Source organism: Pezoporus wallicus, unplaced genomic scaffold (genome assembly GCF_028554395.1).
Source record: "Pezoporus wallicus isolate ANWC-B61680 ecotype Strahan unplaced genomic scaffold, APGP_CSIRO_Pwel_v1 contig_8403, whole genome shotgun sequence".
Lineage (NCBI taxonomy): Eukaryota > Metazoa > Chordata > Aves > Psittaciformes > Psittacidae > Pezoporus > Pezoporus wallicus.
This window is the reverse complement of record NW_026641953.1, coordinates 465,792-609,970: the sequence shown is the minus strand read 5'-3', so window position 1 is coordinate 609,970 and position 144,179 is coordinate 465,792. Positions and strand designations below refer to the sequence as shown.

Genomic DNA, 144,179 nt, shown 5'->3' with positions numbered 1-144,179 from the left:
GTGGGAAGAGCTAGGGCATGGCACTTTAACATGTGCTGAAAAGTATAGTCATCCACCAGTGGATCTTGTTGCATTTGTTCTTGTTTGCTGAAGATCTTTTGGAGCAATGCATTGACCTTCAGTGGCTGTCCAGAAGCTTTTCCTCCATGACATCAAAGAAGTGATTTCGATTCTTCTCAGTGTCTGATTTCTAATTTCTGAACTCTGATTTCCTAAAATTTCATGGAGCTGTTGTGATATAGTTAATGGGTGTGAAGAACTGACATGTTAGGATTGTGGGTCAAGAAAGCATCTTGCCTCAAAGGAAGAGAAACATCCTTAGATTTTGAAGAGTCATTCCTGTGAATATACACAATAAAACAAAGAGGTCAACAGAACCCACATGACAAATACCCAAAAAATATTGATGAACAGCAGGTACTTTTGCAGAAACAGAAACCAATTCATAGGCAAGAAGACAGCCTAAATTCACAAGCCAAGATAAACCCAGTGCAGAAGTTGACCTGCCTTGATCACAACCCAAGGAAGACTTGTATCAGATGTGTTTAAACAAATCCCTTTTGCTATTTCTGATTTGTGTCAAGGGAAAAATATATTCTCCCTTTAAAAGAAAAATCTTACATTTTCTTCTAAACTCACCAGTAAATCAAGAAAAGACAGAGACCTTAGCTTGGCAGTCACTAGTCTTCATATTCTTTCCTAAGCTGAAAGGAGGTCTAAGCTTTCTGGGGGGCTGTGCTTGTGCAAAGCAGCAGGACCAGTGCTGGACATGGGCCATACAACCCAAGGACCCTTTAAGGAAGCAGGCTGGCACTCAGCGAGGCCTCAAAGTTGGTGGCATAAGCCTTTCTCCCCGTGAAGGATGCGCGTGCAGCATGGCACTGAGCGCATCCCACTGTAATCACTGCCTGTGGTCCCACTGAGTCCAGCAGTGCAGCACCATCACCCACAAGCCAAGAACTAACCTTGCTCAGCAACAGATTTCGAAGTGTTTTGATACAAGATCAGTCCCTCAGTAAACCATGACACTCTCAGACCCTGGCATGGAGGTGGCAAGAGCCAGACCAGTTGCAGAGCTAGCTTCATTTCAGAACAGTTCTCTCAATTCAAAGAGCCTAAAAGGTCAGTCAAGACATAAAACCCAAACCCAAACCTCCTGTTACTTCTTATCTTCCTTGGTGGAGACTGACTCAGTGGAGATCAGGGAAGGTGGAATGGAAGGGAATGGTCTTTGCAGATATAATGAATTTCACCAGGCAGCTGAGCTGGTGGCTGTATGGAGGTTTTCAGATATAATCACCTGAAATAATCACCAACAAAATAGAGGAGGGGAAAAGCAACAACGCAACCCTGCCTTGTGTTAACACAGAGTCAACACCATGTCACAGCCATGAGCCCTGACCTCACGTAGGTGAGGGCCACATCCATCCCACCCTTTGCCATTTGGAGGATGTGACCACCTACACTAATGCTCTATACCCCTTAGGCAGGATTGCATCTTTCCAAGATTACCCCAAATTCCTGTTTTCCCACCTCATGGCATTCAGCCCCAGCTAAGTGCATTCAGACTGCAAAATGGCCTTCTGAAGAATGTGATTTTATAAGAGTCAGCCACCACACTCAAGCAAACTTTTGTTGCCTCTGTCTTAAGTTCACAGCTATAAATAGAGTCTTTCATAAGGTGATGCCTGCAGAAGTTCTGGCACAAACAGTTTTTAACATTTTGAATGAGTGGGGCTTGATGGGAAGGGAAGCCTGCAGCCCGCCTGGCTTGGCAAGCTCCGCAGACCTGTTTGGGTTTAAACACGCAGATATCCAGCAGGATGAACTGTTAGCCTGGCTGAGACCATTTCAGCTTATTTCATAAGTGACTTAGACAGATGTTTAAAGGATTTATGTAAGGTTGGCTGAAGTCAAACACAGGTGTAAGAGATGAAAGGGGAATGGGAAAAATGCACTGTGATGATAATTTTTTCCATTTCTCTATTTTTTTTTCCCCTGGCTGTTGATTCTAGTGCCCTTTCCATGCAATGTCTGTGCTGTGAGTCACTGAGAAAAAACAAAACCAAACCAAAACAAAAAATAAAACTCAACAAATACTATTTTTATTTACTACCAGTAAGAAATGAGGTTTTACACAAAGCTGTGCTGTAGCTGTGCTCTCTTCTCCCGTTTCAGCTATCCAGTTTATTTTTGCTCTACTTCAGCTGCTTCTTGCTCACAAGATGTGCTGAGCAGACATTGCCACACTGAGGAAGGGGGGAAAATGAAAGATGTAAAAATTCACTGCAGTCTGCTCATTATTTGCCGTTCCCAGCATGTAGCACATGAGTTTCACGCATGCCTGTGCCATCCTGCCTTCTGGAGCTCTCCAGTGGTTATAGCATATGCCTTCCCATCTTGTCATTTGGTTCTGGTGCTAAGATCAAGGTAGGTCAACAGAGATCAGCCATGTTGCGGTCCTTTAGGAGCCTGCGCACATTTGCAACCTTCCCCAGGGCACTGCACGTGAATTTTGTCTGTGGAGAAAAAGTATCACCTCACACCAGGTCCTCTGTTCCAACCCCAAACACTTGATACCCACAACTAGGAAGCTTGGGTACAGAGCGATAGAGAGCAAAAAGCCTTTTGGAGCCCTGAAGTGGGTGCCCTGGAGCATCCTCTCTGTGGCGGCGTGCATCCCCCACACTGCTGGAGCCTGTTCAAGCAGCAGTTCAAAGATAAACACAGCCCAGCCCACTGCTTTTCCAAACAATGTGCGCATCTCATCCCAGCCTGCTAATGGGCTCTCTGTTGACTCTAAATTTGCCTTAGGATTAGGCCTTAAAATAGCACCCACAAATACCCTGTAGGCATCTGTGATCCCATCCAAAAAACAATTGCTCCTTCCTGGCTTTCCGGGTACATGACTCAGTGTTCCTTGGCATTCTTCAGATACATCTTAGGCACAGCTCAGGTTTGTAGCCCTGAAGTGGTGATGGATATTTCTACCGGATATTTCAGTGTCTCATCTGTCAAGCTAAACCCAGAAGGCAAAGGCAAGGCCCTGGGGTACATCCTTCCCCAGGTTAGCCATTGAAATGTGTTAGTTGGGAGCACTGAGAAGGTGTCTAAATGGCCAAAGGACAGCGTATGCCTTGTCGCAACCCCTGTTCAAGTATTTTCCCTTTGCATTTTGCATTTCACATTTTGCATTTGCACCTTTACAGAAAACCCCTTTCTGTATTGGTGCAAAGCACAAAGAGGGTGATGGAAAGGACATTGGTCCTGAAAATGCTTGCAGAAGTGAGGGGAAGAAAACATGGCTTGTGGGTAAATCCCCAGGAATCGCTCGCCCTTGTTAATTGTGGAGTTGTTACCTGCTTGAAACCTTCAGGTAAGAGCAGAGCATCTCCATCCACCACAGCTGGCAGGGAGGGACACAAGGTACCAGCAGAGGCTTGAGCAGCCAGTGTAATGTTGGTGGTGGAGGCGGCGGCAGAGCCAGGAGCTGAGCTCACATCTCCCGTTCCCCAGCCAGTCCCCAGCCCACAGGGCCATTTTTTCCTCTCTGTTCTGCCTCATTAACACTAGTAAGCACTTCTGTCATCAGGGACACGCACACTCTGGTGGGGAGTGTAACATAAATGCCTATTAATAAATGATATAATACTTTCCAGTTTTCAAGGCTCTCTGTGGCATCCGCTCAGCAGCCCTGGCTGAGTCAGGCTCTTTTATTTACACCCTCAGTCCTGCCAAACCTGTTGTTTGCCATCGCCTGGGCTTGCCCAGAGACATACCCAGCTGCTGAAGGATTGCCTCCAGTTGGCCATGCATGGAGCCCCAGATGGGGACTATGGAGCTGGAACTGCCGGTGGTGTGGCAGGCAAAGAAGAAGGAGGAGCTGGTGGGGAAGGGGTCCTGGTCTGTGCTGTTCCACACTGAATGGGAGAAGAGGGGCAGCTTTATGACAAATGTTTTGTATTAGCTCTGAAAGCCTCCAGCCCCAAGCTGGGGATCCATCTGCAAGCACAGAGCTGGGGCGGGCACTCGCCTGGCGCATCCCAGAGTTATTGCTTTATTCTCTTCACAACAATGTCACACAACGGGATGTGTTTTATGGGGACATTAATCCGCACAGCAATGGCCTTAATGCATCTCACCACCCGAGGTGTGTATTAGCTGCCTCTATAACATACACCCCAGCGGATTTTATTGCTATTGCAGCATAAATCCTAGGGTTTAGAGCCTTTTAAAAGCCTCCTGTTAAGCTCTACCCTTCCAGGTCCCAATCCAGAGGATGGTGGAAAAAAACCAAACCCCCTCACCCTTACCCATGTCTCAGTCGACACAAGAGTTAGCTGAGGCTTCAGAAACATCAGAGCTATTCTCCTATATTTTTTATAGGAAAGCAATGTTAACAAAGGGATTCAGGATGCTCTGCTGTAGCACAGGAGTCCAAGCCACAGCTCTGCTTTTTAGCTGCAAAAGTCCACCTGAGAACTGCCTCCCCAGCTGATTTCAAATCCTCGTGTTTTTCATCAAACTCCCATCCATCCGCTGCCTGAGGACCAGGCAGACCTCCAGTGTTTGCTATCAAAGAGTTCTTGGGGTTTCTTTCCCCCACGCCCAGCCATCTCCTTTCAGGAAGGTAACCCACTATGGCCATAAGAGACTGTGTTTCCACTCCCTCGCACTCTTTCCATTTCTTTGCCTCACACACCTGGGTCTGTCCCCTCCTTGCTGAAGGAACAACCCAAAGCATTCCCCGCACCGGAGACCTCCCTGCTGAAAAGCAATTTCCTTGCCATGGACCAAATTGCATTAACTCATTAAGCCTGCACATCTTGACCCAGCTGCCACTCTTGAAAAGGTCCCCACTTAGCATTTGACAAGAATGTCAGCAATTCGGATGCTTAACGAAACCAGGGAAAGGCTTGTCACTCTAACCATGCTAATGGCTAAATGCCCTGACCCCCTGCACCACAGCCAATGCCATTGCACAGGATGCCGCCCTCTCCCTACAGTGGAGGGCACCAGTGGCACCAGCCACAGGCTGATTTGTAGATATGGATGAAAGACTTGGTATTAATAAGGTGGTTTTGGAGTATTTGGCCAGTAGGACCCATTCTGCCCTGGACAACCCAGATGAGCAGTACAGCCTTTTGGGATCATGCCATAATACTAACACTAACAACAGTGGTAATGGAGATGATAACAATTTGCTTTGAGTCGTCTATGACAAACACTGGCATTAGTTCTTTGCAATTCCTTGTCATGCTGAAGGAAAGCTTTAAGAAACAAAATGGTTATCCATTAAACAAATCACCTGGCAACCCTGACAGCCGGGGCTTCTGCCTAGGACAGGCATTAACTCTTATCCCAATATTTACCTTTAGGCTGGTGGCCACTTGTCTCAGAAAGGCCAACTCAGATAGTCAGATAGCCATAAATTTTAGAATGAGCTGTTTTTCATGTTTATAAGAACATCATGGCCCCATATTAAATCTCTTTTGGGCAATGTCCACAGAGGCATATGGTTTTCTTCCTAGAACATTCCATCTTGGAAAGACTGGGGCTCAGTGACCACACATGGTGTCTTTAGTAGACTGGCTTTTGGGAGAGGTGGCTAGCAGCTCAGCTGTGGGGGTTATGTTTTGTACTACCAGCCCCAGTACTGGTGACCACTGCTAAAGTGGTGGCAAGAGATGTCAAAGAAGGACACTTTGGAGTAGGAACAAGAGGCAAGACAAACTCACCAGTTTCAACTCGCATGACTGATTAAGGGAGAGCAGGAGAACTTCCACTGGTGTTTTACCTGTGCCATCTCCTACCTTAATACCTTTTCTCTACATGGACACTTACTGGATTTGTAATAGTCAGTTCTAAAGGAGCTTTCCTGAGGAAGGAAACTGGATTCAACCAAATAACATGACTTAGCTGTCCCTATCAGTTTAAAGAGATGTTTTTTGAGGAACCCTCACACAGAGAGAATGTGAAACACATCTGACGTCTGAAAGCTATCATCAGAGTTTCCTCCAGATGCCAGTAATCCTGGGTCTGTATTTAACTCTTATTTAACAGTACTCCTGCAGAGATGAGTAGCACAGATCTTTTTCCATCTATTCTTGAATTAGGTGTAATTGCCAGCATCATGGAGAGATGTCCCACCAGCTTATGAGTACATGCTACAGAGGGAACCTCAGTACAATACTATTCAAGGAATGAGAACATTTCTCCCACTGCTGCCCCTTGGGATGCAGAGGAGTCACCATACAAAATGCAATTCTTTTCTGGCTGGAAAAAAAATCCCGAGCAACTGCAAGACAATAGATGGGCCTCATTGTCTCTCCTTGCTTTCAAGAGACATGTGTGGTAGATATGTGAGGCTTTTCTTGCTGCACACTGAACTGGCAGTGTCACAGAGAGCTTTCTCCTCTGCTATGTGACCAAAGATAGTTTTGGAAGCTGAAATCTCATTTCAGCTGCAAACAAACAAAACTCGTGAAGGCCAGCTTGTTCTACTGCTGGGTTAATGGAGATATGTGTACTTATCTGCTTTGGTTATCAGTGACATAGTTTCTCTATCTGTCATGAAAAACTCACTGACAAAGCAGGAAGGAAATGAAGCTACAGCTGACCAATGAAGTACTTTGCATGTCTCTTCTTCCCACTGTTTCAGTCTTGGTCACTGACCTTGCACAACAACTGGGAAGATGAAACTGTCCTGGCATTCAGGTACAGTCTCACATGAGCAACTTCAGCTGGGTGAGTACTTGGAATGCATTCTAAACTGGCCATACCATACATGTTGCCCTTCAGTATTTCCCAAGTTTTCCTAATGCAGACCAGAAAACCTGCAGAGAAAAATAGCTCCAAAGAGCCTAATCCTCCTCAGAAAGCATTGCCTCTGGTTTCTGATGTCAAAAGCACCTTCAAGAAGCAGGATAAAATGAGGAAAGGGTTATTTCCAAAGTCTGGACAAAAAGAAACCTTAAGTCTTGAGGTACAAGAAAAGCTGTTGCAGTATATTTAACAGGGAGCAGACTTGAAGGAGGAGACCAACAGCACCAGCTGTGTAGGACTGAGAGCTGGGCTTATCTTTGCAGAAACACCTTCCAGCTGCATCATTACACCACTTACAGTATTCAGTGAGGAGGACACCACAGTTCTATTGGTCACCTTGGGTAAATCCTTCTCCAGGCCTTGAAGAGTGGAAAATAATAAAGATTAATCTGAATTAAGGAAATTTCTAACCTTCTGCTGAAGGGGAAAGGTCCCACCTTCACCCACACAGAGCAAATGGCATCACAGCAGCGAGCCCATCTATTCACCCCACTAGGAAGGGAGGAAGGAAGGTCACACAAAAGACGTGTTACTGGTGAGCATGCTGAGGTTTGCTTATAAATGTAAGGCATGTTTGCTATTGTGAAAGGCAAACCGATTAACAGTTCCCAGGACTTTCAGGGTATTCCAGCATGGACAAATCCAAGGTCATCCCAAAATGTCATCAAAGACCTTTGGTGCAGAGGTACCAAGAAGGGTGTAATCCCCTTTGCTCCATTATTGGCAGGTTTTTAACTGGCTTGGTATCAGGGAGTTTAGCCAGGGGACATTTTGCTTCAGGGCTGGTTGTGACTGAAGCTCTAGCTCAAGCCATTCCAGTTGGAGTTCAGCATTTTTCAAAGCCCAGGTTTGGCTCGGCTGCGGTTCAAGAAAAAGTCACTGCTCCAACGGGTTGTGCCTCCTGCGGGACGCGGCTGCTCACACAGTGCATGGGATTGCATGGGATGTAGGAGTGGATTTTTGGGGCATTTGTCTGTGAAGGAAGGACTGTGTAGTTTCTGTTTAGTCTAGTTATAAATGTCATATGTTATATATCCTTCACCATTTCCTCATAAGACCACTTCGCTAATGGATAACTGCACCAGGAAACTTCTGTGGCTAGACAGCCAAAATTTTACCTTCTTCACTTTCAGCCCTTCCTTATAACTCTGTAATTCCTCAGGATTTATGTCATTCCAATATTTGTTTCATTCTCCCCCAGTTGCTGCTAGCCAAGCCAGTGATATTTCATTTATTTTAATCTTTCTTCCAGAACTTCCATTTTTCCAAGCTGAATCTTGGTGCCTATATTTTTATTTTTTTCCCCTGATGTTCATCTCATTTGGCAAGGAAAGGCTAAGGCAATATTACACATTACACATCCAAAGTGAAAATTCTTTTATTAGGGTAGCCCACTGGGCTAACAGAAGAACTTGTCTTAACTAGAGCTGATCATCTGCCTTGCCTTTTAAATTTATAACAGCGTCAATGAAAGAAACCGAAGTCACAAACTTAAACTGCTGACTCCATCTAGTTTCTAAAATAAAATAAAAAAAAAAAAAAAAAAGGAAAAAAGAAAAAAAGAGACATTTGGGTTTTTTGGTATTGCTGAAACTACTCATATGTAAGCACCAGCAGTGTCACATAACACAGACAAATTACTATTTTGTGTGGAATAACTAGAAGCTATTTTTTTCAGGAACACTTAGATCAGTTACATGTATTCTGTAGCTGTTGCCATTTAGAATTTGTGTATAAGGAATTTAAACCTTGAGTTGTATTGCCCTGTGCAGAGAGGAACCCTTGGCTGAATAAATCTGAGAAACTGTTACATCAGAACCACAGCAGTCAATTACTAAATTTTGAGGGAAATTGCTTCATACAGCCGTTGGTACATCCTGTTACAATTATTTTAACATTAAAGGGAGAAAAATCAATTTGGGTAGGTGTGCAGCCACATTAATAAATTGGGTTTGGGTGCTTCTTACTCCCTTTGCATTAGGCTTTTCTCAGGGGATAAGATTTCTCTCTTTGAATTTTGCTGAAATATTGGCCAACACACTTATGTTTGCATAGCTGAAAGAGAAGGTAAAAGTCAGGTGATGGTTATGCTCTTCAGTTTGCATTTTAAAAAGGCATCAACTTACAGAATCTGAAGAAATAAAGAGTTTGCTAACCTCTCCATAAAACTGTGATTTTCTTTGTTTGGTTCATTTTGCTTTCTGGAAACTGTGTCTTCTATAATATATATTTTGTTTATGTAAACAAAACACAGTCTTGACAGTGTTGGAGAAAAACCAAAAATAGATAAAAACGTGCAAATGTAGGTTTCTTTCAAGCCACAATAAATGTTTTCTAACTCTTTTAAAAATTACATTTTTCTGAGCAATGCTACAATCTACCTGGTGTTTTTTTTTTTCTTTTTTGTTAGAATGAGAGATCAGGAAAGCTCATGTCATGTTTTGGAGAAATTGGCTCAGCTTACCAGATAAACACTCCTCAGAAAAAAGTACTGACGAAAAGCCCATCAATTACCTTTACATCTTGGTAACATTAATTAAATGCATTTGTCCTTTCTTCTGTATATAAGGTGTTGTGACTTTGGATCTCATACTTGGGTATAGCGTAACTACACCAAGATGAATATACCTTTTTTGGGGGAAGGCCTAATATTTACACAACAGGCAAAGGAGATGCATCGCCAGAGAGATTCTTGGTTTCTAATGTCCCGGTGCAGCACAGACGGGGTTAAACTGTGATAAGGGACCTCAGAATTTCCTCTGCTGGTGCTTGGGTGGGAGATGCGTGCATGCCTCCTGAGCACTGTTTTCTATGTCTGCCCAAAGCCATGTGTGTGATTTTCCATCTCTTTCACCCTTGGGAATGGAGCCATTTACCCTTTTGCTGCAGAAGGCTACAGAGCCCTTCCCTCTGATGAAGTAGCCCTATGCACACCCCCTGCCCAGACCTTGCAAACTTCCCTTCTTGCCTTAACCCAGACCACAATTTACCCCATCATCCTTCTCAGCAACCCAGCGGTCTCCTTCCCTCCCCACAGCTCTGTTCTCTTTCATCTCCCATTTCTCCTCCCTAACTCATGGGCTACCTTTGATTTTCAAATGCTCATATTCCAGTCCCTCCTTCTCTGGTGGAAACTTTAACAAATGCACCAACATCTGCTATAGTTAGTCATCACACTTAATGTACAGGATATTCCAGCTGGCTTCACTCTCCTTTTATTATGTATTGGAAAGAGGTTTCATCTGTGCTCCTCTGGCTTGGCCAGACACACACCCAGCCTCTCCTCCACCTGGTGTGGATGCAGCTCGGGTACAAAGGGGTACCCCTTGGCCACCTGCCCATAGCATCCCCCAGTCCAGCAACCTGCTGCGCCCCAGCTCCTCTTGCGTTTGTCCATACAGCCAAGGTGGGACATGCTTGGGCTATGGAGTCCTTCTCTGAGGAGATGTAATGTCCCATGAAGGCAGCCTGAGTTTGAGCAGCTGGTAGATAGAGAGGTACCCACTGTTCAACGATCTTCAGATGGCTGGAAGGATGATCCCTTGCCCTTACTACCTACAGTCTAGCTGCAAACCACCAGCCTGCACGGCAAGATCTCCTGGCTTGTGGTTCAGTATGCAAGTATGTGATGCCTGCAGGGTTTCCAGGCAAACCACCAAAAGCTCATGTTAGCAGGAAATCAGCCCTTTTACAAATCTGAGGGCAGAGCAACCAGTCTCCATCCTTGACCACAGGGAAGGTGCTCAGCTCCTTGGCAGATCAAGGGAGTTGAAATGATAGAAAACCCAGCCCAAATCCTTCATCTCATGGAAAGCATGAGCCAGAATGACCTCAGACACCCTTACATGGGCTTCCTCCACAATAGACTGAAAATGCAAAGGCAGCACAACTACATCATTTGGAGCTGGGCTTGTGTGGAACATCAGCTAAGTGAGGAAAGCTGGAAGGAGAGGGCAAAGCACTGGGCATGGTCTAGGGGGAAGGAGAGCTATTTATGAAAGATCTGGTGTTTGGGTGCAAAAATATATGCTACTATTTTTCTTACAAGTGTTCATCAGTTTTCTCACAGCACCATGACTTTCAGCTGATTGGGTGAATGTTAAGCATTAACAGTCACCGAATGGCGCTGAAGAGCGTGAATTTTGTTCAGAAAGATAGGCTACAAAGCAAAGTTGTCACAAGAGTATTGCAGAAAGCCAAAGTTAAAACATGAAGAGGGACTGAGGATTTAAAGACTTCAAGGTGCACATATTGACATGGTGGCCTGCTGGAGAGCAAGCAACTGCAGAGCATTTGAATGATGTCAGTCCCATCAGGTGTGCGGTGAAGAAAAACACAACAGAAACACACTGAGGCCATGAATATCCCGAAACAGGTCTTACAGCTGACTTCACACATGATCTGTGTCCTCCGGAGTTTCCATTTAATTCCCTTTGCAAGACAAGTGGTTTATTTGCTTTCCTAGATAAATATGGACCCACGTCATGCACTTGTTCCCCCGACAACACTTTACAAAGGAGCATTTTTCCCAACTGTTTGATCATCTTCAGAAAAGAAATAGCAGATGGTTAACACAGTTGTCGGTTTTCTTTAATTGTAGGTGAAACTCCCGGGTCAGGAGGATTTCCAGCTGCTAATGTGTTTTCCTCATTTTGGTGTGAAATCAGTAAACATAGAAACTGTGCTTCTACACTCTGAGAGCTTTATATGTCTCAGTTTGGGGTCTTTTGGTGAATGTTATTCTGGGTAAATAAAAGCTGACCTAGGACAGCTGTGTGGTTTTCAGTAGTTTCGATGGCAAATACATAAATTGCTGCTAAAAATCTTTTTTCAGCTCTATTTCTTTTCATTGCCCAAGAATTTACCATTTCCTTCAGACACCAGCAGCTTTCATGTTAAAAACCAAAGACAAGGGTAATCTAAAAACACTGGTTAGTCACCAGATGCAATGAAACCTGTTGCAAAATGGGCAGGCAAGATGCTGTGGGGTCGGTGGGAGGATTGGGCTTGTGTCCTGGATCTGCTGGGCTTTGGGGTATAATGGAAAGGTATGCAGGAGGGGCTTGTTGGCTGAGCTAAGGGTGAGCTCTGCAAAATGGACCTGGAAGAAAGCTGATTTCATTATTTCTGAAGCATGAGACTGTGTGATAACACAATAATGGAGCTTATCTATGTGAACGATGAGAAAGAAATCCAAGTGGAATCCATTTAAGGTTAAGTTTGGTACTTTCAATTTGAAATATTGACAATAAGTGGAGGAGTCATTCACTTTAGAGAGAGTGACATCATCACAAATGGAGCTATTGATGCACTGCATAAATTTCCTGAAGTTACTGCAGGTGACAGAAAATGTCTTTTAATAAATGGAAGATGTTCAAGGAAGCCATAAATAACTCCTGCACTCCTACAACCACAAAGTTTGATGTAACAAAATATAAAAGAATCCAGGTAAATTTGTTGGGAAATGTCTGATTTACCCATGAAGAACATTAGATACTCTTTCAAAAGAGTAGATTTTGAAGGTATTTGAAACACAATGTCAGAGCAGAACTTCCAGTTTGTTGCTGGAAATTCAAAAAGTGAGATTAATTTCCATGTGGTTAAACAGATACTGGAAAATCAAGAGAACTTCACCAGAGGAAAGATTCATCCTTTCCTGAACTAATCTGTTAATTTGAGCATTTTCTGACACTTTAATTTGGTAAACATTTGAAAAACATTCCATCTATTTTGGAAAATTCAGAAAATTATTAACTCAGGTGCACTAACAGTAGTACCTCAGGTATCTGGCAGTGCTTCACTTCAGACAGTTACCGCTTTATTTTAATGATGGTGTATGAAATCACACGCAAGGAGTTTTATTTTTACTTAATTTCATGTTTGAAAATAGGTTTCTGAATAAATGCTCTGTAGCCAAACTGGATGTATTTTTAAAAAATAATCTCAGTATGCTTAGTCTAAGTACAGCATCACTGCGGTATATTATAGAGCAAATCCCAAATATATGAAGATTTTCAATGGAGACTTTCTTAAAGAAATGTGAAATTGATAAAATTCATTATAAGAGTTGATGTGGACATGCCAAAACATGTTGATTTTAGCCTTGTTCCTCTCTAAAAAGAACCATTAAATCTTATATACAAAGAAGCCACGTTTATTTAAAAATAAGAAAGGCTGCAATACCATAAAATTCTTCTTTTAGAAAGAAACCCCAGCAAGGCCTGATATAGCGACAAACCCACACAGGTTCAGAGGGGCAGCAACTGAAACGGGCTCAGTCTGTTGCTGGTGAAATTCAGCATAGCACTGCTGATCTTCACCAGCTTCTGCCTGCTTCCTGCACTGCCATTGTTTGAATGGATACGCCGTAATTTAAGCCAGCATGTTACTGTAATAAAAAAAAATACACAAATGACAGAATTTGACTCAAAACCCACCATCCTTCATGGTTTACATTTCCTACAGAGGGAGTTAACTGGTAAGATGTACATGTTTATTGGTTTCCTTCTTTGTGCTTTTACAAGTATTTTTCTCTTTGATGATCTAAACCATATGTTGAGGTACTTTGGAGGATTATTTTATCAGTTCCCCTGCAGTATGAGAGAAATACCAGGGCAGAGCCCATACGTTTGCACACATACAAGCCACTAAATCATCCCTTGTTCCTGAGCAGCCAAGCTGCCATATTGATAAATAGTCCATGTCACATTAATTTAATTCTGAATCACTCTGAGACATCATTTTGTTACAAATATAAATTTTGTGGTGTAATGGAATGTGTTAAGCCTTTAACAAATGAACATTTAATGGCTGCTCATGAAAAAACATAAATAATCAGAAATGAAATTAGCAGGATTGGTAATGAGCATATGAAGCAGCATGGCATGGCCCCACTTCCCCAGGGCAGGGGACAGGTGGGAGCAGCATCCGTGTTTTCTCCTTCTCTTTGATGGTTTCAACTGAGATACAGATGCCTGAACTTGATATACAAAGTGCAAGACCTTTTTTTATTTAACTAAAAATTTAAAAGCAATCTTTAGGCCATTTTTGGTAACAACATCAAAAAACACCTGCCCTTCCCTTAATTTCCTTCCCTATTATTTCCATGTCTCACACTCAGAAAAATCTCATTTTCTCAGTACCGGCTCTTCACTAACTTGTGCCTCTGCTGTGTGTCAACATTTACACATGCCAGGAACAGTCAGCACATATATTTTTTTCTCTTTTTTCACTGAACTACCTATATCTGTTTACTTATGTTTTGCCTTTTGGGGTTTTTTTGGGTTAGTTAATTTTTTTGGAACTCCTGCAGCCCGTACCTGTAAGAGGGAGAAGCTTCCCAGGCAGCACTGGCCTTGCTGGGCTTATCCATGCACTATTTTTTGGGGAAGCCACAACCTCAGCACACAGGAATGGGGATCCGTTAGTCCCTGGGTCAACTCGAGGGCAGGATGTTAAGCACAAGAGTGTTGCATGATTAGTGGCAGTCACTGGAAAGAAGTTTTAGTATCTGTGACTATAGGCAGTTTGTGGACTTCAGCCAAAATTCTCTCTTTAAATATCAGAAAGTATCCCTAAAATTGCAAGCCTTTGGAGACCACGGCACTCTTCAAACTGCCAAGAAAAACAACACATAGTGCATAAATCTGAAACAATCACTTATTCCAGCTATGAAGGGACCAAACGACAAAACACTTACCTAAATGTTTTTTATTTGCATTAAAATTTATTCAGAAAGTATCTGAAAGCCTTGGTCACTTTGCCTTTACATGTATGTATGCTAAGAGTCCGTGCATGGCCCCTGTGTGGAAATTCCTGTATGTGGGGTAGTGGGGTTAATCAGACTCATTGCTCATGGGACATTAAAAAGGGGACATAAAAGGGGACATAAAACCACCCTGAATGCTCTTCTTCCCGCTACTTCTACTCCCTTTGCACCAGGACTGGTAATTTGTGTTTGGCTAAAGCATTTCTCCAGCCTGAACATCTGAATGCAGAGGGAACCTTCCTGGTTTTCAATTTAAAATGTTTAAAATTCACGTCTGTATTTCCATCTTCCATATGTATGATACCATCCTCCCCTACATTGACCTGAAAGGTGGTCCTGGTAAATACCCCCAGCTCCTGGTCTGTGTTTTCCTTACCTGAGGCATGGGATGGTGATATGTTCTCAATATCCACTGTAAATCAGTAAATCTCTCTCCCTAGGATTTGCTCACGATTTGAAAATCTGACTTGAAACAATTGCCTTTCCCCTAGGGCACCATATGCAACTTCAATATATTAGTGGCGAAGGAAAATATGCTGTGCTTGGCGTTTACAATTCCCACTCTAATTTACCAGACAGGTGTTTTTGAGGAACAGCTCATCTGGCAAGAAAATGGAGGGTCACTGTGTTGGGGCTTTTTTTCTCCCTCTTAGTTTCATTAACGGGGCAGAGACTTGCAAACAGCTGGTAGAAGGTATTGCTGGGGGAACTTTGTTCCCCCATGTTAACAGCAGCAGGGAAGAGGCTCAAGAGAAGATAGCCATGCTTGCTCAGAAAGGATCCAGCCAAATTCCTGATTTTGTGTCAAAGAGTACCCTGATCATCAAAGTTGACTGGTGAGCTAGGCAGCCAGGACCCTGACTCCAGAGGGCACCAAGGATCTTGCCCTTCTCCTAAGAAACAGCTTTTTTCTGAGAACTTCTTCAGGATGATTGCCAGCTTTACTGGTCCTGAAGCTGTGACTTGTACTCCTGCCAGCCAACCAGCAGTTTCTTCCTTAGAGAGACAAAAAAGGAAAAAACAGGAAAAAGAAAGCAAAGAAAAAAAAATTAAACTAAATTAATCCTGTTCTAAGAGCTAAATATGGTCAGGACATCTGTGACCTCCCCCAACTTCACCCTGGCTGAGCTGGGACAATAGCTGCCATGTGCCACCCTTTGTTGTTGAGACTGGAAAAGATTTCTAATCCCAGAATAATGCACACATGCACCCATGCACGTAGGCACACACACACACACACACACACACGAGTGCTGCTAAACTTGCATTTCCCATCCAAAAGGGAAGAGTTGGCAAAAGTGCTGCCCTCGCAATGCTGGAGGGATGAAAGAGCCCCCCCTTTGCTTCATAAAATCCATGTGTACACAAGGGTTTTTCTTTCGTCTACAGATGTCCATTTCTAGTGTTACAAGGTGCAAATTCCGAGGTTCAGCAGACGCTGGAAGCTGTGTTCTTGTGTTGAAATGCCGGTATGTGGTCCGCGTGTCTCTGATCTCCAGAGTTTCCTAGCATGACATCTTTCATCATCATCATCAAGTCGGAGAACGTAGATACATGTGGCCACCAGATTCCCTTCCAGTGTGAAGACAGGCCGCATCCTTTAACTCCCTTCTTTCCCCTGTTATGGGCAATGCTTTAAAGTCACTCTTAACCAGCTTTGCGGGATACCTGGCCCTGGCAGTGCTGAGCCAAAAAAGTCCTGTAAATAAGGACATATGCGTAAAGGAGACGGCTGGGGCCATCGCTCCATCCAGCAATGCTCTAACCTCTCCCTGCCCCCCTTTAAAAGGAGATGGGCTAGGGTCACCATGTGAGCCCCCGCTGCTCAGCTCATCTTGCCCAGTTTCAGGAAATGGTGGTCTTTTCCTTTATTTCTTTGGAAGGAAGTGGTTAACTCTTCCTTCACCGCCCCACGATGGGATTCATTTGCAAACACACTCTTCAATCAAGAGCAAGTGAGACCACAAGGATGGATAGTGTGGGAGGGAAATGGAGCTCAGTGGGAAGTGGGTGGAGAACGGCCACAATTGCCCACAGCAGGGGACTCCCTACCCTGGGTGTTCCCTATTAAAGTCATCTCAGCCACCCCCACCACTCCTGGTCCCACAGGTGCAGGGTTCCATGCAAGGGAGATCTCCTGCAAGGGCTATCCATTACTTGCATTTGGTGGGTGTTTCTGATTCACATCAAAGTGGAAGCTGCAGTAAGTGTGTGTCAAGTCAGCTTTGGCAAGTGTCATGGCCCTCCCTTTTCCCTTTTTTCCTTTCTTTCCCTTCCTTTTCCTTGTTGCCGTTCAGCCCTGCAGAATGTAATTAGAAAATGAGCCATTTATAAAACAAATGTTTCCGGGAGAAACTCCCCTGAACACCCATGTCATAAAACTATTGAACACAGTGTCTGAGAGTGTTCAGGATCCAAAATTTCCTCTGGGCTCATCCATATCCATTATTTCATCGCTGCTTCAACTGGGCAGTAATGTTTTACTGGCACCACTCCATTCCCCTTTAAAAGAAGTTGCCCTTGTGGCTGTTCTGCTAACAAACCAATGCACCACTCTCTTGGTGTCCTCCTCCATCTGCTAAAACCATGGTGGGGATGTAGTGGTCTGGTGCTGCCTGGCTTATCTCTCACTCCCCTTCCCAACACATATGAGGGGACAGAGAGGGGTGATGGCTGCCCGCGCCATGTACTGGTGGCATTTTCAGGGCTGAGTAAAGCAGTGTGGTTTCCAGAGCTGGGATATCCTCTCCTTCTAGAAACACTCATAGCTTTTGCTCAAGGTAAACACTTCGGGATGGAGCACCCTATATTTCACCCTCCACTGGGATGGGTTTTGCCCAACAAGTCAGTTCCCACTGGAGCACCATATAACTAGCCAGACTTTCCAGCACGCTCTACAAAGTGCTTTGAGATCACTGCCAGCTCCCTCTCTGGTCTTCTGGCACAGTTCAAGAGGCAGATATTAATCTTAACAGCTATATGCTGGCTGGGCCATGGTTGCCTAAGAGATTCTCCCTGAATTTATTTATTTGGATTTATACAAAAGAGCATAAAAAGGAACACTCCTCCCAGACTCCAGGCTCACCAGCCATAAATTACAAAAACAACTACAATGAAGCCACCCACAGTACCTCTCACCCCCAACACGACTGTTTTCCTCCAACACCCAGCTCTGCAGCAGCAACGTCCAGCTTCTCTGCAAGCCTCAGCATTCCCGCCCGGAGATGTTGACTGCAGGTGGCCTGAAAATCAGTGCTTAGAGAAGCCCTATCCTCACTCCTTCCTCAGAGCTACAGGGGCAGCACTTATGCAAAAAGTGGAAGAATCAGTGGATAAGATTCCCAGCAGATAGGATGGTTCCCTGGCACTTTTTAAAGTCCACATGGACAAAGCTAGAGAAGCCCAGCTTGTGAATTCACATGGGAGAGGGGTGGCCAGGAAGACCTCAAGAGGTCCTGTAATCACTGCAAGTCTCCTCATCTACCTAATTTGTCCTGATACACAGTTAAATAGCTTGTTCTCAAAAGCCTCCAGTGATGGAGTTTCCACCACCTCCCACACACGGAATCCCAGTTCTCGCCCTTGGAAAATGTTTCCTAAAGTCTGACCTCAGGCACTCTTGCCCTTACCTAATCATTTCATACACTAGCCCCAGCAGACATGGAGGACTGCTTCCTATCTCCTATCCAGTGGGGAAATTCAAAATACTTGAAGGCTGTTACCATGTTTTCCCTCAGTTTTCCCCTCCCTAGACTAAACAACCCCAATTTTCTCAGTGTCTCCTTGCAGGTCATGTTTTCTAGAGCTCTGTTCCTCTTTGTTCATCTTTTCTGGACCGTCTCCAAGGAGTCCACATCTTTTCTCAAGTGTAGTGCCAAAAGCTGGATTCAATATCCAGCCAAGGTCTTCCTGGGGCTGTGCAGAGCAGATGGATAACTTTGCATGTCTTCTGCATAGCACTGCAAGCCTGATGTCTGTTTTGCTCACAAAAGACAGAGCACTACTGACTCCTCTTCAGTCTGTGATACACTCTGGCCTCCTCAAATGCTCCAGAGCTCCAGACAGGGTCTCTTCTTATCAGCAGGGTCCTCTCTGATTGAAGGTTATTTGGCTTTGCTTTATAGCTCTTTGCACTGCTCATGCTGAGTTTTGGCACTTTTAGCAATGTAGAAGCAATCCCTTGAGGTTTGAGTGCCCCAGGGCCATGTTCTTGCTGAGAGAAGGATGACAGCCTATAGCTCTTTAAACATATTGTCATGAATTCACACTCAGGTCCTCACTTGTTTCAGAGCCTGAAAGGTTCTGTACCAAGAATGTAGGATATGTCCCAGGGCTTGTTTCCTTCCCTGGTGCAGCTGAACCCTAATCCCACAGAGATGCTGTGGATGATATGCTGGTTGTGCTCATTCAGCCCAAGTTTTCCATACTATGCCACACATCTTGAGAGATAGATACCTTCTGACCTGGGATGTGAAGACCCCTTGAATGCTGCCTTGTTCTTCCTTGCAGAGCTGTCCTTTCCTTAGACAGCAGTGAATGGCAGAAGAATAGAGAAAGAGTAAGTGATGGGATGGCCAACAGGTGCGTGGGCACCTTGACCTTCAGGACCAGATGACCAGGCAATTTTGCAGGATATGGTTGAGCTGCGATGAAGAGACAAGATGGGGTTCATGCACTCACTGTGCCAGACTGAACTGATAGTGGAAAGTGTGCATCAGCTGTAGGTGACCACACAGAAACAAACTGAAAATGATCCAATAAGAACAAGTGTGTAGGTTCACAGAGTAACTCAGGCTGGAAGGAGCATCAGAAGGTCCCTAATCGAACCTCTGAGCTCAGATGAGATTTCTCAGAGCTTTATCCAGCTGGTCTTCAAAACTTCCAAAGATGGAAACTGCACAACCTCTTTGGGTAACCTGATTCAATGGTTGACTGTCCTCAACATGAAAAAGCTTTTTCTATATATACAGAAATTATACTCATGGATCATATTCAGTATATTCTCTGTGTGCATTTGTCCCAATCCTAAAACTTAGATACAAACCTAAACCAATCAATTCTAAGACCTTAGTTACAGTTTTGCTGACCCTTCTGCTTCCCCTTTTATCCAGAGCATAGTCACAAAGTTGGATTTCGTGACAGATGAGGATGCACATAGAATCATAGAATCACAGAATGGTTTGGATTGGAAGGGACTTTAAAGCTCATCCAGTTCCAACCCCCTGCCATGGACCGGGACACCTTCCACTAGACCAGGTTGCTCCAAGCCACTTCCAACCTGGCCTTGAACACTCTCAGGGATGGGGCAGCCACAATTTCTCCAGGCAACCTGTGCCAGGGCCTCACCACACTCACAGAGAAGAGCTTCTTCCTAATATCTAATCTAAATCTCCCCTCTGTCAGTTTAAAGCCATGTCCCTTGTCCTGTCCCTATCCTTGTAAAAAGTCCCTCTCCAGCTTTCTTTCAGGCCCCTTTAGGGACAGGAAGGTCATTCTAACATCTCTCCTGAGCCTTCTCTTCTCCAGGCTGAACAACCGCAGCTCTCTCAGCCTGTCTCCATAGCAGAGGTGCTCCAGCCCTCTGAGCATCTTTGTGGTCTCCTCTGGACTTACTCTAAGAGGTCCATGTCCTTCTTATGCTGCATATAGGATCCATATATGCATATAGGATCCATACTGCAATAGGACCCAAGTCATTGTTTCAGCAGGAGGATGAAGCAAAGAGAGAACATCGAAGGCAGCAGGTGAATCTCAACTAATGCATGGGGCTGCCCCCTCAAATGGATCCCCATGCATTCTGAGCTGAAGCCACCTCATCAGTGGGTGCTGGTGCATGTTCTCGCACAATGGGGTCCAGTCTTGGAGGTGTTCTTCAGATATTGATGCAATGTCAAGAAACATGCAGCCTCAAACAGACATGCAGGCTGAAGTCGAGGCTGCAGGTGGAGTAACACCATTACAGAGATGTTGGACTCATCCCAAGCCCCAGGAGCTAGGGTCAGAAAAATCAGAATTAAATTGAAATGGGAAAGAAATCCAAACCATTCCAGGGTGTGTTCATTCAGGATATTCTTTCTCTAACTCTGCCCTACAGTCAAGAAATAATGACCCATTTAGAATTCAAACATTGTTATGTTTGTAGCCTTTGATTAGATTCATCTAATTAGATTCAGCAAAGATTTTTCTTTCTCTTTTCTGTTTTCCTGTATGCTCGTTAAAGTTACAGTGTCATTTTGGGTGCATGAAGGCTGCCAAGCAGTTAACAAACTAACCAGCAAATTCCCAGACAGATCTTATTCTGCCATGTGTTGTTCCTAGTGTGCCAGGGAGGTGTAGCAGGGGCAGAAGCAGCCTTCAGCTTGTTGAAAGCATTGTCCAGTCCCCCAGGGCTGTATCTGGGCTTAATGACGGACCTAGTAAAACCACAGCTACAACACTGCAGGAGAGCTGGTGAACCACTTGGGGTGTTTTTTTTCAGTAACACATTGCTATGATCCATTTTTTGTACCGGAGTCCAAGGCTGGAAATTCCAGTCCCGCTGAATCCAGATGCAGAAACCACCTGATTCTGCCAGACCAAGGTTTCACCCTGGTGGAAATTAACAGACAAAATGTTGTCCATAAGACACAAAGGAAAGTGGTACTGTCACAAGAAAGCTTCTTAAGCAAGTGTGGCTGCACTCCGTATTCAAGAGAAAAGCAAAGTTCAGAAAGGAATAAACACACTTAAGTGTTTTTCCTTGACTGATCAAATACATCTGGGAGTGCAATGTGCAGCTGTAGAAGGAAACCCAGTAAGCTGCTGCTGCATGAATAAAGAGCAACTGATGAAAAAAAAAAAAAAAAGAAAAGGATTAATGCAAAGCAATTTTCTTGGAGATGGGAAAGAAACTACAGACCAGAGGAGAGGAAGAATCCACCCTGAGGTGGCTGTACCCATGGCAGACTCTAACAAAGCTTCAAATCTGACTGCAAACTGCACCAGCACAGAGCCTGAAGCCAAATGCTCACACAAATCAAGAGATGCCGTGAGTTGCTTTATACAACTATGTATATATGCTATACAACTATATATATATATGCTATGATGCTTAGTATATAGTTATATATGCTAAACATCATAGCAATAGTTATCCATACTAGATACATAATTCAGCATGGATGGTGGTCATCTACATATGATAAACTCATTACTGGAGACAGGAGCAAGCTGGAGCTACATAAATCGAGCCTCTTGTTCTTGCTGAAAGGTGCAATGGCCACAAGGTTTCATCTGAGGACTCTCAGGAAAAAATGCTAGATTTATGGAAAGGGCGGTTGAGATTTTGGAGAATGGAGCTCACCAAGACCTCCAGAGGTAGGAAAGGGGCTGAAAGAATGCAGCCAGCAGGGAGCAGAAAGGGGAGAAACCAGCCTTGCCAAGGAAAATCATGAACGGCGATGGCAACTGCAGCACAGGCTCTGACTCCCTTATCTATTGCTTTAAAATGGAAAAGGAAGAAAAGGATGAAACATGTCCTCAGAAGAAGTGAATAGTTGCCACTGGTGAGGCTGTGGACTCCTCAGGTTTTATGGCAGCAGGTGTAAGAATGGAGGTCTAGAAACTTGGCCCAATAATGTCTGAGGATTCTTCTCAGATGGATATGGGGCTGAAGTTTGTTCCACCTCTAAGACTTTCACCTCCTGCAGATATGAAATGACTTGGCTATCTTTTTATCATAGTTCTTCAGTCACCTGCTTTACAGGGTACCCTGACACCTCTAAGCAGTGTCCTGCCTGCCAGAGAGACCACACTGTGACATCTGTCAGGCCAGGATGGCTGCCTTTCCCAACCCTCTGAACTGGCACAATATCTCTGACCTTCATCTGTGGTGGTCCTCACAGGCTTCCTTTATAACCATCAGAGAGAAATGGGAAAACCAAAGGTGCCCTTTTCCCCTTTTGCTGAGGAAGATGATGGGTGAATAGCGCGCTGGAAGTACCTATTTCTGCCCGCCAGCTCCATAGGGAACCTGACAGATGTGGGTCACCTGGAGGCACCTAAGGTGTTATGAGATGCAGCCAGACTTTCATGGATGCTGGTCCATGTCCAGAAACAGAGGAGGTGTGCCACAGAGGGCACCCAGGCTTGGTGCGGTGCCATGGGTTTGGGGGTGGCTTATTCTTCTACAGGAGAGATGAACCCATGTCGCATGGTAGGAGATGAGTTCAGGGCAGGAAAAACCCACCGGGGCCTCACTTCTTAGGGACAGCTTTTCATGCTCTTTCTTCACCACGGTGCATATTGCCCTTTCCCTATAAATGTTACTTTGTTACTAAAATTGCACTTTCTCAGCATAACCAACCATATTTAAACAAGCCCAACTCCCCAAAACCATGACACTCCCTCAAACCCAGTATTTTGCAAAAGCACATTTTTTGTTCTTCAGATTTTCTGAGTCTTTCAGGTGATCCCAGGCTTCACACCTCACTTGAAAAAACTTTAATCACTGACATTCTCACTGAGTCACATGAATTCAACAACTGGCATTTAAGAAATACCACAGAGCTTGCAATAAAATCCCGTGAGTTGGTAGCACTGCCCATCTTTAGGCTCTGCTTAGAGAAACCAAGTTCAGATCTTCAGTTACTTAAAGCACCAGAAAAATCAAAGCAGTCCTCAAGTGCTCTGTGCCAATGCAGAAAAATGCTTTTTCCCTCTGCAAAATATGGACAAGACAGCCCATGCTTCCTCCAGCCTGTGCTCCTCTGCTCCTTTATGGGAAAACACTCCACCACAGCAGCAAAGACATCAGCATCAGAAAAACCTCCAGCAAGAACCTTGTGCAAACTTGTGCATCCTGCACTGAGAAAATGTTCCTGAAGGGAATTTTGTCAGAGAGGTGAGTCCATTGTCCTGGGTGATGCTTTGAGAACTCCTTGATTCCCCTGGATCATCATACATCTCATCATCAGATTAATTAAGCTGAAATGAATTTAGGCACAAGCTCAAGGCCAAAATGCATGAGCATATCCACACTCAGCCTTACTCCAAGCATGGCATGTTGGGACAGGGGTTTTGTAGTCACTAAGCAACAGTGGACAGGAAGAGATGAAGGTGGCAGTGATTAACTGAGCTGATTTTCCCAGCAAGAGCAGTGAGGGGGATCTCTCAGCCAGGACCAGCTGCAAGGGGAGACCCATGGGTGCTGGCTGGATGAGAAGGTAAATGCAATCAAGAGGCGTCACACATTCTTCCATGCATCCCTCACCTACAGCTGGGCTTGAGGAGGAGGTGGCCAGCTTGCTGCTAAGGGAAGGGTGTGTAGCACAGCATCCTGGTTCCCATGTGAGCTGCCCCAGAGCCAAACTACCATTTGATTAATCAATCGTTCGATCCAGCTCCCTGTCTCCTTCCACATGCAATGAGCATGAGTGGAACAGCACGCACTCACGGCCTTCAAGGGCTGGCTTAGGCAGACCCTGATAGTGCTGTTTATACAGCTTCCCGATGGAAACAATGTGGATTTTATTAAACGATCCCATTAATGTTTCTCCGTGTTGTCACTGCAGACTTCAAACAATGATTTATGTTGGCTCGTAGATCTTTGTCCTCGCAGCCGCACCGCAAGCAGCATCCAAGGACAAAGTGTTCTGGGACGGGACAGTGGGAGTCCTGCTGCTCCGGCTGTGCTGCTGTGCCGAGGTCTGCTCCCCCAGTGCCACGTGCCAGGGAGAAAAGGGGACCGCTGGCTGACCAAGGGCAGCGACACGAGCCACACAGCCACCTGGGACCATCCTTCGTGTTCTTGGTCTCCCATGCTGATGGCTTAAAGGGAGAGCTGCACAGTGCTGCACTGCAAGGGAGCTCACGCAGCCATGGGCAGTTATTTTACCATACTGGTACAGATCCTTTTAACCCAGAAAAAACAATTGTACCTGTTTGTTCCATGCTGGTTCATAGCCCTAAAAACTATGTTTATAGTGCCAGGCTGCTTTCCCCATTTTTCCACCTCATCACTCATTACCCCCTGGCTGATCTTACCCCAAAACCAATTCTGCTTTTCTGCTTCCCTTTCTCTATATTTGCCAGTTTGCCCCTCAGGGGTGAACCAAATAATCCACCCAGTGGAGAAAACCAAGCTATGGAGTCAAGGACCACCGTCTTTGGGACCTGCAAGGTGCAGGCAGCCAATCTTGCCCAAGGTAAGAAGTGGCAGTGCCTGGAGTGACTGAGAAGTCAAAGTACTCACTCTGGCTCTAGTGCACACTGAGTCTGATCCAGGGGCAGTGCTCAGGTTATGGGAATGAAGCATTCCTGAGACAGGTCTTCCCATTCAAAAAAACTCCAAGGTTTTTGCTGACAGGCACCACTTTTTGTGTGTGTTCCCAAGGACTTAGCTCTCAAAGCTCACCCTGAACATCCACCAGATGACTTTGTCACTCAGTCTTCCTGCCATCAAGCAAAGAACTCGCAGCCCTCATGCAAATTGCCCCGAGAGCATCATTTGAGATGAGTGGGGTGGTCAAAAAACCACATCCAGCAACTGCATGGCCATGTGTAGCTGCTGAAAAATCAGTCATGGAGGTCTGCAGCAAAACTGCTTTTCATACACACAGGGTGGCTGAATGAGCCTGCTCCTCACCCTCGAGTTTAAATACAACCCCTGCCCTTGGCTGAGGCTGAGAATGTCTCACCCTGGGGGACCCTCTCAGGAAAGATCTTGCTATCTGGGGAACTACAGTCACTTTAGAGTGGACACTGTGAAGAGGTTCAAATCTCCATTCACTCACACATGTAAGGTCACCATAACCACTGTAAAACAGAGCTTTCCATTTTCTGAAGTTTAGACTGTGACTTTCCCACTGTTTTTTGTCAGCATTTGCACACACCAGACATTTCGGCACCCAAAACTGCACTACTGAGAACTGCAGGGTGATGTTGTATAGAGCATTTTGGGGGAGCCTGTGCAGAACAGAAAAAATGCTGCTCAGTTTCTTGCATATTTTTGCCTTAAAAATCATCACAAGCTGAAAGCAGAAGGTGGAATTAGACCAAACAAAAATGCATATTGCTATCATCCACAGGTAAGTGTAAGATCCTGCAGCATCAATAAGCTTTCTTTGCCTAGCTTTGGAAAGCTCATGTCTCTGAGCCACAGAGCTCCTTATGCTTCTTATTTCTTCTTTGTTGGCCTTTGTTATCCTCCTCAGGCCTTCAGTTTATCAAGACATCCTCTGGACACCCAGGACTTGATATCCATAGCACTGCAACAAGGCTTGGACCAAACTCCAGGAGCTCATAGCAGTGGCCAGACCAGCTCTTCAGGCACTGGCTTGCTAGAACTTGAAATGGCTGTCATGACGCATACCAGGTCACCTTGAGGAGTACAGTCACCAGCACGTAGCTGCTCTCCTTGCCTTCCATGCTGTCCCCTTCACTGGTTGTTGTGTGTCTTCTGGCTGCAAAGAAGAAAGGTGCAAGCTTTTGTAGCACTTTCCTTCCTTCTCAGGATGAAGACAGCTGTGTCTAGTTTGCAGCTCCATTTAGGAGACTATCAAGCCACCAGATTTTCCCACCCCAATGGGAAATGGCAGTATGAAAGCCCATCTGGACCTGCCTGAGTGGGGATGAACCAAGGGCTGTATTCGAAAATGCCACGGATGTGTCTGCATGAGATGTGCAGGTGAACCCCTCATATGGGCAACATGGCAGGAGGTGAGCTCTCCTCCATGGGGTTTTGCAGGGAAATGTTTCTCCTGAGCATAAAGGTTGCCTATATTACTGCAAGCTAGCAATAACCCTAAAAATGTTAAAATACAGCTGAAGGGAAGACTATGTTGGGAAGGCAGTCATATGGCCAGCCGGGAAATGCAGGGCTTTGAAAGGGGATGGGGCGGGACAGGAAGAACATTCCTTTCTCACTACAAACGCCTTGAGCCGCTTGGGAAACATCCGACGAGGCCGCCCGCTTGCACCCTGGGGCCGGCAGCGCGGGTCCTGCTCGCCGGCAGATGCTGTGCCGCGGAGCCGCAGACTCATCTGAGACCACCACCATAGATGTAGAGGAATGAGGTGCCCGGAAAGAGGCAGCCTGAGTCCCAGATGCTCCGGCTGGAAGTCGCGGTGTGTGCTGGGTGCAGGTGGCTGGTGCTGGCTCGGAGCTGCCCATCTATGTGCATGGAGAGGGAGGGAGAGGCGAGCGTGTTACTTCAGGGATGTGTTTCGCAGCTCCATGTGGTGCTCACACCTGGATACCTTCCCTCTTTCATAGGAAGATGGGGAGAAGTATGATTGCTTTCTGCTTTCACCTCAAATGGGGCTTTACAGAGCCTTCCACACCTTACTGTGGGGCACAGAGGATTGGGACTGACTTCAGGGCAGGTCTCCTTTCCACCACCTTGTTTCTCATCCCCCTGCTTCTTCCCCATTGTTACTAGGGTTGTCTATTCTTCCCCAGATTTCTGAATTCTTATCAAAAGCAGGGCCTGCAGATACATGGAAGTGAAGAACTAAACCTCTCCTCTGCATCTCCATGCTGACAAAGCCGTCACCTGGGACATCAAGGCCACCCCAAATGAGTGCCTGAGAATAACAGTTGCTGAGATAGCCCCCAGCTCCCTTGGTCCTCGCATAAGCAGAACAGCCCCTTCTACATCATTGACTTCTACAGACATCCAAGAGAGGAATCCCAGCCATGCTCCCTCCCTGCCACATGCAATGCCACCAAAACTGGTGTCAGGATAGATCCCATCCTGCAGTGGGCTTTTTTTTTTTTAATTATTTATAAAGGGCTGGCTTCTCCTTTTGATAATTATCAACCACACTGATGTGCCGTTTTTCCTTTTGAGGGGATTTGTATCTACACACATGCTTGCTGCTGCTTTGAGACATGTTTCTCAGATTGCTGAGGACAGCCAGGAAGAGTTGAGGTAACTGAACAGCACTGCTGCCTCTTCCCTGGCACAAAAGTGCATGGGGAAGACCTCTGCTCCTTCCCAAGTAGCTACTACTTTCCCAACAAGTGTCAACAGTGCAGGCATGGTATTGAGTGAACTCTTCTTGTAGAGAAACACTTAATGTCTGTTGGTTCTTCCTATCAGCTGGCTGATGGCGTGATGTTTGGCATTTTTACATCTGATGTCCTGCCTGTGTTTCACTTTGCAATGCTAAGACTGATGCCAATGCAGGGGATGCAGCCAGCAAACGCATACACAGCTGCACTCATTCCCATCCAGGTCCCCACACCACCCCAGTGACACACAGCGCATAGCATGGGGGTGGCAGGGCAAGGGGGGAGCACAAGGAAACCCTGAGAGGAGCAAAGAGCCGGGGTGCAGCAGGGATGAGAGCAGGGTTTTTCAGATCAACACAACCCAGGGCTAGGCAGGATCCAGCATTCTCAAAGCTCAGCCTTCCCCATGCCTGGACAAAAGCCGCTGCAGAAGCTACAAAGGCAGCTGATGAGCGTGCAGGCAGAGCACATCTCAAGCAACATGTAGAGAGCAGAATTTCTCACTTTATTTTCTCACACTGACCAGAAAAGAAGATTTTTGGAGCTGGTGGGATAGGCAGGATAGTTTAAATCAACAGTTTGCTGTTAGCACTGAAGAAGCCTGCACTGCACATTACCTGGTAAACAAACTGTGCTCTGAGAAAGAAAGGCCTGTTTCTAAAAGCTTCTCTTGACATTCGCCTGCTCAAACATAGCAAAACATGTGCTAGAAATAGATGCATGAATGATAGAGTCTGTTTTGAGTCTCCTCTCTTCAACAACCAAGGAAATCCCTATGTACAAACATTTAAACTGTAACATCTGGAGTGTAGTAATTTTATCTTGAAGATCCACATCAAACAAACCTGCAGCTCAGCCCAGAAAGATATACAAATACTTCCCCAAGGAGACCCCAGTCTTACCACTTGGGTACCAGGAGACTTGTGATTTAAAAGAAAGATAATTCAGCATCTCTTTATCCACATCTGACAAGTATGCCTTCGGAGGGCATTAGCATGAAATTACCGCTCTTAATCAAACCCAAAGTGAAACAGATTTGTTGCAATTACTTGATGCTGGCCTTGAAACACCCATTTTAAAATTTATAACCCAAGAAACCCTATGCATCTTTTGCAGCCAGAACTTTACCCAAGAAATTTCACTTTGGTTAAACTTTTTCTGTATAGCTGAATTGCTAAAATAAGCACCCAGCCATATATAGCCCAGTATGTTGGCACTCACAGCAGTGGGGAATGACTGGATTCAATTTTCCGTGGAAGATGACAATTAAAATTGCTTTCTTTGGTATATTCCATCTTTTCTGTTGTTTTTCTGTGCTCTCCAAGTACAGAGTAAATTTAGGACGCCAAGCTCCTTTTCCTTCAAAATCTCACTTCCAGTTTCTATCTTATTAAAGACATGACTTAACTTTAATGTGTGTAACATAAACGGTATTGTAAAGAGGAAGAATTAAAACAGCATGGGAACATTTGTAGTTTCAAGAGGGGGAGATGGCACAGCTTATTTCCCTTTTGGTTGTTGTTGTTTATCCAGTGGATAAATCTTGGCATTCCCTCTCCTACCGAATACTTTGCCTGCCTTGCAATAATTGGGAATTCCACGTTTCGCAAAGTTATTATATCCACAAATAATCCATCTTGTCAAGTCCATCTCGTACGTCGAAGATAAAGTTGGAGCTGAGTCACTGCAGACATCTGGAGAAGGTTCATTACTTGTAATTGCGAGCCCCTCTGTTAATGCACCCCATGAGAAAGGAGCTGACAGGCTGCATATTTCTGCAAACTGTTCCCAGAAAGAACCAATTTCCTGACTTCCATGTGGTGTCAATAATATAGGCATGAGATGGAGCAGTGCTTATGAAATATTAAATCTGCTTACAGGACCCAGCTATAAGCAAATTCAGACCACCTGGGAGATGGAGGCTTACAGCGGGTATGTGGAGTTTGGCACTCACCTGGTATATGAGACCAATGCGCTCTAATCTATGCATTTTGGCTTATTTACCACAAAACTTCCTGACAGTAGTAGAGGGGGGGGAGAAAAAGGCAGAGGGTGGAGGGGGTAAAATACATTTCTTCACGTTCAAGACTCAAACTTTTCAAATCACTGACATTATTAAATTTACTATCACAAGCAGCCAGAGATCTTATTATTCATCGGCAAAAATAAAAAAAAGAAAGGCTGATATTTCATGGCTTTTGAGTTAGATCATTTTGGTTCATGCCAATGAAAACAAAGCATTAGTGTTTTGATGTTTTAATATAATGATTTAATTCTCTCATTGATATTAGAACTCAGAAACATAACAAACACGAAGACCCCTTCAAAATCTTTCAGTCAGAGCAAAGGCTCTTAAATCACTTCAGCACTCCGACCTCCCATTTCACAGCGTGTATTTTATGCTGGGGACTTTGCAAAGCGGGGGTCCTTACCATTGCAGACATGCAGTTCAATAGTGATAACCTGCATTCAGCAAGATTGCCTGTGTAAATTGAAAAACATCTGGGCTCTTTTGTGCTGGCAAAAGCGGCAGTTCCTTGACCTTGGAGTAGATTCATCTACTTTGAGCTCCAACATAGCCTTTTCACCAGTTCACCCCCAATTTTCCACTCTATGTGCATTGCTCCCCAGGAGGAAATCCAGTTCCCCTCAGCTGTGAGCAGATGGAGATGTGGAGCCATGGGCATGGGGAGAAAGCAATTTTAATGCCATTAGGTCATCACTTATGTCCAACTTCACAGTGTTCAGCACTGGGGATAGGGAGTGGTCTCCATTTTCCCTAGCTGGAAATAAAAGACAGTTTTCCCTAAGAAAGGTGAATGGGAAAAGCAGGGGAGAAATAGCTTTCAGTAGAGCAACAGCAAGATGCCAGCAAGCCTAATAGGGACATTTTGCTCTGTCCTGTATGGAAAACAGAGGTAAATCACTGCATGGGGCTTATAAGCAACACCTTCCAGGAGGAGGAGCTGTCAGAGATAATAGGTACAGTCCCCAGAGCTGGTGGAAGATGGGAGATGCATATGATACTGCAGACCAAGAGCTGGCCTACACTGAGCTGGGACACAAAGGATAGAGATGTAGGATCAGGCCAGGCTGGCACCTTTGCACCAGCCATGCCACATCCACCCCACTCCTGGGGAACAGGTGGGTGAACCCCCCTTCCCAGTGCTAAGCATCTCTGCTGGGGCACCTCACAGCTCAGGATGTGGAGATTTGGGTGCACATATGCCTTCCCAACTGTTTATTTCATGTGTGCGGGAAGGGGCTATTTTTGGTTTACAACCTCTTTGCTGCAGCCAGTATCTGTCAGCAGGATATGACGTACAGCGCTGTGTGACAGCTCTGCTCCCTTGCGCTCCCCCTCACATGGCAGGAATGCCTCTTGTTTTCTCTCCTCTGGACCACATCGGAGCTGAGAGCATCCAGCCAGGCCTGCTTGAGGCACAGGCAAAGCAGGCAGCTGCCCAAAGCAGCCTGGGCCTCCCTGCCTGTGCCAGAGTACTGAAAGTCTGGTGGGATCCTGCCACTGAGGGAGAGCTGTGGAGGTGCATACATGGCTGCCTGCATCAGCAGCAACCAGAGCAGCACACAGAGATCATCTCCCACTCCCCATCCTTGTCCTGACTGTCCTCCTGAGGACCAATGGGGCACAGGCTGAGAAGCTCTGAGACTGGATTTGTTCCTTGCTACACTGCTTTGACCTGCTTTGGTCTGATGCTGCAAGGTGCTTTTGGGGGTTTTCTCTTGTGCCCGTTTCTTGCTGTTTTCTCTGCATCCTCCATCCACAGGTCACTTCCAGATGCAAAGCCTACAGCCCCTCTGAGGACAGGTAACTGGCCATCATGTGCTTGTGATCATCAAAGCTAAAATCTCTCCCACATCATGTAGGTTGAGCCTGCGATTTGGCCATGGTTTTGATATGGTACAGCTGGTGCAGAGAGAGGAGGGCAGATGGTTCAGGACCTTGTTCAGCCCCTGCCAAGCACTGTGCAGAGGGATAGGCACCAGTGAGGTGCTGACCCATGGATGTTGTGGTCTTTGCTGGGAGAAGATGTAAAATGAAGCTCCTGAGAGTGGTAGGTGTCCTGAAAGCTGGCCAGACCCCACCTAACCACAGTGCTTCTTTGGATGGCGGAGGTTATGACATCTTATTGGGCTGGGCATGGACAGTTATCTGCGGAAATGTGGACATGTGAAAAACCATCAATGGGTGTGAAGTATGGCCTCTCAGTAGAAACATCCTTTAAAACAGCTCCAACTATGAATCTGTCCTGTCAGGACCAATGGACTGTATCCTTCATTAAACCAGACTCCATCCTTCATTAAACCAGAGACTTTTTGTTGTTGTTGTTGTTTTGAGGAATACAAAGAATCTTTCTTGTTTATTTTATTAGCATTTTTAATTCACCCTTTTTTGGGTAGTGCAGGACACCCATTGCATGAGAAGCATGAAACATTAGCTATTGCCAGAGTTTGGCATCTGCTATTAGATATAAATGTGGTTGAATCTTCTTTTGGAGATTTGGAGGTTAGAGGCCCCAGGTCCTTCAGTGAGCAGCAGCAGAAGGTGACATACCATGACCAGATCTTCCTTATCAAGTAAAAGCATCTTTCTTTGTACACATCATTTTGGTTTTAACACAAAAGGAGATTAAAATGTGCTCCTGTGTTTCCATCTTCAGCTTAATACAGGCTGGGAAAGACTTTTTGCACAAGTTTGATGCTCCCATTCCCAGCTTCAGCCACTGATGCTGGTCCTGACCAGCTGTAATTCAGCTTCACAGGAGGCCTTGCCAGCGCAGGTGCAAGTCGATGCTGCCTGTGAAGAAGTGTATGGGTTTGAGTTGCCTGAAGAGGAGCTGGGCAAAGGTAGCCCTGTAGGGCAAGCAGGCAGCCAAGGGCATATAGGCAGGATTGGAGGGATCACTTGTGTCCTGTTGGGTCTTGTGGTGGCAATAGAGTAAAGGCAAGTAAGGAAACAAATCAAGGTTTTGGAGATTCTTCAGCCATTCAGGTTTAAGTGGTCAATGTGGCAAATGCCAATAAGTGGAGTGGAACAAGTTGAGTGGATAAACTCCAGCAAGTACCATTCTCTACAGGTCTAGGATGATGTCAGCACTGTGAGCATCCCAGTGATTACAGAGTTGCATGGAAGGTTACCAGGAACTACAATGGGATTAGCAGTTTTATGGAGGAATGAAGGACTGTGTGGCTCCATGTCTTAAGTATCCCTGGAGAAAAAGAGTTTAGGAAAGCAGACATGTCTCACAGAAGATGCAAAGATTTGTGCCTGAGATGCTCGCTGAGTACCCAAAGAAGCTCAACCCAAGGCAGGACCTCTCCTACTGCACTGTGTCATCCCACTAATCTCAGTACATCCACAGTGGGGCTCAGTATCTCCTTCTTGCACTAACAGAGCAGGGCTGTATTTTTGGAGAGGGCTTGTGACACCTCCAGCTGTTCTGCCTGGCTGTCCATATCAGCTCCAGCTCTGAGATCCCAAATCCCTCCATTCTGGCCCAGTGATTCCTGGCACTGAGCACAAAAGTGCAGACAAAACCAGAGATACACAGCACCGAATCTCACCAGCCATTTATCGCCTCAGCAAGAAGAGCTTGGTAACAGGCTGTTGTTATCTTCAGCGGAAAGCAGCAGTAGAAAGGAAACACCAGAGCTAGTTCATCAACCCCAGGTCAGCTCCCTGGCCAGTGCTGTTATCAGTTATCAGTGGCTGCAGCTCTCCAGGTGCTCTGTGAACAGAGATACCCCTCATCACCTGCAGATCATCTTACCCACCCACTGAAAGCCAGAGTCAGCTGGTGCTGCTGCCCATCAGTACAGTCCCCTTCCTGAACCAAGCTGATTTACCCCAAAACAGGTCTTCCCTCTTCCCACATCTTGCATCACTTCCAGCCTTCCCCTTCTGCTTGTTTCTGATGGATTGTGGTGACAAGGAACCTTTCAACATATTTCCTGGAGTACTACAAAGTGTTATCTGAAAAGGCCTCTTGCAAAAAAAAACCAGCATAAGCCAAAGCAGTTTAGGTCATGATGGCCTTTTGGTCCGGTTTATCCTGCATCAAACTCCATAGATAGCAACTCTGAATGTTTCCCAGACCTTCACAGTAGACCTTGGAACTGTCTCTGATTTATCAGTTGTTTCACAACACATGCATTTCTCCTATATAATCCTAGCGTTTTGCTTATAAGCCATATTAGAACTGGGAATCAATCTTCTTTATTTGAAGATTTAGGACAGATTCACACATCATTTTAACATTAATTAGAATAGACTCAGCCTTGCAGACCTTTCAGGTTTCAAGCCTGGCTGTGGTATTTCAGTTCTTTGCTGCTGCTTGCATTACATGAAAAGAAATCACAGACTTCAGGACTTTGGATTGTGGCTTGAAGAAGAACACAGGTTGTTTCATCACTGGTTGTGAGACATGTGTTATCCGGCTCATTAATTCGCAACAGTTCTTGTTTTCTCTGCCTTTTCCATGCTGATACATTTGTGAAGTTCAGGGTTGTACTGCAAGTGATTAATGCTGCAGTAAAGTCTAACAAACTGAGATTCCAACAAAAAGTGTGAAAAATGTAATCTCTAATGTTCTGAAAGCTCACATATGACAAAACCCATAAATCACCCCAGAAGTCATTATGGTGAGTTACTAACTAGATTATACAGCTGCATTTGTCATAATTTCCCATTACGTAGAGAATAAACCTATCAGCCTGATTTATGGCAGAGGGCTTCACAATATGGGAACTGGGACCTGTGTTGTTCTGTGGCAAATGAAGAGAAATGTTGTGTCTACCCAAGTACAGGATAGAAAAGGCAGGAGGGGCGATCTTCCCTTTTGCTCACTGTCATTTGAAGGCACTGATTCAGGGCCAACAAGCACACAGAGAGGAGTCAGGCTTACACCCATGGAATTGCAAGAGAGAGCATCCACCACATCCCAACACCCCAAGCAGCAGCAGAATATGCTCTCCACAACTTGAGGGAAGGGAGAAATAGGGAGCTCTTTTTGAGGGGGATAAAAGTTGGTCATGGGGAAAGTGGGTGCTGTGTCTGGGCATGTTATCTCCAGACCCCTTATTTCCACCAAACAGCCATGCTTTGAGCATGGACTTAAGCAGAGCCTTTCCGCTTTTATGGAGTAGAGAATGGGAAAGGCAGATCTGGGGCAAAAAAGGACAACTTCAGCCTATGGAAGGGAATTTGACCAGCTCAAAGAAATGACCTCATCAACAACGGTAAGCTGCATTTCTCCAGAGACTCAGTGTGTTTTTCAGACCACTGCAGTGTAAGTTACATCCTCCTACAGTGATCTCTGTATCGCCACACTGCTCTGGATTGCTTGAGAACGTCTGCAGCAATTTGAGATAATTCCCAGCCCCACTACAGAGGCAAACACTGAGCTGAAGTGGCTGATTTACTAGCAAGCACAGCTGATGAAGGCGACATCAATGAGGACTCTTGGCAAGCCCGGCTCTGCGCAACCAGAGCCTGCCTGTCTGTGGTGGTACAGCCTGTAATTAGGCAGCACTCATCTGCTATATGCAGCAAGGATAAATATTGACAAACTCTGCAAGGGTCTCCATTTATTCAGCAGCTGCTGAGAGCACCAGGTGGTTTGGTAGCCTGGTGCATCTGTCACCGCAAGCTGCCACCCGCTCCTATGACAGCTCACAGCAAAGAGCAAGGAAGAGGTTTCCTGTGCCCCCCGCTTCTAATTCAGTATCACAGGGGCCAGTAACACAGGCATAGACCTTAAAGCAGGAGCATGAAATTGTTTCCTGAGTTTGCTGCTAGAGATCATACACTGAAAGCTGTTAACACCTACCCAAAGGAACTGAAGTAGCACCAAATTTTGCTGCTGGGTCCTTGCAGGGCTTTGGGCAGGTCTCCTCATCCTTCTGTGTCTCAGCCCCTCACCTCTAAAATGGGTGCAGGAAAGACTGTTATTTTCGCCCATTCAAATGAACACACAGTCTTCCATATGAACATGAGCCAGGAGTGTGCGCTTGCAGCCCAGAAAGCCAGCCGTATCCTGGGCTGCATCAAGAGGAGCGTGACCAGCAGGTCAAAGGAGGTGATCCTGCCCCTCTACTCTGCTCTTGTGAGACCTCACCTGGAGCATTGTGTGCAGTTCTGGTGTCCTCAACATAAAAAGGACATGGAACTGTTGGAACAAGTCCAGAGGAGGGCCACGAGGATGATCAGGGGACTGGAGCACCTCCCGTATGAAGACAGGCTGAGAAAGTTGGGGCTGTTCAGCCTGGAGAAGAGAAGCTGTGTGGAGACCTCATAGCAACCTTCCAGAATCTGAAGGGGGCCTACAGGGATGCTGGGGAGGGACACTTCATTAGGGACTGTAGTGACAGGACAAGGGGTAATGGGTTAAAACTTAAACAGGGGAAGTTTAGATTGGATATAAGGAAGAAATTCTTTCCTGTTAGGGTGGTGAGGCACTGGAATGGGTTGCCCAGGGAGGTTTTGAATGCTCCATCCGTGGCAGTGTTCAAGGCCAGGTTGGACAGAGCCTTGGGTGGGATGGTTTAGTGTGAGGTGTCCCTGCCCATGGCAGGGGGGTTGGAACTAGATGATCTTAAGGTCCTTTCCAACCCTAACTATTCTATGATTCTATATTCAGCTGCTGAGATTCTCTCCCTGGAACAACTCAGAGCAACAGGGAACCTTTTTATTTTCAGATGGAGCAGCTACAGCTATCCACCTAAGAGCTCCCTATGATCCTTCTCCCCAAAGCCAGGGAGCCAGACGGGGGAAGAAACCTGAACAAGCACTTTCACCTTTCTAGTTCTGGAGAATCAAAAGCAGGTTGTGGGTTGTGGGAAGAAGGAGCTGACAGGCCAGGGTAAGCCAGGAGCTTGGTGGCCAAAGGCCAGGTGCCCAGATCTCCTGCACTCCCCTAACAGTCTCCCACCATGGGCTCCACAGACTGTTTAAACATCCCAGAAAGGGCCCAAACATGTGAGAAAAGAGGCTGTGATTGTCCCCCAGAGGTTTTCTGCTTGTTGCCATTGTGCAACAGCAAATGCAATGGGAAAAACAGTGACCATAAAGGCAAGGGGGATCCCTAAGTGCTGTAGCTCAGCAGACTCCAGAGTCCCAACTCTCCCGTTGGACCGGCTGCCAGATACTGAGTGAAGCAAAACAACACAGCTTTTGGGTTGTTTAGGGAGAACTCCAGCCTCTGTGTTACCTTCTGGGGGCAGAAGAAGCATGAAGAGGCTTGAAAAACAATCAGACAAAGGGAGATGGAGGTGAGACCATGCTGCCACCCCTCTGAAAACTTGAGAAAGGCCTTTCAGAAGCAATCCCTAAAGTGAGCGCATGTTGTTTGTACTTGCTTTAGTGACAGCAAGCGCTAGCAACAGGTAGCGTAACCTGAGCAAAGTGCCTTATCTCTGTGACACCTGGAAGGTGACTTGGTAGACGTTACCACTGAGCAATACTTTGATCTACCAGGTGGGAGCAAAATGAAGGGATCGCATTTGTTTCTCAGGAGACTTCTCCACGCCAAGCCCTCCTGGCCCACCTGAGCCATCACATCACATCATCTGATGCCTGCAACATCCAGCTCTGTCTCAGGTTCCCACCCCAGCAAAGCACCTGTGGAGCTGAAATCAACCTTGAAAAACAACTGAAAAAAATCAAAGAAAGAACTTTCCTTTGTGGCAGCTGAGAGACCTTGCTTTGGTCAGACAGCAGAGCCCTCTTCAGTCCAGCGATGAGTAGTGAAGAGCTGGCTGAACCAACGTGACCCTGCAGGAACTGGCAATCTCCCAGGCAGGCCAAGCTGGGGTTTATCTGGTGGTTGGGTATAGTGAACAGCAGTGCCTTTAGGACACAACTAAATGTACCCCATCATCAAAGCTCTCACCATAGACAGAAGACAAAGATCTATCAAAACCAGAGGGTGGGAAATGCATCATATAATTCCAGATTACAGCTCTAGGGGGAAAGTTATTTTTTCATGAAGAAATCTTGGGGTGGAGGAGGGAACAAAATGGGAGAAAGGGAAGAAACCCACTTTCTGAAGCTAATAAATAATAATAATAAAAAAGTTATTTAACAAAACATGTCATCATGTGACAAGGTAGTTTTTCTTGCAAGCAGGTGCACCGCAGTTTTAGAAATATTAAATCTTAGGAGGTTTGCATTGCACAATAGATGGCAGCCAGAAAGCATGTTGATGCTTTTTGGCAGTATTTCAGATGTCATGGTGGTTTTTGTTTTTTTTTTTTTCTTTAAAGCTTCCATCAGCAGGAGGGAAAGCCGTGCCAAGGAAAAGGAATCAAATCTGGATGCAGCAAGACTCACATTCAGACAGAGGCTCCCTGCCAGATGCTACAGGGCCAAATCGGAAACAACCACATTGAGTTCATTACAAAAACTGCATAATCAAAAGCCTGCATAAAGGAGAAAAGAAAAAATCTATTTAATACTTAGCTAAATTCTCAACTGTTGAAATAGATTTGAAGAAAAATTCATCCTAATCCCCTCTTCCTGTTAAGAAATTCCTCCTTCTTCTTTGAGACGTCCATGAGATGGCAGGAGTGCACTCTCCTCCGGTGGCCAAAGGGAATATGACGCAGGTGCCATTTCCACACTGAGAACCTCATCCGGCTATGGGCACTGCTGGGAAAATACCGATTTATCTTTCTACTTATTGCTGCTGGAAAGAGATGAGAAAGCAGCACCAAAAAGCACATCTTCAGACAAGAAATTGACTGATACCAGTTTCCCAGGGAGGCTGGGAATGGGTCCATTTGTCCCTCCTGCTTTCAGCTGCCTCTTGCTTTGGGCCACATACCCCTGCTCATTGCAGACCCTGGGTGTACACACTTATCCTGTGTTGTGCAGGAATTAGTGAAAGGGCACTGTGAAACTGAAAGAGTGCAATGAGAAAAGGGCCCGGTCATTAGCCAGAAAGAAATCTGCAGGCTGTGATTTAGAAATCACAGCCCTGGCACTTTTGGCTGTGGATGACTATAGAAACAAACCCTCAGGGATGTCCCAGTTTTCAGCTCTGTTTATGATCCTGATGCCTCCAAACAACTGGGGCAGAGCTGCAAGCCTGCCTCTGTTGAGGCAGGACCCATAGCAGCCCAGCTTTTGTGTGATGGGCCAAGGGATGGGCTGGCAGTTGTGCAAGTGCTTCCCTTAACCAGGCTGTAGAAGCAACATCCCAACAAAAGACTGATTTGATTGCCCCAACAGCTTCAAGACAGCACATTGCATGGAGGAGCTGCTCTTTGCATGCCCAAGGGTCTCAAACCCATGAGGTCTTCCAAGTCTTTCACCCACTAGTTTGCCAGATTCATGCTCAGCTCAGTTGCTGCAGTTTTGTATGGAGGGAAAGTGGTCCATGAGGTGTCTCTGTGAGGAATACAACTAGTTCTGCACCAGGTTCATGCTTGCTCAGGGACCCTCAGCTCAAGTCCTACCAGGACAGGAAGGCAAAAAGAACTCCAGCAGCCTCACACTGGGTCCTCTCTGTATTCAGACAGTTAACGTCCCATGCCTCATTCTCTTTTTACAGTGGTTTTTAGGCAGTAGTTCCTGAGGAAGGGGGGCATAACAGCAGGGGATAAAACTGGGACATTACAGCCAACACCTCTTCCCACTGGTCTACTCACCGTATCTGCACTATGGCAGCAGAGCTGGGCCAGTTTTGCTGTGCTCAGAACTCTCTCTGTATCTGTGAGCCCACGTCTACGTGCACCACTGTGACCAAATACATGCATGAGTCACCATGCACCTTGTACAGAGCAGCAGGGGATGGAGACTTAGGGGATGCTGTGGGAGACACAAAAGCCTTAGAACATTTGTATGATGTCCCACTCCTTCTCCAGCCTCCCATCTCATAGCAGGCACTGCCCAGTGAGCAGTAGAGCTGCATTCCCAGGGACACCACTGCAGCCTGCAAACACCTGTACCTCAGGGAGATACTGCCCTCTACAATGACCAAGAGATGACATTGGTTAACTTTTCTTAATGTCTTTTAATTTTCACCTAACCCGAACTTCCATTACCTCCTGCCCATTGAATCCTTTGCTTCTGCTTTGCTTCCTTAACTACCTCATGGTTTCAAGCTTTGCAGTTCACCATCCCTAATGTGATTTATAAGACTGCTTTCCTGTTCTTTTATTTCCCTCTTTCTTCTGCACGGTGCATCAACTGGTATCCTAACTCCTGGTTGCCGAACCAGTTTCATATCAAGACTCACAGACCAAATGCATCACATTCAACAGGTGGATCATCTCTAGAAGCTAATGTGTGCCTGCATCCATGGACAGTTAGTTTGCTGGTTATAGATAATGCTTAGAAAGCAGTGGGACAGGAAGAGTGTGAATCCATCAGCATAAGAGCTCTACTACCTGGCTCCTGAGAGCCCACAGAGCACTAGGCACAGCAAGAGGATGTCATAGGGATGCAACAGCTTTGAAGATGAGGGGGGAATGGGGAAAGAATTGTTCCTTTCTGATGAGGACCATATCGCTCACAAGGTTAGTGCCCTACTTACAAACAACAGGCAGACCCACAAGACTTGGCACTCAAGAGAGCTCTAATCTTGAACCCTTGACTTGAATCATTGCTGCTCTCTGCAGTGTTTAAATAAATTATTAGAAAACCCCTGCCAAATGCATAAATCCCATCCTAATGCCCCCTGATGTCAGAGGGAAGGTGCCTGGTAACATTACTGGTGTTTGGATCAGGCCTCAGAAGAGCAGCTGCAAGATATTAACCAGCAGGCTCAGAAATTCATCTTTGCTTTAACTTGGTCTAAACCTTCGTAAATAGCTCACGATAGGTCAGGGGAAAAAGAATATAACAGCTCATATCTGGCTGTGTTCCCCTGTCCTATAAAATATGCTTATGCTCCTAAGAAAGACGAAAGCTTGCTAAACAAATTCACCCAGAGAGGTGGTAGTTTCCATTCCACAAACCAAACCATTCAAGAAGCACAGAAATTGCTGCAATGATTCTTCACCTTTTTCCATGGCTGATAACAATTTCCTCCTTGTTCTGTTCAGCATTCCCATTGCAACTGTTTCCTACCACCTCCCAATTGCCAAGAAATCCCTCCTGCTGCTGTAAGAAGCATTGACAGCTCCCAGGAACTATCTGCTCATGGCATGTAAAAGCAAAATTGTAAAGGCAGGAGGAGCAGGTATGTTTTCTTCTGGCAGGAGATTTCATGGGCAGCATGGGGGGAATAGCAGGCAATTTGGGTGCAGATCTCTCCTAGCTTGTGGTGTGGGTGAATTACTCCACTTTCTTCTAGCTCCAGCTGTGTCAACCAGCATCTCAGAGTGCAACAATAGGAGAAATTATGAACAAATTCTTTTGGTTTTGACTCGGGGGAGGGGGGGAGGATAAGATGATTCTGAAGCAGCAGGTGCTGTTACCTGGCTCAGCTCAGAAATTGCTTGGTGCTGCAGCAGCCTGTGTCATGATTATCATTGCCCCAACTGGGAAAACAAGTGCTCAACAGGGAAATGCAGAGCTGGAATGGAGTGAAGATGGGCAGTGATAGCTGCATATCATGTGAAGATCTCCCACAGGCAGAAATATAGAAATCTTAGCATATTTTCCATTCTGCAAAGGACGGGATTTCTGTGCAGCACTGTCATATGCTGAGCAGCTGCAAAAGGTGGGGATCAAGCATAGCATTCTGTCACTTCTGGGAAAAGCAGCCAAAGACATTGACACTTTTCATGTACTCTGGCTCTATACCAAATGGCTTTACAGCAGGACTTCCAAATTACTACCTTGACCACCGCATGTGCTTCTTCTATGGTCTTAAAATCCATCTATGTAAATGCTCATTCCTCTTTTCTACCAGGATAATTCATTTCTGCCCTAAACCTCCACTTTCCAGTTCACATTTTTTGGCCACTGTGAGGACCTCAACAAGGCTTCATGCTGCCTTTGTGGAAGGGTGTTCACCTCTGCTTGTGAATCATCTCCCAGCCCTTGCTGAGGGCAGCAATGTTGAGAGCAGGTCCATATGACAGACCTTTTCAGAGCCTGAGCCTAACTGAATTGCACTGCTGAGGCAAAGGGCATCCTAGGGCTTGCTTAAACTGCTGCTGAAATGTGGTCTATCCTAGAATGAAACGCAATCATCAATTAACAACACAAACAGTCAGCTGTTTAAAGAGGTGAGTGAAAGAGTACAGCTCCAGGAGAAACTGCAGATCAAAGTGGTCATGGCACAAGGGGGGCAGAGCATCTGGCTACAGATCTCTGTTGAATTAGGTGTTGGAGCAGACTAGATCATAACAGCATTGTTAAACCAGATGCACTGCTGTTTTCCTATCAACAGGGATTACATTGGTTAAAGCATTTATTTGATACTGACTAATCGAGGAAGGCTCAGAGGAGCTGGGAAATGAAAGGGGTAATCAGATATTCCAGAGCAAACTCTCTCTGAGCGCACATGCTAAATGTTCAAAGCCAAAGCGTTGCAGGTGCATATTCCCAAATGCAGACTCTTGTCTTGCGCGATTTAAAACTGGGCTGGTAAATGACTGCTCTCCATGGAAGCTACTGTGCCTGCAAAAGACTTCCCGGACTCCAGCTGCCATCTCGTGGCCGTACGAGACATCGTCCTATTTTTTTCCTTCTGATCTACCACCATTCATGGCTCAAGCAGTTTTTCCAGGATTGGTAACGTCAAAAAATTCTGGGAAATGTTTTCCTCAGGAAAGCCCTGGTTGGAAGCATCATATTCCCAAATTGCAGCGGTTTTGACCTTTTCACCGCACATTAGAGAGGATACTTTATTTTCTACCAAGTGACATTTCAAAAAGCTGGAGGGAGGCGGGTGTTTAACATTGCTTGTCACCCTTGAAAGCTCCAGGGAATTTCAAGAGGTGTTCAGCAATAGGTTTGAGCTTTGCTGCTGTCTTCCCCTGCCTCCTGGTTAATACCTTCCAGCCCACAGCCCCAGGCAGGGAAGCTTCAGAAGGCTGCAGGGTCTGCAAAGCCAGAGGACCAGGCTACAGCATGCTACAGCCCCTCCGAGCTGGAGGCACAGCTTGTTGGTTTCTTTCTCTGAGCACTTGCTTCAGCCCTGTTCTGTGCAGCAGATCTCAGGGCCATCTGCAGCCCCAGGAAAACCAGGGAAGCTCTGAACACAATCAGAAGTCCCTCTGCATAGAACAGCTTGTGGTACAGAGAGCCCCAGGGTGAAGCTGATGGGAGTTTGGCTGTATTTTTTCAGCAGGACTTTTGTCCCTGTTCTTTTTTCCAGACTTGTTCAATGTGGTTCAGAGTGTCAGTGGGACTTACAGATGCTCATGGGGCTACTCAATATATAGAGTAAGGCACATTCCCAAAGCTGCTCTAGTCTAGCTATTAGCTGATGTGTACCACATCATATTCCGCTCCCTTATCTTCCCTCATGTCATTGTGGCCAGCAGCCACACGGCCTGTTCAATTCAATCTCCTTGTACTTAATGACATCTGTGTGGTCATCGCTGTAAAGCCCTGGGTTCCCCAGACACTGTGCATTGATATACACACACTGACTAAGTACATGGTACTTGCTTATTGACATGAGATGTGGTTGGTACCACCTGAGAGAGAGCCATCAATATTATCATGGTTGAAGTTAGCTAAGAAAAATTGTTGCAGGCTTCAAAGCCAGACCTCTTTGCTGCTGACGGCTTTAGGCCACTGCTGGAGAGTGCTTTGTAAGAGACACTTGCACCTCACCACAGGTTATAAGCCAGGCAGTGGTAGCTCCAGAATAAGATTTTCTGGCCCACATTTTGCAAGACATTAGTCAGTCAGAAATCTTTAGTGTAAAAAATATCTGATAGCCCACCAAGACATTTCCTTCAGCTGGTATTTTCCACAGTCAACTGCAAAGGAAACACAAGTCCCATACATGGTCCATCGCTCATACAACAGTTCATGCATCCTGCTTCTCACCATTATCCTCTGTCTCTCTGTGATCTGTCAGCTACAGATCCGTAGCAGTCTGGTGGCAAAGCTGTAATCCCGTACCAGGTACCTGAACAATCCCAAAGGCACCAGGTTGCTCTAAATCACTTCTTCTCTGAAGCAGCATTGTGTAGTACCGAACAAGTCAAGCTGATCCAGAGTTACCAGACAGGCTGGATTTTCTACAGAGAAATTGAACTTGAGCAGTAGGGCCCTCCCCACTACGGACAAAACCTGAAGTACCACAAGAAACTTGGGTACCATTAGATTAAACTGTCAAAATACTTCTTTTTGGACTTAACATCTACACATTAGCTCTATTAACTGTCTGAAGACAGTGCAGAGGAGAGAAAGCCTGCTTGCAATACTACTTTATGGATGTCTAGAGAAGGGCTTGCCTCAGATGACTACACTGATGTAAATGCAGCACACTAGTAACTTGAGAAATAATCTGGGATGGGTGTTTGTGTCTCATCTTAGAGAGCTAAGGCAAACAAGGAAGAGCTTGTCCACTGGGACACTATAACTGATGTGGCTCACCACATGTCTAGCTGTCAGGCAATGTCCAGCAAACATATGTTATTTTTAACCATTGCTTAATGACATCTAACTAAATGGTGGTGCATGGCCAGTCATGCAACACCTGACCAAGTGACACTTAGTTCTTGGGACAAGACTGATCTCTAATGCCAAGAGCTAAAGGCTGGCACCAAATTTGAGTTCTAGATGTGCATCACCTGGCAGTCAATCCAGGACTACAAAAAGTCCTCAAAAGAGCACTTTCATTTTGAGTGTCTCCATAGCAAAGCAAGGATCATGTCCCACTAGGACCTTTGGACCAGCCATTGCTACAAAATGTTCATGGCTGTGTTGTGTGAATTCCTCATACCAGAAGAGGCCTCTTTCTTTCTATACACTTTCCTCACTGGGAGTAGATTTTGGATCAAACCTTCACATCATATGATAAAAATAAAATGCAAAAGTTTTCCCCTGAAAACCTGTGATCTGCAGAGAAGTTAACAGGACCTGCATACTGAAACAGGACAGTAAACGTGTAATGAGGTAAGAGGTCGCTTAAACTTCTAGTGCCCCAGAGAGCTAGACTGTTACGTGTCTCTGGAGAGGGACTTTCTACAAGGGTGTGTAGTGATAGGAAAAGGGGGAATGGCTTTAAACTGACAGAGGGGAGATTTAGATCAGATATCAGGAAGAAGCTCTTCCCTGTGAGGGTGCTGAGGCACTGGCACAGGTTGCGCAGAGAAGCTGTGGCTGCCCCATCCCTGTCAGTGTTCAAGGCCGGGTTGGACAGGGCTTGGAGCAAGCTGCTCTAGTGGAAGGTGTCCCTGCCCATGGCAGGGGGTTGGAACTGGATGAGCTTTAAGGTCCCTTCCAACCCAAATCATTCTGTGATTCTGCCTTCAGAATAAGGTCAAATTTCCCTGTCCAGCTCATGGTGGCTGGAGTAGGTGAGATAATGGAAAAATTCAAGTAACACAGGGCCCACTGTGGGGATCCACATTGACTCCATGAGGAACTACACAGAAATATCTGTTTTCTGCTACAGGAGCAGGGTCCCCCCAGCCAAGCACCCAGATCAGACAGTCCCAGGCTGAATGTCATATGAGCCTGGCTGCACAAGCTGGAACCCGTGTGGGCAGTGGTGGAAGAGTAGCCAGGGATGCGTGGCAATGCCATAAGCACCTCTTGCCAGGGGGCTGGTCACACCCCGAGCAAACCAGGTGCACCAAACATTCTGGAGTGAGTCCTGATTATTGCTTCTCACTGGCTCAACCAGCCAGCTCACTGTTTGTGCAGGACTGATGCAAGGTTCCTGTAACCTCCTTTGCATCTCACACTGGTCTACCTTCTTAGCTCAATCTGCTTCCAGATCAGATGAAAGCATATTTCATGTACTTTGGGGATAAGGATTACCAGTAAGAAGGGATGCTAGCTGCCAGGTAAGCAAGGTTTATAGCAGGAATGATTAAAAAAACCCTCATAACAACTCCAGTGAATTTGGCTTCAGGAAAATACCTAAAGGTATAAGCTTCAAAAACATAAAGTATCAGCAAAAAGATTTGGCAAGGCAGTTCTACCCTTTGGTTCTTTGTCCTGCCGTTGGTCTTGGCTATGAGTTCTCATTGTCTCCAGGTGATTCCTAACCACTACCACAATTCCAGCAATATCGGAGCTACCCTTCTGAAAAGCTGATGTGCTGGTGAGCTGTGAAGACCTTCCCCTAACATGTGGGTACACATCTCATCAGCATATGTTTGGCTTTGGGCATCTTGAATTCCGAGCTTAAAAAAATTGGCACTCACGCAGGGAAGGGAGAAAATCTGCCTTTTCCCATTCTCTGTCTGGATTTGGTGTGAAGGTTTAATCAAGTTCAGTCCTCTTCTGTTGTTTTCAAAGTCAATGCCAAGTCTAGGCACAGGCTGGCTAAGTGTTGCTCTTCCGTGTGTTTCCCAGCAGTTGTGCAATGGATCTGATGTTTTTCAGCAACAATGGTGGGGAATCTCCTCCTTTCTCAAGGCAAAATAGGCTTTACTAACACATTAGCCAAGATTTTATTGTAAAATCATGGAAGAATGAGCCATGTGATCAGTGCTGTATGAATGAAATTCCAATCTGTAAATAGTCGGGCTGCAGACTCCCCACCCTGGTTTACAAGATTTTCTACACCATGATCCTAATGTTGGCTCATGCTGGCAAACAGCAAGACTGGGGACACAGTCAGTTTACTACACTAGGTTTTGGTATGCAAACTGTGTTCTTTCCAAAGGGTTTTTACAGCAAGCTTGGTCTTGCCAGGTGCCACACGCTCCCAGTTCCCATGAATTTCAGAGGAAGCACTTGGCAGTGTGCGGGGCTTGGCTCATAACATATGAAGGAATGTCTCAGCATCTGTGGCACTTGGATTAGCTGGCTTCATGCTGCCAAGGAGAGCAGAAGCTGATCCTCACGTCTTTGATTAGATCAGCCTTAGCCTGATTAGCATTGCCTAATAAGAAAATTTCTATCTACGGTCACTGACCTCCAATAAATTCTGTATGATACAATTTTTGCACTGCAAATAAGCTACATGCTCTTTGCAGAATAAGGATTTGAGCAAAGTTCCAATTCCTCAAGGCTACTATGCATTTCTCATTATTATGTACTGCAGATGATGTCTTTAGGACATTGATTATTGTAGGAAGAAAACACCCACAAAAAGAAGGGTTCTAATTGCTTGTGTACGTATATATGTATATTTATATATATTTGTCATAAAATCATAGAATGTTTTGGGTTGGAAAGGACTTTAAAGCTCATCCAGTTCCAACCCCCATAACATGAGTAGGGACACCTTCCACTAGACCAGGTTGCTCCGAGCCCCGTCCAACGTGGCCTTGAACACAGCCAGGGGCAGCCACAGCTTCTCTGGGCAAGCTGTGCCAGTGCCTCATTTCCTTTAAATAGCCATTGCAGAGATGAAAGGTACATCTGTAAAGCCTCTGCTTTACAGCAGAGTAAGTCTTGTGTGCGAGAGTCATTTAAGTGCCTATTTGTTGTAATTAGACATATTACTAAAGCTTCTATATGGATTTCTAAAGGCACTGGCTGTGTTATTTCCTGCTGGTGTTTCACAGAAGCTACACGACATGAAAGAATCAGCATTTTGCCAGCAGTGATGGAGGACTGTCTTTCCATGAGTGGTTCTCTCTGTTGGTGGGCAAACCTGGAAATGCAAGTGTGGAAATGGGATGGGAAAAAAAGCAGCGCCTCATCATCATATGATAAGTTCGAAAAGCCTGCTTTTAATGATGCTTGTAAGGAGCCACAGGGCACAAGAAGTTTAAATCTCTGATCACTCCATCACTTCTTTTTTGAAGTGCATGGTCACTGCAGATAGATTCCAAATGCTTAGGATGTTCTTGCTGCAGAAAAACTAGCAAACCTAAGGAAAAAAAAAAACAAAACACCAACATTCCTAAACCAGTTATTTAAACACTTGGCAGCTTTTTATCAATCAGTATTTATCTAACACAGAAATGCAGCCAGTTTAGCTGTTCTTACACATGCCTGAACTTGCCTTTTTTACAGCATGAATACATTTGTGCCTTTTCTGAACTAGTTGAAAGCTCTGTGCACTAATCTCCTCTCTCCCCAGCATTAATGTTCTCCTCCTGCCAAGAGGGGAGAAGGATGGGTCAGAAGCAGGGCTGCAGGAGATATGAACCTTTTCCCTCAGCCCTTTCTTGTAGTGCTGTTTTCATCATAGTGATTTTTCCATACTCCTTCTTTAAGAGGGGCCCTAAAAACAGATGTGAGAGAGGGAACAGCTGCTGTTATTTGTGCAAAGTTTGCACTGCCAGAAGGTTTGGAGAGCAGCTAGGTATCTTCTGGCCTAGGCTGACATCCAGCCTCTGCAAGAGCCCCTTGTGCCCTCCCACAGACCATCCAATCATTCAAAGCCTCACTTTACTCTCACCAGTATGTTAAACCACTTTCTTTCACTTCATTTTTCAGTTTCACCTTAGAGCTTGCACATTTTGGGGAGCAAATATGGTTGCACCTCTCTGTTTGGAACCACAACCAGCACTGTGGTGCTCTGTCTTGGTGAAGGCCCTTAAAATATTCATAATCATATTTATTAAAAGCTCTTAAGGACTCCTGGACATGTTAGATATGTTCTGACTTAACCACACATTTCTGGGTCACAAGCTATGCCATTGCCAAAAGGGAAGAAAGCATGATCTGAAAACAATGAGCATGATCATGTGCAAATCAAATTGTGATATGAAAACCATTTCAGATCTCAAAGAACAATTAACCATGGAGCACTCTACCTGGCAGGCTGAAATAAACCTGGAAGGAAGCTCGAACTCTCAGATTTTGCTGCCTAGAGTAATCTTTCTACATACAATAAGGTAGTCCCTGATGGGTTGCTGTGGGATTAAGGAAGAAGGCTGTATGGACATGCTTTTCATGATCTGTGCTGCTCTATAGCATAAAGAAGTTTGTTTTCATGGTGGCAGCATTTGCTCTTTGCCTTGCCCTGTCCTGCTGTACCCTGTCTCTGAGGACCAGCTTGATGCCTGCCAGCTCCCAGGGGAGCCCTCCCTCTTCCTGGGCTCCTTCATATCATCTCACAGGAGCAGAGGCAGTGAGAGGGCTGGGTTCTCTGCGTGGCGCAACCGTTCCACTCCCAGTTTCATGCCTCCAGGGCGCTGGATGGGGACGGCTGCAAATGGCCCGCTCTGTCTTTTGCAGTGCAGCTGGAGGAAAACCCCCATCAAAGTCAGTCAAGAGAGGAAGAAAAGACCCCTGTCATCTTCAGGGTGGAGACGGCAGCTCCTAGAGGTGCCTCAGGTACCAGCAGTTGAATAAAATAGATCAAAAAGGGTTGGTCCTGCAGCACATAAAAACTCCTGGGAAGGCTCCTGATGCCTTGACTGAATCAAACCCTTAGAGAAGATAACTAATGAATTTACATCAAGTACAAGAATCCTTCCACTCAAGCACTATTGTCTGATATATAACAGGTACCAGCATCTGGAGGTGAAAACAAGAAGCTTTTCCTGGCTGCTCTGAGCAAAGCATTTTCAAGCTGAGCTGATGAAGTGAGCCCATGAAGGGGGCGAGCTTCTTGTCATTAAAGAGAATTCCTTGTCCTAGGTTTCCCACAGCAAAGTCTCAGATGTCAGATTCTTAGAAAAATAACTCAATAGTTGAGTGTTACAGGAATGGGAGCAGCTTGAGCTGGGTGCTTCCAGGGAGACACCAAGAACACAGAAATTCCTGTGGGTTTATACCCTTACGTTCTATGCACACAACCATCACACTCTGTACATGGGCCTTACATGCTCCTCTTGCTCCAACGGTGAATGTCGGTCTGGGGTGCAGTGGTCTATCACTGGGTTCCTTCATGGCCTTGAGGCAGGCCATAAGTTAATTTTTATCTCTCTGGTAATGATGCAGCTCTATCTTCCAATTTGCACTGACCTCAAGACTTTTATTTACATAACTAAGTGCAGGTTGCAGCAGCCTAAGTCTGAAGTAACTTCAAGTACCCATGCTAACCAACTACTCAGGCTAAGCAAGACCACCACGTCAAAAGAACTCAGCTGAAGGATTCACTTAACTAAACTTTATTCACAACATTGTCAGAGGAAGAGAGCACTGCCAAAACTCTGAGCAGCAGCCTATGCCAGTGGGAGCTGAGCTGTGTGTGGGGAGTACTTTGTTCATGCTGAGCACAGACACAGAGACAGGTATTGTTCACTCACACATCTATAAGCTAAAACATCTTCAAGCCACATAAAGAGAAAAAGCTGGCCTCAAGAGAAAAGGAGGCAGTGCAGTCCTAAAAGTCACAAGGAAGAGGGTTGTTTTTAATAAGCACAGTGCTGCCGCTAGCTTAAAAGGAATAAATGAGCTTGAGCAAACCACAAAATGAAGAAAAAATACCTGGTAAAGGCCTTTAGCACCACTGATTGCCATGAAGTTGCCAATAAAAGCGGAGGAGTAGCATGTTTGTCCTACCTGTATTTGCTTGTGTACCTGTACCCAACACTTTGGCCATGAGTCCACTGCTGAGACAACATTGCTCAGAGGTTTCCTCTGTCCTTGACCTAAAAGCACATGGCAAAGGTGCTTAGACTTTTATTAAAGCATGGATGTTTAATGATCAAAGCCATGAGGGAAAAAAACAATATAGTATTTTGATCCTGTGAAGTGATTGTACAAGACTTAGCCAAATCCTACAAAAATGAGATGGTCAGAGTTAGCCCGTGTTGTACACATTTAATGTGCCATGTAGTCTGTAGAGGAGGCTGATGTCCTTGCTTCTGTTCTTGGTCTCACAAACAGACAAAGGCTCTGCAAAAGAAGCCCAGATCCCTGGCTTTACCCAGGCAGTACAAGCAATAGACTCTTTCCTCCTTTCTACAATGATGCATGCAAGGTAAAGTAGAGCAAAAAGATGAATAAAAAGAGAAATCAGTGCTTGATTTCAACTGCCATTTGTGATTTGGCTGCTAGGAAGCAGACACTTGCACCATTTTATCAGCAGCCCTGAAACTTGACACATTTTTGCTAGCTTTGGCCTCTTTCCCTGGATATTGCTTTTGCAGCATCAGAAGTTGCAACATTTACAACAGTTGCAAAATGTGGATTCTTGGCTGGCTCTGCTAGGCCTTAGAAAAGGAAAGAAGGAAAGCATATGCAATTTACAGAGAAAGAAATAAAATTCACAAGAATAATAGCAAGAGTGGAAGTTGTACCTCCCATTTTGAGCAGTGTTCAGGTCATAGCAAAGGGCAGCAGACAGGACAGTCACTTTTTCTGGGCTACTCTTACTGTCTCATATAAAGCAACAAAAGAACCAATACTCGCACATTTATACTTGCTAGGACCCAAGACTTCATTGGTCATAGCATCATAGAATCACAGAATGGTTTGGGTTGGAAAGGACCTTAAAGATCATTCAGTTCCAGCCCCACTGCCATGGGAAGGGACACCTTCCACAAGACGAGGATGCTCAAAGTTCCGTCTAGTCTGGCCTTGAACACTGCCAGGATGTGGAAGCCACGAAGATAAAGCCATCCAGATACCACCCCCCAGAAATATTCTCCTCTCCAATTTCTTAAGGACCTGAAAAGACAGTGATGGACCAATAGACCGTCTGCTCAGTTTTACGTGCATGGAGAGGTCTAATTGCAGCATACCCACTTCTGATTGTGCTTTGCCTTCCCAAGTCTTGATCTGCAATGCTGACCACCCACTCAGGCAGGAGAGGTGAGAATACCCAATACGGTCCTGATTTTACCACCCCTCCTTCCTCAGGAACTACTGTAAAAAGAGAATGAGGCATGGGACATTAACTGTTTGAATACAGATGTTGACATCATTAAACCTGTCATTACTTGCACTGCTCAGCAAACCAATTGCAGGGCAACACCCACTTTGGATAAGTGACTCTTATTACCAGAATGCCCCTTATAAAGTACAAATCCTATGGAATATCCAGCAGATAAAGTCCTGTAGGGAAAACAAACTCAGATCAGGGCGTGAAATCAGACACAGTGAGAATGACACAAAGTATTTGCTCATCCCTCACCCACCTAAAATGCCATATCTGTGCTGAGCCGATTTGAGAGGGCCCATGCCTGTTTTCCAGTGCAAGTACCTGATGGGGATCAGGGAAATGATCATTAAAGATGTCCTAGTTTTGCAGATCCACCCATTGCAGCTTGCTTTACCAATATGGTGTACATGACTGTAAGCTTCTCACTCACACAGTTTAGCTGGGGTGAGAGGGCTACAGGGACCTGGCACTTAAATAACCAATAAGCCTTTCCCTAGGAAGGCTTTGGACAGTCTATGATTCAACCTACTGAAGAAAGGAAAAGGTTCTGAAAGGTTTCAGTTACTGCATTTATGCCAGCCCTGGGACAGATCCACAGGTCAGAAGAAGGAGGAATCCAGTCCCCTAAGCAACCTCACAGTGTCCCCATCATTGCTCAGGCAGGAGGTGATTGATAGAAATATTCTTATGTATGTCACTATGAGGCATATAAACGGGAAATTTGGGGATAGTATGTTGATGTAAAGAAAGCAAATTGTTGGGAAGCAAAAGGTGTGCTTCACAGTTAGATAGTCATTTACCTCTGAAAAAAAACAGTTCTTCATGTGGTCTTTTCAATAGTCTGAGTCCTTGGAAGTTTTCCACCACAGTCAGATTTCCTAGCAGAGTCAGATTTTCTACCACAGGAAGATTTTCCACATCAGATGTTTGCTCTTTCTATTTTTTTTGATCCGCCTGCTCCATAGAAGTACAGATTGTCTCATTTCAGCCCATAAAACAGCAGCAATCTTGGATAATGTGGCTAAATAAGTTTATTTGGAAAGAGCTCACATTTTGAGGCACCTCTCCTGACTTTCCTTGCCAGGCCCTTTACTACTTGCTAAAACAGTACTTCCACCATAAATAGAAAGGCAATCACCTGCTTGCATCATTGGCCCAGGCTGTAGGAACAGTTGGCCTTCAGTCTCCCTCAGACTTGCAGAGCTACATTTCAATCCATTTGTCAGACACGACATAAAAGAGGAGACCTTTTAACGGTACATTAGCAGAGAAATGAATAAACCTGGCAGTGGAGGCAAAACAAAGTAGCTGGAATACTCAGCAAAGAGCAAAGCTGGAGTGTCCCAGGGCCCATAGGAATTGGAGGCTTTTGATGAAAGTGCTTCCACGTAATGAATAAAATGTGGTATATTTATAGCTGTAATCTGGTCCTAGCTGTCACCTGACCGACAGACAGCTCCAGCCATATGACAGCTCAAGCGTCTTTGACTGCGTGCTACCATAGCAGCATTCCATACCCGTCCTGCACGTTTTCATGCAAGCTACTGCTACAGGCAGCAAAGGTCCCACTTTACCTACTAAAACACAAGTCATAAGGACATTTCCTTGGGGCAATAGGACAGCATTGGATGATTCAAGGTCACTCACCTACTATCAGGTGTCATCAAGATGTGGTGTTTGCATCTCTGCAGATATGTGCAGGCTTATAGGTCTTCTCAATCAGACCCTATTTCAGTACGATACTTAAGACAGAACCTGACTTTACATGGGTATTTCATTACTCCTCTTGAAGTATGCCCCTTAGTACTTCCATGAAGGGTGCAATGACAAGCATTGTTACTATGCTTTCCTAGAACAGAATGTACTACAAGGGCTAGGTAATATATTTTGCATCTCTTAAGATTCATCATGCATAACAGTTATCTCAAGTTTGAGCCAGAAATACATTCAATGAATTTTAATCAATGATAATAAACGCCTGGGAGGGGAAAGGATGAACCACAGAGTGTGAGTGAAATTTTAACCCTGCTGAAATCAATGGCGATACTCACACTGGTCTCAGTAAAGCAAATATTTCACACATGATCACACTGACAGTGACCTCAAATTTACTTTTAGTGCCAAGTGTTCCCAAGGTCCTGCAACTCCAGCAATGTTTTTGGGTGTTATCACGTGACAAAACATTTGTGTGTAACTGTCCGGGTCTTGTGACTCTGGCACAGAGGGATTTAAAATTTCTTCATTCCCCATGTGACCCTGCTCTCGAGATGCTTAGCTATGAACTCTAGCACAGCCCCACACCCCTACAAAACCCTCCTTACCCTGACCCTGTGTACAACAGCCCTTTCCCAAATGAATGAGGGAGTATTTTTTGTTTGTTCCCTTATAATCCCTGTGTGCAAGAGTTTTTAGACAACTTGTAACCACCTCTTTTGGCTTTTCAGCCACTCACCAGACAGAGGTTTTCATGCAAGATAAAGGGTTTTTTTCTTTTCCTTGCAGTGCTTCCAGCTTGAGTGGTGTGTGTTGCATCCTTTCAGATAGCCAACTGAAAGCTGTGCAGGAGAGATAGTGGCCTCCTCCTCTTCACTTCAGCATCTAGAGAAAGAAATTTTCCCAAAGGTCTGTGAAGGTTTTCTCTGGAAAGTCTTTGTGCTTTGCTTTTTGGCTTAGTGGTTGGCACAGTAAGAATACAGAGCCAGTGTTTTCGTCCTTGATCTGGTCAAGGCCACAGTCAATACTTACCAGAAGATTACACAACACCCCTTTTCCTGTCCCTCTCCCCCCACTAAAAATCATCTGTGTCAACTTTGTTGGTTTTGGATCACAAAATTCATTTGCCTGCTGTGTGCCCAAGCTCTCAGTATCTCATCGGGAAGAAAATAAAACCCAAAAACCCCAACAACAAAGCAAACAAGCAAACCCAAACAAAAAAACCAAACCCCAACAAACAACATGGGAATAAATATGTTTACTCTCGTATTTTAATGCTTTGACTAAATGAAAAACCTAAAATAGAAAATAGAACTTCACACACTTTCTGCATTGTTACAACTGGTTGAAAACACCAGAAAAACTACCTTTTCTACATTATTTGCATGCATCTGGTCAGCATGTCTAGCAAAGAAATAAAAAAATAGAAACAATGACAGTGATACCTCTAATATTCAGAGCTAATACCCCAATACCCAGAGCCAAGAGACACGTGACAAATTTCTCTTGGAAGAGTATTCTGGAAGGAAGGGACATACTTTAGAAATGAGATGGCATAATTTATATGATAGTGTGTACAAAGAGCAGCTGTTGGCATCCTTGGAGATGGACTACGTCAGTGCTCTGTGAGGAAAAGTACCTGGGTTGGAAGAACTGTCTCTGGTGCAGGACATGCATTTGGACTGCAGTCATATTTGTGGGAGAGGCCTTTTCTCCACCTCTATGAGTACATGCACATGCGCACACATGTACAGAGGCAGAAAACATTATTTTAGTAAGTGACCTTGCAAATAACTTCCTTTAACACTCAGAAGAACATTGAAAGGGTCTTGGCTAGACAACTGAGTGCAGCCCGTCTGTCTGATGCTTTTCTATCTTTCACGTCTTTGCCCCCTTCTTTACCAGGGGGACAAGTACAAGGCTGGGATTATTTCTGAAGGAAAAGCAAGCAATAATTCATGTCCAACATCTCTATGCCAATGTTAGTTTGTGTAATAGACAGACTCACCACCAGAAACTCTTCCCTTAGTCCCACCAACCCCACTGTATCTTGTTGAACAAGCTGCCCCATCCTCATTCACTCCTGCAAGAAGGGAAAAATCCATACCCCTGGAGACCGAGAAGAAATAGAGAGGAGCCATAAGATGTGGTGGCTGAGCCCACACCAGCAGCACAGCTCTAGTTCAGACTGTTCTTTACAAGTGTTTACAGGAATATGCCTGTGCATGGCTTTCTGCAAGTCTCACCAACACCTAGTTGGCTGGTTTCAGCTTGGCTAGTGTTAATTTTCTTCCTAAGAGCTGCTACAGTGCTGTGGTTTGGCTTTAGTCTGAGAATTACATTGATAAGATACCAATATTTTAGTTGTTGCTAGGCAGTGTTTATCGTAACCATGGACTTTTCAGTCTCTCATGCTCTGCCAGTGAGGAGGGGCACAGGAAGCTGGGAGGAAGCAGAGACAGGACACCTGACCCAGACTAGCCAAAGGGATATTACATACCACAGCACATCATGCCCTGTATAGAAACGGGTTTACTAGGAGGGGGGTGTTTGTTTTCTCTTTCTCTTTTTTGTTATTTCCCTTTCCATTAATATTATTACTACTAGTGGTAGTAAGTTACACCTTATTTTAATCATTAAACTGTTCTGATCTTAACCCATGGATTTCATCTCTTTCTGATTCTCCTCCCCATCCCACTGGGGAGAGATGGGGTGAGTGAGCAAGTGGCTGTGTGGTACTGAGATTGAACCACAACGACAGGTGAACAATTAACAGTAGGACTTCATCAGATCAAAGTCTGAAAAGTAAATATTTCTGTCAGGGATCATTACTTTGCTTTCTTATTTGGTTTGCCCTGGAACAATAGTGGGGATGGAGAGAAAAAGCCAGTATAATTTAACAATGATGCATTGAGTGAGACAGTATCTGGTATCACAGAAATTCCCCTCTCCTTGCCCCATAATTCATGTCTTTTAGAGCTAGGGGGATATTCTTGTGCTGCTTGCAGCAGGGGTAAATGAACATGGAGCTGTGGCTTTGGAAGAACATTTCAGATCTAGTGAAATATACTTTTGACCTTGGCATAAGAGCTGTACCAATATCTTGGTGCTCAAGGAGAAGAAAAACATAAACAGAGAAGCCTCCCATGTCTGACACTAGGATAGAACACTCTCAAGGGGAATTTTTAACCTAATTGTCCACCATCCCTTCTGAAAGAGCCAGAGAGTTAATGTTCCCTGTGCAGAAAACAGCATGTTGTAAGCAAAGATTGTTTGGAACCGTGCTTAATTTGATGAATAATATTTTAGTGGAGTCCAGTTACTCTCAGTGTATCCAAATATATTTGGATAGCTGTGAAACTGAAAAAGCAGAAGTGTTTGATAAATATTTCCTGCCTATATCTGGGACAAAGTTGAATGCCATTTCCACATTATATAATGAAGATGAAACGCTTACTATTCAAGCAACTTCGAAAAGAACATCAAAGAGCACAACTAACTTTTTAAAAGCAGCGAGTCTAGAGGACTTGCATGTTGGCATTTTAAAAGCTGGCTCTTCAGAGAACTGTTCTCACACAAGGTGGGAATGCAAGAGTTGTGTCAATATTTGAAGAGTGTGACTGAGGTTAGTCTACTTAATTTCAGGCTGGCTAGTCCAACTTCGCTCCTGATCTAGGTATAATGAAGGGGTTTGTACCAATTAATAAGGAGGTGGACAGTGGGGACGTAATGAAAGAGTAATCAGCAGTTTTCACGGGAAATGGTTCCTGTCAAAGAAAAAATCCATCTGGTTATTTAATAAAATCATGGGTACAGCTGATAGCAGTAACTGTGTTGACTCAGTGCTGCACAGTATCCAGATCTGAGAAAATAAAAAAAAATACAAAATCAATAGGAGTGCATAATAAATGGTTTAAAAATAGCTATTGCAAATATCTTCAAATGGCTTTGTTATAAAGGATTCATCAATGAATAAAGACTCTTTTTAATGGACTCTTGCAAGCACTTGTGCTTGTGCTATTCATTGTATTTCATTTAGGATCTACAAGAAAACACAAGATGATTGCATCATTTGTGAACTCTGGTAGTTTCAAAACTTGACTATACTATTTAAAATTGCACTAATAGGAGTAGCTTGTCTTGCAAACAAAGACTGCTGGGATGAGGATAATTAGGAGAACGTGGTAAAATGAGTTTACTTAAAGGAAATCTCAGGACAGGCAAGTGCAAAGTGCACTTAGGAACAAGTATTCAGCACTGCGCAGGATCACAGAGACAGTATCTCTAAAGGCAGAAGTGCCTCTTAGTCCATACCCTGGAAAGCAGCAGACTGTCCCGTAGAAAACTGCACTTGAGAACATTTGTAGTGAGCTAACTCCAGTGCAACGCTGAGGCCACTGGAGCTAACAACAACCATGGGCTATCCGGATGAGTGAGATAAATAGGAGGCATTGCTGGCGTTCATTTATGGTGAAGTTGCTCCAGAAATTCAGAGTCCATTTCTTGTGTGCACATTTTTACTTTTTTTTTTTTAAGTAATTTTAAAAACTGGAGGATATTCAGACATTATTTGCAGTGCATTATCATAGACTCATATAATACCAGGTTGGAAGGGACCTCAAGGATCATCTTGTCCAACCTTTCTAGGCAAAGCAGAGATGTCCCAGCACTCTGTCCACCCTAATCTTAGAAGAGTTCAGTGTTGGGGAATCCACCACTTCCCTGGGGAGATTACTCCAATGGCTGATTGTTCTCACTGTGAAAAATTTTCCTCGTGTCCAGTCCGAATCTCTACAGAAGTAACTCGTGCCCACTATCCTCATCTTTTCCATGGGACTCCTTTGTCCAAAGAGAGTCTCTGTCTTCTTTGTAGCAACCCTTTAAATAGTGGAACATGGTGATCAGGTCTCCCCTGGGCCTTCTTTCCCTAGGCTGAACAAGCCCAGCTCTCTCAGCCTTTCCTCACACATCTTCCTGGTCCTTGGATCATCTTTGTGGTCTTCCTCTGGACCCTCTCCAGCCTGTCCACATCTTTTTTGTATAGTGGGGACAAAAACTGAACACAGTATTCCAGGTGTGGCCTGACAAGAGCTAAGTAGAGTGGGACCACAGCATCCACTTACCTGTTTGCACAGAAATTCACAGTGCTATATAAATGACATTTCAAAATAATGATAATTTTGCTGTAAAACTTCCATATAGACATTTACATTCTTCCATATTTATTCCACTCTAAGGAAACTTTTCTCCTGTAATGGTAAATGAGGTTTATACAATTGGCCTTCCTTTTCATTTCATGTAAGTATATGGTATGGAACTTGAGTCCTGTGTCATGCCAGAAACTTCCAAGCTACTCCACACCTATGAGCCCAGAGCTGCTAACAGTAAAAAGGGGAATATACTCCTTTTTTGAGCTGAAATGAGAGAGGTCTGGACTCTCAACTTCATTTATACCAGCCTACCCCAGCAAAGACCTTCTTCACAAAACTAAAGTAAAAGCTACTGGGACTCTTTCAGGAGGGAATACAGGCTCTGGAGTTAGCTTTGCCTTTAATAAACCAGTTTTCAGGCCATGTAGGTCTCCAAGATAGCTGTAATGAAGAACATTCACATTGCAACTCTCAGTCACTCAGCTTGATGATGATGAATCACCAGGGCTTTCTGTCTATTGTCTACAGAGACACTGGGCACCAGAATGTAGCATCTGCATTTGGAGAGCAGATATATACTCCCAGAAATGTACATAGTAACAAATCAAATGATCTGAAAGAATATATAAAAAAGGTAAAGAACATTTGAAGTGCCCCTTGTTCATGTGGACAGTCTTTCCTTGATCTCAGACAAGGAACTAAAGGAGGGAGAATTTGAGGAGGATGACATAAGTAAGGGTGAAACAGTTGTTGAATGATAAAAGAAGGTGAAATATCCCTGGTGTTGATGGAAGTAGGATAAAAAGTGAGATCCTTAACAGCCTTTGTCTTCAAAGATTCTTTGTCTTCTTATCTATAAGGTAAGTAACATTCCTTTTTGACTCCCCACTGTGGATAAAAATCTGAGATAAAAATGCCCTCTTTCTCCACCTGAAAAGGTAGAACAAGCATGCACCAAGCTCCCGTGGTGGGGACTCATGAATGCTAGCAAATTCTTGGAGCTTTTAGCATTAAAAAGTGTTGATGATGCATTCAAGGATTCATGTGCAGACCTTCAGCATGAATTTAATGACTCAGGGAAATCACACACCAGCAGTGAACGTTTTTAAAAGCCTCACCTACCTTTCCAGCCTAAACTTAATCTGGCCTCTCTCTGCATTTTTAACATACTCCATTAACAGGATTCCCCAGCTGAAAGCAGATGCAAGAGGTAGGGCGCAAACCTATTTTGGACACACAATGCTGTGCAATGCACAGAAGTCCCCTTGTTGCTGGAAATTGTAGGATGAAGACAAGCAGAATGTGTAGGAGACAGGAAAATCAAAGAGCACAGTTTTTTCCCACAGCTGACAGTGGGCCTGTGAGAGAGACTTTGATGTAAATCAAGGAGAATGACAGACATTTAGGGGTGGAGGCACACAAAATTGTATGACGTTAAACCAGTTACTTTTCTTCCTCCATTCTGACTCTATACACACCCAGTAGCTGCCTCTTTTAGGAGGGTTAAAACCCAGCCATCCACCACAGGCCTCCTTCCCCTATTCTTACTTTAGGAAAAAGTGTGTGTATGTGTGCATGCATGAAGGTTGGGGTTGGTGATACAGTCTACACACAGCCACATTCTCCCATCAGGCTGCACGATGTATGGCTAAAGGTTTCAGACCAGTGCCCTGACCTGCTATAACGTGGCTATGAGTAAGGCAGCAGGCATGTTGTACACACAGGTGTGCAAAGGTGTGGGTATCAGCTCCCTTGCCCTTTGAGGTGTAACTGAGATAGCAGTATCACTCGCATACCCTCTCACCGCCTCCTTCCTCCTGGGAATGTTGTGAAATGGGGGAAGGGGGGGGGGGGTGTCTCATAAACAGGTGACCCCACCCCAGTAAGCCAGGGTGTGTTTCTGGGAGTCTCTCTCTTTCCCACAGACACAACAACCCACAACCCATGAGAAGGGGGGGGGGTGTGTGTGAACTGGCATCACAAAAGTGATCCATCACTGCCCCTCACTCAGCTGTGGGTGTGTGTTGGGATGAGTTGTCTCTCACAGGTGTAAAACCCAGGCACCCTCCCTCACCCTTTTTCCTGCTTCAGGCTGCCAGGTGTTTAATCACACAAATATACATCTCAACACCCCCTCCTGTTGATTATGGAGGCAATGGAAGTGGCTGTTTCTCCCTTACACACACGAACAAGCAACCCTATTCCCTCCAATTTGGGGGGGGATTTGGAGGACTGAGGCTCTCACACAAAGGTGATGCCAGGTTGCTGACTCCCTGTTGCTCTGCAGAGTGTGTATTTGGGATATGCTTGTCTCACTCCTACACAGCTGAGAAATTCTTAGCTGAAGTAAAAAAGGGGTGTCACACCAACAAGTAGAGTTCTAACCTGACCATCTCTTCCTGCTCAGCTATTGGGGTGCTGAGCTGAGGCAGGACATCTCACATAGTGTCACACTGTGCGTGACTGTCTGCCTGTAGGGTTTAGTTTAGGATTGTCAGCCTGCAGGGTTTCCTTGGAGTGGGAGGTAGGGTTGCATGCATACAGGAGGGATCCCTGTTGCACTCCAGTAGCTAGCTGCAGGGTGTGACCCCACCAATGCACATGGAGATGAACAGGTTACACCCCTGTTGGGTGTGAGGGTCTGCTTACCCACCTGCACCTGAACCCCAGTACTTCCCTGAACGCTGCAGTGTTGGCTGGGGATGGCTCTCTTGTATACACGTGTACCCTACTCATCCTGCTAAGTTACCAGGAGTGTGTGGGGCCTGACACCCACACTTACAGGTCAAAACTCAGTTACCTCCTAGCAGCCTGTAGGGAGCAGTACACACAGATCAACACCAACGATCCCATCGGGTAGCAGGGAAAGTGATGGGGGAGTCAGATGGCTCACACAATGCAAGATGAATGAGTGCTAGAGGTGTCACACAGATACCAATCCCCCACGGGGCTGCAGGATGTGTGTTCTCTCACACACACATACATCAGGGTGCAAGGTGTGCTTTAAGATCTTCTGTCACCCATATGGGGCCACAGTTTGTGTCTTGTGAGTGCTGGCCACAGCCACAGAGGGTTGTTTCAGGAGTGCCTGCTATAAACACACCAAGCTGTGGTTTGTGTTTCGGGGGTACCCATCACTCACACACGGGGCTGCAGGCTATGTTTCAGTGTGTCTCGTTTAGCTGTGAGGCCACTGGGCCTCGGGTTGCACTTCAGTGCATTGGTCTGTGTGTGTCACCTACCCAGAGGGCTGCAGGCTGTATTGGTGGGCAACACTCACGGTCACAGTGCAGCAGGCTGGGGGGTCTCAGGTTGTATTCCGAGGTGCTGGTCATACACGGAGTCAGGGGCTGTGTGTGAGGGTGCCTCACACGCACACACACACACACACACAGAGCTGGGTCTGTGTCTGGAGGTGTCTCACACTGACCTCAGGCTGTAGGCTGTGTCTGGGGACACCTCACACATGCAGATGTGGCTGCAGGCTGTGTCCGAGGGTGTCTCACAGCCGGACAGGGTTACGGGCCGTGACCCACCACACACACACGGTCAGGACGCCCCCGGGGTCTGAGGGCGCCCTTCACGCCCCGCCCCGCCCCTCTCCTCCCTCCCGCGCGCCCGCACGCCTCGCGCCGACGCCCCGCCCCCGGTAGCTGCGCTACGCGCGTGACGGAGCGGCACCGCCCCCGGGCGGACGGAGCCGGCGGCGGTTGCGGGGCCCCCTGCGGCATGGATTACCCCGGTCCCGCCTCGCAGCATGGCGCTTGGGACCTGCCCGGCGAGGCGAGCGCCCACGGTGCCGCTTCCTGCGAGCAGCCGGTCGGCGGCGAGGAGGAGGCGGCGCCCAGCTGCGGCTTGCAGCGTCCCCTCACCCGGCCGTCCCGCCGCCCCCAGCAGCTCTCCGGACCGCCGCTCGCCACGTTCTCTACCTCCTCCTCCGAGGGGGAGCTGGATGCGGCGGCCCCTCTGCAGCGGGAACCGAGCCTGAGCGACGAGGCCGGCGGCGGCGGCGGTTTCGACTCGGCCGAGTCCGGCGCCTCGCTCCGCTACTCCACGGGTACGGGCGGCGAGTACAGCGAGGGCGAGGGAGCGGGGCTCGCCAGCAGCGAGAGTGGCGGCAGCGGCTTCTACCTGGCGGCGGCAGCGCTGCCTGAGAGGAGGCGGCCGGGTGGCGGCCGGCCCCGCTATGAGATGGTGCGGGAGCTGAGCGCCGAGGAGGTGCGCTGGTTCTACCGGGAGGACCGGAAGCCCTGGAAGCCCTTCATCGGTTACGACTCGCTGCGGATCGAGCTGGCCTACCGCGCCCTCGGATCCGAGCCGCGGGAGGGCGAGGCGGCGGCAGTGGAGCCGGTGTGCGTGAGGAGCGGGCTCTATGAGGTGGACGTAGCCAACGCGGAGTGCTACCCTGTCTACTGGAACCGTGAGTGCAGCCGTGCCCCCCTTCGGGGACCTCGGGATACCGGTGTTCTCTTTCCGAGACCGGTGGGGGGACGGCAGGGCAGCCTCTCGCCTCCCGACACGGGACCCCGGGCATCCCTCATCCTCACAGAGACCCTGCACTGGGGTCACCCTTCATACCCCTCCAGCACACCCACATAGGTAATGAGGAACCAGACACTGCTTGCTGCCCGTGTGCACTTGAGGATGAGGGATACAGGCACCCTGGGTGCCCATCTCCAACACGCACCTGAGAGAGAAGGCACTGAGAATTTCCCTTCCAGGTCTCGGGGATCCTTTGCGTTTGAGGGGGGTGGTGGCACTGAGCATCCAACCCTCTCAGGCACACTCATAAGGGAAGCGGCGTGGGCATCCCTCAGCATGTGCTTGAGGGTGGGGGCACTGGGCACCCCACCACACACACTCAGGGAGGACGAGGCACTGGGTACCCCCCACCCCCCATGCAGGGTCATGGGGGAGGGTGTACTGGGCACCTTTTCGGCCACTTCCAGCTGCAAAAGGAACTGAGCACTTTTCCTTCTCTTGACCTCTTGTGTATATGCACCTGAAGGAGACAGGGATCTGTGCGCTCACACCTGGCGTACAGAGACATGGGAAAGGGCATCTTATTTCTTGATGTGCAGAAGCCAGTGGGAAGGCACATGACTGAGAAACTTACTGCTTATGCTTCCCTTTTCCTAAACAAAGGGTGAATGAAGCTGGGTATTTGCTTTCAGCATTCCCCCCTGCTTCCCTCAAGGGGAAATGTTGAAGGCAAATACACCCTTCCTTCAGAAGCAGCAGGGTAGAAACAGCAGTGTGTCTGCTGCCTCCCCGCCACACACACACTTCTGATCCCTCTTTAGTGAGGAATGATGGAAGAGATGGCTGGTGCCTCGTTTTCCCTCTGCTACCTTTATCCTCTCTGCTAGGAAAGGGATGATACTGTGCTTCATCTTCCCTTCCCTGTCCCACTGGGAGAGTGCATGAAGTGGAACTTCTTTTCGCCACTGGAGGGGATGCAGCAGGTGTCTCGGGTGCACACACAGTCCTTACTTCTTACCCTTCCAATAAAGGGAGTTTGCTTCACTCCCTCAACTTCAAAATGAGGTGGTGATGTACTCCCTCTGCCATCCTTCCCCTTGCATTCATGTGTGGAGGAGAAGGGACCTTGGGGAATAGAGATGAAGGAAAAGCAGGCACCTCAACTCTTCTTCCTTTGGAGAGAATGTCTCCCAGGGTCTTGCTGGACAAGTGACATCTACTCTGAGCAGACAAGCCCTGCTGCTCTTGCTCGCCCTCTGTCCTTGAAGACTTGTTTTCCAACTGCATTCCTTCGGGGACAAGGAAAATGTAATGGGGTAGAGTAACAGATGCAGAGTAGCCAAGCAATAGACACTGTCCTGGCATGAACTTGCGAGACGGACAGGCAGCTTTCTCTTGTCTCCTCTGCATATTTCTGAGATTCAGGTGGGAGTCACGAAGGAGTACCAAAACTACTTTAGATATTAAAACTGAGGGTTTTAGTTGTTTCCCTTCTTCTTTATCAGTGTCTTTATAGGGGGAATATCCATAAATTACAGTACCACATGGAACAATTCACTTGTGGTGCAACAATTTGTCTTTCAAATCACTGTCCCAGCAGGCAGATGCTGAGCTCAAGGAGCAAGCACAGGTCTTGGTCCACGTGTGTTTTGAGCTAGAAGAGCTTGCTTCTTGAGCAGAAAGTGGAAGTGGTTATCCCTGTCACCACCTTGGAGCCCCTGTGGTTGGTACTTGATGCATCTGCCACGTAGTTACTGGAAAGAAATGGTGCAGGTTTTCCAGGGGATGAGGCAGCTGCTGCCATCCTTCCTGTAACTGTGCTATAGGGAGAGGGGGAGAAGTCAGCAGAGCTGTCAGGTGAGGCAGGATTGCTGCCAGTAATGGGGGCAAGAGGCTGTAGTTGTCAGCAGCTTAAAGGTTTAATTTCTTGACCCTGTGCCTTGTCCATTTTGGAAGCTGATTCAGTCTTATTAAGCCTGAGGAGCAGATGTTTCAAATGACAACCTACACTGTGCAGAGATGATTTCTGATGCTTGGAAGGAGAGATTCCCAGAGGTTAGCACCAGAAGCAGTGCTAGGCAGGGGAGAAATAAACTCATGGTCCTGAGAAGACTAATGACAGGGATGTTTTCTAGTCCTCGAAAGCTGCTTAAGGGGAGTGCTCAAGTCTTTTCTTATTAACAAGTCTGCTCCCTTGCAAGACTAAGATGACTTTTGGTGTTTCAAAGGTCTGTCAGTGTCTTCTGGTTTAACTCCTCCTCCGTTTGCACATTCCCTTACTTCTGTTCCCTATGTACTTTTGTCTTTCTCCCATTCTTTCCCAACCTCTTTGTTCAGACCTGATTAAACAGCAAGGTCAGATCCCAAGGATTCACTCTGGTCTGTGCTTCTGAAGGCCTTATTGTAGCATTTATTATAGTCCGAAATTATTTCCACTTCATGGTATATGTATAATTTTGGATCCAAAGGGTAGCATGCTGTAGCATGGAAGGGAGCTGGTGGTGGCAAACCAGATCTCACCCTAGCAAAGCCCACGGTAAGGGAGAAAAATCTTGCTCTCCATCACACAAGCATGAAGGTATAATGAGCATACCTGACTTAAAATATTCTGAAGTGCACATTAAAGAGTACAGAAACTGCTCTCCAGCTTTGCTGATTCACATTTTCAGTTTGGAGCAAAGGTCAGAAGCTTTTGTCTTTGTTGTTCTTGCCTGTTGTTCTTTTTCACATACGTGCCATACTTTAGGAAAGGCTGCTTTCTCACTGCTACAAAACTGAACATGCTGACAGTTCTTCAGCTATTGTGGCATCTTAATGATAGGCAAATCTTGATTATATCTTGGCATGTACTGAAATATTTTTCACTCCACATCTTCAGACATCTTAAGCACATCACAGGATTTGTTTGTAACATCAGGAATATCAGACTGAGTTACAATTTGAGCAGATTAATTACTGAGAATTTTATCCTTACCTTGTGACCTTTGGGATTTATTTAATTAGTATTCTAGAGCTAACAGCATGTCACAAAGAATTGAATGTAGCAAAGGCAGCGCAAGAGGACTAAAATTATTAGCATAGGCTTCCAGATAACTGAGTAACTTGGAGTTGGGCTCCTTCTTGTCTTCTGTGGATGTAACAACGGGTGATAATTTATACAAGGGTCTCCTGTTGGCATCTTCTTAGATTGCGCAGTTGTTTTCTGCCCTCCCAATTGAAGAGGGCTGCTTTACAACCATTTTTCTATAGAGTTACTCAGCCTAGTTGTCAAAGTCATGAGTAATTCTGTTAAATCCATAGCCTGTGGACTTCTGGGTGACTCTGTCCTGTTCCTTGGCTTGTGACTTTGTTCCATGCAACTATTGCCCTGTCTGGTATTTGCTTTTTTCCCTTGCTTTTTGCATGGTTACATTGTCAAGTTACAGAAGTCTATTAAGTAAAATACCTCTTGTTGCATTTAAAAAAAAAATTTAAAAAATCAGTAGACTATCCCTGAGTAAAGACGTGAGATCTGATATAACATATATTTTATTGATCTTAGCATGGAAATACCTGTGAACACAGAGTGGACCACTGGCTCTTTGTTTTAAGATTTGTATGTTCAGGCTGAAATTGGGCAGCTTTTAAAAACCATTTCAGGTGCCTTTAAGCTGGGACTGAAGTAAATATCCAAGACCCTACATTTTCTTTCATAAGCTCTCTGTGAGCTGCTTTGTAAACTGGAAAAAGAGGCAGTTGTTGGCACCTCGTGAAAAGCTTCTGCAGGTTGAGCTTGTGCAGAATGAGACGCGAATGCCAGGGCACTGTTATCTGCCCTCTGAACTGGTCAAGATTACTGAGTGGTCTTGGAGTATAGTAGCTGATACGTGGCATCAGATGATTACAAAAGGCTATTTTCTTAGTGGATTTTGTTTTATTGTGGGCTTGTTTTGATGTAGGATGTAGACATTAGCAGTAAGATACTGAGCCTTTTGTTCCTCAGCCACTGGGGTTGGTTCTTTGGGCTGCACTGTCAAGACTAAAAATAAACATTTTGGAGCTGTAAGGTGCTTCTCGGTTGTCTGCCTTGTGCAGGAGTGTTGGATGCTTGTGCCTTCCCTGAAGGTGACAGCATAAATTTGCATGTTGACACTCTACAGGCTGGCAACCCCAAACCCATCTTGGGGCCCCACTAAAACTCTTGCCTGGCTCTTTTAATCAATGTCTGATATTGCTTCTGAGTCTGTGTTTAGTTTATGGGGTTTGGTTTGTATTCTGCCACAGAAATAGTGTTCAAACAGATACATGAGGAAAGTGATAAAGCATGCTTGTAGCCTGCGTTTGTTTGTTCTTAGCAGCAGAACACATTTTTAGTGACTTTACATGTGCTTAGAACATTGCTTTTGGTATTGTTGGACAGTCTTTGAAGTTGGTTGGCACAATTTTGTTTATGTAAAGGAGCTTTCATTGAAGGCTGAATTCCTGCATACTGTTATCTTGCTTTTCTCTCCAGGTATGTTGTTATTTTGCAGATAAAATACTGCTAATTTACTTGGCAAGATGAAGTGTTGCTTTTGCTATTTCCTGGGTTTTACTTTTTTGCTTCTGTTCTTACCATATGACCCTTCCAAAAGTATCTTGTAGCTTAGTTTTGGCCAACTCCTTCCTCACCAGAAAGCCTAATGCATATAGATGGAACAATTTTTAGATTTGCAGTACTCCGTTGTATTAAGTCATAAATTACATTTGTTCATATGTATGTTCTGGTTATGTTTTGTACATTTTCTTCTTTCAGTAGAAAGAAGTTGTGTCATTTAGGATGCTTTTATTAGATCATGTAGAGGAGATGTCAGCACTCTGATGTATCTGTGAGGGAGAGTTTCTTCTGTGTCCTCAGCTTTTATGTTTGGTTTACAAGCATTTCTTAAGCACAATGAATTTGTTGTCTTACTCCTGTAAATGATACCAGAATTACAGAATCACTCTCCAGTGGATGGTGTCAGCTACAGCAGAGTAGCTAAGGATGGGCTTAGCTTAGAAAGCAAGTTGTGCTTGCCCTTCAGTGTGGTTCAACACATTTGCTGCTGGATGTGGTTAACACAAAGGCAGAGATGCAGGGAATACTTGGTTTACAAGTTGTGGGTGACGGGATGTTATCCACTGTAACTGAGAAAGCAGAAAATGTTTGTAGGATGAGAAGGATCAGAATTTCTGTTCTGACTTAATTCATGTTTGAATACTGATTCGTCTGGCAATGTCAAAGAAATAGAATGGGATGTAATTTGGAGGTGACAGCTAGATTGAAGGTAGATGACAGGTGAATTTCTGCATGTATGCGTGTGAGGGGGAGATGCTGTCTAGGAAAAAAATTATATGACAGCAAAGAGAGACCTGTGCAAAACTCCTTTTTGCTCTGAGGAGTTAAACAAGATCTGTAAGAGCTGACATTGTGAGTAAGCAGAAGGACTAAACAAAAGTGCAAGAAATTAAGCATGATAAGTTCTCTCAGTGTTATCTCTAAGATTGAAAAAAAGTGAAAATGAAGTAGTAGATTTGAATGTTGGCCAGAGGAAAGGTCACTAGTGTGGTATGAACTGTTTGGGTGGGTTGCCAGTAGCTGAAGCCATTTTAGAGTGTACCTTGTGTGGAGCTCGAGAGGAGAAGCTCCAGAGACTGTAAGTGTTGTAGGTAGCATGTTTAGTTAGCTGGTGGGATGAAGGGTATATGAGGTGCAACTGGGATCCGAGGCAGTGATATTTAAGATGAAAGAAACTAAAATCATGAATTAAATCTCTTTTCATCTCAGAATGCAGGAAAGCCATATCGGGTAAAAAACTTGGGGGAAAAAGTGAAATCTGGGGATGAAAGTGTAGGGGAATCAGGAGTTGGGGTGAAGTAGATGGAAAAAGGAAGTGAGGTTAGGAGAGTGCAGAAAAAAAAGTCCCTGCAGAGGAGAAAGAAGAGGTTATTGTGTCCTTGGATATTTTCATCTTGGTCATCCGTGGTAGGTATAGAAGAGATACTCCTGTGTAGGAACCTACTTGCTTAAGCAGTATGTACATGACCATTGCTGCTCAGTGCTGGTGAGAGCTTGCTAACAAAGACCCATTGATGAGCACCTACCAGGAGAGCACACACACTGAGCAGAGGGTGTGATTGTGCAAATGTCCTGTGACTTTCCATGGGATTTGAGCACATGCTTACCTTTTAGGAGGTACTCACATGTTTGTCATGTGGCATGGCTGCTCTTTTGTGGGTTGGTTTAGTTTTCACATAATGCAGTTTCGAAAAACGCAAGCTTTTTCCCGTGAGAAAATAGCTGATAAGGGACTGGCTTCTACAGCTTACTGACCCCAGCAGCCAATGCCAGGTGGTGGAAGTGCTTCACTTTAGTGTACTAGTATTGAAATTCAGTAAGCAAAATAAAAATGAAGCTCTAAATGTGAAACTGCAGCCCTGTTTCTTGTTTCCACAGTCTGAGGGTTTTTGATAAGCATTTCCTGCTCATCATTGGCATGGCTAATAAGGTAAGCTTTAGGATTTTGACTTGGATCATCAAGTTCAGGTCTGTGTAAAGAGCAATTGTAGAGGCGTTAATTGAACTACTATTTTAAACCAGCAAAATCCTACTTGAAAAACAGTAAACGCTATCTTTTGGGGTAATATGTAGCAATTGAGATGAGAGATGACTTTGAGGGTGTTCATCTCTTTTTGAGGGGTTTCTTCTGTTTGAGGAATTCTGTTTGACATCTGAACCAGCCCCAAAGATCAGTGTTTCATTATCCTTTTGGATTGCTTAGTTCATAATGTAAACCGATTAAAAATGGTTCAGGGAAAAACATTCAAGTCCTTGCTTGAATCACAGAATCATAGGATCATAGAATAGTTAGGGTTGGAAAGGACCTTAAGATCGTCTAGTTCCACCCCCCTGCCGTGGGCAGGGACACCTCACACTAAACCATATCACCCAAGGCATCGTCCTTGGGAAACAGGCAATTTCACATTTGCAGTGGAGCAAAGCATGTGTTCCTCCATTGGTGTGTCTAACGCTGAAGCAAACACCGAGGCTTTAGTGTATAGCTGCTCCTATAGATCAGAGTCTGTAAAGGATGTGCTTAGTGTCTGTGAAACTCAAAAGTAGCATCCACCTGTATTTTTTTAAATTGCTTCAGTAATGCAATTTGGAATTACTTGATGCAAAATAATATCCTTTACTGCTCAGTGAATTAAATCTCTTTTCATCTCAGAATTAAAAAAAAAAAGGCTGGCTCTGTAATTTCATGTAGCTCTGTTAAGTTTTCTGAGGCCAGGATTTCACTCTTGAACTCTTCTTCAGGTTATGTTGTTCCTTTTGAAAGAGCAGAATGAGATTTCATATGTTTGTGTTTGTTAAACAAAGGAAAGTCATCCAGGCTGTGCTTAAATGAGTGGCTTCATTTATTGAAGTGTTAGTAATTTGCTCTATTTTGAAATAATATGTTGAGTAATAGCTGGAAAGCTGTGTAACATTAAGCTATTAAAGTATCAAGAAGTCTGTTATGTTACTGAGCAAACATGAAATAATCATATTGTAGAATGGTTTGGGTTGGAAGGGACTTTAAAGCTCATCCAGTTCCAGCTCCCTGCCATGGGCAGGGACACCTTCCACTGGACCAGGTTGCTCCAAGCCCCATCCAACCTGGCCTTGGACACTGCCAGGGATGGGGCAGCCACAGCTTCTCTGGGCAACCTGTGTCAGTGTTAGTTTGGAGTTATTTTATTATAACATCTGTTCGCCCAGTATGCATGATCACTGACAGTTAAGACATAGAAATATTCAGTCTCATGATAGGTTTCTGTAACCCCCTAGTTTCATAATAAAGCTTCCTAACCTCATGAGTTTTTCTTTCCTGTTTTCCCTTTACAAACCCAGCCATGAGGGAACTAAGTAAGAGGAACAGATCTTGTCCTGCAGACTGCATGCTGTGCATTTGCATTGGCAAAAATAGAATCTGCAAATCATTATTGCTGTAGAGCCCTTTGTAGCCATAGCTGCCGGGTGGGTAGGAGGAACACTGATGCAGAGGTTGAGTAATACCCATCCTTATACTTAGTGGTGTTTGCACTAGTGCAAAGTCTTAAAGGCTGTGCAGTAGTTAGTATACCCAAAATATAATTTTAGGCCTGGTACAACAGGAATGGATAGCAATTTTTTAAAAGCCTCTAGCAGTACCCTTGTTGTTGTTGTGGAATACATTTATTTCAGTGGCTTTTGTCAACATGCAAGTTCTTGTATGTGTTGCGGTTGTTAGGAATGCTGTGCTCCAAGACGTATGATACTCATCATTTTTTAGCATGCCAGGGGAAGACTGTTTTTGCCCTGGATCTTTTTTGCTTGCTAAATGTGTGGGCACTTCATTATTTGAGTAACTTTCAGCTTCAGATATCACATATGGTAAGCTTCATGGTTACCTTCAGCTTGTGCAGATGTTATCTTCACACACTGAAAATTGTCTGCAACTGTAGTAATAAGGAAGTGAAATTTAAGAAACAGGAGTTATCGCACTGAAAAGCAGGAATCTGAAATTACTACCCTGAAAAGCATCTTGAGCCAATGGCATTTTAGGAGCTTGTGTTTCTTGTCCAACCTCTTGGCTTTGGTCTTGGTGAGCTAGGAAATTGGGGTTGTCAATCTCAACAAAACACCAGCTTTAATTTATATTTCTGAGCTTGTGACTATTATATTAAACTTTAAGACCTCATTTGTGGGTGAATTGTTAAAGCTGTCTTGAGACTGATGAGTGAATAGTGCCAGAAATGCCTCTAACTTTGCCATCAGGCCTTTTGAACAGGACTTCAGCTTTGAAGCAATGAGGCAGAAGTTTATTGAATCTTGCTCCCTTAAGATCTTATTCTATCTTCAAGTTGCATGGTAGCTGGTGTTGGTATTTCTGAGGCAGACCTCCTTTTGGCTGTTGTTTAAGCTCTGTTTGCTAATCTTTAGTTACTGTCTCTGTTCCATCTTAGTTTTGCAGCAATTTCCTGATTTTGAATCAAGCAAAGTGAAAGAGGGTTATGTGAGCCACACTTTGAGCTATACAATATTTACATTTAGGTATACACCATTTGAACCAATGTGGTGGCAGGAAACAAATGATAGCATTGCTGTGGTAGCTAGCACAAGAAGAAATATTAAGGCAACTTCTGCTCACTTACTACTTTTCATACTGTGTTCTGATTGATTAGTTAGCTGTTTGTGCAGTTTATATTGGATGTGATCACACAAAGATCCTCACAAAAAGGGAACATACATATATAAAATATCATACACGTGTATACTACGTGTTGCATGCAGTTTTTATTTTAACAATTTTTGTTATTCAGAGGATTTAGGTAATTATCATAATACAAATCACTCATGTTCTTGTCTCATCACATTAATTTTAGGACTTGTTTTCTTATGTGGATTTTCAGGGAAAAAAAGACCTTCTGTGTAAAATCCTTTGTTGCAGTCTAGATCTCTTAAGCTAATTTTCTCCAAAAGTGGTAAAATATGTATGACTAATTAAAATAAAGTGCCTTTCATTAGCTTCTAATTCCTGCCATTCAAATTTATTTAGGAATTCCTATTGCATAAATAAACCATGCAAGTGTACAACTGGCCAGATATGCTGGTATCTTTTGGTCTGAAGCACTGCCAATTGCAGATTATACGGTGCAAGACTTAAGGCAGTGAAAAAATAAAGGGAAATCCTTTCCTGGGGATCAAGATTATAGGGACAAAGATAAATAATACTTTGTGTTTATAGATTTGGAAGAAAAAAAAGTTAAATTACAACATGATCTAGATATCAGTGTGTTTAACTCTCCTGTAAAACAAAAATAACTGGAAGAATATAGTTTAAGCTTTCTAAAATCATGTGAATATCCAGGAGATCTATGAATTTTTTGAAGGTGGATGGGAGTGAGAGAAATTGGGTCCTAAACTGGCAATTTGGGCTCATCACTTTTTAATGGTGATTACTGTAATAATTTGCATCAATTTCTCTTGATGAATATCATTTTTGATGAATACCAGCACGTGTCCAAGATTAAGCAGAGAAATTGTGTTTAGGAAGGTGTAAGTAAGAGTAATGCATTAATCTTTCCCATAATCAAGAGATTATACTGAAAAATCTTTGCTTACTTTGCAGTTGCCTCATTTCCCCACCAGTCCAGGGTATTCAGTGTAATATACCTCTCTTTCTTCATAACTGAAATGGCACTTGCTTTTGGAACTGGTGATTTTTAACATCAGTAGGTTGTCATCATTGTTGTGATTGGAGTTCAACTTCGACTGAAATCCGTCATTACATGTTTCTAATAAAATAGAATCATAGAATAGTTAGGGTTGGAAAGGACCTTAAGATCATCAAGTTTCAACCCCCCTGCCATGGGCAGGGACACCAAACACTAAACCAAGTCACCCAAGACTCCGTCCAGCCTGGCCTTGAGCACTGCCAGGGATGAAGCATTCACAGCTTCCCTGGGCAACCCGTGCCAGTGCCTCACCACACTTGTAGTTCTTTATGTCTAACCTAAACTTCCCCTGTTTAAGTCTGAACCTGTTACTCCTTGTCTATTGCTGTTGTCCCTAATGAAGAGTCCATTCAGAGCTAACATTGCTCGTTTTTGAAAATACAGATGTTAATTGGAAAGTATTCTTTCCGACTTTACCAAGCCTCTTCTCTCATGAGAAAGATAAAATGGTTCTTTGTGAGCTGTGATCAGAAATTTGTTTCCGTTCTGAAAGATACTGTTCAGGTTTCTTAAAATCAAGCTGTGCTTCTGATGGAAGGAAAAATGTCATTTAGTTGTTTCCTTTATCAGGTGGTTTTTGACTGAGGTTTCCCAGCAGCGCAGTGATCAAACCTGCCATCCAGCTGGCAATGTGAAATAAGACAGGCTTGTAGACCAGTGTGCTGTGACTGCACGCATAGTGTACAGCAGTTCAAAGGAGGGGACAAAAAAAAACCGGCTTTTGGGTACCCCTAAAATCCCACTGAGCTTTGGAAAACAGAATTCCCTCACTCAAGTTTTAAATCCCTGGTTTGGGAACAAAGTTCCGTAATAATCTGTCTTGATCTGGAAGTGATATATTTCCATATAAATGCCCTTTCCAGACCCAGAGACAGATATGAGTTTATTCGCAAACTAAATTATCCTGTAAAGTCTTTACAATAATTTCATTTCAAACATGCCAATTTTTCCTGGCTGAACCTTTGTGGAAAAGGCAGTGGCCATTTAATGTTTGAGTGCTACAGTCTACCCTTGTTAAAGAGCCACTGTGGGAAAGTTTCTCTCAGGCAAAAAGAGCCTGAAAATACTTATTTTAATGCTTTATATTTAGAATTTTAGAAATCTGTAGGTGGAAATTCCGATGTGAAAGTCTTAAAGCCCTTCAAAACTGAAAAAGAGGTGTCTTGTGATCATTTAGTTTGGAGTACAAAATAGTGTTCATATCATTTGAAAAAAATATCTTTTATGGATTCAATGAATGGAGTCTCATGAGAACGCCTAGTCAAGAATTAAGGAATTGCCTACAGATTTTCCCAGTGAGGATTAACATCTGACATAGTTGTGTCATTGCTTCAGCCACAATGGGATCCTTTATCTACGCTCACATATTTGTGCATTTCATTTTTTCCTGCAGACAGTGCTTTGTTTGTAAGGGCAGCCTAACTGGATCTGTGTGTATTAGCTCTGCTGAAAAATGCAGGTATCTAACAGGTGTGAAATGTAAGGGTGTACAACAAAGCTTAAGAGAAGTGCGTGATGAGAGGGTACTGTATATGGTGACAACTAGCATTGCTCTGGTTAACTTTCATGAAAACTAAACACGTGTTTCACGCTTCATTGATGGGTTGTAGACTTCAAAGTTAGCTTAAATTTTCATAGACAGTTGAATCTATGTTACAGTGACTATTAATTTCTGCAGTTTAAAGTTATTCAGACCCATATCAGTTCTTCTGATATGTTTGGGATTTTCATTAAATAACTATGCCCATTGAATACTCCAACCTCTTTATTCATCTGATGGATCATCAACAGACAAAACATTAGAAATTCAATGCCTAACAATTGGCTTTTATATGGAATGGCTATTTTACCAGCGCAAACAGAAACCGAATGGCAGAACTGCGTCTTGCACTTCATTTGCGTTTTGGACAGACCGACAGGACTCAAATTGTGTTCTACACAGGCAGAGCTGAGGATCTAGGGGGATCAGAAAGTTTGAATGGGGCTTTGGATGACTTGAAAGGTAAGAACCAGCATGCCAAATGCCTGCCAAAGAAATCCGGAATCTGCGAGAAGTTGGGATGAGAGAGGCTGGCAGTGCTTGTAGCCACTGTTTGGGGAAATTCACTCTGCCTTGTGCCCCGTGTGCACAGAGGCACTGTTTTAGGAGGCTGCCTGCAGGATTCCCTGTCACGAGAACGCTTGGGTAACCGGGCAAGCATGTGTGCCAGCACCAAGTGAGGGAAGTTCAGTGGTAATCTGGGCTCTTTGCTCCAGATCATCTGCTTCCAGCCTCTGCATCCCTCCTGAGAGCTTCACTGCTGTTGACCTTTCCTCGCTGATTGCTTCAGGCTGTTTCAGGCACAGCTTGAGGATGCCATCACCTGCAAGTGCGCCCTCCTGTTACAAATATGGGGTGCTAAAAGCTTATCATCATTTCTAGTACTGTGTACACAGTGTTTTTCTGTAAACCTGTTTTTAAACCTGTTTTAAAATAGGCTTTGGATCATTTTGAGTGTTACTTGCCCTGTAGGGAGATTATTGCAAGGAGGTTTTCCTTTTACTTTCATAGCTTGTAGGTGAAATGACCTGAGGGATGAAGAATTCAGAGTAGTTCAGAGGTTCCAGGTAAATTATGGAGGTGCTTGCAATTCTCTGTTATATTCTTATCTGCAAACAGTAAGAAAAACACTTCTGGTGTATACTAGTGTCCACGGAGCAATGAGCAGTAGTGTCATGCCTGTAGTTGAGAGCAGTGCAAAGACTTCTGATCTGCTGTCAAGCTTAGTGGGACATGCCCAGCCCTGGTGTGGTGCTCGGCGCTCTGTGAAGCAGAGGATTCCACAACCTGAGCTAGTGGCTGTGCTAACAGTGGTGTGCCTGGGCTAAAAACCACTGCCCTTGGCTGGGTCACCTTGCCCAGCTGAACTTTGTACCGGTCTGGGGATAGATCAGTAACTCTAAAATATCTCCATGTTCTCTGTTGTTTCTCTGTTTCTTGTTTGCTTTTTTAACCTGATTTTAGTTTACCATTTCTTTGCATCTATGGTTTCTTTCCCAAGCTCTCCTTACCAGCTTTTTTCTCTTTTCCAGGGAGGGAAAATACAGATATTTGAGTAGTAAAGTCTATTTCCCAACCTCCTCCCAACCCCCATCTCCTTTTTTGAGCCTCTTCTTTTGTGGTTAAATTTGTAGTTGCTTCAGAGAGCTAATCTGCAGGAAACTGCACACATGCAGCATTTGCATTTGGGCGAATCTCTATACATCTGCAATGTACAGCAGCATATATTAGTGGGCACTTGGAGCTCCATGGTCCAACTGCTCTGGGTCTCAGCAGACCTGTAACTGTGCTGTTCCCATGAAGCTGAAGGTTGGGTCTCGGAGTTACAGGCTTGTAGAGCACAGGCACACATGGTGTTTCTCCTTCTTTCCTTTCCAGATGTAGGAGAGATTCTGAGCTGAGCTACAATGGACATTATTGTCTCAGTTTGCTTGCAGGGATGGGTATAAGAGGAGAATTCTTGCTCCCTGCAGCCCCAGTAGTTAGTGTGGGCATGAAGCACAATTTGATGAAGAATAAGCACCAGGATACATTTTTCATAGGCTTGTCTTTTGTCACATGGACAGCAAGCACTGGGCACCCAGTTCCTCATTTGGAGTGCTGAAACTGAAACTAAATGACAGTGACTGAAAACATGAGAACAGCCCTTGGTGAAAGACTGATTTTAGTAGAAAAAACCCTCTCATCTTTAAATTCTACCTTTGTGCTAATCGATGTATAATTTGGGTTATTGTAAGTGCAGTTCTCAAAAGAAACAAGGCCCTGTGCAGTCAGGGTGAGCTTGAGGGGTTTTGTATCTCCTGGTCATTCTGCATTCTCTTGATAACAATTGTTGGTGTCAGGTTATTAGTCAAATTTTATAGAGCAGCATGAGTCTCACAAGGTTCCTAATTTTCTGAAAACTCAAGGCAGCAAGGAAGAGATTATTTCCTATTAAAGCTGTGGACTGTTGTTCGAACTTAATCCTTAATAAATTTTACAGAATCTGCATATTTCTGTCCATCGCTCACATCCTCACACGCACTCTGAAGATTTGTCCCCATTAGCTCAGGTGTTACTTTGCTAACACTTTTTTCACTACTCATTTCAGCCCAATGGAAGAGGTGATGGTGCCTTGTCAAGGCATTTGTGGTTATGGTTACCTTATTACAGGTCCCAGCAGCAGGAGTGTAACTTTCTGATCAAAGCACTAAACAGAATTCCCTTTTCCTCTAATTCCCTTTCCCTTTTATCTGCTGTCAGTTTGGTTTTGTTGCATTGAAAAAAAAAAATCTCTTTTGATTTTTAGAATCGGAAAAGATCCCTGTGATGCGTGGACAGTGGTTTATTGATGGCACATGGCAACCTCTGGAAGAGGAGGAAGGTAACTTAATAGAACAGGAGCATCTCAACTGCTTCAAAGGCCAGCAACTGCAGGAGAGCTTTGATATAGAAGAGCAGGCAAAACCTGTTGACCGGAAGGAGGGTAAGATTGTTTAGATTACTACTTTTATAGTATGCTCCCTGGACAGTTGTGATCTGGTTTTCTTAATGTGATCTGTTTTCCATCCTACATGGTGGAGAACATTGTTATAGGCATCAGTTTGCTCTCCCATTATTCAGCATATCTTGATGTAGGTTTTCCTGCTGCAGCACGTTTGATGAACACTGTGAAAATGATATTAATGGCTGAAGAACTTCTTGTTCCCATTTTGCTTGCTACCTTTTATCTGTGTTTGAAATCTCACTTCAAACTGAAATCTCTTGATGGTATAAGAAGAGTCAATGTCCAAATGCAAACTGGGTGTTAGCTGTCTGGCCAGCATTCGTAATGCTGCCCTAAAGGGAGTATCAGTTTTACAAATCACATTTCATTTTCTGTTCTTGTTCAGTCTGTGAATTTATTAAAGTAGTTTTTAACTATGACAAATATTGGGGCATTTTCATTCTGTTATGGGAGTCCTTATATTTTAATGACTAGGCTGAGGACATTAAGTTAGTGTTCCTGGAAATCTCAGTCAAATACATTTAAGGTTTTTAGGAACAGCCTTCTGAGATTACTGATGTATTATTTAATATACACAGTTGTATTGGTTGCTCAGGGTAAGCACAGCACAGCAGAAGTTCAGTATTTTTTACTTTCACACTTTTGTTTGTTGATTTTCACTTGGTGAACAATCTACAAATCAAGAGCTGCAAGTACAGAGCCTCACGATTGTTCTGGTTGTGTTAGTCTTTATAAAGAAACTTTATTTTTAAGCTCTTGAAACTGCAGCTTTGTACAAAGCAGTTACAGAGTGTAGGAGTGGCTGGGATTTGGCCACAAGTATGGCGAGTGAACTATATAACCACACAAATAAAAGCTTGTTGATAGATTGGGAGCAAGGCAGCATTCAAGGTACTTCTGTAATTACTGTGAAGAAAACCAGAATATAATTTTCTGACTTAGATAGATTTTTCAACAGTACAGACAGTGGTTAAGTTTCTAACTCCCCTCAAAGCTAGAAAAAATCTGTGAATATTTCTTTTCTATTTCTGCTACTTTAAAAGAACTTTCCTCCTGGCCAAGCCTGCAGTGCAGTCTTCTGCTTTAACAGCTCTGTCAGGTAGGTGGATAAAATGGCGTGACAGTACAGCTGCCTTTTTGAAAGTCACTTTTACCTGTATTTCTGTCTGCTTGTACTGATTTCTTGTTTCAGTGTACTGATGCAAAGCTCAGCTTTGGTAGTACAGCTGCACGCTCACTGAGAGCAGTGCTGTTTGTGGTAATGTATATGGCAAGCACATCTTTATGGCTGCTGGGTGCTTCCAGCCTTTGATAACTTAATTTCTGAAGGAGGGAAGGATGGCTTCAGTTGTGCTTGGATTCTCCTTACCAAGTAAGGAAGAGAATTCAGGGTTTGTTCTAGAAAACGTCTGGTCTGTGGAACAAAAATTTTGAGATTTGCGGGCGGAGAGAGTGGAGTGAGAGATGAAAAAGAGACAATCCTGGTATTTATGAAAACATAAAAGATGACAGAAAGATACTCCAAATTCAGACACCAGTGCCTTTTCTAAAACTAAAGGTTTATTTTTAAAAATGCAAAACTAACAAACCCAAGCTATGCCTGTAGTCGCTTCAAAACTTCAAGTCACCAATAACTTTCAGTAGGGTTTTTTTGGTAGTAATAGGAGTTGCAGGAAAATTCTAGCTAACAGTAAATATGAAAAGTGGTTTTAACATTGTAACATGCCTCTCAATGCATCTCTGTATCAGAGCTGGCATCCGTGATTGCCATCTGCATGTGGCACTGGGATAAGCTGTACAACTTGCATTATTGCTGGTGAAGTAAACATAATTAGTTGGGGAAGTGCTGAATTTCATTTATAAATTTCCTAAATGCTACAATTTGTTGCTACAGTGGGTTGTAATTGCATGCTTTATTAAGCATATTTTGGTCCCATCAAGGTCTACAGTTAGCTGTTATTTAAGACTACTGAAAGTTAGAATAGATATTTACAAATGTCATTGGGAAAAGAAGTGACTATTCAGTGCTATAATAAAGCATTGTAAATGCTTTACACCTTATCTCAGCAAAATTAATACAATCTGCTGTAATACTCAGGCATAATTACTTTTATATGAGCATGCCAGTTTGCATCATGAATAGCAAAAAATCAGCTTGTCAACAAGCATCTTGTTGATGCAGTAGACAAACCTGTCGGCTCTTGATTTGACCCCAGCCATGCTCTAAAGAGTGGCAGTAGGCTGAGAAGTTAGCATATTCAACTTTGCTGCTCCTGTTCTGGATTATTTTCTCTTACCCAGCCTGCTAACTCAGGGCAACATATGATAGCCTGAAGCTTAGTCTCTAAGACTCTGCTTAGAATTTATTTGCAATTTAGTTTTATTTATTTGTATTGTTCTCTGAAATCTTTTTGTGAAGGAAACAGAATTGTTTCCTTCGACTAGCGACCTTACTAGGTGTTTAGCACCCTTAGCTTTTGAGCAGCCTGCCCAGTGCATTGCTGGCAATGGAATTGAGGAATTGACCTCTTTCCGAACAGGGCAAGTGGTGCTGCTTCCCATCTATGTGTGGAGTAATCCGCACAGATGAGTCGATCCCTGCAAAAAATGACAGCATGCGCTACGTGCATTACCTGTGAAGCTGCTTAGCATGCAATGTCCATCTTCTTTCCTTGTCTCTTTAATTTTGGGATACAGGTTAGGAGAGCACGCTTGCATCTAGAAAAAACATTTCCCACTCCAGTGATTACTTTATTAGTTCTCCTTCTGGGTTGCAGTATGGTAACAGGATATCATGGAATCGTTGAATACCAGGTTGGAAGGGACCTCAACAATCAACTGGTCCAGGCTTTCTAAGCAAAACATGGCCTAGACTAGATGTCCCAGCACCCTTTCCAGCCAAATCTTTAAAGTGTGCAGTGTTGGGGAATTCGCCACTTCCCTGGAGAGGTAATTACCATGGCTGATTGCTCTTTACTGGGAGGTGAAGGAGAATAAAATGTGAAAAAAATTGTGACATCACTAAGCCTCATTCGGGGCTTTTGTTGGTGATAGTATATTGATGAATAAATGCCCATTATTAAACTCTCAATCCAAGCAAACCTTCTCTTGAAAATGCAGAATCTTTCAGAATAGGATCTCCAGCTTGTGGCCTGTAAGGAACATAACGCCTGTACTATCTTTCAGTGCTATTTGGGGGCGTGTGAAGCTGTAAATGCTGAAGGTAACAGGAAGCCTATGACAGTGTTTAGGTGAATGATTTCTCAAGTTCTGTTCTCCATGGGATAGCCTGGCTGAGAGATCCTATTTATTAGGCTAATGTGACTTTTAGATTGGCCATATCCAGTTGACCTGGATTTGTCTCTGAGAAGGTTATGCCCTGTAGGAGTTCACAGACATGGTTCCCAACTGTATGTACTGCTTATGAAAATTAGTCAAATTTCTGAGATTTCTGGAGGGATACTTGGTTCTGAATGTGTTGGCATATCAACATTTAAAAGGTCAGCTATCCTGACTGGCAGTCTCTAAAGTGCAGCATGCACAGGAGGTACTGGCATGTGACAGCTGATGCCTCAGACTACGACAGACCAGGCAGAATGCATGCGTGTCAGGGAGGGATGCTGTGCCCATGAGCCTTACTCTCTCTTCTTTGACTCTGCAGAGAGCCCTGCTTCCTGAGGTCTCTAAAACCAGGCCAGAGGAATTCTGCTGAAGTTCTGATGCAAGCAAACATTGCAGGGGCATAACCCGTCTCCTGAATAACTTAACCATGCTCTATTTCACATCTCATAGCCTGGAGTCTGCTTTGATCCTGGCCAAATTCCACATACTTTTTTCAGGTTAAGTAGTTCATTTTATTGTTGATAGATACAGGAAAGGACATTGCTATTCTGTCTTTTGAGACAGAGCAACCGATACAGCTCCAGGAGGAAACCACACTTAGGATGAGGAATTGGAGGTTTGGCTGCCATTTCAACTGCCTTATTGTGAAAACAAATATCTGCAGCCTGCATTTGAGCAAATCAGAAATTTGCACAAGTGCAAATCCGCATATCAGCATGTTCTGCCTTGTCATTGCACATAGTATTTTACATAATTTTTCCAGGCAAAATGAGAGTTACCGTGACAGGTATTCCTGCCCGTGGCAGGGGTTTAGAACTGGATGCTCTTCAAGGTTTAATGCAAACCACTCTATGATGTATAGTTGTATAGAGAAATAGAGATTGGCATTTGCCACTCAGGTCCATGCTAAAAACAGTCAGTTCTGATGACACCATAAACCCCTAAATGAGATGCTGTGCTAGTATAACAGTATATGTGAGCTTCCAAGTCTCATTTGTTGTTCTGCCACTCTGTTGACAGGTACACAATATTGGGAGGTCTCTGGGCCCTTACATTCATTTGTGGAGTACAATTTTTTTTCCTTCCTCCAGGTAGCACTATGCTTTTTTGCATATTGGCTTTGCTTGTCCTTCTTGAGAACAATTCTTTCTTCAGACTTAACGTACATAAATTAATATCAGCACAAGATGTAAGGTGACATTCTGATCTGAATTCTTAGGTTCCAAATTTTAACTATTTGGTACAAACTTCAGCTAAAATGTGGAAATATCTGTGGTGTTTATTTTATCACACTGAGAATGGGTTTTATCTCTGTGTCTTCATGACTTTTCTTGTATTGCATATGCCTGGTGATTACACTTAAATATATTGCTACTGTAAAATAATTCTATAAATATTTCTGAGAAAAATCTAGGTTATAACACTTATGAAGCATATTTCAGCTGCATATTACAGGAAGAAATATTTCAGCTGAAACCATTTTTAAAGAGATATAAAAAGGGTATCAGAAGACCTTTTTAGCAGTCAATAAACTTCAGACTTACAGAATAACATAAGATTTAGCAACTGCTTTTTATGCCAACTTAGTCAAACAGTGGACCCATCTAAAGTAGTCTATCAAAGGAGCAGCATTCTCAAGAAATTTCAGTAATATCAAGGCCATTGTAAGATAAAACAAAACCATGAACTCAGATCGTAGCAGATGCTTAAAGGTTCTCAGACTAGGTATTTTGCTAACAGCATTTAACCCGTGATGTTCAGACCAAGAGCTGCCTGATGGAGGGTCAAAGTCACTACTTCAGTGTTGATTTTTCTCTTGCACTCTGTGGGCAGAGTATGCATGCCGTGGCACTCCACTACGGAAGGCAGCTTCTTGAGGACTTGCAGAACAGGGTAATAGTAGGATATTTTGTCAAATCTAACTTTCAGTGATTCTCTTATACTCCTTGGGCAAAATAATAGAGCTGTGCTTAAAATTGAATTGTTTGCTTTTGTTTCCCAAATGTTTGGTGTACACTTAAGAAGCATTACTGTTCTACCTACACCAAGTAGAGTGATTATGCTTTTGTATGTGTAAATGCAGAGACACTTGGTGAGTCTGATGGTGCTGTGTCCCAGGTGTCTTTTACTGACACCTTCAGCTGTGTTGTGATGTTGTAACAGTTTATGAAGAGTGAAGAAGTTGAATTTGGCTAATGTGACCTGACACTTCTGCTACAAAACCAGTGTTTTAAGTGTATATGCTTTTTCAGAAAGAGTGCCTTTTTATTTTATTTTAATAATAATGAAAAAATGACAACCCTTTTAAAAATTTTACTTTGAAACTCAGTGTTTTTACTTTTAGTTCTCTACTACCTACCTTCTTCCTCCCTCCCTTCTTTGTTCAAATGGAGAGGATATAAGAATTCAGATGCTGCATGTCTTAAGCGAAAGCATCCCGAAGGTACAGTAATTGTAGATTTCTTTCTTTGTAGTACTCCTGGCTTACAAAGCTTTACATTCTAGTTTGCTTATATCAGTTAAGTGCATTAGATTTACAAGCTTCAATTCCTTGAGCTGTATTAATGCCACTTCTTCAAAAGGGAAGGAAAAAGTATCATAAATACTTAAAAGTAGAAGTGTTGTGAATCTTAGGGGAAAGTAGATGCCAACAGTATTGTGCAGTAAACCTTATTATAATTGTTGTGACTGTGATGAAAACTGTAAACATTTGTTTCTTATATTCTTGAGATGTGATTTGGCTATGTCAATAAACTAAAAGCAGATTTTTTAGAACAGCAGCAGGCCTTTTATAAGATAAATTATGCCAAAGAAGGAATGGAGGGTTTATAATAGGTAATGTTTTATTTGCCACTTTTTTTTAATAATGCATGCATCTTTAATTATATGTTGTAAATTGTATTTTACTGCAGCTTTTGTGTGAGTACTGGGATGAAATGAGACTTTGGACATAAGATATAAACAGGAGAAGCTGTGCAGAATGCGTGATAAGGCTGCTGTGTTGCAAAAAACAATTTTGAACTTTGCAGCAGCTGATGTTGTATAAATTTGTTCCAGAAAGTGGGAGTAGATCTTACAGGAGCCATTAATGGTTGCAGAAGGCTCAGAAGTACTTGTCAGTGGTCTTTCTCTGCCACCATTAAAGCCAGTAGAGATTAAGTTTTAACTGACTTTGTGGAACTAAACTGCTGAAAACTGCACCCTTGATTAAAAATGTAAATGTGCATGGTAGGTTTAGAGTTATTGTTGTCATACCATACATTCTTTTAGCTCCTAGGTATATTGTAAAGTATGAGAATTTATTTTGACATGCATATATGTTTGCCTTTTGACTTCTTTTAACTACATTTTTCTATAATTGGCTCCAAATGAAAATGCCTAAAATCAAGATCTTGTAATAGTAAATAGTAAGGTTCTTCCTGCCTCTTCTCAGACACTGAACTCAAATCTGTTAAAGGTGAATAAGTGTCACTACTCTTTTGATCAGTAAGAAAAGACTTCTGCCTTTTATTTTGTGATGGTAATTTTGAATTTATTTTGCATAGTTTTGGGGTTCTTTTTTTCTCCAACTCTTGTTCAGTTGTGATAATGAATATGATTGAATTAAAAGTAGATGCTTATGTAACAAATAGTGACATTGATGAATTGAGAGGTAGTGAAGTGCAATACAAAATGACAGCAATGTTAAACAGCCCTTTTTAATTAAGAGCAATAGCCTTTTTAGTGGCTTTGCATTTGTTTTTTAAATAAATTAGAAAAGGTTTTCAAATCCACAGCTGTACATACCAGCTGTAGATTTATGTACCAGGTTTACACACCAGAACTTCAGAGTTAAGAAAGAACAGTAGCAGCCAAATTATGCTCTCAGCTACCTGCATGATATGGCAGGCTTTAGTGCAGAAGCTACTGCTTACTGATTGCAGAGAAGATTAATTTAAAAACACCTGAAAAAAAGAAGGCAGAAAAGGTTTTCGTATGGTACGTATCCCTTCTCTGGTCTTTAGTCTGACTGGAATAACAGAGATGGAGGTAATATCAGCAATTAGCAGTTCAAAGATGCTTTCCTCTAAATTTATTTTAACCTGAGCATAGTCAAACTCAGGTAGAAAAGAATCACCCCATGCTTTGGTCTAGGCAGGTAGATGAAAGAATGACTTGCTGGGATAGTTACTTTTCTTCCTAGTAGCTGGTACAATGCTGTGTTTTGGCTTTAGTCTGAGAACAATGCTGGTAACCCACTGATGTGTTGTTAGGCTGACAACAATCAAAGTTGTTGCTCTGTAGCTCTTACCGGATCAAGGACTTTTCAGTCTCATGCTCTGACAATCAGAAGGGTCACAAGAATCCAGGAGGGAGCAGAGACAGGACACCTGACCCAAACTAGCCGAAGGGGTGTTCCATACCACTGCCCATCATGCCCAGTATATAAACAGGGGGGAGTTACCCAGAAGGCCCAGGTTGCTGCTCAGGTCAGGCTGGATATCGGTCAGCTGGTGGTGAGCAGTTTTATTGTGCCTCACTTGTATTTATTGGGGGGGGGGGGGAGGGGGTAGTTTGTTTTGTTTTTTTTTTCCTTTTAGTCTTATATTCTCTCCCCTTGATATTTCCCTTATTATTACTATTATTACTAGTAGTATTATACTCTACTTTAGTTATTAAACTGTTCTTATCACAATCCCTGATGGGGTTTACACTCTTTCAGTTCTCCCTGTCCTGCCCAGGGAGGGGAAAAGGAGGTGTGAGGGAGCGGCTGCCTGGTGCCGAGTCACAGGCTAGGTTTAAACCATGAGAAAGTATCAGGTAAAAACCCAGGTGCTTACCTTAAAAGGTATTTAATTTTAAATTACTGGCCCCATGAAATCAGTGTTCAGGTGTCTGTCTGTCTGCACTTGGTGCTGGCGGCGTTCGGCTCCTCAAGCATTTCAGCTGGGAGGATGTTTGCACCAGCGGTGCACATGCAGTGTGCACATCCCGGCTTCTCTATGGATTTTGTGCTATAAATATAAAAAATAGAGCAGGTTTTCTACTCCTTGGTTATTCTCCAGTTATTTTGTCTTCAGATGAATTTCTACAGTCTAACTGAGATCAGGTTCTTCAAGGCTGTAGGAATATGTATTCTATATTTTACGTTTACCTTTCCGGTTTTCATATTTAAACTTTTTAGATGGCTTTTTCCCCTGTGTTCATCTCCCTTGGTGCAACTGGAGGTTTATGTGATGGTAACCATTAATTTCTTCAGCTGAAAGAAGTTATTTCTTGATCTCTCTCACTTCCCCTATGCTTCTCTCCTTGGTTTTGCATGGCTTGCTTGCTACTGTCTAATGTCAGGCTGTTTTCCATCTACAGTGGGGTTATGTCTTCCACATACTCATACTGTAGTTGTCTTTGTTGGTATTCCTGAAAAACATTTAATTTCTAGTTTCTGGATCAAAAGGAAAACAAAACTTGATTTTGTTTGCATGGGCTTGGCCTTCAATCCCAAACTAGAAAACTAAGCAGGTTACAAAATACCTATGGTTTTCTGCAGGTAGGGAAGATGCACTTACAAAGATGCCTTCTAAGAAAGCTGTGCATGGTGTCAGAGAAGTAGTTCATGTGAAAACAAAGCTGTAGGAAGTTGAGTCCAGAGGGAGATTCTTTTCCAGTGGTTTCATGGGAGACCCTTTGTCTTCTATGCCTGATGTTCAGAGATGCCATAGGCATAGTCAGATCTCAGTGAAGCTCAGCAACGTCCTAGCCTGGTGCCCTGAAGAGAATCCACAAACAGAGAAAGAGTGCTTCTGAAGGACCCAAAAGGCAGAGGAATGAACACGAGTATTCCCCTGTGGCATATCTACTGCCTAATCTGTATTCTACAACTTGGCTTCTTCAGCTGTTTTACATTACTTGGTGACTTCCTGACAAACTGTGACATCTCTTTGTATGAAAAGCTCCTGTGTTGTCATTTTTACCATGTCTGCAGCATGAATGGATTTTGTAGGACAGTCACCATTTGTTCTGCAAAGAGAATGTAAATCACATTATGTTATAATTTCTAGGAAAACATATCTTTGTTTCCTGTGTTCAGTTTCAAAACAGCAGTGGCAGCCCTTGTTATCCCATACCTGGAAAGCACAGTTTGCATATATCGAATTTTTTTAATAATTTTTTTTTTTTAGGATGCTTATTTTCAGATTGCTGTCAAGTCCTCTCCAAAGACATTTCTTCCCACTCTGGGACTGTCAGCAGCAGAAGCTCCTTTTGGTTGGGCTCTTGAGAGTCTTGAGAATCTCTTTACAGTCCTTGATGCAGTGTTGGCCCTCATGAAGGGGTACCTTATTGCAGGGTTGTTTTGTTTTTACCAAAAGAGTATCTCCGGTGCGTAGTGACAGGGAACCACTGTTCGTGCACACATGGCTTGTGCATCATTTATCCTTGTGACTGATACCAGCTATGCAGTTCTTCTCTCCGCTGGGTTTCTGCCATGCAAATCTGCAAGAGCATACCATTTTTCTCTCCCCAGACAGATCTTATGTAAGGATGGAGAAAGCACAACAATATTCATCAAGTGGGATGTCACTCATATTTTGAAGGGATATTTTTGCTCACCAAGAAGGCCTGAAGCTTAGGGTGATAGCTTTTTCTTTATTAGGGGGTTTCTGTTCCACTGGTGGACATTACAGCCAGGGGTCTGAGGATGAACAGACATCTCGGATATACTTTATTTACATATATATAAGAGGGAGACAAAATCTCACCCCGCTTCAGTAAGAGGGTGGCCAGCTTGTGGAATGGATGCATTGATCCCCAGGCAGACTTTTTAAAACATTCATCCCCATGAATTTCAAAGCAGAATGCCAAGATGGAGCAGCCAGCTTTGTTTTGACCCAGGTAACTCTTGTTAACTTTTAAAGGAATATGTCTCCTCCTGGTTGGTGAGATGGACATCCTGGAAGCATTATCCAGACTTCTGCAAAGTACTGCACTGGAGTGCATGGTGCCTTTGCAGGCACTGTTTTCAGTGCTTAAGTGTTTCTACTGCTGGTTTGGACTTTGCTCTGGGGTGTACACATGGATAGGGACTCAAAAGCAAAGCAGCGTGTTGGTAAACAAAATTTACTAAGAGTTGCAAAATAAAAACTATGTCAAAATTGCCAAGTTTATAATCTTACTGGCAAATCGGTAGGTTGAAAAGCTAGAACACGTTTTTAATTCTGAGTGCTGAGTAGAAAGGAAGTGTGTATAGTCCAAAGTGCTGTAAAAGTACATATCGGAGCTTGACTGCAACATGTTTGTCAACAACACATCTCAGGTAAGTTTCAAGAGACAGGATTCTACTGAAGATTACTGGCCATATCATGTGGTGCTTGTGTTAACAGTAAACCAAATTTTTCAAGTTCCCTTTTGATGGCATTACTAAATATGTGGAGAAGTAGTGTTGGATATTTCTTTTGCGGTTCCTTAGTGCTTGCATGTCTTGTAGTTGATTTTGATGTGCCCTTCAACATACATGTTTTTGATGAACACCGTAAAAGTTAGAAATTTGTTCTCCCCAAGTGAGAATAACTCATGCAGGGTAGGGAAAACCTACTTCTTTCTGTATATTCTTTCCAGTAGAGAAGCTAGACTTGATTCCAGAAGATTTTGAGGATCACTTCTCCCCAAACTGCTATTCTTCCAGTGGTAATAAGCGACTCAGCCACAGGCCTCTCCATCTCTTCCTCTGCATGCTTTGGACATTGAGCACAACACTTTCCAACCTTCCAGCCCTCATCTGTCAGCTTCTCCAAGAACATACTGCAAGAGGGATTTTACAGAATGCAGGTGGAACAGCTCTTAAAGACCTGCCAGACAATGCATAAAAAGTCTGCATTTATCATGGAGTTGAGGATGGAGATCTCAGGTACCTGTGCAAGGAGGTCCCTTTGCCTTTGCCACTCAACTGTGTGCCTCTCTCAAGACATCACAGTCTCTGTTGCATTGTCTCCAGGTCTAAAAGAGAAAGTTTTGCTGGTAGTCTGCTTTCCTTCTCCAGTTCTGAATGGAGATTTCTGGCCATGGACTCATGTCTGCACCTGCAGGGATGTTTATGAGTTCCTAGCTTCTTACTCTAGCCTGTTGTTGCCCTAAGCTGACATGTGCTCTTCAAGGAGTGACTTACTTCCTTCTCTCTTCTTGCTCTGTCAATGTAAACCAGCAATATAGTTCTAGTTATTTTCTGTGGATCAGTTACTTACTAGAGTAGAAGAGATAATCCTTTTCTAATGCTCTGGTTTCTTACAGACTTCATTTAGTTTTTCATCAGACTATGCCAGGGCTGTTTGCCTTGCCAAAGAAACAAAAAATACAGGAGAAAGGTTACAACTTTTACCTTAATGTGTCTGGTTTGTGCTATGTTAAAATGCAGAGTTAAAATATGCTACAAGCATGGCTTAGGCTTTCTCAGAATATTTTCAGATGAGTATAAAATATTCATTTGAGTGGCTTCAGCTAGGGGACAGGTTGGAGCTGCTACTGGGGGTGGGGACAAACACCCGCAAAAAAAAAAATCCCCACAAACCAAAACAGCCCCTGTGGGTGTTTTCTGTGACTTTGGACTTTTAGCAAGACCAATGACAGTTAAATAACACTTTTTTTTGGTTACGGGGCTGTTGCTGCTGCCAGCTCTCCCTCTCCAAACGCGTATCCCACATTAGATGAGACCTAAGCAACAGATTTTCAAATGTAGGTGAAATCTGAATTACTTTGCTCTGCTCATTCAGGCTCCAAGCCTTAGATGAGAGATTCTGATTTGCATTTTAACATGGCCATTGTGCTTAGTTCTGACAATCGGGCAGTGTGTCATGAGGCTGGTCCCAGAGTTTAATCAGTTCCAAATCTGGAAAACACAATAACTGCACAAAAAAACAGTAGAGCTCTTAGTGCTTTTTGAAAGAGCTAGATTCTGTTCTGTGCTGGAAATTATTTATTCAGAAGCTTTCTCACTGAACCGCATTTCCAGCTTCTGGATATTCCTCAAAGGAAAGAGATGCAATGAAGCCTTCTAGTAATGGAGCCTTGAAAGCCTCTGTGTTACAGCAGAGTACATTCACAACCAGGGATCTTACTGTACAGACAGAGGAGAGACAAGATAGGAGTGAAATTGTTCTTTTTCTAGTGATGAGAGTACATGTGGCATCCACCTGGTCATCTCACCCAGCTGCAGTATTTCAGGATGTGTTGTCCTGCCCCCCTTGGTTTTTATTTTCAGCTAAGGGAGTATTTTGGAAACCTACCATCCCAAGATGAGGGTGGGAGGAGAATTGATGTGAAATGTCCTCAGAGGTGGTCTCCAAACTGCTGCTTGTCCTGGTCAGATTAATCCTAAATGTAAAAACTTTTCAAGGTAAGAAGTAGTACAGATTTAGGCATAATGGAGCGACAGATTTTAACCTGTATGTAAATTATACTGTTCTCTCTCTTTCTCTGTTTGAAGAAGAATTTTTTCCCCTCTTACCCATCTAAATTAACTGTTGTTCCTTTTTTGCTGCAGCTATTCATAGTCTGAAGTTGAGTCGCAACCATGTGGACTGGCACAGTGTGGATGAAGTGTATCTTTACAGTGATGCAACAACATCTAAAATTGCAAGAAGTGTTACACAAAAGCTGGGAATTTCCAAAGGTAATGTTTTTTCAGAGTTTGTAAAGAATACTGTAAATACCAATATTTTAAATTTGTTACTGGAACAGTAGAGGGAGATTTCAGGTTTGAAGTTTTAATATGTCACTTAGCCCACTTCGGCCATTTCATTTTTCACAGTAGAGTATATTAAGGTCCTTAGGTTGTTGTACATAATTGTAACTAGATGTGAATCGGCTATGACTTGTTTTTATTACATATTTTATTATTATTTTGGATGCAGCAGTTAGCACTACATAATAAATATATGAAAATATTACAGTGGCAGAGTCTAGCAGCTACAATGTAAGAATTACAGATTCCTTTGCAACCTTAACTTTACAGCCTGTGTATTTGTGTGACACGATGCATTCCTTAAATACATGATCATATAGTCCCCTCACCACCTCTTGCGGTTTTTTCCATTCGTTAAACAGAGGAGGGGTGAAGCATTTGGACAGAAATTGTTTCAAGTAGGGATCCAGGCTCATTTAAGGTCAAAATTCAGCAAGGCTGAAACGGTTGGAGGAGAGGATGGTCTCTCTCAAGCAAAAGTTAGATTATTGCCAACTTTGAAAATTGGAACTTGTTCTCTCAGTTATGGTGCTTCTGTGCACTGCTGGACAGCTGCAAAAACAAGAACATACACATTTGTCTTGTTCCTTAGTCTCTGAAGAACAAGATCAGGTGATAGGTTTGCCTTTAATCTCCATGTCTCTGTCCTGTAATTAATGCCCTCTTGCCCCACAGGGCTCTTGGGTGGATAATTAATTAAATGTTTGCCAAAGCTTAATATAATTCAATGCTTCAGTTCCAAAAGCAGTCTGTGTCCAAAACACAATTTAGATATTGTGTAATAAATAATAAGTAAGATCTGACCTGAATGATTTGAAGGGGAAAATATCAAATGAAAGCCCACTGTGTGAACAAAACCTGTCCTGTGTAAAAACTGTCCTTAGCATTTCTGTAGTGTTTTCTTCCTTTTTAAAACCAAAAGAAGTTGGTTTAAATTTTTGTGGAGGGGAATGATGCTGCCTTCTTCTCTGTGACTATCTGAAGGGGTTGCTGGCTTCTTGCGCAGGTTATGCAAGGCTGTGATCCTTTATATGGGTCTGTCACTAGAGGGGAGTGAAGACACACTGTGCCAGTGGGTTTCTCAAGCCATTGGTGTAATAGTGAGAGAAAACCCATGTTTGCCCTGGGTAATTGATTTTTGGTTTGGCCACTGGACTGGAGAATGAGTGGGGAAATTTGAGGTTGGATCAGCTTGAAATAAAACACAGCTTTTCCCCATAAAAATGAAAAATTATAAAGCTTTTCAACCAGCTTTCTTAAGTGGGTCAGAGAGAATGACAGTGTTTACCAGGTTTTTGGGCAGCTCATTTCCATGATTCCTTCCATGCTGTGGGAGTAAGGTAGAGATACAAGGAAGTTTAATGACTGAGACACAAAGAAGAAGGGTATGGTGGTGTAAAAGTGGATGGGCAGCTATTTTCTAAAAAGTGGTTTTTGAGAATACTTCTAGAATTAGTTATCTTTACAGCAGAAATGTCCTAGTAATACACTGACTGATACAATTAATATCATCTAGTTGCAGATATTTATAAATACATGCTATTCCTTTATGTATAAACTTGTTTTCAAAATACTTTAATGTGTTGGTCTGAGAAAAGTCAAGCTTTTGTCAACTTCATAGAATGTAACTGATCTAGGATAATGTTTTTTCTACAGCTTTAAGTAGTGGGACAAGGCTACATAGAGGCTATGTAGAAGAAGCTACATTAGAAGACAAGCCACCACAAATTAGTCACATTGTGTTTGTTGTGCATGGTATTGGGCAGAAAATGGACCAAGGAAGGATCATCAAAAATACAGCTATGTGAGTGCTTTGTAGTATTTGCAATACCCATCTAGCCTGGTTATAAGGCTGACATTAACAAATGACAGCAGACCCTTTGGTTTAAGCTGTATCTTTTCCTGTTTCCTTCTGCTCCTCTTCCCCTGAGCCTTTATATTGTGGGTACACTATTTTCTGTGTGAATTTGGATGAATGGACTTAGTGAGAGTAGCTGCAAGCAAGAAGACCAAAGATATATTCTGTTTTTATGACCAACGCTTGCAACTTTACAAGGGCATGTAATGACAGGGCAAGGGGGAATGTCTTTAAAGTGACAGAGGGAAGATTTACATTAGGTATTAGGAAGAAGCTCTTCCCTGTGAGGGTGGTGAGGCACTGGCGCAGGTTGCCCAGAAAAGCTGTGGCTGCCCCATCCCTGGCAGTGTTCAAGGCCAGATTGGACGGGGCTTGGAGCAACCTGGTCTAGTGGAAGGTGTCCCTGGTCATGGCATGGGGTTGGAACTGGATGATCTTGAGGGTCCCTTCCAACCCTCAATTCTGTATTTCAAGATATTCACTGGATTTCTAACACCATTGTCTTTGCAGACAGAGCAGGGAGCAATTTTTAATTTGATCAAAATCAAGGGTAATCTCTGTTGTTCTGGCTAATTGTCAGAATAGTGGGCAAGAGAAGGGAAACAGGGAGCTAGCGGGAATGTTGGCTGTCAACTGGACAGTTCCTTCATGCAGTTGGAAGCTGTTGCTGAGACTGTTCATGGCATTCTGTGCATAGATACCAGTTGAAAACTAAAGTGTGATTGAAAGCTTACTAGATCTTCTTACTGAATGTGTATTTTGAAGACTAGTTTGCAAATGGCTTGTGATTTGACATCTGAGGTAATTCCAAAGGCCAGTTAGGAACTAGATGATCTTAAGGTCCTTTCCAACCCTAACTATTCTACGAACAGGGAGAGAAGCTCCTGAGCTACTGAGACTGCTGTACCTGAAAAGATTTTTGAATATTAGACGAAGTTGTAAAGTCATGATGACAGCATTAATTACAGATCTGTATTGTGCAGATGTTTTAGTATGCGTTTCCCAAATAGTTCTATGTTCCATGAAAATTGACAGGAATAGTGACATACCAGTGACTCCTGTGAACATGCATGTAGAACTGGGATTGCTGATTTCGTGGTAAGAGCTTTGTGAACCTCCCTTTAAATCCAGAATGGCAATGTATGTCAGTGCTAATGTGTCATTGCTCTTGTGTGTACCATCGTGTCAGCAGGCTCTTGTGTTCTTTCAGCTCAGTCTTCTGCTCTAGTGTCCTCTGTTGTGGTAGAGCATAACTTGATTTCAGTGCTGTGTCATTTGTCATCTCAAAGCAATGACCTGCTACTCCTCATTCCCCTATTTCTGGCACTTATCTGCTTTTTTATTTGTGTTGTTTAAGAGCAAGCAGTCAAACCAAAGAGAAGAGGATCCACAGCCCTTGATAAAAAGCTGGTTAGTCACCAAAATAAATGTAAAAATTTATTTTTTTTAGGATGCAATTACTTTGGAAAGGCAGAGACCCTAAGTATAAGTTGCTGGTTTAACAGCAAAAACAAATAAACTTCCCATCTTGGAACTGTTAAGGTTTTCTATTTTTTCTTTTTCCCTGCCTCATTTTCTGTTGAACATACATACAGGGGTTGTACGGGTGGTCTAACTTTAGCTCAGGACACAGTGCATAGGTGTTCATGCCATAAGAAGTCCTGCTTTAACTGGCAGCCCATTATGTGAAATCTTTTATCTACAAAGGAAGCAAGACTTTCTGTGCTTCAGTAGATCTTGCTCATATTCTCAGTAAGTATCAGGCAGTATTGCATAGCCTTTTTAAATGCTAATTGTTGGTATAAATTGTGTATCCTTGTACAAAATCTGCAAATTAAAAAATGTTGGGTTTTGTGTTTGGGTTTGGTTTTTATTTCCTTTTTATAGCTTTAAACTTACCAGTAAGGAACATCCCATATGTTGTAGGAAGAGAATTTAGAAGAAATGGCTGCCAAGCCAGCACAATGGCAGCTCTCACAAGCTGTACTAGAACTTTTTCTTAGTACCTTCATCTGTGATATATGTGTGTATTTTTTTTTTCCTCTTTTTTCTCTTTTTTTTTTTTCTTTTGCATTAGGGAGACAGGAAGTCAGATGTTGCTTTTTGAAAAATTGTAAGATTGATAAGGACAAATATTTTTTGACTGCTCAAGTTAAAGCAGCAACTAAAGATTTCAGTGTTTTTTTTCCTTTTAAATGCACATTCTTTAATTTGAAACATATAGTTGCAACCATGCTAAATCTGTTAACTTAAGCCATACGTCTGCCCATCAGTGTCACCATTCCTTTCCTCATCAATATACGGGTACCACCGGGCGGCAGATATAGCAGGCATTATCATCCCTCAGAGCTCATCCTTGCCTTGGGTTGCATGCAGCTGTGAAGGACGTGGCTGTCACTTGTGATGTACAGTTATAATGTGTCCTGGTGTAGGAATCTTGTGGTAGGTGTGTTCCTTAGAAATTGCTTTTGGTTTAGGCCCCATGACATCTGGCAGGAGACATTCCTTGCAGAGAGCCACCAGTCCTCTCAGTGGGTGCTGAGACATGGATTTATATGACACTTTTCATCCAAGGCTTTTAAACTGCAGTGTGTTATAATTTGGTTGAAAGCAAGCAAACTTTTACCTAAGAAACATGTCCTGAAAGCGGGTAGTAGTGAGGTGGGGATCAGTCTCTTCACTTAAGTAATAAGCAACCGGACAAGAGGATATGGCCTTAAGTTGTGCCAGGAATGGTTTAGGCTAGATATTAGCAAAAATGTCTTCACCAAGAGTTGCCAAGCATTGGAACAGGCTGCCATGGGAAGTGGTGGAATCACCGTCCCTGGAGGTATTCAAAAGACCTATAGACATGGTGCTTAGGGACATGGGGTGGGCTTGGCAGTGCTAGGTTAATGGTTGGACTCTATCTTAAAGTTCTTTTCCAACTAAGTGATTCTATGATCATGTTTTGAGTACAATTTGCTTGAGTTTTATATGGTTGAGAGAGACTCAGCCAGATGCCTGGGTGAAATGCAAGACCTGATGGAGAATGGTGGAGAAAAAGAAAGGATGGTCACAAAGAAAAAAGGAAAAAGAAAAAAAAGAGTGTGATTGTCTGGGGAGAGAACAGAGATGGGGTGGGTTGGGCAAGGCAAACTCTGTGGCACGTTGGATTTTTTGGTATGGTGCTTGGAAGGGCTCTGGGGTCTGCAGAAGAGAATGGTTCAGGTGCCTTCCCCTTCTACCATCCACAAAAAAAAAAAAATAAAATCCCTTGTGCATTTTGTCTTTGTCACATATATTTATTGATGATTCTTTATGGGTTCATCCTACCCTGAAATAAAACTTTTGTATTTAGCTCAACCTGTGTGAGTGCAACACTTCAGTTCATAGAACAAAAACGTAGCCTCACTTGAACAAGTGCTCCCAAAAGAAATAAAAGGAAAAAAAGTGCAAAAATACAGTTTATGCCCCAGATGTGGAATACTCTGCCTGTTACCCAGGCCAGTTAGAGACCCTCCCAGAGCTCATTTGATATGCTCTGTCCTCATGTTACCCGCTGGAGAAGAAATTAGTGCAGCTCATGTGATGCATCTGTATCATTAGGCAGATCCTGGTGGTTATAGAGGTGAAAACAGAACTCTCGTTCTAGGGTGATTTAAAATTATATGTGCTAATTCAATTAAGTAATGGAGTTCAATCTAATCGTTATGTGGCTAGATGCTATGGTTGCAGGGTGTCCTGTAAGTAAATAAATGGAAAAGCAGCATTTTATCAATGCTTGAATGAACAGGTCTTTGGTAGATGTGACATAATTTTGTTTTTCCACAGTGTAGTTAAACTTAATTTGTTTACACATTAAAATATTATCTAAATGTAGACCAGCAGCTGGTACAGCAAGCTGCTCCTGTCAGTGCTGATACTAACTGCAGAACTTGTCTGGGAAGAGACAGTACCTCCTCCAGGCTGGAACAGTGATTCAGCCAACCTAACGTGAACAGAATAATGCGCTGTGAGCTGCTTTGGTAGCATAGGGGTGATTATTTAAGGATGAAAATAGCATATTCTGTATTCCTGTTAATGTAAATTAAGATATTATGGCATAATATGCTTCATTGGAGAGGGGGGTTGTTTGCCGTCACGTGCAATATTCTAGCGATAGTAGGTTTCAGATAATGTTAACTTTAAAAAGAAGTAATTTTGCAATATCCTTTTACTGTACACACTTTAATATTGTTATTTGGAATATTTTTTTCACTGAAACACAATGTCTGATTTTGTTGAACTTGTGCTTCTGGATTGGGAGGGTAGGGATTGTCCTTATACATTTAAAATAGAATTTGGGAATGTTACTATCCATGTCTTAAATCTCCTTTAAAAAATCCTGTTGTTTTACCTGGCTTATGTAAAGATCAGACCCTCTAAATTTCATCAGCTCCTATGCTTGGAAAATTGAATGGAGTAGCTGCTCTGTGTATTTCTGTAGAAGCTGTAATGTTGTCACACTTCTTGGCTGCTCTTACCCTAAAATTGGCATATGTCTGCCTCTGTCCAAATTTTCTGGTTTGATTCAAAAATTGTATTTGCCTGTGCTGCTGCTCGTAGCACAGAACTTGCTGTGTGCAAAAGCAATGTCATTTTGGTATTCCATAATCACCAGTTACATTGTTATTGCAAGTCCCATTAGAAAACATTTTAATTATGGCTTATCATTATAATAATTACCTCAGAATAGCTATTTTGGTAAATTTCCAGCAGTGTACAAGCCCTTACAGAGTGCAGAGCCTCTCAGAGGCCTTTCAGTGCATTAAATATGCGCTGCTGAAATCAAGATTCTCTGTAAAATTTTTCCTATAATTTTTAGCTTTTCAGATACTTTGTAGCATTGCCTATTTTCCATTTAAATGCTTGCATTGCATTAAATACATATTACATGTTTGCTTTCCAGCCTTAAGTGCTAGTAATATTTCTGAAATTAAGTATGCAAAAAATGTAAAAATTGTCTTACAGGTTTCAACTTGAGCTTGCTGTGCAAGCTAAATGAAAAGTTCAGCCCTAGAGGTAAAAGGTGATAGACAGGTCATTAAATGCTTTCATAAGAGCTTGTTTTGTGTAGATTTATTAATTATCTAACACATGACCGCACATTGGAGGGAAGCTGTAACAGCCTGTTTAGAACTTAGATGTATCTATAGATCTCTTCTTGTTCCCATCCTTCCCCCAGCCCTCATTTCTGCCCAGTGCTGCCCTTTTACTGCCCACACCAGCACAATTGTCTGTATGGTCCCATTGTAAACAGAATCACTGCAGTTTGTCTGAAAAACTGGAACCCCATCTGGAAGATGCAAGTGAGTGGTGAGGAGGCAGGGGATGGCAGTAGTGACAGGGAATGCCTGATCTGCTTTATGGCAAAGCCAGCATCTCCATGAAGGGCAAGCTTGCCTGCTGTTTGGAAAGCAGTGCTGAGGAGGGAGGCACTCACACTTGGAGCACCTGGATTTCCACAGGGATCTTGTAATCAACTAGCCAAGCAGCTTGAGTTCTTTTGATCCTGCTGAGTCTGATTATTCTTGAAAACAAAGTGCGAATCACCATCATGCTTACTTTGTTTGCATCCTAGAATTTCCATCTTTCTTTCAAAATAAAATGAGTCTGCATATATGATAGAGCAGCAATCTTAATGTGTCTGGTCTGAGAGCAGATGAATCCTTGAACAACAGTGGCAGAAGATGACTTGTGTCTTGCAGTTGCTCTTTGTAATCCACCTTGAATAAGACTTGAGTTGGCATTTCTTCAATGCAGCTAAGCTTTTGGAAACAGCCCCCTTCCATTTCCTCTGGCTTGAGCAGATCTCAATTTTTATTACTCATGTCTGCTACTCTCACTTTGACTTACTAAATTTAGCTCAAGTCAGCCCTGAGTTTCCTCAATAACTCCTGGTATTATTTCCTCAAAGAGACAGTGAGTGCTGCCCTCCATATGAGGGAACCCCAGTGTAGTGAAAGCAGTTGAGGAATGCTTTAGTGCGTAATTTACCGGTTTTGTGAGCAAATCCAGGAATGGGTCTACACAGTTTTGCAGGCAGTAGTGAGAGCTTAGGGTTGTTTTTCCTGGGGGGACATCCCATTGCCCTATCTCTTAACTTGAGAGTTCAGAGTAAGAAGTTGGCTGGTTTAACGCTTTTAAAATTAAAGACCATTCCCTTTTGTTTAGCTATGGATCGTCTGACTGAAAAGGGTCTGTAAAGGTAACTTGGAAATAAAATGAGTGACTTTTTGAGCCTTCAGGTATTTTGCTTTGTTACCAGCTATCAAGGTCATTTTATAACGTTTGTGAACTAGCTGAAGCTAGGTTGGTTTGTAGCTCCCCAGTTTTTAATGTAATAATTGTGAATGCTACACAAGAGTAAAATTAGTAGCATAAGATTAAAAAACTCCAAAGCAATAATCCTAAATACGTTAACTTATCTCCAGAATATATTTCCTTAAGCAAGGATGTATACCTGTGAATATAGGGTTTATTATTTATTATTTTAATCAGAGAAAGACAAGCACATTTTATTTATGGTGAGTCTCAAAGCATCTATTTTCAGGCCATTGCTTCTTTCATGGAAAATAGCAATATGTCAAAATGTTTTCTAAGGTATGTCGCATCTGTGCCTCAGTGGTGGTTTTTTTTCCTTAGAAAAATCATAAATTGTAGTTGTTGCCATGTGTATAGATTTAAGTAATTGTTGCTTTGGGGTCGGTATTTCAACGTCCGTTTGTACTGGAAAGGAGAAAAATCCTCTGCCTGTTCAGATGAGGATTTATTACTTCAGTTGGTAGTAAGTAGAGGAACTTGCCATCTGATAAAATAACCCAAAATATTTAAAAGCCAGAAGAAGGAAAACAAAAAACAAACAACCCAACCCCTGGCAAAAAAAAAAACAAAACCAACCAAACAAAACCCCACAAAAACCACAACTGCAACACCTTTATAGCAGAACAGATAAGCAAGCATATACATAGCATATATGTATATGTATGTATGCTGGGGTTTTGATGTTAGCATAGCCACATTGCTTGGCAATTACACTAGGTTTCATTAGAATTTATAATATCAAACTGTTGATCAGAATCAGCGGGAGCTGTTGTATAGTGCCATTCACTGTAAATGAGATGTTTTGCACTGGGAATTGTTCTGGTGTCTTTCAGTGCCTTCACGATTCTTGTGATCAGGACATTGCTGCTGTAAAATACCAAAAGAGGATAATTGTACCTCTGACAGTATTTGGCTAGTAGCACTGAACTGTATTGCCTCAGGAAGTTTAATGAAAAGCGTTAACAGTTAAATGTTTTAGTAACTATATAGTTCATAATTAGCAAAACATTCAGTCAGTAATTTGTCTTCTTAAGGTCAGCATGAAATGCAGTGTATCATAGGGGAGGAGCATGCTCAAAACAGTGAGAAATACAGTTGTTGCATATTTGATTTCACATCAGTGAGGTGGCAGTTAATAAAAATCTGACAAAATGGAGCTTTTGTGCGCTTCTAACAGAATGTATTTTGCAAGGCATAAATGAACATGCAGAGTTGGGTTTTGTTTTTGTGTGCTTTTGAATGTTTGTCCATAATCGTTCATAGAATCATAGAATAGTAAGGGTTGGAAAGGACCTTAAGATCATCAAGTTCCAACCCCCATGCCATGGAGGGACACGTTCCACTAAAACATGTCACCCAAGGCTCTGTCCAACCTGGCCTTGAACACTGCCACGGATGGAGCATTCACAACCTCCCTGGGAAACCCATTCCAGTGCCTCATCATGTCCAGTCTTTACTCCAGGACAGCCAAGTCCACCACTAAACCATGTCACAAAGAGCCTTGCCTACGTATTTTTGGAACACATCCAGGGCTGGTGATTCCACCACTTTCTTGGGCAGCCTGTTCCAATACCTGATCACCCTTTTGATGAAGAAATTTCTCATAATAACCAATATAAACATCCACAGGCACAGCATGAGGCTGTTTCCTCTTATCCTGTCACTTGTTACTTGGGAAAACAGACCAGAAATTTTTCCTGCAGAAGTTCATGGCAGTGTTCAAGGCCAGGTCAGACGGGGTTTTAAGCAACCTGGTCTAGTGGAATGTGTCCCTGCCAATGGCAGAAGGGTTGGAAGTTGGATGATCTTGAAGGTCCCTTCCAACCCAAACTGTTCTGTGATTCTAAGTTTGGGACCTGCTGGAGGCTGGACCATGTCTGAATAATCTCAGCTGACGTGAATTGGAACCTTCCAGATCCAAGTGCATTTCACAAAATTTTGGATAAGGAAAGAGAACTTGGCAGTGCTTTTAGGAGGGGAGACTTGAAGCTTTTTCCGAAAGCTCTGGCAAAATTGCTAGGCTGCACTTTTTTCCAAACTCTTATATCTCGCATTAGAAAGGAAATTTTTACTTAAAAAAATCCTGTGTCAGATTGCCTGTTAGTAGGTTTGGTAATACCTGGATCCTTTAGAACAGGAAGAAAACCTGTAGCCATTTGAAGATGGGGATGTCAGTAGCTCCAGCGTAGATATTTGTAAAGTTTACAGCTGCTAATGATCATAGAATCGTAGAATCGTTAGGGTTGGAAAGGACCTTAAGATCATCTAGTTCCAACCCCCCTGCCATGGGCAGGGACACCTCGCACTAAACCATATCACAAAAGGCCTCGTCCAACCTGGTCTTGAACACTGCTAGGGATGGAGCATTCACCTCCCTGGGCAACCCATTCCAGTGCCTCACCACCCTAACAGGAAAGAATTTCCTCCTTATGTCCAATCTAAACTTCCCCTGTTTAAGTTTTAACCCATTACCCCTTGTCCTATCACTACAGTCCCCAATGAAGAGTCCCTCCCCAGCATCCCTATAGGCCCCCTTCAGATACTGAAAGGCTGCTATGAGGTCTCCATGCAGCCTTCTCTTCTCCAGGCTGAACAGCCCCAACTTCCTCAGCCTGTCTTCATACAGGAGGTGCTCCAGTCCCCTGATCATCCTCGTGGCCCTTCACTGGACTTGTTCCAACAGTTCCATGTCCTTTTTATGTTGAGGACACCAGAACTGCACACAATACTCCAAGTGAGGTCTCACAAGAGCAGAGTAGAGGGGCAGGATCCCCTCCTTCGACCTGCTGGTCATGCTCCTTTTGATGCAGCCCAGGATACAGTTGGCTTTCTGGGCTGCGAGCACACACTGACGCCGGCCCGTGTTCATTTTCTCATCGACCAACACCCCCAAATCCTTCTCCACAGGGCTGCTCTGAATCTCTTCTCTGCCCAACCTGTAGCTGTGCCTGGGATTGCTCTGACCCAGGTGTAGGACCTTGCTTGGCATGGTTAAACTTCATGAGGTTGGCATCAGCCCACCTCACAAGCGTGTCAAGGTCCCTCTGGATGGCATTCCTTCCCTCCAGGGTATCAGCCAAACCACACAGCTTGGTGTCATCGGCAAACTTGCTGAGGGCGCACTCAATCCCACTGTCCATGTCAGCGACAAAGATGTTGAACAAAACCGGTCCCAACGCCGATCCCTGAGGGACACCACTCGTTACTGGTCTCCAGCCGGACATTGAGCCATTGACCACAACTCTTTGCGTGCGGCCATCCAGCCAGTTCTTTATCCATCGAGTGGTCCATCCATCAAATTGATGTCTCTCCAATTTAGAGACAAGGATGTCGTGTGGGACAGTGTTGAACACTTTGCACAAGTCCAGGTAGATGACATCAACTGCTCTACCCCTGTCCATCAGTTCTGTAGCCCCATCATAGAAGGCCACCAAATTGGTCAGGCAGGATTTCCCCTTAGTGAAGCCATGCTGGCTGTCACCAAGCACCTTGTTGATTTTCATGTGCCTCAGCATGCCTTCCAGGAGAATCTGCTCCAAGATTTTGCCAGGCACAGAGGTGAGACTGACTGGTCTGTAATTCCCCAGGTCATCCATTTTCCCCTTCTTGAAAATGGGGGTTATATTTCCCTTTTTCCAGTCGTCAGGAACTTCACCTGACTGCCAGGATTTCTCAAATATGATGGCAAGCGGCTTAGCATAAATAGTTTGGATGTTCTTTCACACTCTGTTAGAACTGGGTTATTTACTAGTTCCTTCACTTAAAGTAATTGTTGCTGTGTGGAAGTCTATGCTTTATTCATAAAACCTTTCTAAACTTTAAATGCTTTTAAGCCTAGAAGCTTTAGAATTGGGTTTTGGATTGCTGTTTGCCTGATTTCCTTCTAAACTTAACTGTTTCTGGATTCATCTAGCTAGCCATCATACTCCTTCATGCAGAGAAAGTTAAGGTGTCTTGGCAATACCAAAGAACTGTTCCAAAGAATATTCATTTAGATTTTAGGTCCCTACCTTTCCTGGTGCTAGTAACTAGGATTTTGTTCAGACGGGTATGTTTCCCTTTTGTTTTGGTTACTCAGAGACTCTAGGAATGTTGATGTATTCGCTGAAATTTTATCTTCTTGATAATCTAGAAATTTCTTGTGGCTGAAGTTTGGCTCTCACACAAGCGTCCTGAGAGGCATGTTGTGTGGGGTGATAGTGCAGAGGGTTGCTTTGTGCTTTGCAAGGCTAGGTCAGTTCTGGCCTTAAATCAACTCTGATTTAAGCAGATCCTCTTGCTGAAATACTCCCCCTACCTCCCCACAGTCATGGGAAGGACATTCTGCCATCTCTTTAAATTAGAGACTAGAAGATTAGGAGTGCAATCAAACCAGGCTTTAAAAATAGAGATGCTGATCATTTGCATTTCTTGGCTGTTTGGTCAGGCCATCTATAATGGCTTTGGAAGAAAGGATGTTCCCTCTTCCCCCTCTTTCTTCCCTCTCTTCCCCCCCCCCCTCTTAGAAAGTAGGTTTCAGTTATGAAAAAGTGTGTTTTACCAGCTTCAAAAATTTGGTACACTGTTGAGCTGCTTTTTTAGTATCATAGTGGGCCTTTCCTGGGAAAAAAAAAAACAACATGACAAAGTAGGAGTATTCATTATCTTTGTAGAAAATGTTTTTTCAAGACATTGGCTTTCATAGTCTTTCCTCAGTGAAGTGTGTTCCTCTTGCTGTGCAGCTGATAAGGCTGAAGTAAAAACGTTGAAGGCATTTTGCCCAAAGCCACCATCTTTATGCAGAACTCAGGTGCTGCTTGTGATGGCTGAAATTCATCTCTATGCTTGTTCCAACAGACTTATCTGCCTTCAGCTCTTCTACACAGTCTAAATCCTGCTAGCAACCTGTGTCCAAACAGAGCAACAGCTACCCTGGGAGATTAAGAACAAGTTTGGTCAATACTTCTAACTTTTTATTTGTATTTTCACCTCCAGTGGAACCTCATGGGGGAGCTTTGGGCAGGTCCTGACTTCATCTTGCAGCTGTCTGCTCTGTACTCTTGACTTAGTTTTAAAGGGGCCTGAAACTCAGGACAGGGGCTTGGCAGAGTTGTTTATATAGGGGTGCTTGTTGATGCAGAAAGTGCTTACGAAATGGAGCACTTAAGTGATTACTGCCTCAGGTACTGCTAGTGATTCAGGTTAAACTGTCTCATTTCTACTGAAGGAGAGCAGAGGAGTATTAATATATTCAAGGAAGGTATCTCAGCTACGGGGTTAAACTTACATGTATTTGGACTGGTGGAAGTACAGATGGGAGAGTAATGTGATCATGCCTTTGGTTGTAGCAATCATTAAAAGGGGTTTGCTTTGAAAATGGGAAAAGAAATATTGAAACCCTGGGCTTTGCTTCAAATAAAAATCCCTCTGCTGCCTGGAACTGGGAGGCAGCTCCTCAAAACCCAGCACTGTGGCCCCTTGGTCAGATTTAGTTTGTTGTGCTCATCTTCAAAAATGCTAATACCATTGGGAGTCAAGATTCATGTAAAGGGAAAAAAGGAAAAAAACCAAACACTTTCACAGTTTGGTTGCTTAATGATTTTGATAGAATGCACAGATATTTTACTATCTTGTATAATTTTTTACTATCTTGTATAATGATGGGGCTACAGAACTGATGGACAGGGGTAGAGCAGCTGATGTCATCTACCTGGACTTGTGCAAAGCGTTCAACACTGTCCCCCACGATATCCTTGTCTCTAAATTGGAGAGACATCAATTTGATGGATGGACCACTCGGTGGATAAAGAACTGGCTGGATGGCTGCACACAAAGAGTTGTGGTCAATGGCTCAATGTCCGGCTGGAGACCAGTAACGAGTGGTGTCCCCCAGGGATCGGTGTTGGGACCGGTCTTGTTCAACATCTTCGTCACTGACATGGACAGTGGGATTGAGTGCGCCCTCAGCAAGTTTGCTGATGACACCAAGCTGTGTGGTTCGGTTGATATGCTGGAGGGAAGGAATGCCATCCAGAGGGACCTTGACACGCTTGTGAGGTGGGCTGATGCCAACCTCATGAAGTTTAACCATGCCAAGCAAGGTCCTACACCTGGGTCAGAGCAATCCCAGGCACAGCTACAGGTTGGGCAGAGAAGAGATTAAGAGCAGCCCTGTGGAGAAGGATTTGGGGGTGTTGGTCGATGAGAAAATGAACACGGGCCGGCGTCAGTGTGTGCTCGCAGCCCAGAAAGCCAACCGTATCCTGGGCTGCATCAAAAGGAGCGTGACCAGCAGGTCAAAGGAGGGGATCCTGCCCCTCTACTCTGCTCTTGTGACACCTCACTTGGAGTATTGTGTGCAGTTCTGGTGTCCTCAACATAAAAAGGACATGGAACTGTTGGAACAAATCCAGAGGAGGGCCACGAGGATGATCAGGGGACTGGAGCACCTCCTGTATGAAGAGAGGCTGAGAGAGTCTGGGCTGTTCAGCCTGGAGAAGAGAAGGCTGCATGGAGACCTCATAGCAGCCTTCCAGTATCTGAATGGGGGCCTACAAGGATGCTGGAGAGGGACTGTTCACTAGGGACTGTACTGATAGGACAAGGGGTAACGGGTTAAAACTTAAACAGGGGAAGTTTAGATTGGACATAAGGAGGAAGTTCTTTCCTGTTAGGGTGGTGAGGCACTGGAATGGGTTGCGCAGAGAGGTTGTGAATGCTCCATCCCTAGCAGTGTTCAAGACCAGGTTGGACGAGGCCTTTTGTGATATGGTTTAGTGTGAGGTGTCCCTTCCCATGGCAGGGGGGTTGGAACTAGATGATCTTAAGGTCCTTTCCAACCCTAACTATTCTATGATTCTATGATTCTAATTTCATACTGGGTTGAATTCTTTATTGATGGGCCATGCACACAACAAGTAAAGTAGTTTGTTTTTTTTTAATATGCCATTATTCCCCTTTTCCTCCAAACAGAGAGGGCCAGATATACTTTGGGGATTAGGTATTTTAAGTTTCTCATATCCCTTGAGGGAGGTGCGTCAGTGCTCATGTTCAGATACACTTTAAAAGTTAAAATTGTCTTTTAAAAGGACAGTTAGCCTTTTCATCTGCTGCTGCACGTTGAAACACTTATAAATGATACTATTTCTCACTCTGAGAGCTCTCAAGCTTTCCAATTTGGTATGTAAAATTAAAATAAAATTCTGACTTTTCAAGCAATATTTTTAATATTTTTCTGTATGTTGAAAAGTACCTAATGGCTGATTTCAGTGATTCAAGATTTTCAAGTTGGTGGTCAAATTCTTAATTTTCAGTCACATTTTACCCCAAACCACTAGAGTGAACAGATATCTTTCAGATTAATCTACATGGTTTATGTTAAGCCGATGGTGTAATATATTTAAAGTTTTTTAGACTCTTTTCAGCATGTAATGCACAGAATTTTTCATTATGAGAGTTTAAGTGCTTCATAACAAAAGCACGAGGTTGAGGTAATTAGTTATGTTAGTAAGCATTGAAAAGTAGTAATGCAGGAAATGTGTTGTTGCTAAATGCATTTGCTGTATTTGATAAAGAGCACCAACAGTAGCCTTTACAGGAACATGTTCTTTTTTTCTCTTTTTGTAGGATGCGAGATGCTGCAAGAAAAATAGAAGAAAAGTATTTTTCTGATATCTCAACGCTTGCTGAATTTCTTCCAGTTGAATGGAGATCGAAACTTACCCTCGATGAAGGTACATGGCTTGGTTCTTCTGCTGCAGTCTGCAAAATTGTCCCCAGAAGTTCATGCTGTGTTCTATGCCCATGCCTTGTTTGGATTTTGTCGTTCTCCTGTATGTAACTCAAGTCTCTATTTTTGTTTTCCCTCAGACACTGTGGATTCCATTACTCCAGATAAAGTACGAGGTTTAAGGGATATGCTGAACAGCAGTGCAATGGATATCATGTATTACACCAGTCCTCTTTACAGAGATGAAGTAAGTGTGGTTTTATGTTGTATTTACTAGAGCAGGGCATAGAGGCTGAAACAAATTGGACTTAGGAGTGTAAGAAATGTTTCCTTCTGAGAGACCCTGCATGAAGAATACAAACACTTTGCAAGTGTGTAGTGGTCATACATAGTAATCAAAATACAGAATTTTAAGAGTGAGAGGAGTAGAGAAACAGCAAAAAGTACAATCAGTGTAATTTATTTAGAGCAGAAATAACTATCTAAAATGGGAGCTTGGAAATGTGAAGGGTTATTTACAGGATTTTCTTGCAACTCCATGTTCAGAGCAATGGGAGGCCGTAGAGTTGAGATTATTCTTACCTCTTGCAAAATCCGTAGGCATTTGTCACTTAATTTTTGTCAGTTCTGAACTCAGATGTGATGGCAGCATGTGCAAACATACCTGAACCAGTTCTAATGCCCCTGTGTATTTGCCTTGCAGGAAAAAACAGGATAACCCTCAGTTACCTGTTTGTTAGAGGACTGTTTGTGTACTGGATGCTCCCATCTTACCTTGCCACATCTGTGCAGGCGCATGTGTGCTTTTGTGTAGGTGTAGAGTGACACCGTTAATCAGAGGGGAAAAGCCTTGAATAAATCGTAAAGTAGCCTGTAAAACATAGAATGGTTTGGGTTGGAAGGGACCTTTAAAATACATCTAGTTAAAGTCCCCTGCAATGAGCAGGGACATCTTCAACTAGACCAGGTTACTCAGAGTCCCATCCAACCTGACCTTGCATGTACAGTGCTTCACCTCAGTAGCATCCTTTGTGTATCACACTTACTGCAAAACCCCTGTGGGAATGTTTTAGGATTAGTTTCTATAGGAATCACAGTTTTTTTCTGTGTTGACTACATTATGTATGGTAATCTTTTTGCAGACTTGGTGCTCTGTGAATTATTAGACTGGGGTTGGGGGAGAGAGACTTTCAAAGTTTATATGGGGATTTGATGCTATCGTTCATTAAAATTAGGTATGTTTAAGTGTTTCAGACTCACAACGTAATTCTTAAACCTAATCTACCTAAGAACATTTCTTTTCCTGATAGCAGCAATGATGGTGAAATCACTACAAGCATTAACACTGCCAATAGGTGTGCAAAAGCTGTGCTTCTCCTGTCACTCAGTAATGCGAAGTTCAGGACTCCTTGGTTCTTCACTGTGTATAGGGTTTCTCTGGCTGATGCGGAACTGAGCAAGAACTATCATGGCAAGTGGTGAATACTGTTGGCAGCTTCAAAATTGATTTTTTTTAATTTATTTTCTTTTTTTTAAGGCTGCATTAGAGGCTTGGCATGGTGTGGACCTCTTAGGGGAAGCAGTCTAGTGAATAAAGTTCAAGTATGCTGTCCAGCAATGCATGAAAAATTTAATTCATTGCTCAGTAGAACAGTAGTTTTGCAGGTTTATCACCATTGAATTGGCAAATAGCATGAGTGCTGTAGCTGTGCTTAGATCTGATTGCAAAAGAGTAAGTTGGGTTTTTTTTCATCAAATTAAGTGAATTTTCTTGGAATGCTTGCAGCAGTCAACACACAAGTTGATCATACTTTCAGACTGCACTGATAAACGTAACTTTCTCAAAGCAAAGTTGTACAATTTGAATTTCAAGTATTTGTCAAAAAAACAAAAGTGCTATTTCAGATAAGACGTTAAAACCCTGAAGAACAGGTTTCTGAAATGCATCTTTGTTATTGCAGTCAAAATGTTTGGGATGAAGGTTTTCTTGTTCATTCAGCTACAGAGTTTGTGTTCTGCCAGTGAGTTGTCACAGATGCGACTTCTTGTTTGATTCTGCTCACTTGTTTAGGAGTTGTGTGAAGCTCATAGTCATTAAATAGGTTTTGTATGTTTTTTTCATCTTTCATTTTGCCTTTACTTGCAGAAAGGAGACTTGTTTTGGTTTGGGGTTTGTGTTTTGGGGGGAGTTTTGTTACTCTTCCTTATCCCATTTTATATTCCGTGACATAACCTTGCAGAGTTTAAATGCAGCTGTATCAAACGGAGCGTTCTTCTGGAAAAGGTTGGTGGTTTTTCACATGTTCATTGTGGCACTTTGTTCTGAGTGCTCATTCCAGCGTGGAAATGAACCTTGTAACCTTGTCTTCAAGTATTCGCATAATCACATGTCCTTGGAATTAGTATTCCTACTTGCCACTTCATCATGCCAACATGATTCTTTGTATGCTGTGGGCACTCCTAACACTTTCCATACAGGAATTCTGAAAGTATCTCAAAAAGAGCTAATTAAACTTTGCTGTGCCCTTGTGAAATAGATTGAGCAATGTGGTGAGTTCAACCTAGATAAGAGTAAAGCCGCTATTCATCTGACAACACTCAACAGTACTTTGATATGAATTTTCTTTCTACTTCCAAGGATTTTCCCCACATCTGGAAGTAACATAACTGCTGCTTGAAAGCATTTGACCACTCTTAAACAACTACCTTCTTTCAAGGGGGAAGAACCTTGTCATAGTGGCTTTCACATGAGAGGACAAAGAGCTGTTTCAGGTGCAGCTGAGTTGCTCTGCTAAATGTTACAGGAGCATGGGGATGACCTCCTCTGATTTCAAGCATTGTTTCTTCTGCAGCATGGTAGAATATCCAAAAGGTGCCTCTGACTTCTGACATGTAATGTGATAGCAGGCAGGTATTAATAATTCAGTGCAGCCCTATGAACGTATCAGTCTGGTCTCAAAGTTCACTCTCAAGGATGTCTGCAGCTAATAGATTCAGCTGTGGCGTTTGTGTGTGGCTGCAGGTGAATTGTACAGTGCAGGTCTTCATCTGTACAGTGGTCCACAGACTGTCCTGAATCCCTCTTTAAACATTATACAGATAATAAGGAAGAGCAATTAATTGGTATTTTAATGCACACATGCCTGTGAAATGATAAACAATCATTTCACATTTTAATTCTGACCTTGCTAGTGCCGTCTATGGTAACTTAATCTTGGTTCTTAGTGTCTTCAGTGGGTGACTTTGTTTCACATCTCTATCACTGAAGCTTCCTGTTTCTTTAATAATAAATAGCTGTAACGGATTTAAAAGACTAATCCATGCATAGCAAATTTATTGTTGTCACTGTCATTATATCCAGTGCTATATCCAAGTGCTTATTTTACTGATCTTCATTGTATTTACTTGCAGGCTGATTATAATTCTGTAAATTATTGATATGTCTTGGCAGGAAATGCCTTTAATAGAAGATAAATATTATTAACATCCATCATCCCAAGATCACTACAGATTTAGCGCCACTTCTAAAGAGCAGGAAAATGTGGTGGGTATTGAAGGTTTCTCACCAGTTGAGGAAAGGAAACAAAGAAACCAGGTTCTGGGCTGCGGTGGCTCTGGGCTTGGTGTTGGAGTGACATTACAGGCTGTAGGAGGACATGGGAATGCAGTGTGATGCAACCAACATAGTATTGCTTCCTTGGACAGACTTCACTTGAAATGGCTTGATGGTTTGCTACTACACTCATATTTAAAAAGGAGGATTAATGACTATACTCTTGAAATTCAGACAAATGTTAACTTTTTCTAGAGCTTTCATCATCCGTCTTTGATAGGAGGTTTTGCAGTGGAAATGTCCTGCTCTTACGCACTCCTTTCAGCAATAAAAGGCAATTGTTTTATGTGTGTTTGAAAATGAGATGGATGTAAGGCAGGGAATTTTTACCTGAAGACTGTTTTAACACTGGTTTTGCTTGTTCTGTTGAGCCTCATAGTCAAGGAGCAGCACTTTCATGGCTGGTTTAGTTTATTTGATTGTCCTTGAATGTATTTTCAGTTAGAAAGTGATGGGTTACTGTTCTCTCTGAACCTGAACTTAGTCTTGAATGCAGTGACTTGGTTGAAAATGGGTTAGACTCAGCTCTTCAACAGCAAAAGGAGGACTTGGAGAGACTCTCAGTTTGGGACATGTTGGTAGTTCCTCTTCTGTAATGTCACTGAGACACGCAATCATTCCTGTCTGTTCATACAGCTGAGTTCTGGCCTCTCAGCCTGTTGTTGTGACACTTCTTTTACCCATCAGTGATGCCACTAGGAAACACAATGACTGTTGTATTCTGGAGGGTCAACAATCTTACCTTCTCTGCATTGTGTGCTAGCATGTTCTCCTGGTTCATGTAAGGAAACGCTCCTTATCTTTGCTTTCATGGTCCTTTACAATCCATCCTTGAGCTGTAGCAGTTTCACTGGTTTCAAGGACCTTCTACTACCTCGAGTTGGCTCACACACCTTCTTATTGCCTGCTTGCTGAATTTCAAGTGAGTTTGCGCTTTCTCCTGAAGTTCTCTTGACATTTGGAGGGAGCCACTTGCAAAACTGAGAGTTCCTTAGAGCTCCTTAAAATTCCTTTCCCATGAAGCCTACCAAAACAGTCACGCTATTCAAGCTGGAGGGATCACAGAGGTCAAGTTTCTTCCACTTCCTTTTCATATGTAGCTGCCTGTTATTTTATTCCCTCTTGGGCTTCAAGCTGTCCAGCGGGTGAGGGTTCTATGGATACAGTAGAGAGAAAGGACCTCTGAAAGTTACAGGAAGGGCATGATCAGAGCTGAGAGCAGTCAGAGCTCAGAAGAGGACAATCAGCATAGCCCAAGAGGAGAGTAAGTGTTTTTGTTAGCTTTGACAGATCAAAGAAGTTGGGATGGCAGTGCCCTCTCCAAGTTTTGGCAGCAAGCAGGTCACTGAGGATTTGAGCAAAAGCAGTGCAAGCTCTGCATTACTTCTGTGCTTAAGGTGCCAGCAGAGGCTTTGTTTCCTTCTTTTCTTGAAAAAAAAAATTTCCTGAGGGGAAAATGTCATCTTCTACCCTGGTACTTTTGGCATGCACTGAAAAGCCCCTTCAAGCCCAATGATCTGCCCGCTAGAACGAGTGGGGGGTGAAGTTCTTCCTCCTGCCTGTGTTGTGGTTTAGATCCAACTGGTAACTCAGCACCATGCAACCATTCACTCACTCCTTCTTCCCCACTTCAGGGCAGGATGGGGAGGAGAATCAAAAGAATTTAAACCTCATGGGTTGAGATACAAACAGTTTAATAACTAAAATAAAGTGTGGTGATAATAGAAAGAATACCAACAATAGTGATAGTAGGAAATAGCAAGAGAAGAAATGACAAGTGGTGCACAATTGCTCACCACCCACTGACCAATCCCCACCCCAACCCGAGCAGTGATCTGTCCCTTCTGGGTAACTCCCCCCAGTTTATATACTGGGTACGACGTGCTGTGGTATCGAATACCCCTTTGGCTAGTTTGGGTCAAGTGTCCTATCTCTGCTTCCTCCTGGCTTCTTGTGCCCCTCCTCAGTGGCAGAGCATGAGACTGTCCTTGATCAGGCTACTTGGCAACAATTGAAGCATCAGTGTGTTGTCAGCATTGTTCTCAAATTGAAGCCAAAACACAGCACTGCACCAGCTACTAGGAAGAAAATTAACTGTTACAGCTGAAACCAGAACAGCCTGGAACTCCTTGGTGTGGGTCCAGGAAGTGTCTGTCTGTCCACCATGCACAAAGCCAACTCCCCTTCTGCTTTGCAAGAAACAGACATGCTTGTTTATGACTGTGTCTTTCAAGGCTGCTTTTGCATCAGAGGAGGAATGAACATCTGTTTTGTATGCTGGTGCCAGGGATTTAAAGGTTTGCTTTCCCAGCTCAGCACAGAATGCTGTTAATGCACTAAAGGGCTTCAGCAGCTCTTCATGTTTCACTGCGTACACAATTACTTGCTCCCCATCACGATCCAGCAGTTCAGGCTTACCCACCACCAAAGAGATAGTTAGAGACATGATCTTTCTGCTCTCATTATCAGCCTTGCCGCAGCTCCTTCTGCCTCAGATGACAGTGGCATGTCTCAGCAGATTCAGACTCCCATCTTGTCTTTATAAAACACATGCCCTTGCCACCAGGATTCCTGAATGGGTGGAATAGGTGGGCTGTTATTCTCTGCCTTCTTGGAAGCCATATGCCAAGCAGGCATTCAGCTGGAAAGTGTAGAGGATTTTTAGCATGATCAAGTCCAACAGCCTGTTTCTTGGTCAGCAGTCTGGTTTATGGTCCCCTCAAATTGCACAGCTGTCATGATGGCTCTCCGTGAATGTGCAGAAAGACTGTTCCTTACTTCACGTTTAATTTGGTTTGCGAAGGGCATAGAGCATTTAACCTCAGTTAGTCAGAGCATGAACTGATGACTTCTGAGCAACTTGAGCCTGTGGTCTTGAGTTTCCTGCATGGAAGATCTATTGGCAAAACTTCAGCTGATAAAGGGAGCTTCAGGAAACTAGTAATGTAGTAATCAATCTCCTTTTCATGGAGCAGAAATGAAACACAATCCCAGAAGAGCTTCACAGGAAAACAGCTTCATACACATCTGCTGAGTTGTCTGGTGGCATTTTTAATCCATTCCCCCCATTTTGCTGAGGTCGTTGAGGGCTGGAAATCAAGTCTCTCCCTTACCCTTTGGGACCAGCGTAGGACATGCAGGGAACATGTTCAGTTCTTGGATGCTGCTCTGTCAGTCTGTATCACAGCCTGTCTGGAGTGCCTGTGGCTTGAGCAGGTCTGAAAATTTAATAGTTCATAGGGGCTCTCTCCCTAGCTCGAGCATTGTGAGGTGCTTCCTGTGCCTGATTATGACTTGCCATAAAATCAGTCTCAGAAATGTGGTGGCATTAAAGGCTCCAGTAAAGTCCTGTTTTATTTGTATTTCATTTTCTCTGGGTATCTGTGACTATTTGCAGTCGTACATCTACAGGCTTGTAGCATTTTAATCCTCCACAAAACTTTTTGTACTGAAATAGTTGGTCTGCAAAAGGTGCTTAGGGAATTTTTCCCTAAAAATCAGAACAGGGGAAAGGGACTTTTCTAGGGAAGAGCAGAAGAACCCTGGAAGATTATTCTAAGGGAAGATTTTGCCTTTATTTGGAATATTGCTGTTTTCCTCAGGCTGATGGTAAACTAACGCTGGGTAGAAAGGTCAGCTGGGATACAGGGATTTGATATGGCTGTTTTTTTAAGAAATAGGAAGTGTTCCCTTTGCTGCAGTGGTTTGGTCTGTTCAGTAACAGACATGTAAGGTTGCTGGGTTTCATGGTCCTTCTGGAAGAGCTGAGGGTAGTGAAGCAGAGCGGAGCAGCCAGCAGGTTAGCAGTTGAAGCAGCAAGCAGGGTTTGTGGGAGCAGCTGTGCAGGTGAAAAACAATCTCCTGGGTCTCCTGCTGCCACATTTATTCCTTCATGAGATATTTGAGCTTGTTTAGTCTGGGGGAGAAGCCTTAGGAGATGGTAATATGGGTTGGGAAGAAACTCAAGGAAACTCTAGCCCTTTTGTGTGGAAAGCCCTGCTTGGGGGGCTGCCAAAGACCAGCACTGCCAAAGACCTCCAGCTGCAGCTGTGAGGGCTGGAAACATGGCTCTGGATGTTCAGCACTACTGACCCCCAAAATAAGGTGATAGCCTGGAGGGAGGAGGCAAGAGGGAAGATGGCGAGAGTGAGATGGGTCTGGTCATGCTGCATTCCATTGTTCCACTTTTCTGTTTTCCTGGATAATTCCTGCTGTCCTGTTTTCTGGCAGAAACAGAGGATGCTTCCTAAGGATGATAACAGACCCCATGGACCTGCAAGTGGTTGTATGCTGTTTAACCAAATAATTTTCTAGCTGGGACTTAAAATGAATATGCTTTTCCATTTTTTTCCCCCTTACTGTATACCAAAGTGTTCAGTTTCTAATCTTAGTGCTGATACAGAACTGCTGGCAAGACAGAAACATCCATAAGTGCTCACTGCATGTGGAGGGCTTCTCTTTCTCTCATAGCAGTAAACCAGACCATTCATGGTGCTTGAAAATCTGGAAGCTTTACTACTGCATACCTTCTACTCTACAATTAAGTTAGGTAACAAGTGATTCAGAGTTTAAAACCAGCCTGGATCAGATGATTTAGTTGAATTAAATGGTTGGACTCTGGTTTGCAGACTTCCAAATATGTGGCTATTTGAAAATTTATGCACAGTTTTTTAGTTGCTGTCTCAGTAACAGCATGTTTCTAAGGAGCAGGACAGTTGAAAAACAGGGTTGGGCTATCCAGAATATTCTGTCCTGTGCCCCCTGATTGCAAGAGAACAAGACCTTTGTAATGAAATGCCAGGATGCTAGAAGATTACATAACCTGCACTGTGCCTATGGGCTGTGGGGGAGACTGATATAATATCATTCTTCCTGAAAGATATCTGCTTTTCCAGGGAAATAGACTTGTTGAGCAAGTTGTGAGGGACATTGGGAGTGATATTTTTTATGCAACAAGAAGCGGAGGGAAGTAGATGAGTAGTTGTGTGTCTTTTCCCACCAGAGAAAATATTTGGGGCACTGAAATATATTACTAGAGGATTTTTTCAAACCAGATGGTAATACTCATCTCCCTGATGTACTGATGGATGCTGGAGGCCGTGATGAGTCCAGCAGTAGTTTGCTTGGCTTTTTTTACACTGCCAACTCTGAAGCCAGTCCATCCAGAGTACCCACTGTATGGCTGCGATCCCATGCTCCACGCTGGATATCATCATCCCCTCATTTCACTGAGCTCCTGTCAGGAATCCCAAAACCCTTTGATTTCAACAGATCCCTGCTATTTTGTTCAAGGTGTTAAGACATTTTTAAATGGAGGAAATGCCAGCCAGCCAAAGCTAGTCCAGATTTCTGTTTTCAGTTCCAAATCTTGCTGTAACCTCTGTGTGTGTTCATGTTTGAAAGTAGTGCCCAAAGTCTCTATAGAGCTAAATGCAAGAATAGGCAGCATCACAGTCAGTAATCCTTGGAAACGGGTATTCTGATACTTATTTCACTAAGCTGTTGCAAGGCTTTGTTAATCGTTTCACAGTGCTTTAGGCAACAGGGTTTGATGTGTGGATTCTCACTCAGTAAAATGTGTATCAAACACTGACAGCCCTAGTGCCATTCATATTTATATTCAGTAATGATTCAGGGTCTTGAAAAATCATGTTCAAATTACATGTTCTAGAGCTTTAATTTCCTGTTTCTAACAAGGGAATGATTTGCAGTTTCTTGTTTGGTCTCCTCTGTGCCATAGCCCGGAAGCATTGCTCAGTTACTATGCAGAGTTGCACAAGCAAAGCAGCATTTTTTATATTGTCTATTTCCTAAACCTCATGGCTTCCAAAATTTCTCTCTAAAATATACTTTCTATGAATCTGAATATTTTCATGCGTATGTACCCTAGATGCAGGATTGGAAGCAGGTAAGCTTCTCAGAGACTCAATCAACATAGGACCAGTATATTTTTGTTGCAGTAGTACTATAGAATTAGTCTATGATGTTTGAGAACCATGTTGCATTCCTGTTTTTCACCCCAAATCTCTCCTAGAAACCTATAGCCAGAAAATTGTTTTCTTAGCATTGGTTATATAAAATGTTTAAATTATGGCTCTACATGTCTCATTTGTCATTTAATCTTCAGCAGCATAACTTCATTGTAATTTTTTTGGAAGAAATTACAATAGGTGCAGTATAGTAGGAGCGAAAGTAGGATAGAAAGCTGCATCTCCTTGTAGCCAAGCAGTGGGAAGAATAATGAGACTTGATGAGCTTGAGTATGCTTCACAGAGATATAAAAGCAATTTGAGGATATTTTCCCAGAGCCCATTTAGGCTGTCAGTGTAGTATCTGAACATACTCATTTTAGTGGATTTATCTTCCCAGTCCCTTACACTGATGTAGGAATTCTGTTGCTTGCATTGATAAATGGAGAAGAGCTAGTATGACTTGTCTAGAGTTATGTGCCAAGCTTGTGGCAGAGATGTGAGCTGATTTCAGATCATGTATGACTCAGGCTTCTTCCAGCCTCCTTAGGTTAAAAAAGGAGATGAATCTCTGAAACAGGACAAACATTCAGTGCTCTGAAAAGGTAGGGAAACTGAGGGAGAAACAAGCAAGAAGGGAAATACACCTGTGTTAATAATCACTGTTGTGCTAATTGAATGCTACCGAAAACCAAGTACCTTGCTATTGCTCACCTCAGAGGATATTGTTCTTTAAGCACAGATGTAATTTGTTTAAGGGTTTATTTCAATTTAATGCTTTGGACTGTGTAGTGTAGCAATTCTAAGGTCACTAATTGTCCTGTGTGGTGGTTGCTGCTGAGTCTGGAGGGCAGAGTTGAACCAAAGGAGTCAGTGACAGCCATCCAAGCTGTTGCTGCTCACCATAGGATTTTCCTCATCTCCGTAGCCTAAGTGAACTGACTGTGATCCTTATCCTACATGCATGCTCAAGAAGCTGGTCGCTGTACTACAGTGACCTGAATATATATCCTGAACATATATGAACAGGAGTAACAAAATATTGATATTAAACTTTCTTTATCTTCTTGAAACAGCTAGTGAAAGGGTTGCAGCAAGAGCTGAACCGGCTATACACACTCTTCTGTGCCCGGAATCCGGAGTTTGAAGAGAAAGGAGGGAAAGTCTCAATTGTGTCCCACTCACTGGGCTGTGTCATCACCTATGACATCATGACTGGCTGGAACCCGGTCAGGTTTTATGAACACTTGCTGCAGAAGGAAGAGGAGGAACTTCAAGACAGCTGGATGAGCTATGAAGAGCAACGTTTACTTGAAGAACTTCACATAACTAAAAACCGGTAATGCATCCACTTCTCATTGTTAAAGGAGAAAACCACATCCCCAGATGATGCCCATTGAGTGTTTGTTAAGAACCCACCATGCTTGTTACCTTTTGTGGCTGATGTTCTTCTGCTGGTGCTGAATGGCAATGATAAATGCTAAATAGAGGATCGAGCAAGCACAGGAGGCTGGTAGTATAGGAGCTCTGAAGCCACATGGGGCTGTATCAGAACCAAGCAACTAGCTACTGCTCACTGACCAGAGACACTGGGAGCAGATCATAGGCCAGAAGAAAAGAGCAAGTCAGGCCATTAGCTCTTCAGATACTTAAGGGGAAACACAACAAAGTAGCTTGCAGGTGAGCAGTGAGATGTAATACTGAGCTGAACCTGAGCAGTGAATTCCCAAGTTTCTAGAGGAAAATGAGACGTGTTCTCCTAGCCTCAGCTTGGAAATTGGGCTCCGCCAGCTAGACACAGATACTGTAATTGCTGTAATTGGGCTTGCAGGATTGCTACTTTGCTGCGGTTCATTTACTAGCTGCTTCCTGCTGCTATATAGAAACGTTTCTATGCTGTTTGGAGCATGAAGCAGCACTGTCCGCTGTGACAAACAGGATCTCACTTTCAGCACCTTGCAAGTGTTAGTAGGGATTCTCAGTGTTAGGGGACCTTGCAGATCATCATGGTATCTCCACAGTGTTCAGGTGACTTCCCTGTTCTAACCTGGGTATTGTGGTGCTAGTGAGACACAAATAGATAGAGACTCTAATAATAATAGCGACTTGAGCTTCAATCTTTAAAGTAGGAGGTGAGGATAAATCATGATCACAGTTCTTTTTGATTCCTTCTTGAAAACTATCTTAGTATTGGTGATATTTTGGAAGCGTTAATATAACATCAAATCTACTGCTGTGCTGGAAATCACTATGTGATAATTAGGGATTGGTACAGGACATCTGCATCAGCTGCAAGGCTGGATAAGGTGCAGTATTCCTGAGAGAAGCGAAGTAAGAAGCCTAATGAACTTATCTAGTGGTAAGATGACCCTTCAGGCATATCACTAGCATATGATCAGGGGAAAATTACTATTTTCACATGCATGCTCCAGCTCCTTAGGGGAGTGCTTCAGGTTGCATCTGCAGTAATGCAAGTATTATTTGATACTGGCACTTCTGTATATATAGTCACTTTCCATTTTGAGAGCCATCTTAGTGCAGTTCAGTCTGAAATGACAGAAGATATACCATTTAGTTTCTGTAACTTCTGAATTTCTAGTGTTGTGTGGTTGGCAAACACATAGTGGATTTCTGGATATGCTTATGCCTAAGTAGAGCATGTTATAGCATCTATAAATATTCCACACTGTAGAATAACGTGCAGCACGTGAGATGTATTGTGAACCTTTGACAACAGTTCACAAGAGTCACAAATTCTGCATGCTTTCTGTTTTAAAGACCGATCCATGTTCGTTAAAGCATTACAAATGTTTTTGAAAGTACTGGGATGTCTTTGGGAAGTATCAGCTCCAGACTTGCTTCTTTCTAATCAGATCAGAGAGGTTAAGTTTAGCGTAATTGTTTATGTAATGCTTTTGTGGAACTTGAGGAAATGGTGTTCTGCTCTGAAGAGGGCATAATGTTCTAGTGCTGGGACTGGGGACAGTTTTGTCAGTCCATTATGAGTGTTTTATATTGTAGCTGCCTTTTTAAGTTCAGGCAAAGCAGAAGGTGAACAACCTTTTTTAATGACATTTGAAAGAGTGGGACATTGCCCTCCAGATATTCCACCACAGTACAGAACTCCCTAATGCTTGGGCCATGAAGTTTCCTGGGGCTTTGTTTTGGGGAAAGAAAAAAAAAAATAGAAAAAGGAAAAAAGTTAAAAAAAAAAAAAAGGGATTTAGCTGCAAAATCCCCAAGGAAACAGGAGGTGAGTCACCTACTTCTTAGGAAGGACAGTGGGCAGATGCTTGGGGTGGTCAACAAGGAAATGGTCAGGTCTTTACTGATTCCTTCTGTAGTTGGAGAAACAAGATTTCACATACGTTGGATTTTAATCAGTTGGACTGCCTCCAAGAAATACTGACACCATCACTCTCTCTTCCCGGCAAACAAAAACTGCTGGACCCCACAGGAATGCCTGTTTGAATCAGAGAAGTTAAAGCTACATTTTTTATTGGATCTCAGAAAGATCTCTATTTTCTAGGTTGAAAGACATAAGAGAGAGGTTACGTGGGTTAAAGGCATCCACCATATCAGAACCACCTGTCTTAAAATTTAAGGTATGTATGTTTGAGAGTTTTTCCCTGAATGTTCTACTTGCTGTAAAAATATACCTGTAGTAAGAGTTATTCTACTTAGTCTTTTTTTCTGTGTCCCTAGACATAATGTGGGTAGAATAATTTTAATGTATTGTTTGAAGTGTGTGTAGGTGTGTGTAAACATGTATATGTATTCATATAGTACTATTTATTACAAATACATGTTTATATGTAAATATATAAATCTGAATACAGATTGATAATGTATTGTGCATGCACATACAACTGTGTGGGAAGGTAAAAGCCATTTGGCAAATTACATTAATCGCATCCCTTGAACAATTTCACTTCTACTTTGTTGACTAACCCATTTTCCTTGGGGACTCCTTCTGACATGTCGCATCTCTGAGCAAATCTGATTGAATTTCCTCCAGCAGTGGATTTTCCTTCCAAATTATTCTGATCTGACAGCACAAGTTACTTTAAGCCTCATGAAACAGATTGCTTGCTAATCAGCTGCACAAATTGCTAAAATTTCTCATCATTGGGAAAAGGCATTTTCTAGCTTGTCTCTAAATTGGAGAGACATCAATTTGATGGATGGACCACTCGGTGGATAAAGAACTGGCTGGATGGCCGCACACAAAGAGTTGTGGTCAATGGCTCAATGTCCAGCTGGAGACCAGTAACGAGTGGTGTCCCTCAGGGATCGGTGTTGGTGACATGGACAGTGGGATTGAGTGCGCCCTCAGCAAGTTTGCCGATGACACCAAGCTGTGTGGTTTGGTTGATACCCTGGAGGGAAGGAATGCCATCCAGAGGGTCCTCGACACACTTGTAAGGTGGGCTGATGCCAACCTCATGAAGTTTAACCATGCCAAGTGCAAGGGCCTACACCTGGGTCGGGGCAATCCCAGGCACAGCTACAGGTTGGGCAAAGAAGAGATTCAGAGCAGCCCTGCGGAGAAGGTCTTTTGGGTGTTGGTTGATGAGAAAATGAACATGAGCCGGCTTCAGTGTGTGCTTGCAGCCCAGAAAGCCAACCGTATCCTGGGCTGCATCAAAAGGAGCGTGACCAGCAGGTCAAAGGAGGGGATCCTGCCCCTCCTGCCCCTCTACTCTGCTCTTGTGAGACCTCACCTGGAGTATTGTGTGCAGTTCTGGTGTCCTCAGCATAAAAAGGAAGTTGGGGCTGTTGGAACAAGTCCAGAGAAGGGCCACAAGGATGACCAGGGGACTGGAGCACCTCCCGTATGAAGACAGGCTGAGGAAGTTGGGGCTGTTCAGCGTGGAGAAGAAACGGCTGCGTGGAGACCTCATAGCAGCCTTCCAGTATCTGAAAGGGGGCCTACAAGGATGCTGGAGAGGGATTCTTCACTAGGGACTGTAGTGATAGGATGAGGGATAATGGGTTAAAACTTAAACAAGGGAAGTTTAGATTGGATATAAGGAGGAAATTCTTTCCTGTTAGGGTGGTGAGGCACTGGAATGGGTTGCCCAGGGAGGTTGTGAATGCTCCATCCGTGGCAGTGTTCAAGGTCAGGTTGGACAAAGCCTCGGGTGATATGGTTTAGTGTGAGGTGTCCCTGCCCATGGCAGGGGGATTGGAACTACATGATCTTATGGTCCTTTCCAACCCTAACTATTCTGTGATTCCGCGCTTCTATGTGCAACACTTTCTAGTTGCTCGACTATATCCTGAAATATTAAGCCATTAAAATGTGACATGATAGATGAGAACAATTCTTTCTTAACTTGCCACTTTTATTTCCTTCTGAGTTCAGAAGGACTTCTAGAAGCCAAGGTCAATCTTGAGCCATAAAAAAAAAAAAGAAAACTATCCATAATTCAATTTGTCATATCCTTTTTCTTTTCATCACTGCCTTAAAAGCATGTATTGCACTATTATTTCTGCCATCAAGGAAGCTGGAGTCAGGCTCATACTCCTCCAGCTCTGTGGATGATTATTTTTCACTCAGTTGTGTTTAAACTGAGATTTTTTTTTTTTTTTTTAACAGATGCTTTTTAGAAGGAGCAGGAAAGGAGGGGAAAAGAAAGGGGAAGAAATCTATCTAAATTACTGCTAGGTAATTTCCATTGTAGTACATCCTTTTTCTTACCCTTACTGCAAGAAAGATGTTCTGTTACTGTGAAGCTTTACACTAGGGAGTTATCATGCCTGAGGCAGCACCATAAGAGCATTCTCTGAAAAGAGAGAGGCAGCACCGTAAGAGCACTCTCCAAAAAGAGTAAGGCTTTCCATGAACATGAGGGCAAAGTGCTTCTGCCAAGGGAGGATTTCAACAGGATGACTGAAAGATGACTGCTCATCAGCAAGCCAGTCCAGCTTACTGAGTGTGACTAACTTGTTGAAAGAGAACTTAACTGCTTTGTGAACTACCAGCACCTTAGCTCTTCAAGGCAGAACAGAGCCTCTGGTTTGATCGTGAGTTGCTATTCACCACAAATGCTTGATCCATAAATTTACTTTGGTCTGTGCAATGCAGGAGACTGGAGTCTTTGGTCACTGATCTCCTTAGGTGGTATTACTCAATGAAACAGGCATGTACATCTGTAATGAAAAAGGCTAGCTGCTGTCGCTGTGTTGCCTCTTTTATGGACTGAAACAAATTAAGTTTCCCTGGATGACTGTCCTGGGTTCAGCTGTAGCAGTTGTATTTCTCCTTCTTAGTAGCTGGTGCAGTGCTGTGGCTTTGACTGTAGCCTGAGAACAATGCTGATAACACATCAACATTTTAGATGTTTCTAAGTAATGTTTACTCCCATCAAGGACTTTTCAGTTTCATGCTCTGCCAGTGAGGAGGGGCACGGGAAGCTGGGAAGAAGCAGAGACAGGACACCTGGCCCAAAGTAGTCAAAGGGGTATTCCATAATACAGCATGTCATGCCCAGTATAGAAACTGGGGGGAGTTACCCAGAAGGCCCAGATCACTGCTCAGGTCAGGCTGGGTGTCATTCTGTGAGTCATAGGGTGATTTTTCCACCACAGTAGAGGAAAGAAGGGCAGGAGGTACCTCAGTTGCTTCACAGTACTGGGATAAAAAAATCAGTTAAATCCGGACTTGTCAATATGCTGACCCAAAGTGCTTGAAGATTCCTTAGCACTTCTTATTCACCCAGGGTTACAGAAACATTTCTGGGAGAAGCTCCAGGTTGTACATGACCTTGTGGTCTCTATGGAGCATCATCTAACAGTGATGTCAATGTTGATAACTATCACAAATTACTTACAAGATCCTAGTGATTTACCACATGTACAAGAATTCTGAGAGCTTAATGGGATGCTGACATGCAGCCTTATCTGGGAGGAGGAAGCCTTTAAACTGAATGCAGAAATGTGCCACCGTAGTTCAACATGCAAGCACCCAGTTAAATTCCCCATGTAATACTGGTGTAAGTCTCTGTTCCCTTTGTCTGCTAAGGCTGCAAAAGGTTCCTGGGTGCAGGAACAGGTAGAGGCTGCTCCAGAGGTCTGTATTTCCTCACTCTGGGAGGATGTTTGGGATCCTCCATGTTGAAAGGCAACACAGCACTTCTACATCTTCTGTTTTAACATCGCCAGTAAACACATTCGTTTGTCCCACATGCTTACCTATGCACAAAAGAGCTTTGCCGCCTCACTCCTGTTGGCTCATTCAGGTTTGGTTTTGTGTTATTAATTCTGAACATACTGCAGTCTTAAGTTGAATGGATAACTGTTTGGCTCAGCTGCTGCTTAAAATACAAATAAATTCATTAAGCCTGCTGTTTATGAATCATAACCAGCAGAAAAGTGCTGTCCTGAAAGGTCATGTTCTTCAACACGTCTTCTCTGTTGTTAAACATTTAGAGGAATATAAGTGAAGTGCTCCACTCCTGCTTATAGGAGAAACACCAAAATTAATAGATGTTTTCTAGGGTTATTTTAGTCCTCTTTTCCCAGTAGCTTCCAGCACATGGCAGTCTTCTCTTCAGCCACTTTGCAGAAGTGCTGAAAATCATCTAATGGCTGCAATTCCCATTGCTCCATCCCTGGCAGTCTTCAGGGCCAGGCTGGACAGGGCCTTGGGCAACATGATGTAGTGGGAGGTGTCCCCGCCCAAGGCCAAGGGGGTTGGAGCTAGATGATTTTAAGGTTCTTTCCAGTCCAAACCGTTCTGTGATTCTGTAATTTAAAGGACTTTATTTTTGGAAGACTTACTTTGGATTCTTAGTGTTAACTGCTTTGGTATTGGTCCCGTGCCACCCGTTAAGGTACCCATCAGTTGGTACTTTGTAAGCATTTTCAGAGCTGCGCATGTAAGAAAATATATAATAGCGTATGTAGAAGAACGGCGGCCTCCTAGCAGAAAGCATCTGTCTGTGGACACCGTTACTCTTTTGTTCATCAATCGAAACAATGGAACAAAAGCCATGCGCTACGTAACCACTGAAACCACTTCCTTTTTGAGATTTTTGCCTAGTCTGTACTTGCCTAAGGTGAATTCCTGAAAACTTCTTTTGTGCATCTGCTAGCAAGTGAAAGCTGGCAGTCACTTTCTGATTTCTTTCTGAAGCAGAAACCCCCTAATTGTGTGCTTCAGATCCTCAATACTAGCATATCAGATGGACAGGGTTAAAGATTACTTATTCAGTTTAAAGGACTGCACTGTGAATATCTGTTTCTGTTGTATTTGAAGATGAGAAAGCTTTTTGTCCAAACTGCAAAAATGTAAGGGTCTGTGTAAAACTCAATTATAAGAAAGGAAAGCAGTTCTGCACTGGGCTAGGGTGACAATGCAGATGACAGAGAAGTGCTTTGTGCATATGACATTGGATAGCTTTGCTGAAGACCTAGATTTTTTTCTCTTTTCCATTTAGCTGGGACTTGTGCATTCTTTTGGAAGGAAGAGGAGGGGTACTGGTGCCAAGTCAGAGGAGGAGGAATGTTTTGTGCAGTGCTGGAATCTGATAGATGAAACGGGCCATTATTTCTACACCCTCACTCCATGTGCTGACATATAGGGAAGGCACATGGGAATCCAAGGTTCCTTCACGTGCACTTAGCAAGAACGCATCAATTTTTCTTGATGGTTAAGTAGCAGTGCATTAGGAGTCACTCAGCTGCAATGCTCTGTAAACTGGGCACTACTATGGGAAAAGTTGAATTGAAGGTCTGGTAATGGTAGAATTAATTTTTCATGTAAGGAGGTACTCTAAAGGTGTCCTGGTTCCGGTGTTTAAACCACAATAAAAGGTTAAAAAGTAATTTTGACTTATGAAAATGTTTTTTACTGGAGTTTTACATTAAATGCTTCTAGGAGACAATGTCTGAGGATTGGTAATGGGATACAAAGCCATTCACCTCTAGGTCACTGTTGAATCCTGGCCCAAGTTTGGTAGTGACCAAAAGTCATTACCACTGATGCATCTTCAGCGTCCTCTGCCAGGCAGGTTAGCAGTTGCAGTTCAGGTTTACTCAGTTGCCTCTCAGTGTTAGAGGCAGTCCTTTTAGAGCAAAGTCATAGTAGCTTTGGATGACATGAGAGTAGCCTGCAGAGTTGCTCATTGTGTTGTACCCGTTCCTGGGTAGTGGCTCCCAATGTGTGATGATGTGGCACTTTTGACAGGTACTATCCTGTTCACTTAACATTAGGTGGGGGGGAGGAAGGTTTAAGAGGTTGTACATAGCACCAGCCTGTACATGTGTGACTATTCTCTAGGTTGTCTTTAATACCCATTTCTATCTCCTCTGTGAGTTTATATAGCAAAGCAAATCATGGAGTACTCAGGGTAAGATTAAGGAGGTGAGGTAAGCCTTGGGAATTTTCCTGAGAAATCGGACTTCAGTCTTGTGAAACTCATCACATTTCCTTAGTGTCTTCCAAATTCTTCATGCTCCAGCCTTTCCAGTGTTGGTAGACCTCTTCCAGTTCAAATATCCAACTTGTTTTTCAGTTTTCCAGCTATTTAGCACCACAGCATGTAATTCTCACATCAGAGGGAAATGAGAAGTGTAACCTTTGTGTTACAGTATGTACGTTGTAGGTATGTTATAATGGTCTTCCTCATTTTCACTTAACTACTACTGTAGGAGTCCTCAGCTGAAACTGAGAAATCAGTCGAAAGATGCAAATCAAAACCAGTTATGTTAGAAAGCATAATTTCCATCCTTATTAATGTGTATGAAATCTCTCCTTAGGTAGAGAATTTCTTCTGTATGGGATCTCCATTAGCAGTGTTTTTGGCATTGCGTGGCATCCGTCCAGGAAACTCTGGTAGTCAAGACCATATTCTGCCCAGGACAATTTGTAATCGCTTACTAAATATTTTTCACCCAACAGATCCAGTGGTGAGTTTTAATGTCAGTTGCAATCTTTTACCTTGATTATTATTAAGCATCTGCTGTGTGATAATGTGCGGTTTTCAAATGTGCTTTTTTTTCCCCAGAGACATGAGAAATAATCCTTCTCGGTCAAGTTTCCACTTGCATTTAACTTACTGACTTCCATTAAGCATCATCTGTTTTAAGATACTCTGCTTGTTAATAAAGGTTTCACAAGCAGTTCATAAGATCCTACAGGAAAAACAAAGACACCATTTTTTGATCAAAGGGTCCTAAGTGACAGATTGTTAGAGGGTCAGGTAGTACTTGGGAGAGTAGTATTGGTATAGCTTTGCCCTTACATGCTTCCATAGGCAGCCAGTGTTTGCCCTTATCAAAAGGCAGGGTGCTGGAACTTTGATCTGCATCACCTTGGTAACTTCTTTGATGCAAGCTTGATTTGCGATTTCCTTCTAACTGTAGAATAGTAATTTGGGAATACTTTTGTGCATATAAACTCTACCTGAATCTGGGTATATTCCAAATCCAGACGTGCTGGTTCTGCTCAAGATCTCGTTCAGCTCAAGCTACTCCTAAACCAGAATTTTTCTGGGACATCTGGGGCAATTGGTGAAGCTGCAGTCTGTGGTCCCACTCTGCAAATAGCAATTTTACTTAGTTTTAAGATAAAGAAGTGCAGAATAGTTTTTTATAACTATGTAAACAAAGAAAAATAAAGAATTGATAGAATTATTGTTTTTAAATAAGGACACCAATTCATGGTTTGCACAGAGATCAATGAAGAGTCATCAAAGTGTCTACATAGCCAGTTCCTCCTTCTCTGCTGTGTTGTGCAGAATCAGCTTAACTGTAATTAAATTAAATTTGCTCTGTCGATGCATAATAACAAACATCTGTTAACAGTAGTGTGCGCATTTATAATATGTAGTCGAAGTGTGGCAGAAAAATGTGCAGAACTGAATGCACAAGCAACTGGGCAGCTAATACATCTTCTAAGCTGTGAAAATAAAGGGGAACCAGAATATAACACCACCATATTGTCACTTTTTAGGCTTCACTCATTACAGATATTTTGGATTTTGGGCTGGAGAGGACCAGGATATGGAAGGAAATATGCTTTTTCAGTTTTGATACTCAGGATTTTCTTTTCTGTATTATTCTTGCAGGCCTATAGATTAGAACCTTTAATTCTGAAACACTACAGCAACATTTCACCTGTCCAGATCCACTGGTACACCACTGTAAACCCTCTACCTTATGAGTGTATGAAGCCAAGTTTTCTCAACCCGACAAAAGAACCTACCTCAGTTACCGACAGTGAAAGTGTGTCAACTGTACCAAGCCCAACTACTTCACCAGTCATGGCTCGACGCCCCTATGGGGAGTCTATAACAAACATAGGCAAAGCAGGTATATTAGGTAATTGTTCTTTATTTCTTTTGGTTTATATATAGGACTTTCTTGTTGAGCTTCACCGCTCTGTGGTGTGGTGTTAGAGGTACAATCATAACCAAACTATTCCTGGCTGTTTCTGTTTGTTCTGTTTAGGTGAACAGCTTGTTTTAATCTCAAGTGACATTTACTTTGAAGAAAACATAGTTTACATATGCCAGAGTCAAGGCTTGCAGGGAGAGGTTGTGGGTCTGGGAGTTTATGCTATCGCTGTCTTATTGTTGTCTGCCTTATTGAAGTAACATCCTAGTGATTTAATAGTGTCCACTCTACTTCATGGGGAAAAAAAATCAATTAAAGCTTGGTTTGTGACTACATTTTCTGGTATTGGCAAATAGGAGAAAGATCACTCTGTGTAAACTGTTACAGTTACATTGAACTCATGATTTCAAAGTAGGAAATTCAGGCTGTTTTATTATGAAGTCTGTCTCCTAGCTTTCTGATTCAAAATAAGCCCTGCTTTAAGTGAGCTTAAATTCACTTTCACTGGAGTATATATTTGAATATGTACTTGCAGTTTTTGTTGTCTCAAGGCTTATCTTAGCTCTCTCTGTGGGATTTGGAAGAAGACTATTGCCAGGAATCCTCCCAGTCAACTAAGTATATAAAAACAGTTTAGTCCTTAAGTAGAAATACCTGGTATGTCAAAGCAGGGTTGCTTGTTCCTGTTACTATAGTAACTTTAAATGTCTTGTCCATAAGGTGGCAGCAGAGTCGGGAGAAAACATCACATATCTGTTCTTAACTTTTACCACCCTCTTCCTGAGCAACCAAAAGAGTCCTTTTAAAGGATCATACAGCATTTCCAAACGTCTATAAGGGTGATGCCAACATACGGACCCTTGATGAGAGGGATGTCTTAAATGTCCTGATGGGATTGTTGCGTGCAAAAGATACTAACATTATTACAAAGCATTTTTGTCCTAGTCTTAGACCTTTTGTGAAAGGGGAATCGTGACATATCCTTAGAAGTACCAGATTTCTTGCTGCAGAAGTGTTCTTATGTATTTTTCCCATAGCTGCAGTTTCCAAATTATAGTTTTTGCTTGTACACTAGTCTCATGATAAACAGCGTGCACTTAAGTCAGATAAGCTGTTCCCATCGTAGAAAAGCATGAATAGTGTTTTCCTTCGTCTGTCACTCAACTCTAATTGATGGGTGCTGCAGTGACTTTAATTTGTGGTTTGATGTAGCTGCCCTTGTTTATGTTGTTTGCCTCTTGAATGCAGGAGCTGCAAGCATTGGGAAGGGCCTCGGTGGGATGCTTTTTTCAAGATTTGGTCGATCTAGTACAGCCACCCCACAGACACTCGAGGCAGGAAAAGATGGAGCCGAGGAGGATGACAAGAAGGCTGCAGCGGCTGGGGAGCCCCTTTTACTGCATAGCAACAGCTCGAGCTTCCTTGAACCCGCAGGTTAGTGGCGAGTCCGCTTTCCAAGCGCTGTGGAAACAAGACCCTCAGTGGGCTATGTCTGTGTGTTGTGGGAAGCTGGAAATACCGTAATAACATGTGCCACTATTTACTTTTGTTGGTTTGCTCTAAAGTGTTAAATACAGAGGCTTGGGTGACATGGGTTTGTGTGAGGTGTCCCTGCCCATGCCAGGGGGTTGGAACTAGACGATCTTAAGGTCCTTTCCAACCCTAACTATTCTATGATTCTATGATTCTGTATTGAATCTGTTCTTGCTTTTTGAGTATCTTAAGACTGTCCAAGGACTGACTTTTTGTTCTCTCTTTAATCTTTTTTCCTCTTAAAGGAGGTTTATCTGTATGTATGTTTGTACATACATATACAATATATATATGTATGCGTGTATGAATTTTGGCTAATGATATATGCATATCAGTAGTTCCTAGGAAAAGCAAATGATTGCTGCAGAGAATCCCCTCACCATTTATTGTAAAATGATTTAAATTTTCCCATACATTTGTAATTCTGAAGCAATCTGTATTTAAAGGCACATATGACTGAAAGCAGAAGCTGCCCTTGTCCCGATCTGAACTGCCTGGAACAGAAAGTGAAATTTTAGCAGCTGGGAGATTTTTATTCTTTTTTTTTTAGTATAAGTACTTCCTTTACAGAAATTCATACTTGATTCTATTTCTAAACTTATAAGCTTTCCATTGACACTCTTGCAAGATGGGTTTTTTTGCAATCTAAGGAGTCCCAAGTATGTTGCATCTTGTGATAGCGTTCATATGATGCACTGCTGTCCATTCATCACTGCTCATTTCAACAGATAGCCTGTCCAAGTCAGTATCTGAGGACAGAGACTTTGTTTTAAACTTGAGGAAAACAGTGGCACATTGTGAAGCTTCCCCTTTTCGGGGAAGGGGATTGGTATGTCCAGGGCTTTCTGCATGCTGCCGGCATCCCTCTTTGCTGAAAGCCTGCCCCTGCTCCATAGAAGGCGAACATGGAGCAGAGGCCAGCGAGGCAGCAAACTGAGTGATGCAATCCACAGCCAAAGTATTTGCTTCTGAGAGGGCAGCCGCTCAGCTTGTGGGGTTTGGCTGCCTCCCAAGCTCCTGTAACGGCCTCTCATCAGAGGGAGACAGAATCATTCGGGGCGTCCTTCCTGCAGAGCAACTGTGTTTTTGAATATGTGCATCCTAGTGGAAATGACTCTGGTCATCTCCTGGTATTGGAAGGCTCTGACTCCCTCTCCTCACTGCATTTGCAGCACTCCTGTGAAAACACAGAGGGTTGTCATTCCCTGAGCGCTGCTGTGCCATGAGTGCCGGGGCAGCGCTTGTGCGCTTTATGTGCTCTTTGAGCCAAGAATTAAAATTCCTTGGAAAACTGGCTTTGGTAAATGGCTGTGTTTCTTTACTCAATATGGGGTTTTGGCTTTTGTAGCTAAGCAGGCTTTTAGTTTTGTCCTTTTTATTCTGTTGCTCCTCGTTGAGATTTTCTAACTGCTAAAATGCCTTAACAATAGGTTAGGCAATGGCCCAGTTAAATATGCAGTGAAAATTGCTTTAAATGTGGTATTGATCAAAGCAGCCACTGAAATGAAAGGATAACTGCTGAAATATATGTGGAATAATCTGGAAATTAAAAGGGCTAGTGCGGCGTAGGGGTGGCTGGTTTTCAGAAAGGGCTTGTAATATTGGGTGTAGTCTCCTTGTAGAGCCTCTAAAGATGGGAGAAGTCCATTTATTTCAAAATGTTTTGAGCATCTGCCTTCTGAAAGTCAGTGTTTCCTAATGGGGCCTCAACATTTGATGGATACTTCTGCATAGTGGACATAGACTGTATAGTATAAATAAATGTATTTATACAAGGAAAAGAGCTGCTTTAAAAAACTCCAGGGTTTTCCAAGCTTTAGATTTAATTATCCCCCCCTTTTTTTTTCCCCTCTGAACTAAACACTCTTAAGTCAGGTTTGTGCTAAATGCGTGTGTATGAAAGAGTATATGCACCTCTAAATCAACTGTAATTTTTAATAACGAATGTACTGTTAAAGGTAAACAGAGGTATTTTGTGTATTTGTCACAGAACAAATAAATTGAGGCTAAATGAAACAATGTTCAAACTCAATTAAAGCTCTTCCTATAAGTACCAACTACAAATTTGGGATGTCACATGGATTTGTCACTACACTGCTGATTCATAAACTTTACAGCCAATGATCCAAGATGCACAATCACTCACCTAATGAAGGGAGGGCTCTCAACCTCGAGTTGTTCCCTTGGGCAGTGTCCTGACCCAAGGAGAGCTTCCCCAGCTGCAGCCCACTGCTCTAAGGGGGACCAGCTCCAAATGGCTGCCCAAGAGGCTTCATTTCTGCCCTGGTTAAATCTGAGCTGTGGTCAGACATGGTTACGTAGCCCTCCCTTGGCTCAAGACCCAGCTTCCTCATCTTTGTATCTGCTGACCACCACAATGAGGGTGGGACAAGACCAGTGCACACAGGAGCTCTCCCAGGCTCTTGTCTGTGGTGGGGAGCTTTCATGGGCTTTGGTTAGGTCTTTGTCAGGGCAGGTGTATCTGCCACAGTACTTTATATGCAAGCAGAATCAGAACCCAAAGCTTATGAGAAACTCACTGGTGTTTTTTCTTCTGCTGACGTACAATTCTAACATGATTTTTGTTTCTTGTTCAATTTCTAGTGGAACTGGAGCACAGGATTGATTTCGAGCTCAGGGAAGGTCTTGTGGAGAGCAGATACTGGTCCGCAGTCACATCACACACTGCCTATTGGTCATCTCTGGATATTGCTTTTTTCCTTCTAACCTTCATGTACAAACACGACCAAGAAGATACAGACAAATCCAGTATGGACGCTGTTTGAATTTTTGACTGGGGATGGGGCGGGATGGGAAAGGAAGTTTTAAAACCAGTGGCACAAAACTGATGTTTTACTGTTAAACTGTAGTAAATAGGGCATGGAGGTTTCAGGTTTAAGTGCATGTTTGGATTTTTCCTATTTCTAAGGAGCAAAAATTATTTGTATTTAAAAGCACTTTATAGTTTTAAACATTTTGCAGTGCTTAATTAGACCTGACAGGATTCCAAATTCTTGCCAACTTTGACTGTATAAAAAGCCAATACAATGTGTAGCATCCTGTAAGCACAGTTGTGCAGTGTGCTTGGGTGACATACTTAATGACCATAATTGCTGTTCAACTCATTAAAGTATAAAAGTTCAGTTGATTAAAAAAAAAAATATTAATTTCCATTAACAACAATATATGTTAGATACAAACCTAAAACTGCCATGTTCTGATGTCTTATGTATCGGGTGATAACAAACGGTGGTATCATTTCTAGGAGTTTACTCAGCTCCACATCCTATTATCCACAGTACCATTGAAAGGCCATTCTGACTGCTGGTTTCTGAGGGAATATTGTACGTGACGCATCTAGAAACTAATGCTGAAAAAGCATGAAGCAAATATTGAAATACTGTACTTATAATTTATTATTATCTCTAATTGTTTCATTTTATTCCAGTGTATAAAACATGACTTTTTTACAGGTTTCTTTTGACATAATTTAAGAACCACATTTATTTTCTACAGTGTGAAGACTTTTCCTCAGAAATACATATCTTTGTACGACTATTCAAATGAAAATATGGCACTGTGGCACACTTTAAGTATTTTTTCATTAAAAATAAATGTTTGTGGTTTCACACAAATGGCATCAGTCACATTCTTCTCACAGGGAAGTAACTGCCTTTGCTTTTTAGGTCCCAAATGTTTCTCAGGCACATGAAGGTTTTTACTTCACATTAGGCTTGGTTTGACGAGGATCCAGTTGTCTTTTGCCTACTATTATTAAACGTATGTATGCATATGCATGAAATGTGTATAATAATTTGTGTATATATATATTATATACATGTGCAAGGATCCTATCAAGAGGAAAGAGAGCAGCATAAAATAAATTCTGTGAGGCCTGAAAATACCAGAGTTTAGATTAGGTTTGTACCTGAAACTAATTCAAGAGAAGTCAAGAGAGAAGTGGTGTGATGATAGGAAATAATCTCCAAATGAAACACTAAGAGGTCATTGCTGAGATTTTTAAAACAACGTGGAAGACTGGAGTAGAAGTGTCAGATACATGGCCTCTGAGCTGCAGTTGGCTGAGGTATTTATGATCTTTAGGGCATATGTAGAAGCTGCTGAATCTAAATTTTTACTAAAAAATAGATCAGGCTGTGGTGTTGGTGAATAGCAGTGTTCTCAGTGTAACAGATGTGGCATCCTTTGCCCACACTAGCAGACGGACTCAACCAGTGGCTTGGAGATGTGGAAACCACCCAGATGCCCCTTTCTGAAATTCTGGGGGAAGAGGGTGGCTCGGATGGTGTAAAGGACCTTGCTTTGGTGTGGATCTTGAAAAAATCCATTTGTCCTTGGTGAATTGTAACTCTTGCCTGACGTGCTTACCTTGGTTGGTGAAAGATTAAAAAAGATTAAAATAACCCTCTAATAGAAGGAAGCTTGACACCTCTGCTCCAGAAAGCAGGCTTTTGTTTACATTACTGGCTTTCCAGATAAGTTTGTTTAATCAGCTCCTCCTAATTAGGAGAACTTGAACATAAAAGGAGACTCTTCTTTTATATTTAGAATGTGCAAAACATTTCCAAATGTGCCTAGTTTGTATTTCAGTACTTTGAGTTGGATCATGTCACTGCTGTGTTATCCCCTTACACTGCTGGTTCTATACTAGCTCTCTTTTTAAATGTTGTAAACAAAAGACGAGTTAATTCCTATAATTCTTGTGGTCTGTGTAAACTCTGCTGTTGTCCAGAACATGTTTCAGATTTATGGAATAGCTGTTCCCCTCGCATCAGAACATGCTGGTACTTGCTGACTGCTCTCCATATAAGGGATGAGATCCTACTTTGATGTACGTGCCCCATGGTAAATCAGGGAGAAGATATAGCTGAGAAGTAAACCATATTGCTGGTAGGCGAAGGCATAATAAGGACCAAAGCCTGCTCATCGCTTTGCATTTTTTCTGAGTTAATGGTCACATGTATTTATGAGACTGTTCTATTTTGTAACTTCATGGAGAATCTCCTAAGCTCCAGAGTTAATTATGAACATGAAGCATACCTCGGAAGAATAAATGGAGATTACTTTCTAAAGTGTATGCAAAGATGTTACAAGTGCTGTGGGCAGACCTTCATCTTTTTAATCCTCGGAAAAGTTTTCTTATCCTTCTGCAAAGATTAAATACTACTTGAAAAGTAAATTTTGAAGTTAGAAAAGGGGTTGCCCTATTTCTATTCTGAGGCATATCATGGATTCAAGTAGGGTCACGTCTCTGCACGCTACAGTCTAAATTTCATGCTTAAAACTTTCTGGTCAGATGGTCTGTGGCATAATATAGAGCTGGAATGTCCTGGCTTCCAATTACTGACTTGTTTTCTTCTGCAAGAATGATGTTTAGCTTTACAAGCTGTGTCGACTGGTGGTTTTTCTTGAGAAACCAAGATAAGGGAATGTACTGTGCTGCTGTCAGTCTTCTGACTGATACTGGGCTGTTCAGTGAAACTTGGCCAGGAGTGCTTTGTCCAAATTTGACGTATGCAGTTTTTCTACTACAAGGTCATTTTTGCAGATAATCTGCCTTTAAAAAAAAAAAAAATCCATTCCTTTGCTCATAATTATTCTGTCATGGCTTTACTACAGCCTTCCTTCCTCTTCCTCTTACTCTAACTCCAGAGTGTTTCTGGAGTTAGAGGCCATTTGCTTTATTTCACCATGATAGTCTAGCTGGCCAGGTTCAATTGCTTAATCTCCTTTACTAATTAATAGTATTAGGCTTACCTGAAATATGTTTCGCATTTTCATATCTATATTACACCTGGTTGCCACCTCTTCATCCTTCATGGTTTTCTGTTGTCCTGGTGCTCGTTTCCTGTGCTGCTTGTCAGTTGAGCTGACTGCCTGTAGCTGAATCAGTGGGGATTGATTTATTTCTCACTTTGAGTTCAACTGTTTGCAGTTAGATAGTTAATGTCTGTTTGTGTGCCCTCTGCCCAGCAAGTTTATTTGAAATCTGTATTTCCCCATTTTTCCATTATTGGCTTGGAGATTAGGTTTCTGCCTCCACATACTGAAAACTTTGTAAGATGGATCCCATGACAGGAGTGTGGCTGTCGATGGCTACAGGCTGTTCAGAAGAGAAGAGACAGGCAAAGAAGGAAGGGTGTGTGGGTTGCCCTCTACATCAAGAGAGGTATAGAGCGTGAAGAGTTGTTTCTGAAGAATAGCCACGAGCAGGTCAAAAGCTTGTGGGTAAGAATCGGGGACTGAGGAAACAAGGGAGACCTTGTGATTGGTGCCTACTACAGACTGTCGACGAAGCCTTCTTACTCCAGCTACAAGAGGCATCACGCTTGCAGGCTCTTGTCCTGCCAGGGGACTTCAACCACCCTGACATCTGCTGGAAACATAGCATGGCAAGCTGTAGGCAATCCAAGAGGTGGGAACAGGTTGCCCAGGGAGGTGGTGGATGCACCACGCCTGAAGACATTCAGGGCCAGGCTGGATGTGGTTCTTCGCAGCCTGCTCTGGTTGAAGATGTCCCTGCTCATTGCAGCGGGGTTGGACTAGATGACCTTTGAAGGTCCCTTCCAACCCAAACTGTTCTGTGTGATTCTATGATTAGATTCTGTATTATTTTTCTTTTGAACTTGGACTGCAGGTGATTGACCCACGGTGTTTTACAAGATCATCTCAGTCTCTGCCATGCATCTTCAATGACCATCAGTAAGCTTCTACACACAACACCCAGTAATAACCTGCCACGTGTACCGAGTTATTTTCTGTTTTCTAAGCATTATCTTACTGGTTGCCCTCCATCTGCAATTGCAGTGACCACTTTTCATTGCCCCCCCCCAAGAGTCTGTGCCTGTTGTCTTTGCCGATCTTGTGAAAAGCTTTAAATCTTTTCTTAAACAGCACCCATGTGACAATCCCATTTTCTGGTTTCTCAGATGGGGCTTCAGCCTGACCTTTTGCTTGCATTCCACTTTTGATCTGCATTTAGTAGTTTTTCACAAAAAATACCTTTCTGTTTAGCTTTTCCTTCTCTCTTCCATAGGTATTTTTTAGTACAGCTCTCTCTTACCCATTGCATTCAGGGCCTCTTCTGAAGCATTTGGTTTTCATTACTGCTTTGATTTTTGTCCACTAGAGTTGAAGTTTGCTCTGTGCTTGTTAGAGCATGGCCTGTGCATCCTCAAGAGTTTAAGGGTAACTTTTGAAACCCACTTGAAGCCCAAGAGGCATGTATTACCATTGTGATCCCGGAGAACTGAAAGCTCAGCATCAGCAAAGCCAAGCTGGATGTGTTTAGCTTTCAGGATGGGTTTGCATGTTCTCTCTCACTGCATTTGTCTTCTCTGCTGCCATCAGTCAGCTTAACTCTGGGACTGACAAAGCATTTTCTGGCATTGTCAATTAATTTTGTTAGCAAGCAGTGGATCTGGGCTGGCCTCTCCCAAGACTGGTTCATTGCTCTTTGGGTTTCTCCTGCATTCCCTGGAAGCCCATCTGACACACAGTTTGCTACAGAAACACAGTGTTTTGTGCTTCTCTGTGTGCTATTGCAGGAGCACCTAAAACTGCACATAAAGTTCACAGTGTGTTGAGATAGTCTCCTCTTCCAAGGAATAACAGGGGAAGTCCTAATCCATGGAGAGAAATGCCTGACTATCAAAGTTTCAGTTCACCCGGGGGTTGGTGCTCTCTAGTCCCACTGGAAAGCGAATTATAACATCAGCCTTTTGCCCTAATAATGTCCTGTGTCCCCCACTGTAGTTACAGCAGCTCTTGACTAGCAGACCTTGGCCAAGCCTTTCCCTTGAGTGAAAAGTCAGAGTTCCCTGCAAACATGAGATGACCCGAGAGCAATCTCTTTACAGTTTTGAAATCCTCAGTGATTTATCTGAAGAGAGGGATTTCACTGAGAATTCTCCGGGCATCTGCCACACATTAACTTCTCTCATTGTTTCTTAAATAAAATACCATTTCTTCTGCTATTCTGCCCATTCCCTGGAGCATGGGCATGGGAGAAGTGAAGTGTGAACTTCTCTACAGACTGCAGCTCTGCCCAGATGCTTGAGCTCCAAGGACCCCATGTCCATTTTGTTGCTATTGCTGGGTTTACAGCTCTTTCAATATCTGCTTGAAAATCAGTATCTCAGAGTAGTCCCATACTTTGTACTTGAAGCTATTCAAAGGGCCTTACCATTTCACAATACCCCTTGATAAAGAAAATCCTTGACTTCCATTTTAAAAAAGAATTTTCAACAGATTTTTTTTCCTCTCTGATAGGACATCACAGGTAACGTGACAGACCACCTCGAGCTACCAATGTAGTGCTGCTTATGCTATTTCTTTAACAGCCAGATCCCTACCTGGCTGAAACAAAGGTCTTTCCCTTGACATCGGTGAGTGTTGGATTGTGTTCAAAGTAGCACTCGTTGCTCTTCCCACCTTTTTCTAGGTGGAAAATGTATAATATAGATTAGGTGGGAGAAATGCAAGGCTTTGGCATTGAGTTGCCAGTTGGCCAGCACTGAACCCTGGAATCTTTCAAGCAGATACCACTCTCATGTACTGCCACATGCTCCGGACTGTGCCCAACAGCCTCTCAGCAATCTGAGGATTGAATTCTGGTTTTCTGTTCATATTCCTCTGTCTGCAAAGCCCAGATTGGTTGGAAACCAAAGCCATAGGAAGGGGGAAAGGAGAGTAGCTCTGCTGATTTTAAATTTGTGATCTCTTTCCATCTACTTCTGCCGATCACGCCTACCCAAAATTGGTAATGGATGTGTGCTACCAGCAGAAAGAGGCTGATGGACTGCATAGTCTCTCATGTATCTTCACAGCTTGTGTTTTCAGAACTGAGTCACTAACATGCACTGAGTGCTTTGGATGCCAAATATTCAGGTTTTGCAGAGTAAGGACCCAGCAGGTGGGGTTAGGGTTAGGGTTATCTAATATCAATATTTTGATTATGATCAATAGTGAAAAAGGCAGTTGTGAATCATAGAATGGTTTGGATTGGAAGGGACCTTAAAGCTCATCCAGTTCCAGCCCCCTGCCATGGGCAGGGTCACCTTCCACTAGACCAGGTTGTTCCAAGCCCCGTCCAACCTGGCCTTGAACACTGCCAGGGATGGGGCAACCACAGCTTCTCTGGGCAACCTGTGCCAGAGCCTCAGCACCCTCACAGGGAAGAACTTCTGCCTAATATCTTATCTAAGTCTCCCCTCTGTCAGTTTAAAGCCATTCCCCCTTGTCCTGTCCCTATACTCTCGTGTAAAAAGCCCCTCACCAGCTTTCTTGTAGCCCGTTTTAGGTACCAGAAGGCTCCAAGGTCTCCCTGGAATGACTGAGCTGGCATACATGGGCATGGTCTAAGGGCTCGTGAAACCTGGGTGCTGAGTAGGCCAGTGTCACAAAAGCCATCCCAGGAGGAGGGACCGGGCTTCCCCTTGCCGCTGCCGCAAGCCCTGCAGTTTGTCACTGGGTGTCCTGCTGGGCAGGAACAGACTCCCCCACCGGCTCCCGGGGTAGCTGCTTCCTGTTGTAAATTGACGTGGAAATGTAAATAGCAAAACTTTCTGCAAGGTGGGAAGAGCCCTCTTAAACGTACACAAATGTTTTATCTGCCCGCTCCCATTCTGTCAAGCTGAAAGGGGAGCATGGTTTTGAAATCCTCAGTGATTTATCTGAAGAGATGGTTTTCATTTGGCAATTCTCTGGGCATCTGCCCCACATTAGCTTCTCTCTCTGTTTCTTAAATAAAATACCATTTCTTGCAGCTGCTCTGCCTGTTTCTATCTAAAAACACCAATGTCCTGCTCAGATAATTTTCCACAATATTTAATAGTGCAGGATTTGTCAGAAAATTTCACATTCAGAATTACTTTTAAATAACCAATACTTGAGTTATTTTTAAACTTAACATACTTTCAGCATTGCTAGGTGTGCTTTCAGTACGGAAATGGTTAGTCTTATTTGCAAAGAAGTTCAGACCACTTCCAAAACCATTTATCCCCCAGCTGGTGTCTTACAGGAGCATGTTCCAGCACTGCCACTGTGACGCTTCACTGCTATTTCCCCAGCTAGTTTTAAGATACCGGATTATGAAGGGTCCTTCACTTAATCCCTGTGGTTTGTATGAGATGTGATACTGTTGGAAAAGGGATCTTTAAACAGCTTGGATGTGACACTTGTGTTTAGGCTTTGCAGGAAGGGCTTAGACTAAATCAGCAGCTGCATATTTGGTGTTTACAAAGCATGGTGTTTGGATGGGACAGTTGTCTCTTGGCACACTCAGTTTCTCCTTTATGGCTACCAGACTGGTCGTTGCATGCAATCGAGTGTGGGGGTTTTAATTTTTCATATGAAGCTAGAGTATTAAAAATCAGCAGGGAAAAGGGAGGGAGGTGAAGCTGCTTTGTGGTGCTTGCAGAAAAGGGAAGAGGATAGAAACGTTCCTTCCAACGATGCCTGCTCTGCTTGTCATGAAAGAAACCTGCAATCTCCTCCGTGTTGGAGAGGCCACATCTGCATTTGGGGGAGTGGGGGGAGAGAAAACAGGCAGAAGTGCTGATTAAATCAAGGCAAAGCTTGGCAGCATTGTGGAACAGACTGATGCGTATCAGCCAGCACGTGTTCACCACATGTTGTAGCTTGATGCTCCCATCACGAGATGTGGGTGCAAGGCGGATGGCAGCAAGCAGGGCGAGAGCTACAGACCTTTCCTCCTGCGAGGGGCTCTGTCCTGTGCCTGCCCCCAGCACCCTCTTATTCTTTGGGGTTGAGTGATCCCTTCCTACACACTGTGAGCACACCTGAACCAAGGCACCGCTGTTTACCCAAAGCATTGCTATTGCAAGGCTTGTCCCAGTGATATTTAATTGCTCCAGTGACCACACTCAGCCCAGGGATGGTCCTGCAAGGGGGGCTGCATCCTGTCTGCTTAGGTGGGACCTCCCAGAACTGGAGCAGGGAGCCCACAACACACATGTGTGTCTCTGGGGAGCCTGTCCCAGTCATGGGGTTCCCTGGTGCATGGTCCCCAGCCCATTTTCAGTGGGCAGCCTTTAAGGGGCAGCTGGGCTGCAGTTCCATGCTAAGGCAACACGAGTGTCCACTTCCCTATCCAGAGCTGCCTAAACTTGGAGACTGTCAGATAGTTGAAGTCAGAAGGGACTGATATGTCTTGTCTGACCTCTTGCAGGCAATAGCTTCCCACCCACCATCGCCAGGCTGCTTTCTAGGGATTATTGACGTTCTTTCATAAGTCACAGGGCTGACCAAACACTGCAGCTTCTGACATCTGCAACCACAAAGCCTTGAGGAAAAAAATGTTGAGGACTTGCTGCCCCAGACTGCCTCTTCCTGCAGTGAATTCTGATTCTGATCAGCCTTAGCAGGTGACAGTGCCTGAAAACGCCTGCAGACCACGTTGGTCCTGCATTCTTTTATTGTAGCTACCCAAAGAAAATCAGAGTTGTACAAATCTTGCAGTAAATGTTTTGCCAGTTTCTAGTTAGATCCCATAATCGCAATGGCATTCTTGGCCTCCTTGGATTTATGATTTATGGTGGCATATTCACAGCTTTCTGGAGGAAGCAGGAGCTCTGGATGCAAACTGTTTCTGTCTAAGTGTTAAGGTCCTCCTGAGTTTATTTTGTGATATCAGGAGAAACCATGTGTGTACACGAGCTTAAATGAATATATTTTGTGCGTTATATATGGTTGTGGAGTGCACTTGTTTCTCCACAGTCTAAGCTGTGTTTAAATCAGGGCTTTAAAATGAACCTAAAAGCTTCTGCAAAATAATGTTAACCTCTCCAAACAACTCAATCAAGCAGCTAACTCAGTTCTTGCTGACTCTCCCTGAAGATACCCCTCCTGAACGAGATTTTTTCTTCAGATTTGGATGAAATGCAACGGTTGAGTCATGAGTTTTCTTTCTGGCTCGGTTGCTGGAATGGGGAATATTGTTCACAATATTGGCTGTTGCCATATGCTTTTTTCATCAAGTAAAAGGGTGCAACTTTCTTTTTGCTTCCCCCTCCACTGACTCACTCCCCAAATATGCTTCTGGTTAGGATGCCTTGTGACTTCTTCCTGACATAAGGTTTTCTAGTTTGCAGTTAGCTTTGTGAATTGCCTCTGTGAGCTCTAAAACATCCCAGCTCCTGGGAGGAGAGGATGGGTGTCCATGAGATCAGAGGGAGCACCAAGCTTACCTGGTCCTTGGGTGCTTGGTGGTTTTGTAGCATTTCTGCCCCACAGATAGTTTTCCAGAAGCCAGGCAGCCCTGGTCCAATGCTGCTGGTGCTGTTTGCATCCTGCATGAGGATTTGCTGTGCCTCGGCAGCCTGGGAAATGCCCAGGGGAGTCTCAAAGAGATCTCTCTTCTGGATTAGGTGAACTTGGCATTTTACCTGTTTGCAACATGATGCTTTTAGAATCACTGCAAGTTAAGGAGGGGAAATGCTGGCTGCAAAATAGCTTACAGGGACAAACGGACAGACGTGTCCCTTCCTGACTTCTTTTAAGTCACTTTATTCCGACCTCTTTTTGCTGCCCCCCAGAGCTATCAGTGCAGTGACCTCCGGTGCTGATGTCAAATTTCCTTGGAGAGGGTGAGTTAGGAGCAAAAGGCTCTTGTCAGAGGCAACCCAGTACTCCCAGCATCCTGTCCTTACCAGTGGGCAGCTTCCAGCACCTGGTCAACAGAAGGAAACAGCTCTCCAGAAAAGCAGTCTATAAATCATTCAAATGATGCTTCCTGACCCTGACCTTGCAGAAAACATGCTTGCACCTGCGAGCATGGGACTAGCTTCCTGAGAACCAGTGTCCATCACACCCCACCAGTGACAGCTTGCTGCAGCAGGGCTGTAGGGGTACACCCCATCCTCACCTCCCAACGTCTGAACTGCCCAGGAGATGCCAGAGAAGCCTGGAAGAACAGCTTTTCAGCTAAAGGAACCAAGATGCTGAGAGTTAAGTGGCTGGCCCAAAGCCAGAGTGCTTGGAAACAAGCCTGTATCTTCCTTGTATTAGCTGGTACATGAACGTGTAGCATGCCTTGCCCTGCTGGGAGCGTCACCCATGATCTCTGGTGCAGCAACCCTGCAAAGAAGCATCTCCTTTACCCTCATCCCCCAGTCTGCTTTGCCTCACAGGACAATCCCCATCTGCTTGATCTTCTGGGGTGCAGGAGAGCAGAAATGTGCCAGCCTTTGTGCTTTCCTTTGCAGCACTTCTTATTTCCTACAACTTTGACTAGAAAGTTAACTCCGGGCTTACCCACACTGGGAATTTTCCCAGTGGCTGCTCCGCTGGTGCAATGAACAGAGGAAGTTATTCCAGCTGAGTGACTCTCCAGCGGTGCATCCCCAGGTGTTGGGCTGACGGCAGCAGACACGTATGGGCATCATGAGTCAGCACCACAGAGTCTCCCTGCCTGATCCTGGCACCTCTCCCAGAGAGGAGAAATTGGGAGGCAGATTCTCCTGCCCCTCCACAAAGCCTGAGTGCTGCTTTTCCCTGTGCCACTTTGGATGTCACACTGAGATGACTTGCTGTGACCACAAACTGTTTGGGTACAGAAGGTGACGTGTGCTAAGGTGACCTGAGATGCCAGGCCTGCTCCCAGAACTCAGGCTCTTGTAAAAAGGGGCTTGTTCCATTGGACAGCAAGTCCCATCTTCATACTGGGGCCCTTAGAGGAAGTACACCTCATTTACAACCAATCCTCCATATGCTGGTTATCCACATGGCCTTGATAACCTCTCCTTTGAGATCCAGGAGTGACTCCTGCAGGACAGTGCCAAATTTCCATGTGATTTGACAGAATTTTGGGTTCTTTTGCTGTCCAGTTCTCTTTCTTGTTCTTTCCAGTGCTGCTGTCTCTGTTTTTTCCTGGCCTGGCACTGTCAGTATCCAATGTCATCACTTGAGAGATGGAGGAGGAGGCAGAGGTGTTTCATTACACAGAACAAATGTTGGGATAACCACTCTCCACTCAGCTGGCAGCATCTCCAATGCCCAAAACACAGTGGAAAGACGTCAGCAATGCCTGGCCACACCACAGCCCTGCAGGGAAGGACAGGGGACTTAATACTTGGAAATAATATTCTAGCAGCTCAGTCTCGTGGACTTTGCCTTTAAAAAAAAAAAAAAAAACAAATTCCCAAAGGAACTGATGGAGCCCAACATTCACGTTATTTAAAGCTGAGCAAAATAAAGAGCTGGAGTCTGCAAGCTCAGTGTAAGCGGCAGTGGCTTCTCAGGACCTCAGTTAAAGCACCCTGGGGAGTAAAAGCACATTGGACAGCCAAAATAGGTCTCTCCTCTTCTCCATTACCATGTTTCCACGTAGGGGGAAAATGAGTGAGGTCTTGGGAATATCTTTTTGCTGTCTGTGTGCTCAAACATGCAGTTGAGATACTTTCCTGTATCACCTCCCCTCTCTCCAGTCCCTTGACAAGTAGAAGCATTGGGGACTTGCCCTTGCCCATCTGCATGGGGGATAGTGCTGATGTAGGGTGCCATGGACCTCCAAGGGTCTGTCCAGTGCCAGGCAGATGGGTCAAGATTTGGGCTGTCGCGTGGAGATGGGATTTCCAAAAGCAGATGGTGCTTGGTGTAGAGAGCTTTGGGGAGACAAACAAAACAATAAATGCTCTCCTGTGCTCTCCAGTGCTGGGTCAGCAGGTGAGCACAGCACCTCTGCATAGGAAGGCTCATGGTGAACCCTGAGTCTGCATGTCCTGGCCCTGTTCATCACAACAGGGCAAAATGGGAGGGCAGCAGGGGCCCAGTGCCCCCATCCATCCCCTAGAAGGTGACACTAAACCTCCCTCCTGCTCGTCGTTTCAGTTCATGCTCCCCATTGTTCTCACTCCATGTATTTCTGCCTTTGGATCAGCACAGGCAGCATGGTGCCTTGGGGAATAACCACTATCATGGGGAATAATCCCCCATCTCAATCAGACAGAGAAGAATGGTTTTAAACTAAAATAGGGCATATTCAGACTAGATGTAGGGAAGAAACTTTTTATGGTGAGGGTGGTGAAACACTGGCACAAAGAGGTGGTAAATGCACCATCCCTGGAAACATTCGAGGTCAGGTTGGATGGGGCTCTGAGCAACTTGACCTAGTTGGAGGTGTCCCTGCCCATGCAGGGGGCTTGGACTAGATGACCTTTA

The 144,179-nt window shown here is 43.5% G+C and overlaps 1 protein-coding gene and 1 long non-coding RNA gene across 4 annotated transcripts; one reads left to right on the top strand and one right to left on the bottom strand.

Moving 5' to 3' along the window:
* Nucleotides 1-47,784: 47,784 nt before the first annotated feature.
* Nucleotides 47,785-54,019, bottom strand: LOC130608426 (uncharacterized). Its single transcript, XR_008974533.1, has 3 exons — nt 53,880-54,019; nt 51,684-51,748; nt 47,785-47,872 (listed from the first exon to the last, which is right to left on the bottom strand). It is a non-coding gene; the product is annotated as an uncharacterized LOC130608426 (long non-coding RNA).
* An 8,000-nt stretch (nt 54,020-62,019) lies between these two features.
* On the top strand, nt 62,020-132,613 carry DDHD1 (DDHD domain containing 1). 3 transcript variants are annotated; one of them, XM_057426288.1, is made up of 13 exons: nt 62,020-62,710; nt 77,358-77,534; nt 83,242-83,340; nt 90,409-90,537; nt 92,266-92,413; nt 106,418-106,524; nt 106,661-106,767; nt 117,179-117,441; nt 119,632-119,707; nt 125,868-126,017; nt 127,178-127,421; nt 128,694-128,879; nt 131,583-132,613. In XM_057426288.1, the coding sequence occupies exons 1-13, from the start codon at nt 62,020-62,022 to the stop codon at nt 131,762-131,764; spliced, it is 2,559 nt and encodes an 852-aa protein (XP_057282271.1). In that variant the 3' UTR covers nt 131,765-132,613. The 3 variants fall into 3 exon arrangements, with proteins under 3 accessions (XP_057282271.1, XP_057282270.1, XP_057282272.1); XM_057426287.1 differs by having other exon boundaries at nt 127,178-127,430; XM_057426289.1 differs by lacking the exon at nt 83,242-83,340 and having other exon boundaries at nt 127,178-127,430.
* The last annotated feature ends 11,566 nt before the right edge of the window (nt 132,614-144,179 follow it).

Coding starts and splice junctions, on each gene's coding strand:
- DDHD1 (XM_057426287.1), top strand. CDS start 62,020: ATGGATTACCCCGGTCCCGCCTCGCAGCATGGCGCTTGGGACCTGCCC. Junction 62,711..77,357: donor CTACCCTGTCTACTGGAACC/GTGAGTGCAGCC, acceptor TTTGATTTTTAG/AATCGGAAAAGATCCCTGTG. Junction 90,538..92,265: donor AAAGCTGGGAATTTCCAAAG/GTAATGTTTTTT, acceptor TTTTTTCTACAG/CTTTAAGTAGTGGGACAAGG.